At 41.6% G+C, this 144,179-nt stretch overlaps 8 protein-coding genes across 15 annotated transcripts; 4 read left to right on the plus strand and 4 right to left on the minus strand.

The window, feature by feature from the left end:
- Positions 1 to 2,021: 2,021 nt before the first annotated feature.
- On the plus strand, positions 2,022 to 11,056 carry nkx2.3 (NK2 homeobox 3). 2 transcript variants are annotated; one of them, XM_010889028.4, is made up of 3 exons: positions 2,022 to 2,188; positions 2,416 to 2,748; positions 3,651 to 11,056. In XM_010889028.4, exons 2-3 carry the CDS (start codon positions 2,550 to 2,552, stop codon positions 4,292 to 4,294), a joined length of 843 nt encoding a protein of 280 aa, XP_010887330.1. In that variant the 5' UTR covers positions 2,022 to 2,188; positions 2,416 to 2,549; the 3' UTR covers positions 4,295 to 11,056. The 2 variants fall into 2 exon arrangements, with proteins under 2 accessions (XP_010887330.1, XP_010887329.1); XM_010889027.4 differs by having other exon boundaries at positions 2,022 to 2,748; positions 3,651 to 11,053.
- Positions 11,057 to 12,162: 1,106 nt separating this feature from the next.
- Positions 12,163 to 14,204, plus strand: nkx3.3 (NK3 homeobox 3). Its single transcript, XM_010889030.4, has 2 exons — positions 12,163 to 12,782; positions 13,365 to 14,204. Exons 1-2 carry the CDS (start codon positions 12,434 to 12,436, stop codon positions 13,850 to 13,852), a joined length of 837 nt encoding a protein of 278 aa, XP_010887332.1. The 5' UTR covers positions 12,163 to 12,433; the 3' UTR covers positions 13,853 to 14,204.
- Positions 14,205 to 38,787: 24,583 nt separating this feature from the next.
- On the minus strand, positions 38,788 to 48,754 carry slc25a28 (solute carrier family 25 member 28). Its single transcript, XM_010889032.3, has 4 exons — positions 48,227 to 48,754; positions 43,273 to 43,501; positions 42,308 to 42,364; positions 38,788 to 41,563 (listed from the first exon to the last, which is right to left on the minus strand). The coding sequence occupies exons 1-4, from the start codon at positions 48,566 to 48,568 to the stop codon at positions 41,004 to 41,006; spliced, it is 1,188 nt and encodes a 395-aa protein (XP_010887334.1). The 5' UTR covers positions 48,569 to 48,754; the 3' UTR covers positions 38,788 to 41,003.
- Positions 48,755 to 57,449: 8,695 nt separating this feature from the next.
- slf2 (SMC5-SMC6 complex localization factor 2) lies at positions 57,450 to 79,359 on the minus strand. Of its 6 annotated transcripts, XM_034292758.1 has the most exons (19): positions 78,943 to 79,359; positions 77,932 to 77,964; positions 76,870 to 76,933; positions 75,328 to 75,515; positions 74,461 to 75,183; positions 74,101 to 74,349; positions 69,906 to 69,963; positions 69,062 to 69,206; positions 67,148 to 68,318; positions 66,566 to 66,645; positions 66,143 to 66,253; positions 65,863 to 66,030; positions 65,384 to 65,486; positions 63,614 to 63,843; positions 62,228 to 62,492; positions 61,411 to 61,731; positions 60,121 to 60,285; positions 59,439 to 59,507; positions 57,450 to 59,182 (listed from the first exon to the last, which is right to left on the minus strand). In XM_034292758.1, the coding sequence occupies exons 3-19, from the start codon at positions 76,931 to 76,933 to the stop codon at positions 58,589 to 58,591; spliced, it is 4,704 nt and encodes a 1,567-aa protein (XP_034148649.1). In that variant the 5' UTR covers positions 77,932 to 77,964; positions 78,943 to 79,359; the 3' UTR covers positions 57,450 to 58,588. The 6 variants fall into 6 exon arrangements, with proteins under 6 accessions (XP_034148649.1, XP_034148645.1, XP_034148648.1 ...); XM_034292754.1 differs by having other exon boundaries at positions 74,461 to 75,515; XM_034292757.1 differs by having other exon boundaries at positions 74,461 to 75,515; positions 76,815 to 76,933.
- A 2,091-nt stretch (positions 79,360 to 81,450) lies between these two features.
- LOC105021389 (phosphoglycerate mutase 1-like) lies at positions 81,451 to 87,525 on the minus strand. The gene is made up of 4 exons (XM_010889036.5): positions 87,259 to 87,525; positions 85,859 to 86,133; positions 83,625 to 83,805; positions 81,451 to 82,990 (listed from the first exon to the last, which is right to left on the minus strand). The coding sequence occupies exons 1-4, from the start codon at positions 87,395 to 87,397 to the stop codon at positions 82,821 to 82,823; spliced, it is 765 nt and encodes a 254-aa protein (XP_010887338.1). The 5' UTR covers positions 87,398 to 87,525; the 3' UTR covers positions 81,451 to 82,820.
- A 511-nt stretch (positions 87,526 to 88,036) lies between these two features.
- On the plus strand, positions 88,037 to 99,166 carry LOC105021390 (phosphatidylinositol 4-kinase type 2-alpha). Its single transcript, XM_010889037.3, has 9 exons — positions 88,037 to 88,514; positions 92,822 to 93,022; positions 94,262 to 94,393; positions 94,774 to 94,927; positions 95,054 to 95,115; positions 95,504 to 95,603; positions 95,747 to 95,880; positions 97,272 to 97,331; positions 97,463 to 99,166. The coding sequence occupies exons 1-9, from the start codon at positions 88,197 to 88,199 to the stop codon at positions 97,622 to 97,624; spliced, it is 1,323 nt and encodes a 440-aa protein (XP_010887339.1). The 5' UTR covers positions 88,037 to 88,196; the 3' UTR covers positions 97,625 to 99,166.
- A 1,437-nt stretch (positions 99,167 to 100,603) lies between these two features.
- Positions 100,604 to 107,425, minus strand: LOC105021391 (arginine vasopressin-induced protein 1). 2 transcript variants are annotated; one of them, XM_029120568.2, is made up of 5 exons: positions 106,841 to 107,425; positions 105,453 to 105,562; positions 103,978 to 104,150; positions 103,642 to 103,850; positions 100,604 to 102,355 (listed from the first exon to the last, which is right to left on the minus strand). In XM_029120568.2, exons 3-5 carry the CDS (start codon positions 104,092 to 104,094, stop codon positions 102,118 to 102,120), a joined length of 564 nt encoding a protein of 187 aa, XP_028976401.1. In that variant the 5' UTR covers positions 104,095 to 104,150; positions 105,453 to 105,562; positions 106,841 to 107,425; the 3' UTR covers positions 100,604 to 102,117. The 2 variants fall into 2 exon arrangements, with proteins under 2 accessions (XP_028976401.1, XP_010887340.1); XM_010889038.4 differs by having other exon boundaries at positions 105,453 to 105,611.
- Positions 107,426 to 109,451: 2,026 nt separating this feature from the next.
- On the plus strand, positions 109,452 to 110,774 carry marveld1 (MARVEL domain containing 1). The gene is given in 1 exon segment (NM_001311013.1): positions 109,452 to 110,774. A coding segment is annotated over 1 exon segment (489 nt). The 5' UTR covers positions 109,452 to 109,678; the 3' UTR covers positions 110,168 to 110,774.
- The last annotated feature ends 33,405 nt before the right edge of the window (positions 110,775 to 144,179 follow it).

Here is a 144,179-nt window from a genome sequence, read left to right on the forward strand (position 1 = left end):
GTTGGAAATTGGATTTGGTCACATCTTCTTAGACCTCGTGTATTTATCATATCGGTAGGTTAAAACAAGATATGAATAAAGCTACACAAGCACGGAAAGTCTTCGAAGTAAATACTGTTAATTCCTATAGTTCTACGCCGAATTACATCATTATAATTTTTATGGTCCCGACTGTTATATAGATACGGATCATCTATCTAATCGACTGGGCTATAAGTATATAACTATATTTTAACACAATAGTAGGACAGAAATGCAACCCCATTAAAACATAAATGTATGTGAAAAAATACCTGACAGTGCAGTATTTATTTTCATGATCTGGAGAGATTTTTCTGTTTAGCATTGTGTTGTTGCTATTTTGCACTAGTTAGCAATCGGCTATCAACTGCTTAATGTATTATTTCTTGACCGGTAAAATATGAAATGTATCTATATTTTTCCCTATAATTAACTTTAACAGTAATAGCCTGTACTAAAGCAGTCATTAGAATAATACCAATCAACTGGTACATGAATAATGTATAGCAATTAATTATCGAATAACATAAAATGTCCCATGAGCTTATATTCAACATTTATAAAGTAAAACATGTATTTACAATGTTTAATGACATGTTGATATAACCATCTACATTGTGAGGAAATAAATGTGATGTTGTTCCGTTGGACAAGCAACAACGTGGTTTTAGGAGAAGTTAACATACAATATTATTCTACTTTATCTGACATTTTCCATTGCATAAAGCAAATAATATACATCCTAACGCAGATGAACACTCCGCATCGAAGTGGCGTGTAATTCCTTATAGATAGATCGTATAGCATTGAGAATGACTGGCAGGGTAAGGAAGATTGATTGTTTAGACTAACAAAATCATATAATACGGAACAGTTCATTCTTGTCCTTATAAAGTCCCCGCAACTCGCATAATGACTCAGGCTTTTTCATATCAATGCATTCGAAAGGCATGCATGAATGTGTAATTTTACTCAAAAATTCAGTGTTTGTTGAGTAAACAAACATGCTGGCTTTAATTATTGTCCTATTATTGTTCTATTTAACTCTCATAAATTGGATACACGGGGTATTTTTTTATTGTGAAATCAGGAACCCAACATGTAGACTAGTTTCAATCCAATGTTTGTAAATCAAGAAATTGAAAGGAAACGCTGCTCACACTCATAGCGTGGTTAGAACTACACATCATACATGGTCAGTCTTTACATTCAATCTCTTTCTTTTAATGTTAAATACGTTTTTCACCCCATGTCTCAGGTTAATTCCGAAACAGGGGTGATGAGTCCACTTGGTTATGGTTTCAATTATCTTATCCGTGGTTTGAAAAGAGGGAAATAAAATGTGGAGTATCTAAGAGTGCACGACGAAATGAAGAGTGAGTAGGCTGAAGGGGAGGTTGAATCGGAAACGAGACCGATAACAGTAGATAATGCGTCGTTTTTTTTTATCAGTAGTTAGCCTATTCCTTCACATGCTTATCAGCTGATACGGTACCTTTTATTAGCCTGTTAAACCCGTCAAAAAGAAACCCCCGCTGGCTTTCTCTCTAATGCACACACTGACGCCGGAAGATAATTCCTCTATTGATATTTAGCAAGGCTAAAATTTCGGTTTTTGTTTCCGTCCATTGCTGCTTTTTGTTTAAACAATTAAATATAGCCTTTATACAAACCATAAATAAACATAGGTCTATGTGATGAAAACAGGCCCCCTACCTGTCAAGAACAACATGGTGACACAGATGATTCCTATGCCGAAATAAACACATCATTCTAGACTAGCCCTACTTCTTTTTAAATGTTCGATTGAAATAGCCTAAAGCGATGTGTGAAATTGCCGTGGGATTCCTAACATAAAACATTTCAAGTTGCTACTCCGTAATCTCTAAACTCTAAATAGGGCCTACAGAGAGGAGATTGCGCCCCCGCGCCTTGCAAATCGCCCATCCCATTTTCACAGACGTCACCAGAACGGAAAGAAGCGTCTGGGTCCTGGAACAAAACAGAAACGGTTTCACCCAATCACCCAGCTAGCTAAACACACGCGGCAGCGGAGGCAGAGAGCACAGAGCAGAGAGATGAAAGCTGTCACTTCACGAAACAAGCCAGTCCTCCTCCGCATAACTCCACGAATAACAAGCAAGGCGCAGCAATCCTTTAGGCTACAGTAGGTTTGTTTTCTTTTCCTTCTCCTTAGAGACGAATAGACCCCCTTTTGGATCAGTGTACTCTTAAATACCGTCTATCCAAACAAACACCTGCTTGGGAATTCTTTATGCTGGGTGAGCCACTTCACCAATGGACTATAATTCCTTCTTCATGTGAGCGAAGAGAAGCCGATGATAATAATGCTTCATAGTGCTGTAATTTCTTCCTCCACCACGCCGTTCTCAGTTAAGGATATACTGAAGTTGGAGCTTCAGCAGCAGTCTCAGCGGCGGCACGCCTTACATGTTGGACCGCCCCATGAACGCTTTCAGGCGGATCCCCAGCAGCACCACTTCGCCCTCCAGTCGCCACCGTCTTGTATGCTGGCGGACAGGGACAGGGATAGCCCGATCGCTGGGCTCTCGGAGGTAGAGGAGAGGATGTCCTACCTTAGTAGTCTGACGGTGCAGGACCGGCCGATGGAGACAGGTCTACCCGGGGACATGTTCAGTTCATCGGAGCTGCAAGGACACTTAGCCGACACCAGCCTGGAGGTTAAACAGGAGGACATAGACAGCAGTGGGTGATTATTTACCATAACTTAACAGTATCCTAACCATTTCATTCGAAAGTTTTAGATGACTGGGTAATCGGTTATCGGGCGTTTTTATAAAATTGTGTTTGGACTTCTTGTCTTCGCACCCATAAATATTGGCCTACTTAATATTTTGTATTATATTTACCTCAATTATTTTAGTTAATTGATTATTTACAATCTACCGTCCTCAGTTGAAAGGAATAGTTTGTTAATGTATTGTTGATAGTAATGATAGTAATGATAGTAATGTCTTGCCTGTGTAGATAATAGCGGACATACAGTATAGTCATGGAGAGAAAGAAACACTTACACTGACACGTTGTGCATGCAGAATCAGTAGATATTGGCTGTATTTTAGATGTGGAAATAGCCTACTTAACAGAGACATTATTATTATTGTTGGTTGAAAATAGTACAATGAAAGGAACCTTAAGCTATACGACTTTATAGCTTAAGGTTCTTTTCATTGTATGTATATATTGTTCAACAAAAGTAATTACCTTCGCATGAAGACTAGGCCTAATTGACAATTTTGCCTATTTTAAATATACCACGACATAACGATGATCCCACTAAAATGAAAACGTTGTTCTGTTCTCGTCATTTAATCTCAACAACCCCGAACCGCTTCTCGAGAATTGAAGATTTGTTTCACCGATCACAAATCACAGAGTACATGAAAACAACAAAATGTTTTCCCAGGTAGTAATTGATATTTGGTCATTGATTAGTCAAATACTAGTCTGCTGTATTAGTATATAGTTAATAAGACAAGAGTTGAGAAAAACGGAAGTCCACGAAAATTGTTTTGTATAGAATGACAGTAGATTAATCTGTCATCAAGGTTAGATGACTTATATTGCCCCGTCCTGTCTTCCTCTAGAATCGTGTGGTGCGATGGGGACAAGGGACTGCGATGTGGCCACGCAAGCGCACTCGGACTCTGAGAAACCTCCGAAACAGCAGAGGACCCGGCGGAAACCGCGTGTACTCTTCTCCCAGGCGCAGGTGTTCGAGCTAGAACGGCGCTTCAAGCAGCAGCGTTACCTTTCTGCACCAGAAAGGGAACATCTGGCGAACTCTCTAAAACTGACCTCCACACAAGTCAAAATCTGGTTCCAGAACAGGAGGTATAAGTGTAAACGGCAGCGACAGGACAAGACACTGGAGATGGCCGGGCACCCTCATCATCCTCCCCCGCCTAGGAGAGTGGCAGTCCCAGTGCTTGTGCGGGATGGGAAACCCTGTCTGTCTGGATCTCCGAACTATACGTCATACGCTGTTGGAGCTGCCAGCCCCTATAGTTATAACGGCTACCCGGCTTATACCTACAATAACCCGGTGTACACTAACACCTATTCGTGCACTTACTCTAGCCTGCCTGCTCTACCGCCGAACACTACTGCTAATGCCTTTATGAATATGGGTCTGGGGAACCTGGGTGCGTCGCCGTCTCACGGCCAAACCCCACAGGCACCAACCGTCACAGGTTGCCAAGGAACTCTGCAGGGCATTCGGGCCTGGTAGCTGAATGAATGTGCTCATCTTCAGTTAAAATAAATGCAAGGCTGCTCGAGAGTTTACTAAGTTCATCCCACAGCCTAGTGTATTTTGGGATACCGGGGAAAAAAACTATATTTATCCCATGCTGCGCAGTAGAATCATTTTTCATATTAAGCTGCCATATTGAGACTCATCTTGTACAAAGAGATGAGCTGTGTTCGGCTCTTCCAAAAGTATTTAGACTACTCCAGTGTTACTCTTTGACATTGATACATTTCAGTGGGCCTAAAGACTTGCGCGCCAACATGTGTGATATGTCAAACTGTTGGGTGCTTGTCACTCAAGGATGTAGGCTACATTGAATGCGAGATTTCCAGTCTTTACTTCAAATATTACTTTAAGTGTAGCCTACTGCAATGAAACCACTGAAAATCTAACAGAAAACCCCTCAATAAAGCATAAAAAATATAAGTATTCTTTTGTTTTTTTTTATTTATAATTTGCAGCTACTGCCTTTTTTAGTTATGCTCGTATTGTGCACTTGGAGAAGTCCCACTGATATATATATTTTTTTAAATCAGTAAGCATATTAATACAAACCCTCGAGGGTCAAGCTTGCAACTTTTAGAGACATCGTCTATTCATTTTGACCCTAAGAATACATTATTTGAGATCCCTGGAAGAAAGAGATCATTTTATTCCTCATTTAAAACGTAAGACATTATTAAATCTTATTTACCATAATTTGATTACAGTATCATATATCTTTCTGATTTTGAATAACATATAATTTATCCATATTTTTGTTAAGAACTACAGCGATTTGAATCACCGTATACCAAAATGTGTAGTAGGCCTATACTTAATATATTGATTAAATTAACTTCCAAAAGTTACTATATATGGCATAGTTCTTTGAGCAGTTATTTATTTACTTCAGTATTAGCATAGCTGTTAGTAAGAAAGTTGTAGGGGTTATGTCTGAATGATTTAAATTACATAACAAATTTTATGGTATCCAAAATATCTTTGCAAGCTGTATGTAAAAATACTGGAGTAGGTTTTTTATGAATTCTAGAAATGACCGTGTTTAAATTGTTCTAATTGGTTAAAGCACTAAGCTACTGGAGCCCATCCACCCTCAGACTTTACCCTCAGTTTTCCAATTTTGTGGTGTCCAACTCACGATAATTGCTTTGCTTCATTGCAATCACTCCAAGGCACAGTAGGTTCGCAAATTTCCGCATATATTCCGAGATGTTTATAATACCACTCGTAGGTATTTTCCGGGAGGAGAGCGCATTCCCCGACCAAAAATCTGGATTTAGCTTGCAGCAGACCAGCCCAACACAAGGAATCGCTAGAGCGTGATGAGAGAAAGCAACCCCGTCCACATCCATCCGCACACGCTTGGGCAGCACAGAGCCAATTTGCAGTGCCCCCTACGGGACACCAGGGCACTGTTGTGGTATGACCGGGTAGAAGCGGCTAAATGACGCCGCTGTTTTTCCACTACACCACTGAGGGCGGATACAATGTAGCCTATAACATAATGTTATGTCTACAGCTAATGTGGATTTAAATAAATAGAAATTCGGGAAGCACACATCTAGTTCTCTGTCTAGATAAAGAATATTTTAGTTTGGCTTCACACTGTAAAAAGTAACTGCCTACTTTGAGTAGCGGCCTCTCAAAAGTCCAACCATCAACTCATCAGTGTGCTCATACCACTTAATGTTTTTGAGTTTGTTATATTTGGTAGATGAACAAATACCAAACTGTATTTGTGTTCTGCTAATATAGTTATACAGTTATTCGATTAAGTCTATGTGACATGTTATTGTTACTTAAGTCTAGTTCATTTTATGTATTTACTTAAAATAGGCTAAAGAAGTAATAGCCGGATATTGATATTAAGATATTAAAATATTTTTTTTTTTGCGAGTTGTGAATCCACAACAGTGACATGTTGCTCTGTTTGAAGAGCATAGTGGGAAATTAAAACATTTTAGATATTAAAAACAATATCTTTACATAAAGTGTATCTCATTTCAGAAGAAAGAAAAATATATTTCTAAAATAGTAATGGGCAGATAATATTGTTATGAGGTATTTTTGATAATAATGAACCGAAATCAAAACGTATGGCATATTAAAATTCTGTAATAAGCCAAAACATTCCCACCATCAGCAAGGTCATAATCCACACAAAGGGTTATGCGGCATTCTTCGATGCACACAGCTCGACCTGAAATTATTACTAGCACTGAGCGACGCCCATGAATAACACCGTCTTAAGTAGGTTAAAACACAAAAGAAAAAACATTTCTTTAAAAGAATGACCAGGGATACTACGATTTTAAAGATATTAGTAGCCTAAACAATGCAAATCATTTAAGTTGAAGGGCCCCAATTGTTACGTTCACTACAAAACATATTACATTCGAGTAGGCTAACTTAAAACGGTATAGTAGGGGAAAAAAGTAGGGAAAAAAAGAAATAACCTATAGTGTCAAAAACAGAAACAGTAAAGCATTTATTTTTCATGATTGTAATAATTTTAGTTTTAATGTCAATGGAATACTGAGTTGGGTTTCTCAAAATAGATTAGGCAACTATTTTCCAAAAACAATTAAAAATACTGTTAGCAGAACGATTTAGACTACTTTTTACAGTGACATCCATCAAGAATTTGTACCATTGCCAGAAATTGTTAAGGCCTGATTATTCTGGTAATCAGGCACGGTGGAGAAAGTATATGCAATAACAAAATGTCTATACCCTATCTCAGCAGAGAGAGGATCATTCGGATCAAATTAAACATTTTCGGGGTTATAATAAAAAAGATGTTTGGTATAGCTTTGGTTAAACTTCAGTGACCTGTGTTGGCTTTGTCAGTTTATTAGCATAATGCCATTCACCGCAACGGGAGGTCTCTTAGGGACCTGCTTAGGGCAACAAGCATTAATTTTCCGGGTTCAAGACATTGTATGTGTGTGTCCGTGTGTAACAGAGAGAGAGAAACGCTCAGTTTCTGTTTCTGCATACAAATTGAGTTTCACTCGGTTAACTTAATGAATGCAACCATAACCAAATATATATATTTGGTTACGTTCGGTTGTGGATACGCACAATTGAACTACGTTCGATTGTGGATAAGCAATGCAAATGTCGTTTGGCCAACTATCAGTGCTATTCTCAAAAGGCGGGTTTCCAAACTTTGCTCTGAACGCTGCTGAGAGAAGGAAATACTGTAGCAGGGCAGGCCAGAAACACATACAGACACAGACAAGAGCCAGAACTATAAGAAAGACAGAATGCAGAATGGATCATTTAGGGTAGAGGGAGACATTATCCAGACAACGCGCACCCACTGAGGGCCCACAGGTCCACAAAAGCTGAACCGACCTGTGTTAAGAACAACATTTAATTAAAAATGCAAACATCTTGTATACTACTAATGTGAGTCTATCAATCTCAAAAAGTAAAATTATAATTTTGAAATGTAGAATGTTTTCTTAATTTTAACTTTTAATGTAAATGTTGTGAATTCAGAAAGAATGTCAATAATTAATTTCCACATTATTTCAAGCTTCTAGCAACTAACTCATCACGTGAAAATAACTGCCTTTTTCTATTTGTCATTGCGTTTAAACTAAATTAATAAAAACTAATGAGAGAAAGTTCACACTTTTTCCACTTCGGCTCCTGAGGAAATGTGTTCTCACGATCACATCAACGCAATTTCCCACTTTTTCAGTGGGAAGCACAGATTGTCAAATTAAGGGTAATGATCACTACAGTGACAGAATGACAAGATTTGGGTTTACACGGAGGAAAAGCATTGATCTTTAGGTCAGCTCTCCATATCACCGTTCATTAGAGATAGTAAATCGTTTTAAACAAACAACCTATACAAAGCAATGATCCAATACGTAGCATAGACACCATTAACGGAGATAGAATACAATTGCAACGTAAACAAAGTGTTTGTCTCCAGTGATAGGGGCGAGGCCGCTTCCCCTGGCTACAGCACTGCCGGTAGAGGACATACCTGTGTCAGGATAAGTGGCAAAGAGACTCTAAAGTAAATAGAGATGGCGACAGAAGGGCGATGCCTGAGGACGTGGGGTGTGTGTATATGTGTGTATGTGTGTGTTTCGAGAGTGCCAGAGAAGTGATTGCTATCTATAGCAGCTCCGAAGTGCCAAAGATAGCCGTTTATCCACAAGGCGAACGACGAAAACTGAGTTTCCCAAAACAAAGTATCCCATGGCAACCCACTTGAAGGGTAGAGAGAACAAAGGCCAAATATAGAGTATAGATAGCTATAGACCAAGCCGAGTAACTGAAAGACTGACGGCCCACCGCACTCCCTGCAGTCTGCCGAGATTTGTACTCCATCAGTCTGGTCTACGGGAGCAGCGGGATTGAGGAATGACAGCAATGCTGGACAAACATGTATAAGCTTGAAATGAGCTTTTACAGATCCACGTGGGCATTATATTTATAATATGTTGATTCATAAATGTGAGTCATGTTATAGGAGATTGAAAAGCGTGTCTTCTTGAATTCAGGGAGGCCTAGAAAGACAATGTATTGCCATGATCACCATGAACACCTGCAGGATTGCTCACTAGAATCTCCACGATTTTTCCAGCAGACATGTTTTGACATCTCCGTGCTGTGTGTTATCTGTAGTCAGAAAAGAAAGACGAAAACCTCTGTTTAGTCAGAGGACGAAAACAAAACAACTGAGGAGCAAGATCACCCACCTGTCATCACATTATATCATCAATGAAAGTAGGTCTGAAGGTTACACAATCTGAATAGAGAGACACACAGACAGTGGTGTGTGTGTGTGTGTGTGTGTGTGTGTGTGTGTGTGTGTGTGTGTGTGTGTGTGTGCGTGTGTGTGTGTGTGTGTGTTTGTGCGCGCGGCGCGTGATCACATGCAATAGCCTATTACCAGACGCAGTAGGCCTACATCAATGTAATGTGTTGAGGTACTTTAGACAGCCTTACACAACGATTTCAACAGGAAATGGACACGGGTTATTAAGGCCGAGACATAAAATCCAAAATAATCCAAGGACAGAATACTCCAAGCACCCCAAAAATATGTCACTGAAAATATATAAAAAATGTGTTTTAAAAAATCAACAAAACAGGCAAAATACAAAAGATTCCTATTAAAAGTATTAATAAATATATTTTTTTTTTATCTCACAATTATAGTATTCAGAGGAGATACAATTGTCACCAGGACACATTTCAATTTGAAATCCTGATATCAGTCTTGTCTTAAAGTTATTCTGATTATTTTGCTCAATTGTAATTGGTGAAAACCCAACCGCTCTGTGTAGAGCCACTCCTTGGTGGGGCGCGAGGCAACAACCCTGCCTTCTCAACCCCAGTGTATAGCTGAATCCTTTTGTACCACAGGGTGGCGCTAAATCCCTTTTCCTTAAAATAACATTTTAGTCGACTCAAAGACTTAATGAATGGTTGCAAAAAGGTTTCATGTTTAGCTGACGTTTTATATTGCTTTCTACATTGTATTTTGTACTTTGATGGAACTCATTATATATTAATGCAATAGACTGTTCTCAGGAAGTTGTTTTCATTAGTTGAATACATGCAAAAACTGATATGGGTCTCTGTAATGAGCTTAAATTAAACAAATAAAAAGAGAATAATATCAAGGTCCTTAGGTTACAAAAAATATGAAGACCTGATAATATATGTTTTGTTCATATCTATTCCACAGTTATCAGGCAGGAAGGGGAACACTCATTCACTGCAACAGCAGGAGAGGACTAATAAACGTTTACTAAGCAGAAATACCTAGGGTTTAAATGTAACAAAAATAAAAAAAACGATGTCATGAAATCCAAACACATATTACTTTCTAGGAAAAAGGTTTTGGTATTAGATACAGCTACATGGAAAGAAGCCTCCAGCACACCTGTAGGATCAGAGGTGTAAAAAGTACTTAACTGGGTTTAGCTGTGTTCACCACTTTAGAGAAATATCTAATTAAGATCTAAGTAATCAGGTAAAGGGAGATCAAAACTAACCAGCGATCAACTAAATAAAAAGTGTGCACATTTCCAACTAATGTCACTGGTTAGTTATTAACTCCGTTTCTCTTGTCATTTTGCTCTGACTTAGAAACTTGTGAACTGTTGAACACAGCCGAGTACTTTTGCTTTGTGCTTTTAACACCTCTGTGTAGAAACATTTTCATCACGGCTGAGTGTGAATGGTATTGCTGTTTCTGGTTAACTAACACTGGTCTATCATGAGACATAGCTAGTAAGATGCTACGCCTAAATATATTTGTTGATTTTTGTTAACCAATGCTTGGAATCTTTTGTTATTACTCGTTTTTCTCCTTCATTCAGCATAGCCTTTTATGCTAGCTAGGTTACCTAACTGAGTGAAGTGTACTCAGTATTGTTGGATGGTGTGTGTCCCACCTAGATATCTTCTGATGTATGCACTACTTGTAAGTCGCCCTGGATAAAAGCGTCTGCTAATGACAAAAACTACATTTATAATGCCCCATAAATATTTACGGACATATTACAAATTGTCCTGATCGTTAAAAGGTGGAGCATTTTGCGAAATCCTTCTGGTGCAATTTCCCCGCATGCATTTGTTATGTTGTTTATATATAAAAACATATATTATTGAATATGTAAACACTACGCAGCAGCCAACCAACACTGAAATAAAAAGACCTCCCCTGGATATATTTTATTCATTTTTATTCAAGGTATATATCGGTTATAAACCAATAGTAGCTATATATTAGAATATATTGTATTATCGAGTAGGAGTACATTCCATGGTATTGTGGAGTATTATACAGTGTATTTCATGGTACTGTAGAATATAATACAATATATTCCATGGTATTTTACTGTGTAGTTGTCTTCATGTGTCACCTTCTTTACCTGTCAGTTTCTAAACGCACACCTGGAAATTCGCAGGGCTATGGCATTTCTGGAGTGTGTATAGACCAACCCACTCTCTAACAGAATTTGGCAGAACATGGCGATTCTGCAGATGACATTTTAGCGAGATGTGTAACATTCCGCAGGGCAACGTATGTGCCAATTATTTCTAGTCTCAGGTGGAAGTGCTTTTAGCCGCTAAATTTAACGCTGATGTTGCATGTTAAACTCCTGTGCGATGCACTCATTTTTAGTTTCTCCGTTTTAAGCCAATGGTAAACCTTTAACCTTGACTATTTGTAGTGGTTCGAGACGTCCATTGCAGACTGCAGTCTATAATGCGTTACGCTAAATTGGTAACTTGACTCTCTGTGGTCACTTAATATCCTATGGTGCTTTTCTTATGAATATTATTAACACAGGCGACCTGTCTAAGACTACAGGCCTAATACCATCATAGCCAATCATCCCCAGCTTCTCATTCATCTCTAATACACCTTCTGTAAGTATGTTCCATGTTATTGCTTTGAATAACAATGTATTACCTGAAAAAACACGTAATTGTACAAATAAAAAACAAATATTTTTAGGGCACCACGTGCCAATAACCCATCATGGATTGTCAGTAAAACAATCCCCTCAAATAACAGATCTTTCCCTAACTGACCATCACCTTCTCCTTGAGTCAAACTAAAAGAGTAAATTTAAAAGCTCTAAAATTGTTCTAAACTTGTGTTATTTGTATCCGTCATAGTCAATAACACTTAAGCCTAAAGAATCACTACAGGCTTTTCTTCTCGTCTCCAAATGACGCCCAAGTAACTTGTTTATCTCTCCATCCTCAATTAATGTCAAGTGCTTGTGGGATAGACCGTCAGGGCAAGGCGGTCTGGGGTGGAGCTAACCAGACATACAGCCAATCACTGGAGGCTTCATTGCTAGTAGTGAGAGTTGTAATGCAGACATCAAAACTAGTTACACATCCGCTGTTGATTAGACCAGAGGCTCTTTCACCGCAATTAAATCACGTCGGGAGACTGTCGAGAGAAAAGAACAAAGGCCAGGTCAACCTAATCAATACCTGGAGATATTTTTCATTGTGCGGTCCTTTGGAATCGGAGCAAACACATTATCTTTGGAGAGCGGGTTAAGTGAGTAGTCTAGAAATACTGATACAAGTTGTTTTTGCGTAAATGTCATCATGGCGCTGGGCTGCTCCTCTTTCTCCATAAACGACATCCTCACTCAGGGACGTGACGCACGAGACGACGTTACCACTTCACGGGATCTGACAGAATTATGCGCGTTTAAACTGAGCACCCTAAACCCGGACCGGAAACCCGGGAGAAGAGAGAGGGGCTTAAGGGGTCCTGTTTCCTCAAAGTCGGTCTGCAGTGAGGAGCATTATGGGGATGAAAGGGAGATGAAACACAGCAGACAAGAAAGTATTCGTTCCTCACCGGATTCGGGCGACATCGTGAACCCCATGTTCGAGTCTAGTAGTGAAGAATCGACTGGAGAGGAAGCGGGATGCATGGCATGTAGTGAAGGTAGCCTTCTTTACCCCTCTTACTCAATATGTATGCTATCAAACAGGAATCTAAATGCAATCATGGCATAGGTTTGTGGCTAAAATACGAGTATGACGATCAGTTGGTCAGGCACGTAGGTTGTACGTCCTTGATGTCAACCACGCACATGTAGAAAGCAAACTGTCCCAGTGATCAAAATCCATCACAAGTTAGTAAACTAACTTAAATTGTGCTAGGTAATTTCTAAACCTGACTGGAGTCCTGACTAGACCTATTTGGAATAGCTTTCGATTCTTGAACGACCGACAACATTAACTTAAGTCTAGTACAGCCATGTTTGGAATAATGAAAACTGTACCATTAGGCAATATATAAAATGAAACAAACGTAAAGCCCTACTTACTGGCTTTGAACGTGTAATTTATTTACTAGTAAACATTATTAGTGTAGGGCTAAGTGCTTGTGGACATGTTCATTTGAAGGACGTATTGTCAAAACACGATGTGTGCCGGAGTGACAAGTTGTTGCTATTTGAAGCGTAACGAGGTTGCCTGTTTGCCAAATAACCACAAGGCCTTTTACTTTCGTCATTCGATACAGACATGAACAACAAACAACTAAGGGAGGAAGAGGAGAATGGGGAGGACGGGGACAGCACTGTTGATCAACCAACATCTGGTAACAAGAAGCGCTCCCGTGCGGCCTTCTCCCACGCACAGGTCTACGAGCTTGAGCGTCGGTTCAGCTTGCAGCGCTACCTGTCTGGTCCTGAACGGGCGGACCTGGCTGGCACTCTGAAGCTTACGGAAACCCAGGTGAAAATATGGTTCCAGAACCGGAGATACAAGACAAAACGGCGGCAAATGGCGTCGGAACTAGCTGCCTGTATCTCTACACCAACAACACTGGCTAAGAAAGTGGCTGTGAAGGTCCTGGTTCGAGATGATCAGAGACAATACAAGGATGACGATCTACCCAGCCCGCCTGCCCTGCCTCTCTACCCGACCTACCAATATGGATACTACCCCTACATGTACTGCTTTCAGCCGTGGATCTCTAGCAATGCGCTTTGTGGTGGGATGCACTGACAAAACGTAGCTTTCTCAAATATTGACGTTAATTTGTTTCATGGATTTTAAAAACACCAAAGACACACCAGAGTTTTTCTACCGGTGTTTATGTGTAGGCCCAAATACATTCTTTGTGCTCTCTTGGAGAGTGGGGCTCTTTCAACATACAGAGGGCTTTCTGATGCTGTATACCTGCGAATCAAATGGGCCTATCAATAATGGACTGACAACGTTGATGGATGGGCCAGAAGCAACGTTTAGTAGTAATAAATAAGGTACAAGGCCTAGATAAGTATTATGCAGGAATGTGCATCCTGTTAACTTATGTGTAGTTATAACTCAATAAAGCTTTAAAACAATGTGAGATTAATTGTTATCCTAATTTAATTGTTTACCCTCAGATAAATGTATTTCTACAGAAATACTATTTATTACATAATTACTCTTATTATTAAACAGGACTTGTATATCAAGTGCTAAATACAAAACACAAATGTATTTAAATATTTTACAAGTTCATTCAATTAAAGGTTGTGAGTTGTAAAAGTTTTGATTTCTCGATTGCGGGTATGCTATGGATTTTTTATGACATTAATAAAATACATTTGATGTGTTTATATCTATCGAAACTAACGATTATAACCATCAGGTTAACATTTAAAAGAGTAAAATAAAAAAAATATGGATAAAAAAGAAACAGCTTTCTAAAACCCTTCGGTGTTTCCTCAGGGGTTCCCCATTGCATAGCAGTGTAATTTGATACATTATCATACCCTTCCGATAATAACATCAAAGCACGAGCCCCTAACAAGGACACAATATATGGCCTACCAAAATTAATATACAGAATAGTTATGTTATTATCCAGTTATATAGTTATACAGTACTGTGTAATAGACTTAGGCACCTGAATACCGAACAAAAAAATATGTATTTGAAGTGTTTATTTGCAATATATATATATATACATACACACACACACACACACACACTTTCTACCCAAATTAATGGCCTTAGTCTGACTTTCCGGTGCCGAAGACTAGCCTACTCTACTTTTTATTACAAGCATTTGACATTTGCTTTAAATGAGTACCACAGGAATATAGTGGCTTTTTTCAGAATATTTTCCCAAGCCAATTACAGTTTTTCTCAATCGTGTAACAGCATTTCTTCGAAGAAACGATTAACATTTTAAGACTACAAATAGTACTCAAAACATAAATAGGCAATATGACTAAAACTGATTTGCCATCAAATAGAAAAATAAATAAATTAAACTAACAACTTTAGGCAATGCAATTAGCAGAAAATCATAGTATTACCCAAGCACACTATACCAAAAGGTCGTCTTAAAAAAATGTCTAATAGATCAATACAAATAATTTGTAGTCACTGAAAAACGATAATCAAATCTGGAAATTCTGAATGTGTTGAATAGCAGGACCCAGTTTTTTATTAAAATAATTATTACATATTTTCACAAAACAATTTCATACACAACAAATTATTCCTGATTAAAAAATAAATAATAATAAGCAGTATTGTAAGCAACAAGATTAAGTGTGACAGATTCATTTACTGTCATATTCAATCACAATATAATTCCAAATATTCGATATAGAGACTGATCTGCACACACGTTTGTAGAATTTCCATCGTATTGCAGAAACACAATTCACAAAATATATAAAAAGGGTAATGCAATGGACAAGCAAAGTGATGGAATAATAGGTTCTATAACGTTGCTCTATAACTTTCTTTTGTTGCGGAGGATGACTTAGGAGTAACTTCAAGTTATTTTACAGTAGTTAAATTAGTAGTAAGAATAACCCACCTCATTATTTGCATGTCTGCATGTCTACAATATAATACATATATATATATACATGTAAAATAACAACACTACTACCAATTAATTAATTAATTAATTAATTAAGCAATTGACAGTTTTGTGCAGTCAAGTATTTAGTTATTGCCAGAAAATGTGAACAGACTTCAAAGTATTTTCTTCTAATGACAACCTGTTGACTTTCTGCAAACACAACTCTTTCCAAAACAGTCATTAGGCCTATTGACATTTAAACATTATTTATACAATTTTAGCAAATATGCTTATACGCAAGAAAAAGTGTACCATAAGGTAGTACATTGTGTTTTATTTAAACATATACAAGGTAGGCTATATTATAAGTGATTTTGTTGTTTTTTGTTGTAGCATATGCCTCGCCCCCTAGACTCCTTCTGAAAATGGGGTGACAGACCGTGGAGCAATGAGGCTTAACTTTCTTGCACAAGGGCAGAACAGATTTCTCGTCACGTTGGATGGTAGGCTATATGCTTCTGAACCCAAAGCCAACCGTTAAAGCATTTTTCAATTCTTCAGGCTATCAATTATTCACACTCACCTTAGGTTTTATACAATGCTTTGGTACTTCTAAAATGTTTGATATGGTAACTATGTTACATTTGTATATCTGTGTATGCACGGCACGAACATGCACTCCCTAGTGCCAGTCGCACTGAATAATAACGTCAGCTAAATTACTCAAATGTAAACGTTTAGACATTTAATGGACTTCAATACCAACAGCAAAAACACTGTTCTTAGTAGACTTCTCGTTATACTTGTATCCCCTCTTCTTCCAATTTCGTGTTATTCAAAGGCCCTGCTTCATTTCAGCAACTCACAGTCGAACTGGGATGGGGGATATCGAGATGTGTAAAGCACATTCGATGTCATTCGGGAAGTCGTCACTGGAATCCTTAACTGGAAAACCTTTGACCTGACGTCTTTCACCTGACGTGCGCCAAAAGGAATTGCTAGAGCGCTTCAAGACAAGGAAACCATATTCAGTCACCAACACCCAAACCTAGATGGTGCTGAACAATTACACCGCAGGATTCAAACCCAGCTTTCATATTTTAAGGCAACCCTATGCAAGGTTCGTTCCTTCTTTATTGACTGTAACCACATAAAACAGCAATCATTGTCATAAACGTATTCACTAAAAGTAGCTCTTGAACCTTTCAAGCTAGAGACACCAGTGATGTGGTCAGTCAATATATGTTTTATGTGTAAATGTTGAGCCAAAAATCTAAGTGAGTGCGAAATTGATAAGGGAGGGTTGACAGTTTGTTTTTGCTTTGTGAGGGTTTGGGTTTTTATTGGGTACAGATTATCCTTCCCCATAGACCACCCGTCTATTCTAGCTAGGTCCCCAGACACGCATCTCAAAACTCAGCCAGGGACAATACAATTATTCTACCTAGACAAGCCTACAGCACCACAAGGCAATTCAATATTGTATTCATTTAATTGAGTACAATTATGTACGATTCAACTGTAGGCTGTAAGTGTAGAGTGCAGTGAAAATTTAATTTGAATTATGTCTCAATAATGCCTAATATTTAATTCTACAAAATCCATTTGGATCATTTGAGGGCCTACTCTCAACAGATTATTATCTAGTAATGTACAGTAGCACGCTGTATTTGACCAGATTTTGATGCCGTGTATCCTTATTCTCCAAGGTTGTTTGGCTCTAAGCCCCTGCTCCCAGCAGGCCCAGTTAAGCGAAGCTTTACGTGCGTTCTATTAGTCCTCACATTAAAATTTCAAATGGTAATATTTGTTGTGGGATACAAACACAATCAGGCGGAATATTTTAATCTGATTAGACTACTTGAAACGTCTCTTGTAGGCTATCTGTGGTGTTGAAAACGCGTACTGTGATGCTGAAACGCTTGAAGTCAGTCATTGGTATGAGGTTATGCGTGGCTGATTAGTTACGTTGTTATTTTTGAGCGAAATCTATGTGCAGGAGGGTGAGCACATATGTATATATTATTGAAGTTATAATTATTCCTGGTGAATAATTTGAAAATATTTGTACAATTTGGGATATATATATTTATAAATGTTCATGACACCTTGAGTTGGACCAGTCTTGTTCTACCTTGGCCACGTGATCCCGCAAGATTACACTGAACGCTGCAAGGATAAGCTTGCGGTAGCTTTGTTGCGCTCTACTGTCCCTACAATACGAGCAGTTGACACGGACTTGATTGTCTTTGTGGTTCACGCACTGAATGCAAATTCGTAGCATATAATAAAAATCCCCAGATACTTCCCATTCTCGTCAAAATGTAATGTTATGTTATGTGGACCCGCAATCTTTGTGATACAATTTAAAAGCACATATTTCAATTCAAGTCTATTAGCAAAAACACAGGCATGGCCACACCACGTTCAAAAACACAACAGAATACAATAGAAGGTTTTAACTATCTTTTTTCGATATTTGACATTGAAGGTGAACAAAAATGACATATTATATAAAAACACATAAAAACTATGAAACAATTTGACAACTCTGTAAGCTAAAACGTGACCATTTATATTTCCCAGTGATGACCGCATGGATATTTACCAGTATAGCGGATAATGCGAAAATCTCTTAAATGTTTTAGATTTTAGGCTAAAACAATACAATGGGCAGGGTTTGTTTAAGTCTAACAACCGTACCTATCAAGAATGACGCATTTTTTTTAAATCAAAAGGGTTGCTGTCAAAAGTAGTACAATTCAAATGAACTTACGTCATTGACACCGTGGACTATACACTGTGACCGTGGTTGAATGGTAAATGCATGTATATTGATAGTCGGCCAATAAGCTCACCTATTGAACATTTTCTTCTTTTGCTGATATAACAAAAAAAACGCCAAATTGTTGTAGACTACAGCTGAGAAGCAAGCAGGTAACTCACTCTAAACACATAAAATCATGATAAACTGTTTAAACTCTTCAGAAGTATCTATTCTAACTGGATTTCCATAACTTTAGAATCAAAATCAGAATCAGAAAGAGGTTTATTGCCAAGTTTCATAACAAACATGGAATTAGTTCTGGCCAGTAATCACAAACAATTTATACAAAATAAATATAAACAAATAAAAACAGTAGACTGTGAGCAATAAGTTAATAAATAAAATAAAAAATGTGAAGTGCAAGATTTGTCCAGTTGAGGGTTGTGTGTGTATGTGGGGATCGGGCTATAGTCATTCATGAGGCTTACTGCTGTAGGAAAGAAACTGTGGTGTGAGGTTTTGGTCCCGATAGACCTGGCAGAAGGCAGAGGGGAGAGTTCTGAATAGTACATTTCCAGGAGGAGAGAATCAGCCCCAATCTTTGTCACTCACCTCTAAGACCTGGAGGCGTGTAGGTCTTGTACAGATGGCAGATTGCAGCCAGTCACCCTCTCTGCAGGGCTGCAGTGTACCAGACTGTGAACCTTGCATATTATATTCATTCATTACACACAGACTGATATATTTCAAATGTTTCTTTTAATTGTGATGATTATAACTGACTAATGAAAATCCCAAATTCAGTATCTCCGAAAAATTATAACATTACTTAAGACCAATACAAAAAAAATGATTTTTAGAAATGTTGGCCAACTGAAAAGTATGAACATGAAAAGTATGAGCATGTGCAGCACTCAATACTTAGTTGGGGCTCCTTTTGCCTGAATTACTGCAGCAATGCGGCGTGGCATGGAGTCGATCAGTCTGTGGCACTGCTCAGGTGTTATGAGAGCCCAGGTTCTGACAGTGGCCTTTAGCTCTTCTGCATTGTTGGGTCTGGCGTAACCAATTAAGAGCAGCGATACCATGGTCCTTAAACCAGGTACTGGTAGCTTTGGCACTGTGTGCAGGTGCCAAGTCCTGTTGGAAAATGAAATCTGCATCTCCATACAGTTGATCAGCAGCAGGAAGCATGAAGTACTCTAAAACTTCCTGGTAGACAGCTGTGTTGACCTTGGACCTCAGAAAACACAGTGGACCAACACCAGCAGATGACATGGCACCCCAAACCATCATTGACTGTGGAAATTTTACACTGGACTTCAAGCAATGTGGATTCTGTGCCTCTCCTCTCTTCCTCCAGACTCTGGGACCTTGATTTCCAAAGGAAATGCAAAATGTACTTTCATCAGAGAACATAACCAAGCAGCAGTCCAGTCCTTTTTGTCTTTAGCCCAGGCGAGACGCTTCTGACGCTGTGTCTTGTTCAAGAGAGGCTTGACACAAGGAATGAGACAGCTGAAACCCATGTCTTGCATACGTCTGTGCGTGGTGGTTCTTGAAGCATTGACTCCTGCTGCAGTCCACTCTTTGTGAATCTCCCCCACATTTTTGAATGGGTTTTGTTTCACAATCCTCTCCAGGGTGCGGTTATCCCTATTGCTTGTACACTTTTTTCTACCCCATCTTTTCCTTCCCTTCGCCTCTCTATTAATTTGCTTGGACACAGAGCTCTGTGAACAGCCAGCCTCTTTAGCTATGACCTTTTGTGTCTTGCCCTCCTTGTGCAAGGTGTCAATGGTTGTCTTTTGGACAGCTGTCAAGTCAGCAGTCTTCCCCATGATTGCGTTGCCTACAGAGCTAGACTGAGAGACCATTTAAAGGCCTTTGCAGGTGTTTTGGGTTAATTAGCTGATTAGAGTGTGGCACCAGGTGTCTTCAATATTGAACCTTTTCACAATATTAAAATTTTCTGAGATACTGAATTTTGGGTTTTCATTAGTTGTCAGTTATAATCATCAAAATTAAAAGAAATGAACACTTGAAATATTTCAGTCTGTTTCACTTGAAAGATTTTTTTTAATGATATTCAAATTTTATGACCAGCACCTGTATAGGATTTAGTGTGGAGTCTGCTTTGTAGTAGCCTAGCTTGTTAACTCCTGTTCTCAAACAGCTATTTAAGCAGCAGCAGGACTCTGAAAGATCAAACGGAGGAACTAAGCAAAACAGACCCCTCTATCCAATTGTTAACACTTCATTTAATTTTCTTTATACTCAATCGTTGAGGGTGTTGTGGCTACATTATGGGGTGCTGTACCACTTCCCTGATGGGACCATATATCCTAACAGTATGAACATCTGTTTGCTGCTGTTGTCAATCCCTTGCTCTGGGCACTGCCTGCATGAGTCATATAGGGTCAATAGCGCGTGTCGATGTTGTACCACATGGTCTCGCTGCTCAGGACAGAACCACATTAATCATGCTATGCTGGAAAGACTTTGCAGACAACACCCGCATCTCACTGTAATAGACCTTACCAAGGCGCTAGCTGCTTCACATTAAGACAATGTAAATATGTATGTTGGATGTAGGGGAGGGGCAAGGGGAGTTCTTTCGCAGGAGAGGAAATGGAATAAGCAATGGTGAAACGCCTCATAAATCAGATGATGGCTGTAGGATAAATGACTGTGGTTTTTCAATTCACATCTAGAGGTCTCATTTAAAGATACAGCCTGAAACATGCACAGTTGTCCCGAGTTGACAGCCATCCAGTTTAGTTTAAGAGTACTTCTCACACCGTATGCTATGGCCGCTACATGACACGAACCACAATTCCCTCCTCTCTCCGGCTCATGTCCGGTGAGAATTTGGACCCAATGCCCGCCGTGACATCTCTTATGCAGTCGCTCTGTCCGTGCTATTGCTATCTAGCGTTCATAATTATTCCATTGTATTATTGCAATGCATGATAAAAGTACTGCAACGGCAGTCTCCCGACACGTTGCCTGCCTGCGAGACGTTACCTACCCCTTAGACCTCCAACTTGTCAGACTGTCTCACCTTGGGCAGAACGCTGGCAGCCACCCAACCCTCATCCATCTCCGTCAGGTCAAGGTATTAACTCTCACAAGTAGCTGGCACTGTTTGCACATTTGGTTCTGGGCGGGAGAGACAACACAACCATGACTAACAAGCCCAATACATCATGATTAAAGTGACCTGGTAAATTTACGGACGTTTACTGGGTTATTACACACACAGTTGGGTGCCCAGAGTTATCATTACATAATTAACATCTTGCATCTGTGACAACTGGGAATGCAGTTCCAGCTGAACTCAGAGACCTCTGGACCATTATGGCACAGGAGGAAACATTCAAAGTATTTCATTTTCTGTTGATCTTCTCCAGTCCTGTGAACCCAATGTGCGTGCATGTTTTTGTTCCAACCATCACTAACAAACCTCATCCCGGTCCCGGTATCAACACCCCTCTAAAGACCATGATTCGTTTATCATTGAAACAGTTGTTGCTTGGTTGAACCGGGGTATTTCGTACCTTCGCCAGGACTAAAGATGGAGACTCCCCAACGCCCATTCTGGGGGTGGATTGGTGGGAGAAGTGTTGGCCCTGGGCCAACCAGCTAAAGTCTGTATTTATGTATAAATATATAATGCAGAAGTATGTAAACATTGGGTCTGAGACAGAGAGCCATGCATTGCCTTCACGCTTCCCTGCTGCTTGACTTGAAGAGGCTCGTAAAAACAGAGTGAGAAAGAGAGAGTTAGAGAGAGAGAGTGAGAGTGAGAGAGAGAGAGTGAGAGAGGCGTGATGGAGATGAGTTTGAGAACAGTACAGAGAGGGGGTAGAGAGAGAGAGAGAGAGAGCGAGGACTGACAGAGAAGGGAGGAAAATAAATCCATAGTTAGGAGAAAGTGTGTTTGACAAAGAGGGAAGATTTGTTTTAGTTTGAGGAAAATGGGCCTCAGTACAAGTAAATGTGAGGGAAAGCCCTCTACCTGTTTTAACAAAATGTCTGGACAGACAAGGTTCCTGTGCTTAGTGGAATTAAAGAGAGAAAAATTTAAGTAAAATATTCTCTGTTGTCTGCTATCATTGCTACAGGGTCTCAACTCTCAACTGGGTGAAATGTATACATACACACACACGCACACACACACTAACAGTCTGACAGATGAACGGACACACCCATGCATACACGTATGGACATGTGTAAACACAAAACTGCTGCGCTTCAGTGCTTGTTTTAGAGATTGGCTCAGAGATCTCACACTGTTCACAACCTGTAATTACACCAGCATTCCCTGTCAATCTACTGAAACACTAATTATTTTCTGGTACTTTTCTCATTAAACTGGTCTAGAAAATCTGTCAGCACTTCTACTGCTCACTGACTATGAATATATGTTTCCATTACAGACCTCACATTGCACTGATGCGAGGTGAGGATGGAACAATGTACTGAAAATCGACAGTTGCTATAGAAAGTCACCACCCACTTTCAAAATGTTCAAAATTGTTACTTACTAGCCGGATCTTAAAACACATATAATCTGACTTTTTCCAACTATTTATGAACAGTAACAAGAGAAAATAAAGTGTCCGAAAGTTAATTCAAATGAATAGTAAACAGTAAAATACCCTAGCCCTATTTGGATAAGTGACCCCCCCCCCTTCGAATTGCAAATTTGCTTAGGTATAACCGATCTCCCCCCAGACCACAAATCAAGCTAACTGGCTTCCATCTATGATCAACAGTAGTGACTTTGATTGGTTCAGAATAAGAACAATTGTTCATAGAGGACTCCACTGATTAGTATTGCAATTCAAAGCAAAGAAACTTTCAAAAGATCTACAGAGATAAAGTTGTGGAAAGGCACAGTTAAGACCATTATTAAGAAGTGGAAGGCAGTTGGCACCACCCAGATCTTGCATTGTGGTCAAAATTGAACATTTTGGCCTAAATGGGAAGTAATATGTCTGGTGAAAACCCGATACATCTTTCCACCCAATGAACACCATGCCTACGGTAAAGCACGGTGGTGGCAGCATAACGTTATGGGGATGTTTATTTTCAGCAGGGACTGGAGCACAGGAAAGAAGGGAAAATTGACAGTGCAAAATGTTCTTTAGAACCCACAGCCCCCTGCCAGATAGTTGACAATGGGAAGATGGTTCACGTGTTAGCATGACAATGACACAAAGCACACCTCCAAGCAACCATACAGTGGCTGAAGGACAAGATGGTGAATGTCCTTGAGTGGCCTAATCAGAGCCCCAAACTAAATCCCATTAGGAATCTGTGGAATGACTTGAAGAGTGCAGTCCATAAGCAGTCACCATGCAATTTGACTATGCTGGAACATTTATGCAAGGAAGATTGGATATTGCACAGTCTATATGTGCAAAGTTAGTAGAGAAGTATTCAAAGACACTCATGGCAGTAGTTAAAGCAAAAGTTGGTTCCACCAAGCATTAAATCAGAGGGGTGTTCAGTTATCCAAATATTTTTTTTTTACTGTTCAAATTTTAATTAATTTCCAGTTTTTACAATTTTCTTTTCATTTGGATATTCTGGGTTACTGTGTGTGTGAATAAAGCCGTAAAGCTCTGATTTTATGTGTTTTCACTTCAGGCCGTAAGGAAACAAAAGGTAAACATTTTGGAAGGGGGTGGCGACTTACCCTCTGTTTCTAAAGAAAATGTACCTAGGCTTACTGAGTCTCCGTGCGTGTGCGAGTCAGTGTGTCTATGCAGACGTTAATGCTCTCTCCCAGGGCAGACTTAGGTCAGGACTCAGGAAGGAAATGGGTCATGGTTAATACCTCTGTTTAAAAGACAGAGCTGCTTCCCCCAACCCTATCTCTCCAGGCGCATTAGGGTTCCATACAAATACACACACACACACACTGCCAATATTCCCACTAAGAGGATAGCTCCGCTGTGTTCCAGAAACTATTAAGCGATAGCATCGCAGCTTGTTGGAATGTAAACATTTACAGTAAAGCCATAAGAGTTCTACTCTACCCTGGATGAGAACACTACTAGGATTTTCTTTCATATCTCATGCCAACATGTATGGTTCTTGAATGATTGCTCATAATACCTGATTTTGTCTTCATAGCAATTTTTGGCAGCCAATATTGGGATTATAATATGCTGCTGTATATATATATTTTTTCACTTAGAGAGATTGACCCAAGAACCTTTAAATTTCCCTATCCATTGTGTTTGAAGGCATTGACCTTCCTTTAACTTATTTAGTCTTTGAGAATGTTTCATCATGGAACAGCAGTGAATGACAAAGTCACTAATAATAACTATAGATAAATATGTGTGTGTGTGTGTGTGTGTCCTAAAGCGCTGGGTCATTGTACGGATCAGTAGGGGCAGTCTGAGAAATGGGGCAATCCTGCTTGAAAAGAGATAGGTGGTATTTATAATCTCTAGATGGTCTACAGCTTGTATTGGAATTCCATTAGATTTTCAGGAAGTATGTTTCTTCAGAAAGACACTTGACAGTAGGCAAAGACAGACATTGGAAATTCAGTCTTAATTTGACAACATCATTAACACCCCCGTCATGCAGACATAGAAGAATTGAAGAGGATCCTTGTATCAAAAGCAAGTTGTATTTTATCATAGTAAAACCAAGCCTCAACTTGGACCAGCGAAAATAGGGCACTTTGCTTGAATACTCAAAGACATTTATTAGACATTTTTCTCAGAATGATGAATTTCCCCTTGCCGTGGACCCTGGCAGTGTGTGTATGAGCGCACGCGCGTACGTAGGAACAGATCGTCTCTTGGCAGGACAAACCAGGGTGAATATTTATAAGTCAAGCCCTCCTGTCCATAGAAGGCCAGCTGAGTGGACAATATCGTTCAACCTGCAACATCCCCTGCAACTGCTCCCACACACCAAGAGACATGCACTTACACACACACACACACACACACACACACACACACACTCAGAGGTTGGCCAGAGGAATTTAGATGTTTTAATAAGTGCTGATAAGCAGAGACAAGGAGAGCATTGAAAAGCATTGACACAGTAAAATCCACTATCTCAGACAGATAGCAAGTATATTCACTCCAAAACTACTTACAACTTCTCAGAACGTTCTAACAAGCATGAGATCCCTCTCTCCCATTACTCCCCCTGTTCTCTCTCCCATTACTCCCCCTGTTCACTCCCCCATGACTCCCCCTGTTCTCTCCCCCATTACTCCCCTGTTCATTCAGTCCCACCCTACTGAGGTACAGCATAGTACTTTGTACTTGTACACTGTACTTTGAAAAGTAAAAGTACATTGTACTTTTTCTATTTTCCTGTTTGCTTAGTCTTCCATACTCGGAATGTTGTTGAAGATTATAAACTCAACCTCAAGTCGTCTCCAGCGAATATTTGACTTTTGAAATTTGGTATTAGACACAATCCAGAAAATGTCAACCCATAATACATTCTTGTTTAACCAAAACATACATTCAAGAGAAGATTTAAACTTTTTTGAATAAAAGAAAATTGTTATTAAAGTATTACATACTTGTTAAAGTAGGTATTTCCATATAGAGCATGATGTCATACTCATGCAGAAGAAGAGCTGTCCAATCAGTGGTCTACTTGCATGCCTATTCTTCATGGCCAGTACACACCAACATCATTCCATTGTTAGGGTACGGACACCCCAATCTGACACACACAACCTGCTTGTGTGAATAACATTTTGGGATAGAAAAACTATTTTATTCATGTTGAAAATAATTACAATTCATTTTTAATAGACATATGGAAAAAGGGAGGTTACTTTAAATCAACCGTAGTAAATCTAGTCGTGAGAGGGGGCAGTTTCTTGTGTTCAACAGCACCTTCCGCAGAGTCCCCAGAAATCTGAAACATTAGGTTTCCAGAGATACAGTCATTTTCAACTTACAGAGTCCCCAGGAAACTGAAACATTAGTTTTCAAGAGATAGAGAAATGTTCAACTTTCAGAATTCCCAGGAAAATCAGATGTTGCCATTTCCTTTCATGCTACATTACATTATATTGTAACAGGAAGAGGCAACTGAAAGCAAATTTCTCAAGTTTTTTCATGAAGCTTTATATCTGTGGATTACAGGGATGACCTCTTATACATTCCATGACACCAAAATGAGCAGAAGCAGCTGCCTGCACACTCTGATTTTACTACCATACATCATTTATTTTGAAAGATGTCATTTAAAAAGTGGTAGCCTTACATGCCCAAGTCATAACACCCTTCTCCATATTTCACAGATGATATGGTAAGCTCTGGATCCGGAGAAGTTGCTTATATTCTACGCACTTTCCTTTTGCCTTCACTCTGCTACATGTTCATTTGTCTCATCTGTCCACAATAACTTTTCCCATACCTTAACACTGAATGTGATATAACACATGTGAATAGTGGTGTAACTTCAATGGGTCTAAAATTATAAGGGACCAGAAGTCCCCAAATAGATAAAAAAAAAGACCTGACAAAATACCCGACAAAGGACTTATAGTTGGTCCCTGCAAGGAAAAATACAATTAATGGGTTATGTTAAGGGTTATGAAGACAGGGAAAAGGTAGAATCAGTTTTCTGGTCCTTGCAAGAAATGAAAAACTAAAGTTTTTGGGTGTGTGGGGTGGAGAGCTCTTATACTTTGTCTGACCTTGAACTCAATTTGCCTTTGGCACACATGCCCACACACACCACATAGAGAGGGAGAAAGGGGAGGTGAGTGCACGTCTGTCCAGGAGAATCGTGCTGATAAAGCTCCTACTATACATTTAAAGACATTGATAAGCCTTGTCCAAGGTATTTCCGAACACATGTTAGGGGATCGGCTACTGTACACCCCAGACAACTATGCACTACTCCGACATACAGCTCTGTATAGAAGGGTTCAAATTAAGAGACCACTGCAAATTCAACACTTCTGTTTCTCGCTCGAACTTTTCCTTGTATCCACAAAATTAACTTTTGGGTTTATCTCCAAAACATGTTTTTTTTGTAAAAACAAAGATCAAGAGAAGGCAAAGATTATCAGGTGGATAGATTTGATACAGTTTATTCAATTTCATTTCATATTACCCTGAAGACCAGATGTGAGCCTGCTCAGGAGTCAATTCTTACGCCGGTTTAGCTTATTCCTCTTCGTCTCAGGTGGGACATGAGGCAGCGATAATCTTCTGCCACTGGATTCTGTCTTTGGCCACAGCTTGCGCCCTGTCCAATGAAAGACCCCCCTCTGCAGCTTGTTAACCGCTGTCCAGAGCCACGTATTCTTTAAACCTACTTTGTTTACACAGTCCAAGTGGTGTCTATTTAAGGATCATTTCAGGAATCTTTTCTGGTGGCCCCTTCCCTGCACACGACCAATTCAGTGGAACCGGCGTGTCTTAATTTTCTTACAGCCCGGAGATATTATTTGCAGAGAAGATGTTGGAGATCTTGCGGAGGCAATTGATGTGGAAGGCATCAACCTTCTTTATGTCTATCTTGATTTACCTACAGCTTTCAGAGCCAACTTCCTGTTTCTTTTAAGCATACTTGTTCTGTCTGTCAGCTTTTTCCTTGTGATGGATGTGTTTGGATGATATAGAGGCCAGATCATCAGGGAAGTCTATTTCATTTGTTACGCTCCACTGGGTTTTTATATCGACAAAATTAACACTTTGCAGGATTCTGAAGAAGGGTTCGCTAGGGAGGGAAAAGCTGTTTTGCAATATGGCCTTTGCTTCAGTCTTGTAGCATGATGTCACGCTCCCAGAACACTGGTCAGTCAGCAGCTTGATTGGTTGCAAATAGTTCTGCCGATCACTGGGGCTTTTTGGTTGTCACGGTCTTGAAATCTGTTTGGAAGCTGTGCTTCCACTAGTAGGCCAGTGTTGATGCCATGGACCTCGTCTAGTTCTGTAGGTTTGAAGGGAAGTACTCCAAACTTGTTTAAGTGCTGTAGGTAAACTTCAGAACATCGTAAGTTGTCAACGCCATGTATAATTTGGTCCTAGCCCGGCTGTGTTGACTAGTGGACTGGTGCTGCAGGCGGGTAGACTTGTTTGACAGTTAAAGAAGACTGTGTTACTTTTAAAGCTCAAGTTCAAAGTGTATACAGTCTCTCTGTGTGTCCCCGACTGCACCTGTGCTGGTCTGCCAGAAACACACACCCCCTGGCTGTCCTCACCTCTGACAGAGCTCTGACCTCGGTTTAAGCCTGTCGGGTTTGGAGTATGTGTGTCTATGGATGTGTGTGTGTGCTGGTCTGTACGTGCCGGGCATATGCATGCTTGTCTGACTGTGTGGTGTTGTTCAGTAAAGAGCTATTCCGAAGACTTTATGACCTTGTTTAACTTTTGAAGGAATTTCGTCACAACATCGGCGATAAATGGAAGGGTTGGACGGGCAGACAGATGGGGGGGGGGGGGGTGGAATGGCTAGAAAGAGAGAGTGGTGGACACCTGCACTCCTCCGCAAGAATGTAACATTTCACCAGACCCTATCCAGGCTTAACCCTCAATGCCCAGGGGACAGGAAGGGAGGCGTGTGTGTGTGTGTTTGTGCGCACGAGTGAGTAAAACCCAAGTAAATACATCTATTGCCTGGGGAACATTTAGCTGACTCTCACGCGATACCTTCATCATCAAAGGCAAAGCAACATCAACCCTGTACAGAGTGTCAGACAGACAAACAGACAGACAGGGACACACACACACACACACAGATCATCTCCAAATGTATCCCAAAGCAGTATAGACCTTTGAGACACACACGTGTACTGTATGTATGCATACAGAAAAATACACAAATATGCACTTATAAACACAGAATAATTTCTCCTCAATCCATGTCTCCGCTGTCAATATCACCATTTGTTTCTGTGTTCTTAAGCTTTCACTTTAGTTGCAATTGGCTATTTGAGGAGTGACTAATGCAGTCCCTAGAATAGATGATTGGTATATACAGTACTCAGATATAGCAATGAAGTCTTCAGATTAACAGTATTCGGACATACAGAAATTGAGTATTCAAATATGAATATCAGGATGAAAATCAGTACCTCCAAATCTGAGGCCATGGTCCTCAGTCGGAAAAGGGTGGCTTGCCCACTTCAGGTTGGTGGAGAGTTCCTGCCTCAAGTGGAGGAGTTTAAGTATCTAGGGGTCCTGTTCACGAGTGAGGGAAGGATGGAACGGGAGATTGACAGACGGATCGGTGCAGCTTCTGCAGTAACGCGGTCGATGTATCGGTCTAGCGTGGTGAAGAAAGAGCTGAGCCGCAAGGCGAAGCTCTCGATTTACCGGTCAATCTACGTTCCTACTCTCACCTATGGTCATGAGCTTTGGGTCATGACCGAAAGGACAAGATCCCGGATACAGGTGGCCGAAATGAGCTTTCTCTGCAGGGTGGCTGGGCGATCCCTTAGAGATAGGGTGAGAAGCTCGGTCACCCGGGAGGAGCTCAGAGTAGAGCCGCTGCTCCTCCACATCGAGAGGGGTCAGCTGAGGTGGCTTGGGCATCTATTTCGGATGCCTCCGGAACGCCTTCCTGGGAAGGTGTTCCGGTCTCGTCCCACCGGGAGGAGACCCCGGGGAAGACCTAGGACACGCTGGAGGGACTATGTCTCCCGGCTGGCCTGGGAACGCCTTGGTGTCCCCTCGGAAGAGCTAGAGGAAGTGTCTGGGGAGAGGGAAGTCTGGGCATCCCTGCTTAGACTGCTGCCTCCGCGACCCGGCCCCGGATAAGCGGAAGAAGATGGATGGAGTTTTCAAATATGAAGATATATAGTATTCAGATAAAAATGAAATGGCTTGAAACACATAGTTTTGGATGTTCTGTGAGGTCTGTAAATGTGTTGTGTGTGAAATGGTTGGAGAAGCCTGTCAAAACAGTTGTTTTTTTTGGCAATTCACTACAAGCCTGCACGATGTCTGTAATTGGAGGGGACTTAGATGAAGTATATAATTTCACGCATTCACAGAGGCAAATGTGTATGCACACACACACACACACACACACACACAAATACACTGTGTATGCACACACAAATTCAATGCAGGCTGGATACTGGAAACAGCAAACAGGATGGTGTTGGCAGAAGGCCTGGTTCTGGGCATAGCAGGCCTGGACACTAACTGCCTGAGAAATATGCTCTCTGCCTGAGAAAAAATGTCAAAACCATTTTAAAACACTGCTGGTTATCGTTTTTCTTATCTTTGAATAGGTACAAAACAAATCACTTTTTATTGAAAACAAAGCGAAACGTTGAGGTCACAAAATGATGGGTTCTTTGTTCTTCACATCAGTTTTTTTTCTTTAAAGCAATTGCTTACATTCTGAATGAATGATTCGCCACTGAGATTGGTGTTCCCATTCAACATTTGAAAGCACTATTACAAAGAATGTCTATGAGATAAATTAATGTCTGCTCTACTGAAAAATGCGCCATGGGTAAGCTCTTTTTTGGCTTATGGATTTTATCTACATTCTCGATAAATGCCCGGTTATAACTGTCACTTGTAGTCAGCTGTACTTTAGCTGTGGTTAAATTAGATTTTCATTAGGAAATAATTATATTTGAAGATCTTGGAAAACCTGCAAATATTGTAAACCTGTAGAATAAAGAATTCAGCTTTTTGCTCTTTACATCAGAGTCGTTAAATAGGGTGAACATTTTATTAATTCTCTGACACACACCACAGATGAATGCCAATGGAAGATTAGCACCCGCATGAATCGAAGTTACAGATTTCTGTCCACTGTAGCTGACTTCCTCTTCTACTGTGTTTTGGGAAGGCTGCTTCCAGGCCAGTGTAACTCCATCTGTGTGTCTGATGACATTGCAATAGCTATTGACTATGACTATGACGTAATTGACCAGCTTGCTTCTGTGGTCAATTACGGGGATTCAACTTGATCACAACAACAGATAGCATCTTTACTCACACCTTTAATTCACTCACACCTCATTTCTAGTGTCAGATATGATGTGACTGTGAAATATTTTGCCTGCTGCCAGTAAGGAACTGACCACAATGCTGTTATCAGCACCCATTTACAGTTCAGATGTTTGTTTTTCACGGAGAGCTAAAAGCGTAGGTAGTAAGTTTACTACAGGGAGAAGAGAAGACTAATCGTGAGCAGCATTAGATTCCAAACCTCCCCCATGCTTTCATCTCCCCCATGCTTTTCATGCTTTCACAAAACGATCCTTGTTCGACAAAACCCAGAACTAAAAGCACCAGCCACAACCACACACACACAGATACAGATATAGCGCACCACTCTCCCATCATGTAATCCTCTTCTATATCCTACTGTGGGAGTGAGAGAAACTGGCAGGTGGATTATAATCAACAGCCCCTCCCTCCTCCATCCAGCCTAAAAGAGCGTGAGACCACAACCTATGTGTCTTTGTGCTTGTGTGTGCGAGAGGGAGAGAAAGACAGAGAGACAGCGAGAAAGTGTCTCACACCTCATCCATTACATCGAGAGCCAGTAAACAGGATGAGTATGATGAACAAAGTAAGGATGAAGGTTTACAATCGAAGGCTAGGGGCGGTTTTTGGGAGTGCAATGTATACAGGAAGCTGAATGAGAAACACAGAAAATGAAATAAAATGAATTGATAGAGACATTAAGAGGAGGAGGGGAAAAAAGCAAGAAGAAGAGGAGAGATATAATTATTGGTAAAGCAAATCGTTACTTTAGGCAGCAAATAATTTTTTAGGTGAACATACACTACCGTTCAAAAGTTGGGGGTCAATTACAAATGTCATTTGTTTCTAAAGTAAAGCTCATTTTCTGTCTATTAAAATGACATTAAATTGATCCGAAATACACTGTAGATATGTTGATGTTGCATCCCGGAGTCGCCTCTTCTGACGTTGAGACTAGTGTTTTGCGGGTACTATTTAATGATCTGTTTCTCAAACTAGACATCCCAATGTCCTCTTGCTCAGTTCTGCACCGGGGCCTCCCACTCCTCTTTCTATTCTGGTTAGAGACAGTTTGCTCTGTTCTGCGAAGGGAGTAGTACACAACTTTGCACAACTTCAGTTTCCTGGCAATTACTCACATGGAATGGCATTCATTTATCAGAACAATACACTGACAGTTTCAGAGGAAAGTTAGTGTCATTCACAACTTAGCAGTGTGTATATGTATGTGTGTATGTGTGTATGTGTGTGCCACTAGCAGGTGTGAGGTGTGAATGACATTAACTCCAGGCCTGGAGTTAGTGTCATTCATGACTTAGCAGTGTGTGTGTGTGTGCATGTGTGTGTGCGAGTTTGAGGCATTCCGTCTCATGGGCATGTTTGTTACACAGGTAAGCGTTTGGTGGGTTTGAAGCCTTGATAACACATTTTCTTATAATCCTCTTGGGAAGTCCTCAACTCTATTGATTTCTATGTAAAGCCAACAGTAGATATGCCTCCCACCTCATGGGCAGAGGTTCTCTGACTAAAAATGCTAATCAACACCATCCTCGATGGACCAGCGTTCACGACATCCAGTTTCAATTGATGTGGTTATTGCCGAAGTATTTTGTAACTTTGAGTCAGGTTGAGGCTAGCTGTTGAAGTGTTTTAAAAGAGTTATAAGGTATATACCGTTGAATCAACTTTGGAGTTGTAGCCATGAGATACTTTTACTGTCTGTCAATTTCTCTTAAATTAATGCACATTCGAAGAAAGGAGTTCCAACAATATATTATTCAGCAACAATACTGTGGTAAAATATGGTTGAAAACTGACCAATTTTCCCCACATACAATATGATCACGTAACACCATGCTGCTTTGATGTGGGTAAAAGGTAATTTGAGACCAAATTCAGTTGGCTCCACCTAAAACGGGAAGAGGGACAGGACCAAACAATAAGACATTCAAACATTGAGAAACATACAGACGTGGATGGCTCATTAACACTCACTGTTTAAACAGGTGTCTGGGTGACAAGATAGTGTGTGAGTCATTGGAGCGTCACCCTACAACTGAAAATGTGAAAGGGAGCTAAATCGTCCTAAAGCTGTTCGTCTTCCCTCTTCCTGTAGCCAGACAGTAACCCATGCTTTACTCCTCTATGCTCCCTGTCTGTTCTCACAGAGCTTTACTTTTCTGCTGAAGGTACTTAAGACAACGTTAAGGAATCAGTTGTTTACTAGAAACAACAGTGAATTAGTGTACAACCCCATTTCCCAAAAGAGTTGGGACGCTGAGTAAAATGCTAATAAATACAGAATGCAATGATGTGCAAAGCTTTTAATCCTGAATGTAATTGAAAATGGCAAAAAGACAACAAATGTTGAACCAGAGAAGTTTTATTGTTTTTGGAAAAATACATGCCCATTTTGAATTTGATGCCAGTAACATGCTTCAAAAAGGTTGGGACAGGGGCATGTTTATTACTGTTGCATCACTTCTTTTAACATTTGTAGGAGTTTGGGAACTGAGGAGACCAATTGATGTAGTTTTGAAAGTTAAATGTATTCCCATTCTTGATATAGGATTTCAGCTGCTCAACAGTTTGTGGTCTCCTTTGTTGCATTTCTCATTTCATAATGCACCAAATAGATCTGGACTGCAGGCAGGCCAGTTTAGCACACAGACTCTTACACAACAAAGCCATGCTGTTGTAATACGTGCAGAATGCAGTTTGGCATTTTCTTGTTGAAATAAGCAAGGCCTTCCCTGAAAAGGATGTCTGGATGGCAGCACAGGTTGCTCTAAAACCAGTATACAGTATCTCAAAAAAGTGAGTACACCCCACATATTTCTTGAAAATATTGGATTATCTCTTTTCATGTGACAACACTGAAGAAATTATACTTTGCTACAATGTAGTCAGTGTACAGCTGGTATAACAGTGTACATTTGCTGTCCCCTCAAAATAACTCAACAAACAGCCATTAATGTCTAAACCGCTGGCAACAAAAGTGAGTACACTCCTAAGTGAAAATTTCCAAATTGGCCCCAATTAGCCATTTTCCCCTCCTGGTGTCATGTGACTTGTTAGTGTTACAAGGACTCAGGTGTGAATGGGGAGCAGGTGTGTTAAACTTTATGTTATGGCTCTCACACTCCCTCATACTGTTCACTGGAAGTTCAACATGGCACCTAATGACAAAGAACTCTCTGAGGATCTGAAAAAAAGAATTGTTGCTCTACATAAAGATGGCCTAGGCTATAAGAACATTGCCAAGACCCTGAAACTGAGATGCAGTACATGGTCCAAGACCATACAGCGGTTTAAAAGGACAGGTTCCACTCAGAACAGGCCTCACCATGGTCAACCAAAGAAGTTGAGTGCACATGCTCAGTGTCATATCCAGAGGTTGTCTTTGGGAAATAGACGTATGAGTGCTGCCAGCATTGCTGCAGAGGTAGAAGGGGTGGGGGGTTGGCCTGTCAGTGCTCAGACCATAACACGCTGCCGGCACTGGGGATCTACAGTTCATTGAGGGAACCATGAATGCCAACATGTACTGTGACATACTGAAGCAGAACATGATCCCCTCCCTTCGGAGACTGGGCCGCAGGGCAGTATTCCAACATGATAACGACCCCAAACACACCTCCAAGACATCCACTGCGTCGCTAAAGAAGCTGAGGGTAAAGGCGATGGACTGGCCAAGCATGTCTCCAGACCTAAACCCTATTGAGCATCTGTGGGGCAGGGTCTCTAACATCCACCAGCTCCATGATGTCGACATGGAGGATTAGAAGAGGACTCCAGTGACACACTGTGAAGCTCTGGTGAACTCCAATTTGGACATTTTCACTTAGGGGAGTACTCACTTTTGTTGCCAGCAGTTTAGACATTAATGGCTGTGTGTTGAGTTATTTTGAGAGGATAGCAAATTTACACTGTTATACAAGCTGTACACGCACTACTTTACATTGTAGCAAAGTGTTATTTCTTCAGTGTTCTCACATGAAAAGATATAATTAAATATTTGCAAAAATGTGAGAGGTGTACTCACTCTTGTGAGGTACTGCATATTGTTCAGTATTAATAACGTCGACACAGATATGAAAGTCACCCATGCCATGTGCACTAATTCATCCCCATACTGTATCATAACTGATGCTGGCTTTTGAACTGTGCGCCTATAAGCCAGATGGTCCCTTTCCTTTTTAGGCTGGAGGACACTACGTTGATTGATGATTCCAAAAAATTATTTACATTTTTGTTTTCTCAGACCAGAGGGCAGTTTTCCACTTCACCTCAGTCCATCTTAAATGTTTCTAGATCTTCTTTATGGCTGGTTTCTTTGCATGTTAGAGTTTCAACTAGTATTTTAGGATGCAGAGACTTACTGGGTTCACAGACAATGGTTTTCTGAAGGGATCCTGAGACCTTGTATGACGTGCAGGTATGGCGAGTGCATAAAACGATGAGAAAGGAAAAAGGAAGGAAAGCTAAAACCAGGAATAACGATCAAAAGGTCTCTTTTACTTGGACAATTATCAGACAGATCTGCACCTCACGGTCAGTAGCGACAAACAATAATTCCGTGGGGTGAGGTGGTGAATCAAATATAAAAACAACTGATTAGTGATGGGGAACAGGTGTGCCCCCTTGGTGCGCTGCTGCCACCAGTCCCGATGGTTATAGTACGCCGGCGAGCCGGTGCGTCCGGGAGGAAGGAGAGCAGCCGTGCCACGCGGAGCAGACTTTACACGGCACGTGATGTCCACTAGAGAATCGAAGACCACCGCCATCCAATATTGGTTTTCGGCCCTCGCGTACTGAGATTTCTCCGGATTCTCTGAATATTTTAATTATCTTACGTATCTTAGAGAATGAGATCCCCAAACGCTTTGCAATTTTAGGTTGAGAAATATTATTCTTGAATTCTATCACTATTTTGTTGCCGTTTCTCATAGAGTGATGAACCCCTCCCCATCTTTACTTCTGGAAGTCTCATCCTCTCTGGGATGCTCTTTTTATACCCAATCCTGTTACTGGCCTGTTGCTAATTAACCTAATTAGTTGCGAGATGTTCCACCAGGCAGTTTTTTTTTATTACATAACTTTATTACATAACAGTCTTTTGTTGCCCCTGTCCCAGCTTTTTTGAAACCGGTTGCTGGCATCTTATTCAAAGTCGGAATATACTTTCAAGAAACAATTACATTTTTCAGTTTAAACATTTCATATGTCGTCTTTGTACTCTTTTCTATTGAACACAGGGTTTAAATGATTTGCACATCTTTGCATTATGTTTTTATTTCCATTTTACAGGGCGTCCCAACGTTTTTGGAAACAGGGTTGAACATTAAGTACATTCATCAAAAAGACGAAATAATTTTCTTAAGAAATACAGTGGTTCCCAAACTTAGCACAATATTTCTCTAGCGATTCATCTATGTTGTCATGGTACCCTTTAAAAAACGATTTAATTCGAAACCAGAATTTCAACGGGCCAACAACGTTCTGGTTCGGAGAGTAAAGGTGGAGTACGATGTCCTTCAATCATCGCGTAAATGGGACATCTTGCGGTGGTTTCAATCGACAGAATGGGTTTCTTCTAGCATGTAAGGATTCTGACTTACAATTTCCAGAGTAAGCAGCCTGCTGATATACAAAGGAGCAGAGGATGTGCTTAAAAGAAATGAAAGCTTGACTGTCGAATCCACTGGGAGTTGCTGCGTGCGATAATGTGGGACCTTAATCAGAAATAGGATATTACAAAGTTGAGAAGAAAAACGGAGTAGAAAAAAAAAAAAGACAATGAATAATGTAATTATCATTATAATTCTTTATTTCTCAGCACGAGGTCTGTGACCAGGGACGCCCGCGCGCACACACACACACACACACACACACACACACACACAGGTGAACCTCATCTGTGTGTAAGGCAATCATACTTTGGGTTGCAGGGTGAAAGTTCAGATCTGCACCTGTGCCTCAGCCTAAACAGCAATCTACCTGCCACCAACAGAGAGCCATTTGAGCTCTGCCTGTGTGAGTGCAAATACCTGAACCACATGGGACACACACACACACACACACACACACACACGCACAAAGGAAGCAAATTCCTGAGACACAAGTCTAGGCACCAGCCACGCACACAAACACAAGTGTCATGGGTGGCACACAAAAGATTTATGTACAAAGTATACAACCCTGAAAATTACATACACCTAAAAACTTATGGGCTAATTGGGGCAGATTACGTCTAACAATAACACAACGGCTTCTGGCTTTATTCACCTGTCGGCAAGATACCAAGGACCTTCATAGTCTCGTACTATGTTTAACAAATGAAAAAAGAAAAAAAAACAGTCCGCACGCAGTCTTTGTATTAGCCTACTATTTTTACATGCAGGTTTGTAGATCTCCAGGAACGTGACCAGCCCAGACAGGAGTTTTAGTAATTTAGCGGGCACTGTCAATGCACAATTTAAGTAAACCACAACTCCAGAAAAAGAGCTGGAAGTGTAGCCTGACCACCAAATGTTACGATCTAAACCTGCTACTTACTAGATTAAATTGACATTGCTGTCCACGTAACCGCAACGCAGACCTAATCTGCCGTTTTTCATTGCGTCACTATGGCCTGTCCCATGGCTGCGAGATGTTTGAACCAGGAGCTAATAATGGTATGACACCTGACGGAATTGAAAGGATCTGTAACGTAGCTGTAACACCCCTATTTCTTACTTTGCAATAAAACCAACTGACATCCGAGTTTGCATTGTGGTTAGTGTATTACAAAGGGAACGAACTAATGGATCTCGAAAATATCCTTAATAATATAATTTAGAATAATGATTTATCGAAACACTTTACTGAACCCGAACATAACCAACGTTCCCTGTTGAATATGTCTCTTGCACTACGACTATTGCACTTCCTCACAAATTATTTAAATTACATCACCACCGCGGCAAAGACCTTGGAAGCCAGGCAGAAAATTAGGCATGGCACTTTTACTGGAATGCTATTGTCAAGACAATAGCCTAATCTACATTCTAATGTATCTTATTTCTATTTGTATAGCCTACAGTAAGTCAGAACTGCAATAATAGGCTCATTTACCCTAATTACTTTAACGAGAACAAGCCATTCTGGAAGCAAAACTCCGTGTCTCCTTCTGATTACAATAAGGCGGATATGTTCAGGGAAACCTAAACTTGTATAACCATCTTTCTGGAATACCTGTCAGTTCTGTTACAATCACAAAGTAGGCCAAAAATTCCATCCCACCTCAATTGGTTAAAATTGTAGTATAATTGAGGAATAATATATATTTTTTAATTCTCTAAGCCTTTAAGAACCAAGCTGTAGCTAAGAAAATAGGCGATACAAACAGGCATACGAACATATGTGGGCAGCATGAAAGAGTCTACTGCTGTTTATTGATCTCACAGGATTACAGGTTATTTTCAGACAGAAACAAAGGAGAAACTGAGACCACATAGGCTGGGTTTAAACAGGCAGCCCAATTATAGGCAAAAGATCAGATCTGATTAGTTAAAACATCAGAATTGTGTTGTCTGTGTAAACAAAGCCTAAGGCTTAACTTCTACCTGAAGTCTTTATAATAGCTGCTTGAACAAACAGGTGGCATGTGCAGAAACCTTTCATTGGAAGTTGTCCTGAAACATGAGCTGTTTTCTTCTCTACCCTTAGAGTCAGTGACAGACCATAGAGATGGATAAAAGAGAACTGTGATTTTATATATTTAGTATGGACATAGCCATTGCAGGCTTCAGCCCACTCTCACACATACAGAGATGCAATGTCTATGAAAGACTATTGGCCAGACCATTAAATGAGGACCGTACACAGCTGAATGCTTCACTGGAACCATGCAGTTCAACAGGAGATTCCCATGTCATCTCGTGATGTAAACATGTTTCTGGAGTTTGAGTTTATTTGTTAATTATTGGGAATCCAAATTCACTGCCAAAGCCAATATGTTCTGTCTAAGCCTACAGGTGGTGGTGGTAATACAGTCAGCTGACAGCCAGCCAGACAGTCCACATAAAACAAGGGTGTGACTGTACACCGACAGAAATTTTAACGGTATATGTAGGCTAACCAACTGAAGTTGTGCGAATTATAAAATAATACCAATGAGATTGCCCACTCATCCCAAACTCATTACATCAGGGCCAATCAGAAGGCAGAATGGGGCGTATTGTCCAATTAGATGTTCAATGGTTCACAGGAGTGTTGCCAGTCAACCAAGGAAAAGTACTGTAGGTGTTCAGGAATCACTACAACAATACCTCTCAATGGTTACTTACTCTCACAATAGAATGGATGCACTTTACCGACGGACAGCAATAAATTAAGCCAATCTACGTTTTACATCAAGTCAGATCAGAATTATAAAACGTTTTAAATAATTTTAATTCACAAATATATACGTGTAACAAGTGTACTATTCTGTTTATATTCTATGCAACCATTTTAAAAACAGTTCCAGATGGCAAACTTCAATTACAACCTAAACAACTCACTAACAGTTTCAGGGAAATGTTTACAAGCAGCTCCTAATCACTTGTCTCAGGTGTTATTTCATTCCTTTAAGGGTCTTAACTTCTCCCCAAAGCCTATGAACTATTGCCTGGGTTTCCAATGCAGCAGTAACGCCCCCTGCAGGCTGACTGTCACACACACCTGGTCACATTACATCACTCCAGAAAATTACTGGGTTTGTCACATTTTCCCCTGGTGGGGCTTAACGTGATCAGCTTACATCCAGACAAGGTAATCCTAATAATGATCAAATTTACAGGCAAACTCAGCAATAAAATATCATTATAGACCATGTCTTTATTTTCCATGGTTACACACATGGAAAATAACAGAACCACCATTGATTGGCCTTTTTACAATATTTGTCTAAATAAGCAAACATTATTATTACAAGAGTGGCTGCAGATTTGGCTTAACCCCCTCTGGTTCTATTGGCTTGGAAGCTTCTGGAATGCAGTTATGTTTTTCCTCTTTTATCTTTGAATTAATCTACTTCATGTTTATTATTACTTAGTTAGATCAACAGGATACAGCTTAAGATTCCGGTACATTTAAAACTGGCAAAAAAGTGTTTAAGAAACATTCCAAAAAATAAATATATAGGATATAGGCCTGTCTATTAATACCAGTAACCAGGAAGGTTCTATTCAATCAGATGTTCTATTGCTGAGTCTACCTTGTACACTGTTGTTACTCATCCCAACAAGATGCTGGAGAAAAACAAAACCCACTTTAGACTAGAAAAACAGAATTAACTTTCTTTTTGGTTGGTATTCATGTGCGTACTGTGGGACTGCTTTCATACGTTTTTCACTTTCAGTGTCTAACTATTAAACAGGGATGTTATAAGTTGAAACACACGGAATTCTTTCGAATTGGCTATCTGACCAAGAGTAAATAAGAGGTGGGTATTGGTTTATGTGCGCATCTATACCTCCTCTCTCCTCCTTCGTCTTGCTCAGTAGGACGAAGAAAAGAGGTGGATAGTGGAAAAAAGAGAGATGGAAGAGAGATGGCAACAAAAAACAAAACCGTTAATGTCCTTTACTTGTCGCCCTCTCTCTGCTGTGCCCTCTTCTTGTCCAGCTGGTGCTTGGTGATTACATACTTGAAGAACTCATAGACTGACCAGCTGATGGCTGTGGAGGGCATCTGGTAGATCACCCTGGCCTGGACTCCTTTAAAGAAGCCCGGCAGGCCGCCCAGCCTGTACACCGTCCGGAAGGCATGGGCCAGGCCAGTGATGTGTCCGTGAACCGCCCGCCCTCCAGCCTGACCCGCCGCGGGGACCCCCACCAGTGACTCCTGGGTGTTCAGCAGGGTCTTGCAGACATCCAGCGGGGTGGTTGCCGCGGCGGCGATGGCCCCGGCCAGGGCGCCGGACACCACGTGGGAGGAGGGTTTGTACTGTCTGTGGGGGTTGAGGAGCTCCTGGAGGTACTCGTAGGTCATGAAGTGGAGGGCCTGGAAGGGCACGTTCATGCTGAGCTGGGTGGTGTAGGAGCGGTAGAAGGCAGCAGCGCCTTCGGTCCGCCACACGGCGCGTACACAGTCAATCACACCCCCGTACGGAGACTTATACATCTGCAGACGCTGCTTCACCACTGGACAGGGAGAAACAGAGGAGGAGGACAGGGAAGGAGAGGGGGGAAATTTGGAGGGGGGGGGGGGGGGGCAGCGATGACAGCAGGATAAAAGAAGGGAATGAAGCAGGGAGAAAGGAAGGAATGAATGGATTGGAGGGACCGAAGGAAGGATTACCAGGTGTTTCCATCATGGTGGACCGGGGGAACATAGTCCAGAGAAGAAAAAGGGAAGACAAACGACTGACTATGAAGAAAAAGAAAACTCAGTCAAAACATCCTGAAAGGCTGGGAAGGGCATTAGGACGCTCAGACTAATTAAGAAATTAACATGGAGGGATCTATTTCGGACGCTGAGGTTCAAAAGCAGTTACCCTGGTTGTTACACTGGATCCTGACTAGCACCTGTGGCCGTGGCCTCCACCTCACAGCTGCCTGGAGAGCACATGTCCAGGCATGTCAGCTGTCATAATGTAGAGCGGTCTCCTGTCTACAGCTGTTGGTTGGCTTAATAAAGCCAGGAGAGGACCCCAGGGGGGCATGTCTCCTCTCCTCCCTCCAGACCCAGCTCGCCCCCTCCAAATTCACATCCCTTTCCTTCCTGCTCCTTCCCTCCAGCTAGCTACCTGGCCGTTATACTGAACGGTTCTAGGTCTCAGAGGTCCTGGAGTAAAGGCCAGCAGAGGGAGCTCTGACACTGCAGGAAACGCGCGCCGTGATGAAGAGAAGCAGGTTTAAATGAGAGAGTTGAACATGTAGCTGTACCTTCAGATGGGTTCATGGCGGCGTCGTGAAGCAATGTGGCCACACACCCTGCCGCACCTGAAACATACACACCCTTCAAATGGTGAAAAACTACCAACAACAGACCGGCTGACAGACAGAGAGACAGGCAGTGAGCCAGAACAAATAGAGAAAAAAATAAAAAAATAGACATTGCAATGACAGAAAGACCAGAGTTGAAGAGGAAGAGAGAGAAGTAAAGAACAAAGTAGAAAGAGGTGAGGGGGCCAGATTACAGACAATCCTTTAGTTCTCCCTAGTGGGAAAACAGGCCATCACTCCTTCTGGACCAGAGTTCAACTTCACTTCCTCTACCAGGCAGGTCTGCCACCTCATACCCTGCCTCTTCCCTGACCTGGACAGGGGGGAAGAGGAGAGAAAAACACAGGGAAGAGGAGACCCAGACAGCTGACCTGGAAAGAAAAAAGAAACAGATAGAGGAATGAACACAGCTTTGACTGAGCAGATGTTTGTGGTGCACATCGGAACTGGGCAGACACTGACGGGAAGTTAACTGAGGAAGTTGTTGGACTAAATCTAACCAGCCTGCTTTCTGATGGCGCTGGCTACAGTCCTATGACAGACGTTATTAAGTGTCTTCCCGTCCCTGATTGGTCCCCGCTGAGTGTCGGTCTGGCGCCGCCCAGCGTGCCATCAGCCCGTGATCCTGATCTATTTTAGTGTACATGGCTGACTCCGCAGAATGCCAACCTCCACAGAGAGCATACAGACAGGATCGTATCAAGCCATGGTCTGACTGACACCACTCATAACTGCCCCGCTGGGCCGCAGTTTCCAGCCGCCGCACACCAGCAGATCTGGTCTGCCTACAGAGCCTGGGGAGCGACCCCCCCCCCCCCCCCCCCCGGGCAATCAACCCAGTCCACTGTCCCGGGCGGTACCGCCCAGAGAATGAATGCGTGCTAGTGTGTGTGTTCCCGGTATACCGTTGGCCAAATGGCTGTTAGCCCCGGGGTGGATGATGTCACTCAGGCTCTTCTTCAGTTTCTCGTAGCAGGCGAAGTAGAGAGCGTGCGCGGGACCCGCCCCCACGGCGGTGGCATTCAGCCCTCTCAGTGGTCGCCAGACTCCCTCCGTGGTCACGATTCGCCGGAGCGCGTCCATCACATTCCGGTAGCGGGCGGCAGGCTCAGGCTGGAGGCTCTGCATTCGCGTCTACATAGGGGAGACAGGTCAAAGGTCACACGTCTTTCTAATCTGGGCCACTGGGCTTCCCATGGGTGCACGACTGGATTCAGTAAAGTAACTCTGAACAAACTTCCTGCCATGTGGAACCTCAACAACGTCGACTTTAGATTGATTAAACTGTCAACGAACCCAATGACACGAAGAATAACTATCACTGAGGTAATTCAACAAGACGGTCAAACTGAGCATTAAGAACTACAATATCCTAATTAAACCATGTTACTTGTCATCACCAAGGTATATATTGAGGAGTACATTTATTTTTGGAGTACTTTGTTGTTAGCGTATGTAGTGAAATGCATACATTTGGACCATTATTGAGTACGTGGACAAGTCAGCGAGTCATATTTCATGGCTTTCAGAAAGGGTTCACAGAGCTTTTTCTCCCCATTCACAAGCTGTCCCGCAATGTTAGTTACGAATGCTAAATCCAATTAGCTTTATTTCTTCAACTCACAAATCCACTTTTGTGGGTGTACACTTCCCCCAAGTGTTAATATAGACAGTCATCACTGAAAAGGAACTCAATTTGTCACATTCCTACACCCATGCCTGGTGCTGAATAGAAGGAAGTGTTGAATAACCGGACCCAAGGTCAACTAGGGACATGAGCTCACTTCCTGTAGGCCTCTCTTCCTCACCAACACACCCTGACCTTATACAGACGCACACACAATCATGTGTCAAGGGTCAGAGTTCCTCCTCTCACTGGGTGCAGAGACACTGGGAGAAGCATAGCAGGTCTTCTAATAATTACCAAAGGAAAGGACCTGGGTTACAAATGAAGCCACAACACAGACTGTTCAACGCAAGAGTGTTTGCACTGTATGTGTGTGTGTGTTTACAGGAACTGTAAACAGGGTGTCAGGACAGCCCTAGAGAGCAAAGACTGGGCCTTTAGGTAACAACACCAGATTCCTACTCATTAACCAGCCAACCAGTCTGCAGTGTAGGCTACATTACACGTATTCATGTGTGACTTTCGTAACATCGCACTAATGGCATCTTGAACATTTATCTCCAGTAAGACATTAATTCCACATCTCAATAAGACGTATTGTGAGGCAGAACAAGACAGTTCTTGCTTCATTCAAACTTCTTCATTTTGGGGGAGGAAAAAAAAAAAACGTTAATGCGCTAGCTAATTGAAAGAAGATTGTTTAGAGTTGAAGAATATTAACTGGTTAGCTTCTCTTGTATTAGCAAGTGGATGGCTCAAGCTAAACTGGATGTTTCAGATAATTAACTGAAGACAAAGATTACCAACGCTTAACTCAGTAAGGACACTCCCACTGGTTGATAGGGCTAACTTTGAATAGCTGTTTTTCCGGTCTCACACAACCTGTGCACAATAGCTTGGGGACAACATTACATATGGCTACAGTACCACTGGTTTTCAGGAATCCTGTCTGGAAATAGCCTTCATTACCGCAATACACTATCTACCGTGCAATCTGTGTTAAAATCCCTGCAAGCAATTGTCCAGGAGCGTTTTACTGGGTGTGTGGGTGTGTCAGTGGTAGTACAAGGAGGTCAGCTGTCAGCTTGAGCTAGTTCACCTCAGTAGAGATCTGCTAATGTGTTTATAAGTAGGGCCAGTTAATGCCATGTTGTTTGACAGATGAAATGATTTATAAACCAGCGAGGCAGTGCAGTACTGACCTCAGGCTGCCTTTCCTCAGCATTCAGACATTTTCAGTGTTTGGGCTGCGTGTCAATAACTGTAGATATATCCTCCTCTCCTTCGCCTTCCCAGATCTGTTTATACACTAGATGTAAAAGCACCATGGTGGCTGAAGGTGAACTGGGAACGTGCTCGGTTGTTTTCACGGTCCTGTTCTTTCGAGTGAAAAGAGAGACGGTAGAGGACACCACTTCAGACCACTTTGTCCTGTTCTCCCACCCTGACACCAACAGCGGACACTTCTCCCCTACCATCGTGACTCACTGCAGCTCCGTTCGCAAAGGACTACCAATGAGGTATGGGTAAAATCAACCTGGGTCCTACCATGACTGTCATCATAAAACATTGCGGTGTGGCCTGGTGTGGCCTGGTGTGGCCTGGTGTGGCCTGGTGTGGCCTGGTGTGGCCTGGTGTGGCCTGGTGTGGCCTGGTGTGGCCTGGTGGTCTGGACCACTCTCTGGCACACATGCAGCCTGGGTTTCCAGTTTGATCCACTGCTCTTTCAGCGAGTGCTTTTTCCTTGGTCATTCACCACTTTCTGGTCCAATGAAGCACATAATGCCTGGGAAAAACATTTCTCTTTAGAAAACCGCCCCCCATAAAACCGTGTTTTAGTTGGGTGTGCGTGGATGGAGCAGTGCCCAAATGTGCACAAATGGTTAAACTGATATGGGTGGTTGACATGACAGAACGTTAGCCCGATGTTTTCTACCTAAAAGCTGAGTAAAGTTTTTTTTTTTTTTTTTTCATTATAGGCTGTGTGTTGGGTCTCGCTTCAAGAGAAATGCATTGAAGAAGAAATATGAAGCAAATAGGCCGGTACCAGTGTCTGAGGATTCTCAGAATATAATAAAAAGGTTGATATGATATGGAATCAAAGTGACAATACCGAGTTCAGTGTTTATGAGACATTCCCTCTACAGGGGCCGCAGTTGATCCAGTGGTCATAACCACTGCATCCCATGCAGTGAACACGTACAGTGAACACGTACAGTGAAAACCAACAATCTTTGGACAGTTAAACATTTGCTTTAATCTTTCATTGGATTTGAAATGATGGACAAATACAATGGTTCACCAACAGACTGTCAGCTTTAATTTAAAAGGTATTCTCCATACCTGATAAACCATTTAGAAACAGCATTGATATTTACAGTCCTTCCATTTTAGGGGTTTAATTTCTTTGGACAGATTAACACTATGTACAATAAAGTAGCCTAGGCATGGATAGGACTTGGGCACCAATCCGTTGCATTCAATGATTGCCTGAAGATGCCGGGCATCCTCCCTGGTGATGCTGTGCCATGCCTCAACAGTAGCCATTATCAGTTACTGATTGTTCCCAGGGCCTTTTTCACTTCAACATGTGAAAGGTAGGCCCAACTGGATTCAGATCGGGTGACTGACCTTTTCCAGAGGTCTGAAGTCAGAAGGCACTTATTAGGCCATTGAGATTGAGGTTAACTATTCTTTTTGCACCAATACAGCCTCTGTAGTTTGGCTGGTGAAGTCTTCTGGTGGTATCAACTTTTCTCTTCCGGATAATGTCCCTGACCTGTCTGATATTTCCTGTTTCTTCATTCTTTGGTGATTCACTGTAGATGCCTTCCTTGATCTACCAGCTCATTTTTAATTGATTAGTTCAATAGTTTTTGGCATGCTTATGTTTTGCCTAAATCTCTGAGTTACATAAAAATAGAATTGTCTCATGATAGCCAACTTGACACGTCTTTGGTAAGACACCAGCAAGACTACAAATGCAAAGCTCAGTTATTGTATCATTTGAACTCCAGTGAGCAATAAAGATTATGCTTGTTGTCAGCCTGACTTGATCTGATATCACTATCCATCAATTACTAAAATCCTGCACTGAGATGTAAATCTGAGAGTGGGGGGTTCAAAACAGCATAGGCATCTATAATATATTAGAAAAATACCTGAGTCATTCCTGTTAAGTACATAACGCAAAACTAAACCTTATGATAACAACAATTACGCATTGAGAGCCAACAGGTCGGCCTAATTCTGCAAATCGGTAATTAGCACAATAACATGGTAGCATTGTACTCTTAATCCCGGAACCTCCAGCCCAGTATTTTCTGTAAACAATGAACAATTTCACTCCACCTAAGCCATGACAGGTAGCGTTGAAAGCTGCTCGTTGCTGAGCTGTGTTTGGCGCTGCCAAATATAGACAGACTATTTAAACAAAAGTAAGGCATGGATTTTTGTAGTTAGTTAGTTACTTAGATTTGCAGAGTAATACGATAGATGCGGTACAGTAAAGCTACAGTTTGACGTAGCACATTTAATGTTCAACTGCTAGTTTGGAATGGGGGGGGGGGGGGGGGGGTCTGCAACAGTTTGTCACGTGACCAGTATAGGTTAATAATATGCACATGTGCTGCTTCATGACATGCTAGTTATCCAATTATATTTTCATAGAACGAATCCCACATTACTTTGTTATTAAGAAATATCAAATAGATAAAAAAAAACTGGAATACAACGAAATTCATTATAAATAACAGGCATATCCTCATTCTAACATGCGCTAGCTAGCTTGCTATCAGCTAACCAACATTGACCCCCAAGATAGAGTTGATTCTCAAAGCAGGCCGACCTGGCTGTTTAGGGGAAATATTGCTATAAGTTTAACATCAATAAAATCCATTATGCCCATGTAAGGCTACTGTGTATTTCGTCTAATATAATGTGACAACTACTGTAATCTCCTGTGCAGACACGTTAATCAAGTTCACTAACCGACAAAAAGTATACTGTCCGGTTTCGACCTTGTCTCGTCTGTGCTAACAAACTTACTGACAAGGTGGCAACCGTTTACATAATTTTTGAACCCACATGATAATGCAATATCTAGCACAATGTAGCGTTGAAAAACTCGGCCAGGATATATCCTGTGCATTGCGACAAACTTCCAAGTCCAGTTAGTCAGCTAGCTAAGTCGTTAGCGGCTAAAGCTAGCCCGGCATAGCCTACCACGTTACCTTGACACAGTCGATAGGAAACATTAGGCAATGCTCCATGATCCCAGCCACTGCTCCTGCAAACATGTGGGTGCTAGTTGAAGCGCCCTGCGGCAAACCCTCATAGTCCGGTTCTGAAGTATCTGCTACTTCTAGAGGACCACCGCTGAACTGAACAGTCTGAATATCTGTCTCGCCTCCGATCCGAGGAGACAAACTCCCAACGAGGCTCTCCGATACTCCCCAAATCCTTCCCCCGAGCCATCGGACCTCTGCGCCGGCTGAGGCTCCTGCAACCCCAGCGTCTCCGCCTGCTGTCTCCGATGTCATCCGGTGCCTTCTCACGAAACCATCAGCTCCCATTAGAAACCCAATGTACAATGTTTATTATGCCGAAACGGCACTCAAGCTGATTTGTGTCACCGTTCGTAGTACTTTACATTCCCGTCCCAGATGTTTACGACTGGTATAGTTTCCGCTTCCCACAGTCCCCAGGGCGGAGAAGCCCGGTCCACGCAGTGCTCAGGACACGCAGGCCTCGATTGAGTGAATGTGATCCAACCATTGGCAGACTTTTGATCGTCTGATTGGTCGTAACGCAAAGCGCGCTTGCCAGTATCTTGTATCTAATTGGATCATTCCTCTGCCACTCGAACAGCACAAGTTCAACTTGTGCATTTTCAAAAAATCTGAGTTAGGTTAAACTGATTTTACTTACTTTATTCTCCTAAAAACAGTCACCTTTTCAGTGTATATATGACATTGGAAGGCCTCTAATGTTGCATTGGTGGATAAGGGCAAACTCTCTCCTGAGACAGGCATGGCTCCAGGATGAAATGACCAAAGGGGCATTTTTTATAAATGAGGGGCATATCTAATTCATATACCATTTACAGTGTTTATCGCGATTCTATCTGGAAGGGCAATGTCCGCTTTTGCCCACCGTGGATCCGGGCCTGCCATGAGAACAGACCATAGAGAACGATCGAGGCACCTTGTAACCAAAACACTTTTTGTCAAGGATAACGCTATTGGGAAGTAAGAATCCAAAGGCCCAACTCGGCCAAACTGAGGGGTACATTGCTCTTCTCCAGCAAGTGGAGTTTAAAGATATCGCTCACAATACCCTCATAATAACAGCTGACAATCTATACCTCATGGCCACGGGAATGTGTTCTGAGCCGGGTTGTGATCTAGTGGTGAAATTGAACAGTCCCTCCGACCAACAAACGGACTACCCACACTCATACGGCGGGGGCTGCAGTAGCCCTACTTCCCTCGGCTATATCTGTTCTAATCTATTTAACATTTTTGGAGGCATTGTATTTTACGCAACCATAACAATTGTGCTACTCTGATTTCTTTCAACACAAAACTACTGTACTATTGCTGACAGAGTGGTTCACAATCCTACTCTGGTCAAATATATTTTCAACCCTGTTTATCCTATTTAGGTTATCCTATTTAATATTTACTGGTCCTGGCTCTGATACCAGATATCAGACTAATTAGAATTGTTGGAGGGGATTTTAACTGCATGTTAGACCAGAACTACATCAAGAATAGTAATTTACTTCACAAATTGATAGGTTGACCAGACAACCAGTTTTTACAGGTAAAGTCCTGTATTTCAGTCCGTTTTCACATGTCCCAATTAATTAAGAAAAGATCACGTTTTGTCCTGTATTTTCACTTAGTCCAGTTTTTTGATTGGTCGGACCTACTGCCCATTCCAATGTGACAGGTTATCATGATTTGCCAAATCCTGCCAGTCTACAAGTTTCTTATTTTATACAGTCTATCTATGATCCAATCACATTTAAGTTATCACAAGCTGCCAAGCACATGTGCCCGCAAAATCCCAACTTGTTGTAACAAGTTGAAATTCTATTGTAGGACTGATGGCCTAAAATTTTGGTTTTAGGCCATCTTTGTGGTTTCCACTAAGATCTGCTATCAATATAAATAATACAGAGTGACTACCTAGTTTTGCAAATTAATCAAAGAATTGCATATCCTGTACCTACAGTATACCTCCCACAGGGTTCAATATGATTCCGGACCAGCCCCCAGTATGTGCCATCTGTGTATAGCATGGCTTCTGGAACATGTATGTGTGTGTTTTCTTTATGTGAATCTGTCTTAAGCTTTGGAAGCCTGTGATAGGAATTTCCCTCAGGATCCCTTGGGATTGCATATCAGGTTACAATAAAGATTGTATTGCTCCACACTAGTATAAAGGTGGCCACAGTCATCATGAGAGAGACCATGTTCCCCCTGCCTTTTGACATACTGCTGGTTCAACACTGTTGGTCAGTAATGCCTTGGAAAGAAGATCACTAAGAACTCTCAAGTAGTGCTACTAGCATCTAAAAGCCACTTGGATATCAGTCCGGTGATTAGATTCAAATGATTTCAGCTAGGCATTGCCTATGGACATTGAGATATTTTATTTTGAATTCTATGGACACACCTAAAACCAAGCCAACCAACATGACATAGTAGAAAGTGCTACTCACAACAACTAACAGTACTCTAATGCTAGCATGTCAGTCAGAGTATATAGTTAATGATTTAGTCTTTGTTAAACATTTTGTTGAGCCAAAAAATGAAAATCCCCCAAATTGTCTACCATGTATGTTTGCCACATGTCATCAAAGTTGGAGATTCAAGGTATCACAGTGACTCCACTCACAGATTATGCACATACATCTGCTGAAAAAATTAAGAGACCACTGCACCTTTAACTTTCCGTTCCAAAAAAGTCGAAAAGGAAAGTTTTGAGTGAGGAACAGAAGCGTTCAATTTGTAGTGGTCTCTTAATTTTAACCCTTCTGTTCCTCACTCAAAAACTTCCTTTTCGACTTTTTTGGAACGGAAAGAAAAAGGTGCAGTGGTCTCTTAATGCATTTAAACACTCATTTTTAAATATTCCACCTAACGATCTACAGTATTTTTCTAGAGGAAGAATGCAACTTTTGTATTGCACACTATCTACATCCAAAGTTTAAAACGTCATTACATCTGTCAGTTTTTTTAATTAAATTAAGATTTGAATATGTTTCAATAGTCTATACATTTCTAAATATCAATCTAATGAACTGTCAGTGCTTGCATTTGTGTTTGAAAATATTTAAATTTCTCCTTTGTCATGTCAGCAGATCTTGTCATGTCAAGGTCATTCCAGGTCACATCGGTAGTTGTTGATCTGAAGAGGGGCTGGTGGCAGGCCTTTTTTGTCAGAAATTGTGGAGTGATTATCATGCCTGGTGACATCGCTGTTATTGCACAAGGAGTCAAACATGCTTCCAGGGACAAATAACGAAGGAGGACACAGATCCCACACTGTATGGCAGGTTGCAGAAACGTTTGCTCATACAGCATAGCAAGGGGGAACGAGAATACTTGCTGAGCCATAATTTAAGAAATGGTACAACCTTACTTTCCCTAAAATATCCAAAACACGTGGAGCTGAAATTAAACTGTAAGAAATATGCATACATGCAGCTATGCAGGTTGAGGGCAAAGCAATCAAGTAATGTGCCGTATGCAATTTACATTTGTCACATAAAGGAGAATTCTCAAAGAAGAGCCTATGTGATTCGTTTTTTTGAATTGTTTAATCTTTGTAACAACTTGAATTGTATAAGACAATGTCTGTAGTTGATTGAAAGGGAATTGATGTACTCAAAGCTATCCTCACAGTCTGCTAAGGACATTTCACAGTCTGCTAGGTCCTCCTTAAACTTTGCCTTGATGACATCTGTTAGGAGTGGGTTGACAGACTGAAGTTGATAATATACAGCCCCGGAAAGAATTAAGAGACCACTGCACCTTTTTCTTTCCTTTCCAAAAAAGTTGAAAAGGAAGGTGAGTGAGGAACAAAAGGGTTCAAATTAAGAGACACTTCTGTTCCTCACTCAAAAATTTCCTTTTCAACTTTTTTGGAAAGGAAAGAAAAAGGTGCAGTGGTCTCTTCATTTTTTCCGGAGCTGTAGGTTATATTCATGTTTTCTTGAGGTGAGAGATTTTGAAAGACCTGTCAAATAAAGATTTCTAACAGCCTTTTTTATTTTAAATTGTATTTCTCAAACAGCCTCCCTCACTGTATGTGGGGCAAAATATGCTTGGGTCTTCTTCCAGATAAGTTAATCACAGCTTCAAATGAAAAACAGAATGCAATGATGCGCAAATAATTCAAACCCTATATTCAACAGAAAATAGTAGAAAGACATATCAAATGTTAAAACTGAGAAACGTTACTTTTTCTTGAAAAATATATGCCCACTTTGAATTTGATGCCAGCAACAAAAAAGTTGGGTCAGAGGAAACAAAAGACTGGAAAATGTGTGTAATGCTAAAAAAGAACCTGGTGGAACATCTCACAACTAATTAGATCAATTGGCAAAAGGTCGGTAACATAACTGGGTATTAAAAGATCATTCCAGTGAGGATGGGTCTGTCACTCTGTGAAAGACTGCATGGGCAAGTAGTGCAACAATTTTCTCAACATAAAATTGCAAAGTGTTTTGGGAACTAATCATCTACTGTACATAATATCATTGAAATAATAAAACCCCAGAGCAATCTCTGTATGCAAGGGACAAGGCCGGAAACCAATATTGGATGGCTGTGATCTTTCGGGCCCTCAGGTAGCACTACATTAAAAACAGACACGATTCTGTAATGGACATCACTGCATGGACTCAGGAACACTTCCGAAAACCATTGTCTTTGAGCACAGTACGTCGCTGCATCCACAAACGCAAGTTGGAACTCTATCATGCAAAGAAGAAACCATATATAAACAAGATCCAGGACTACCACCTCCTTCTCTGGACTGGAGCCCATTTAAGATGGACTGAGGCAAAGTGGGAAACTGTCTAGTGGTCTGACAAATTTCAGATTAGAAATTATTTTTGGGAATTATCGACGCTGCGTTGTCTGGACTAAAGAGGAGAGAGACCATCCGTCTTCTTATCAGCGCACAGTTTAAAAGCCAGCAGCCATGATCAAATGATTCTGCATTAGTGCACATGGCATGGGTGATTTGCACATCTGTGAATGCACCATTAATGCTGAACAATATATACAGGTTTTGGAGCAACATATGCTGCAATCCTGACAACGTCTTTTTCAGGGTAGGCCTTGCTTATTTCCGCAAGACTATGCCAAACCACATTCTGCAGGTATTACAACAGCATGGCTCAATAGTAAAAGAGTCTGGATGGCTGCCTGCCTGCAGTCCAGACCTGTCACCCATTGAAAACATTTGACGCATTATGAAACAAAAAATACGACAAAGTAGACCCCTGTTTCAAAACTACAGCAATTGGTCTCCTCAGTTCCCAAAGTATTGTTAAAAGAAGAGGTGAGTCAACAATGTTGTAAACATGCCCCTGTCTTATTTTTTAAACATGTTGCTTGTATCAAAATCAAAAATCAAAGACAATAATAATTCTGTTTCAACCTTCTATATGTAGTTTTTGTACTATTTTCAATTAAATATAGCGATCACAGCATCTGGACAGTCTCTCACATTGATTGAATGGGTAGCATTAGTGAATTGCCATCTTCCAGTCTCCCCAAACGTTTAATGGGGTTCAAGTTGGGGCAATTCAAATATATTGTCCGGAAGTCTGAATAGTTATCTGTATAATTGCAGATGCTTTGGGAAAATATTCTGATTATTTTTTTGTGTAAACACTGAATACACAAAATCCCTATCTGTGTGAATGAGAGTAAAGGTCGCCCCCCTGTGTTCACTAAGTGTTATGTCACCATGTCCCTATTGTCTAATCCTGCTAATAAGAATCCAGATAACCTAACAATCGGGGATGCTTTCTCTCAGTGTTCCATCAAATCAATAGCTACAGGCCACACATAACTTCCTCTCCCAGACTTCTCATTGTCGGCAGGAAACCTAGCTGATTTTTCCAGAAAACAAGCTAATTGTGTTTCAGTCCGGAGCCGTTTTCATGTAACAATATTATCTCCTCTATTCCCTGGGAGGACCTTCAAGGCACTGCGTGTTGAATTTCTGCAGACCAAGGGGAATGAAGTGTTAATTTCTGCTTACAAGAACTAAAGCGCCTGGTCCTGATCGAGTTAGGGTTGATTATGTGTTGTCCAGAGGCGCTCCTTAAAGGAAAGCTAAGCAGGAGGATGAGAAAGGTCATCATCCCCGCCCCCCCTCCTAATGTCTCTCTAACACACTCTAACATGTCCTGGGAGAGAAGAGTTAGCAGGAGGCTAGCGGGAAACTATAGATCCCTAATGACTCAATACTATTGGCACATACACACACAAGATCTCTAATAATATAATATTTAATTCCCTCTCCAGTGGGACAAGAGGAGTTATTTTACACAGCATAAGCAAAACAAGACAGAAAATTCACATTATACTGCCTGAAAATTAAACCGTAACCTGTTTATATCTTGCTGTGTTTAGTTGTTTTTTTTTTGCAGGTCCAATGAACACCCTTTCTTGGGTTACAGAACAGACCCCTTCAGTGGATTTTCTCTTTATTCCCCTGGCTGCTGCGTTGTTAGCTGATCTATTGCCTCTCATTGTATTAAACACAAGCCTTGGACCACTTAAGGTGCTGACAGAGCCCAATATGACACTGCCTTAGCAGCTCTAGGAAACAATCCTCTGTTAAGGAGACTCTCAAGGTGGGCCCTTCGCTTCAGGCTGTTTCCTTATTGCTGTTATTGTAGATGGCTGGGCTGTCTTGTCATGATGGTACGTGGTCCTGCATTGCTTAGTTGGTAGTGAATGGTGCTTGCAACGACATGTTCATTTCCTACAATCACATATACAGACGGGTGACAAATCATTAAAAAAAATATGGTGAGGTGTACGGCTACCATGAGCCACCAGAACAGCTTCAGTACAGCTTGGCATAGATTCTCAGTCTCTACTGGAGGGATGGAATAGCATACCTCCAAAAGATATTCCCTGATTCTGTGTTTCAGTGGTGCTGGAGAGTTCTGTCTAACCTATCTCCCATAGGTGTTCAATTTGTTTGAGATCTGGCGACTGCAAAGGCCATAGCATATGATCATTTTCATACTCATCAAACCATTCAGTGACTCCTCGTGCTTTGTGGGTGGGGGCATTGTCTTCCTGGAAGAGACCCACATAATTAACCCTTTTTCATAGTCAACTCAGATCCTTCCCTCTTGCCTTACCCAAAATGTACAAACCCCAGAGCATGATAGGATGTTTATTGTTGAATTGTTTTGTTTAGTACATACAATTTAGTTTAGGTCATACAATTAGAATATCATCAAAAAGTTGATTTATTTCAGTAATTCCATTCAAAAAGTGAAATTTGTATAATGTATACATTCAGTCCATACAGACTGATATATTTCAAGTGTTTATTTCTTTGAATTTTTATGATTATAACTGACATCTAATGAAAACCCCAAATTCAGTATCTCAGAAAATTAGAATATTGTGAAAAGGTTCAGTATTGAAGACACCTGGTGCCACACTCTAATCAGCTAATTAACCCAAAACACCTGCAAAGACCTTTAAAATGGTCTCTCAGTCTAATTCTGTAGGCAACACAATCATGGGGAAGACTGCTGACTTGACACCTTGCACAAGGAGGGTCATTGCTAAAGAGGCTGGCTGTTCACAGAGCTCTGTGTCCATGCACATTAATAGAGAGGCAAAGGGAAGGAAAAGATGCGGTAGAAAAAGTGTACAAGCAATAGGAATAACATAATTTTGCATTTCCTTTGGAAATCAAGGTCCCAGAGTCTGGAGGAAGAGAACAGAGGCACATAATCCACGTTGCTTGAAGTCAAGTGTAAAGTTGGGGTGCCATGTCATCTGCTGGTGTTGGTCCACTGTGTTTTCTGAGGTCCAAGGTCAATGCAGCCGTCTACCAGGAAGTTTTAGAGCACTTCATGCTTCCTGCTGCTGACCAACTTTATGGAGATGCAGATTTTATTTTCCAACAGGACTTGGCCCCTCCACACAGTGCCAAAGCTACCAGTACCTGGTTTACAGACCATGGTATCCCTGTTCTTAACTGGCCAGCAAACTCGCCTGACCTTAACCCTATAGAAAATCTATGGGGTATTGTGAAGAGGAAGATGCGATATGCCAGACCCAACAATGCATAAGAGCTGAAGCCCACTATCAGAGCAACCTGGGCTCTCATAAAACCTGAGCAGTGCCACAGACTGATGGACTCCATGCCACGTCGCATTGCTGCAGTAATTCAGGCAAAAGGAGCCCCACCTAAGTATTGAGTGCTGTACATGCTCATACTTTTCATGTTCATACTTTTCAGTTGGCCAACATATTGGTCTTAAGTAATATTCTAATTTTCGGAGATACTGAATTTGGGATTTTCATTAGTTGTCAGTTATAATCATCACAATTAAAAGAAACATTTGAAATATATCAGTCTGTGTGTAATGAATGAATATAATATACAAGCTTCACTTTTTGAATGGAATTACTGAAATGAATAAACTTTTTGATGATATTCTAATTTTATGACCAGCACCTGTACATTCGTAGCTAAAGCTGACACTTTATCGACAATCGACTGAATGCGATCTCTGCAGCTGCGTTTGTAATGGTGATTCAGTTACTTCAAAGTAACAGTCCTTTTACATGCATTGTTTATGTTATTCTCTCCACCCCTGTATGTCAGGTTTGCACTCTATTTGGTCTGAATTTGTCTTAGGACGGACCACTCTGGTGTCACCGTTGGGCTATAGGGCTAAACTGTGTTCACTCAAAGGTAGTCACGCCAAGATAGCTCATATAATTGCTCCTGATTAATTGACCAATAAATTACCTGTTTGTAAAGCCTATTTCGCCCCTAGATATTTTCATGCCATTTAAATTAGCAAACAATCCTTCTTTAACTAGCAGTAGTTAACCAGCCAACCGTTACTTGTAAAACTAATTAACTAATTAATAAAACTAATCATCCCACATGAAAAGCTTGCTTGACTGGGGCTTACTTGGAAAGGCTTGTACTTTCACATGAAAAATATATTACCTCAACATGGTGATACGAAGCGTTTACATTGTTGTAACATTTGTTTTATACCTGTTTTTAACATGTTTCAATTGTCAAGTCACTGGCTAAATCCGAATCAGAAACCTGATATTCAAATTATAAATCACACTGTTAAGTGTTTTAGGGTCGGTTTCGCAGACACGGATTAAGCCCATAGTTTCCAGAATAAATCAACGAGGCCATCTCTGTATTCATGGTCTGCCTTTATTTTAGAACTACTAGTACTCTAGGGTTTCATGCAGCAACTGCGCCACCATGTGGATTTTTATAAGCCAGTAAAAGTAAGTGACTAATTGCTGTAGTTGAAAACACACTTCGAACAAGTTACATAATTAGTTTACTCTTACAGGAATGGATTTGTTCCTTTGGTAGACAAAATGAAAGCCTTTTTCAGCAAGGAGCCGCATTCCCAAAATTATCTCATGGCTCAGTTAATGGTTAATCGATTCTAATAAACAACTTATATGCTTTAAGCAAACTGAACTCAGGTTCATTAATGACATTCTTACCCTAGCAGCAGTTTGATACAAGGGGAAATGGTGCACTTGCTAAAAAAAGAAATAAAAGAGTACTGGCTGGACTGACAGTAAAGGACTGATAGCCATAAACAAAAAAAGGGCAAATATCAAGTGGTTATCGGTCAATCTCGACTAGGCAGTACTTCTTATGGTATCCCTCACACATCTATTGACATGGTCAAGATACTGATTACTGATTACACTGCATACAGTTGATCCTATGAAAAGCTATTTCCACTCTGTGGTAATGGGGCCTGTACAATGGGGCCTGTATTCAGTTGAGATACAGTGCACACATTTATGCACAAACATACAGAAATGCAAAAAAATTTTTTTGACAAACTATATTAATTTTTTCACTTAAAAATCTATTTATTGAAAGTAGAAATATTGACTGCAGAAAATATTCTTTACATTCCAGTTCAAATATGAAAATGATACACATTGTACAAACTCTTACAATTTATTTTAAAGATTAATCAACCTTTTAATATCAACACTAAACTGTTCTGAGTAGAGAAAAACCTAACTTGATAGTGCAAACAATATGACGAGTAAAATCGAGTAAAAAAAAAAGTGTCAAGGGTTAAAGGAGTTAACTGTCTGCACGTCTTTTGAAATGTGTAAAAGTGCCTGAAAAAAAAAAGAATGTTCACAATAGTTCACTAATTCGCCACAGAACATTGACAACAGGCAGTTAGGAAGTGTCCCACATGGCTCCCTATTTACTAAAGCCTACAATGTGCCACCTTTTCCTGCCATATCTTCATCCCTACTTTATGTGCTGTTCTCAGCCTCTTTCACCCCCTAGCTCTGCTTCTCAGGTTTTTCCTTCAGTTCGGTACATTTTCTCTCCATATCTTCCTCCTGTTCAGTAGTCTCAGTTTCTGCCTCTCTTGGATCTCTTCTGTTCTCGTCCATCTCTGATTCATTCTGTATTTTGCCTCCATCTTCGGTCTCCATTGGTTGTTTGCCTCTCTTCTCTACTTCTTCTTTTGGCTTATCTGTTCCAGTCTCCTCTTTCTCAAATTCTGCCAGCTCTTCTTCCATGTCCTCAGTCTTTGGTTGCTCATCTGACTCCTCTAGCGCAACTTCCATCCTTTCCTCCTCCTCCTCCTCCTCCTCCTCCTCCTCATCATTGTTGTCATCAATCTTAAGGAACTTCTCTTCCAGAATCTCCTTCTCTTCCTCCAAGGCCAAGTCCATTTTTAAAATCTTCTCTTTCTTTTCCTCTTTAGCATCCTCTTCTCCTCCCTCTCCCTCTTCCTCCTCCTCCTCTTCCTCTTCTCCCTCCACCTCCATGAACATCTCCTCTTCGCTCTCTTTGATGGATTGTTGGTTCTCCTGGCTGCTGCTCATTGCGTCCTCAGGCAGAGGTATCCAGTATTCATACAATTTCCCCTGAGGGGAACAGGCCCGATAAAATAATATAATACATAACACACTGCTATCAAACATACATTAGCACTACAATTACAGTGTGTTCCGGAAGGATTCAGGTCCCTTTGCGTTCACCAGGTTTTTTTTTCTTCATTAAACCAAAAACAAAGTTGCAGTATGGTAGTTCCCCTGGAAGTACTTCCCAGTACTGTATATACACTATATAACACCCATATTTACATTATGTATTAAATTGGCTGTATCTCTGAACATCTACCTGGAGAGGTCTGCTTTTGTGGACTACCACCTGCCATTTGGTGTAGATCCTGGCCACAAAGTCCTTGACCTGGGGGGTGAAGCCATGAACATTGAAAAACAGAGAGAAAGAGGTGAGACAGTGTTGGCGATGTGAGAATGTGAGAGGGGTTAAGTGTCATTATACACACAAGGTCTTACCCTCATTATTGCAAGTGATTGTGGGTCGCAGACAATGCTGCACAATTAATCAAATTATCAGCATAGACAAGTGCAATATTTAAATCACAAATTTGAGTGATTTTTTGTTTCTTAAGAAATGTGAATGAGAAGGGCCTATTGGGCATGTGTTGTCTGAGATTTTTCTGGCATGCAGGTGCTCCATCGAAATCGTGGATTATCAGGTGGTCATGAGTGGTCGTTATTGAAAGAAAACAAAAGGTCTGTGTGAGATTCTGGAAGTATTTTATCCCTTAATTGTATGCAGATGATGCAATAGGCCACTTGGAAAGTAGACCAACATAAGATACATTTTGAATAACATCATTTGTATCTCATTTGTGAGACTTAATGTTTCTTGGCAGTTTATGTTGTTTTATGGAAATACTTGATGGTTTTTCAGTTTCTTTAAATTAATTTAGCACATTATGCAGCCCCAGCTTCCGTTCTGTAGACATGTCTACATGAAAGGAATGAACACATACCTTGCTTCTGTAAAGCATCTTCTCACTCTCCCTGATGTCACACTTGATGTGTTTCTCCAACTCAGCAGACAGCAACAACAACTGCCTCTTCTGCTTTTGTGGGAAAAACTCAAAGATGGTGGCTTCGTTTGCCAGGGACAGGAGACTGTAGCAGAGGTAATAGGCCTGAAAAAACAGAACAGAGCCAAACTAGAAGGAACTTCTTGGACTACACAAAATAAAACTGAGGCCATGCCGGTCTTCCAGGACTACCAACCAAAACACGCCAGCCAGCAAAGACACACAAGACTACATTTTATGGAGTTTACCCTATTAGCTAGCATTATACAGAATAAACTTTGTATTTTCTGGAATGGGATCAAACCAACATAATATCAGCCTCTTTACATCCATGCCACAAACTGTTTGACCTCCTTCCATCAGACAGGCGGTACAGGCCTCTTCGTTCCCGCACAAGCAGGATCAGGAACAGTTTCTTTCCACCTACTGTAACCCTTTCTTAACTCAGTGACCCAGAGAACTCTGTGACCCCATCGCTAACCATACCCCCCCCCCACCTTTCAGGGACCCTGTTGCACTACTCCCTTTGTACTACTCTGAATCTAATATCAAAATCTATTAATGGACATTTTCAGTTATAGGTACGTGTCTAGCTCGGGAACCTCACTGCTTCGATCCCTGCATTTCAGTTGCACATGCACCTTCAATTAGCCTCTTTGCACATCTAGAATTGCCATGGTGCCTGCATTTTTACCGTTGTTACATATGCAAGTCTACCCTGGGGACCTCATTGCTGCCATGTCTGCATCCCGGGTGGACATGCCACCTTACTCCATCAATTTGCCTCGACTGCACATCCAGAACGCCATTTAGAAGTGCCATTTGTACCCGCACAACTACTATTCCTCTTGTAACAAACACTAAACTTAATACTTGTAAATGTTCTGCCCTCCTCTATTTGCATTAATTGCACATTTAGTATTGCCATTTCTACTGCTTTTGACTTCATTGCACATGTACACATTCCACTTGTAATATAAATATACTTAATTCTTGGAAATACTTGGAAACTTCCTGCCCTCTTCTATTTGCACTTCTGGTTAGATGCTAACTGCATTTCGTTGTACTGTACTTGCAATTGTTCAATGACAATAACATTGAATCAAATCTAATCTAATAAAGTACTCTTAATAAAGTACTCCAGATTTATATGAATAACCATGTACTAACTAAGAACCAGGAAGAATGTTTTCTATTGAAAAATGAAATGGTAAATAACCCATTGCCAACCTGCTGGTCCAGAGAAGCACAGTCATCCTCTTGTTCCTCCTTTACTCTGTGTGGATTCTGACCACTCCTGGAGTTGGCCAGGTAATGGAGAAGTGAGGAGGGGCGCATTCGGGGAAGGTACCGACGCAGGTCTGACAACTGAAACTCTGCGTTGGAGGACTTGTAAGTGCATTGGTTGTTCAGCAGTTTGGAGATGGCTGACATACTGAGATGTCTCCTGAGTTGCTTGCCACGCATGTTGTCTGGCAGTAGCTGGACAAGCCAGCGCAGGTTGTGATGATCCTCAGTCAGGTCAATCAAGGACCTGCAGATTCTGGGCAGCTGCAAGACAAAAGATAGATGAACCTCAACGGTAAGACGGTGCAAACCCCCCCCGGCAGAGACAGGTTATCCTATCAAAGAAAACGCAAAATTGAAACAGCAGCAATGTCGGAATAAAAAAATGACATCAAATGACAGACCTAGGTTAACACTAGTTGTTAAACAGAGCTCTTTCATTTTTTTTTTTAACAATACATAGTGGTTATATATAGTTATAAACAGGGTAGTTTGAATCATGAATGCTGATTGGCTGATAGACATGGGATATGAAAGCCACTGTGCAAAAGGGGGTGTGGTATATGGCCAATATACCACTGCAAAGGCCAGAGATGCATTATTGTGCGTATAAACCAGCTGAAATCGTAATTAGAGCAGCAAAAAGTGATGTCATACCCTTGGTATAAGGTCTCATATATCACGGCTGTCTGCAAATCAGCATTCAGGATTTAAACCACTCGGTTTATAAGAGGCCATTTACCAAGTTAGACAGACTGACCATATTATCCAAGTCCTTAATGCTGTTGACCAAGTTGCGCAGTAGGGATCGGAGGTGCTCTTTGGGCAGAAGGGTGAGCTGTGTGTCCAATCCCACTGTGCACATAACCGTCATGAGTAACAACAGGTCTCTGTCGCAATAGGTCCGCGGGCACAACGACGTACACAGAAACAGGTACTCGATGACGCTGTCAAAGTTGTGTTCTGGGAAAGTGCGGACGTGCTCCTCAGTGGAAAGTCTGTTTGTGCTGATCTCAATGCCCTCTCTGCACGCGCCAACACAGACACCAACACAGACACAAACAGTCATTATCTGTCTTCATCAGAAATAAGTCAAAAACTAAAAACACACAGTTAAGTCTAAATTGAGATTTGGGACCTGCTCTGATTCTATTTCAATTCTTGAATATCAACTGGCCACACTCCATCATTTAAATGGGATTTTACTATAAGGATGTCGTTTTTAAAAGGCTTATTAATACAGATTTGCTTAAGTTAAATCAAAGTCGTTACAAGACTTCTTGTAACGCCTGTCTACTAAAAACTAATATTTTAACCAAATTCTGCCTAAAGATGTGAGGAGGCTGAAAATCTCAATATGTTGCAAAGAAACACACAACATTTTTTTTTTTTATGAAGTGTCAGAAAATCTGCTTCTTCTCATTGTGTTGTGGTCACTTTTACCAAAATGTTAGTAATATCATACCATGCCAAGTATCACTGTACCTAGTGGTTATGGTGGCCCTGCCACCCAGAAAACCAGTTCCCATTTTCAATACGCTCAGCACATGTGAAACACCAAAACCTATAACTTACACTCTACTCATTACACATGAAATGTAACATCAAACGGATTACTCTATAAAACATGCTACTGCAAGTAAATTCACATTTGCTCTGATCCAAAGGCCCACCTGCTGGAATTAGATCGTAATGACCTGCATGTCATTGTGGGATTATAAAATCATATTAACACTTAATGTTTAGAATACATACAGCTCTGGAAAAAATGAAGAGACCACTCCACCCTTTTCTTTCCTTTCCAAAAAAGTCAAAAAGGATGGTTTTGAGTGAGGAACAGAAGGGTTCAAATTAAGAGACCAGAGCAAATTGAATGCTTCTGTTCCTCACTCAAAACCTTCCTTTTCAGCTTTTTTGGAAAGGAAAGAAAAAGGTGCAGTCTCTTCATTTCCCTGGAGCTGTACACTAGAAGCTATAGATGCATTTGGTGATATTTTCTTTCTGATATTTTAGCCTGCTGGTTGTGAAATTGTCTGTCTTGTCCTGTCCATGTTGGGATGTTTGGTGCCCCCTGGGGCAGAGAGACACGTACATATTTACACACACACACACACACGCACATGCACACGCACACGCACGCCCTTACATCAGGTCTCCTTCTGTGAAGGGGGGCTGTAGGTCTTCCAGGGGAAACAGGGTGACGAAGGGAACGCCCATGTTCATGAAGACCAGGCTTATGTCTGCCACACTGGGCACCCACACCTCAAACCGCTCGCCCTTATTCAGCACAATGTGGTCAGCAGCGGTGAAGGCAATATCCGACAGGGCCGCCAGTACGTGATGACAGATCAGCATGTCTGAGTGGACCGACATCATCTACAGGAGCGGGGGGGGGGGGGTGGGGAGGGGGTCAGAGAGAGACTAACTTCCCTTTTTCTTTAACGAGCAATCCTTAATGGATTTTTAACAGCTTACAAAACTCTAACGATGTTTTCTTTTAGGCTAGAGAGTTGTCAGCTATGTAGTCTGCTGTGTCACTCCCTGTACTGGATCTCGGACTCCTCATTCTGACATCCATGGGCTGAACTATGGAAGCTGCGACAACGGAAAGCCCAGTTCCTAAGTAACGCTGATGCACGACTTGTGCCACTGAGGAACGTGGTTGTTTTGTCTGGAACACAGGCCTGCATCTCCACTGTCACACCATCACTGTGAGGGTTTCTGCCGGACCAAAACGGACCATTACCAACGAGCTATTCAGAGAGATCGGAATGTTGCTGCAATCAGAACAATTCGGTGAACGTTGTCATCTTTTAACTGTACATCAAACATTGTGAAAGAAAACGCTGACACTAGGGTGGTCCGCCGGACTTAGATCAACACTGACACTAGGGTGGTCCGCCGGTCTTAGATCAACACTGACACTAGGGTGGTCCGCCGGCCTTAGATCAACACTGACACTAGGGTGGTCTGCCGGTCTTAGATCAACACTGACACTAGGGTGGTCTGCCGGTCATAGATCAACACTGACACTAGGGTGGTCAACCGGTCTTAGATCAACACTGACACTAGGGTGGTCCGCCGGACTTAGATCAACACTGACACTAGGGTGGTCCGCCGGTCTTAGATCAACACTGACACTAGGGTGGTCCGCCGGTCATAGATCAACACTGACACTAGGGTGGTCCACCGGTCTTAGATCAACACTGACACTAGGGTGGTCCGCCGGCCTTAGATCAACACTGACACTAGGGTGGTCCGCCGGCCTTAGATCAACACTGACACTAGGGTGGTCCGCCGGCCTTAGATCAACACTGACACTAGGGTGGTCTGCCGGTCTCAGATCAACACTGACACTAGGGTGGTCCACCGGTCATAGATCAACACTGACACTAGGGTGGTCCACCGGTCTTAGATCAACACTGACACTAGGGTGGTCTGCCGGTCATAGATCAACACTGACACTAGGGTGGTCCGCCGGTCATAGATCAACACTGACACTAGGGTGGTCCACCGGTCTTAGATCAACACTGACACTAGGGTGGTCCACCGGTCTTAGATCAACACTGACACTAGGATGGTCCACCGGTCTCAGATCAACACTGACACTAGGGTGGCCGGCCGGTCTCAGATCCTACCACCTGTGCAGATGTACTGCTGCCGAATCGGTTCCAATCTGGCCTACTGCTTTTACAGAAAAATACTTTGCCGACTTTTCTGTCCAGTAAAGCGTAACATATGGCATGAAATAAATCTTTCTTAATGTTTTTAAATAAACATAGCCATTGCATATGACAAGAGGTTTATGACATGGAAATGTGAAATGGTCATTTGGAATGGCAGGTATTTTACTTATATGACAACAGTATTTATTAGAACACAATCTATCAACATCCATTTTGCGTTTGCGTAGTACCTGAAAGAGCCAGAGGGTCACCTGGGGCGGGCAGGGGGACGAGCTGTAGGCTCTCTGGAACAGCCCGGAACTGACCTGCGAGCTGAACTGGTCTGGAGTGGACCTGAGAGACCAAGATTGAGAGATACTCTTCACCCTCTCACAGGGAACATGCACATACTCAGAAAGACAGGTGTTAGAAGAGCAGGCAGACAGAGGTCTAACCAGAGCCGGCAGACAGAGGTCTAACCAGAGCAGGCAGACAGAGGTCCAACCAGAGCCGGCAGACAGAGGTCCAACCAGAGCCGGCAGACAGAGGTCCAACCAGAGCCGGCAGACAGAGGTCCAACCAGAGCCGGCAGACAGAGGTCATACCAGAGCAGGCAGACAGAGGTCATACCAGAGCAGGCAGACAGAGGTCATACCAGAGCAGGCAGACAGAGGTCCAACCAGAGCAGGCAGACAGAGGTCCAACCAGAGCCGGCAGACAGAGGTCTTACCAGAGTAGTGTTTTCTGTGCTGTGTTCCGCGGGGTGACATTACAATTCCTCAGCTTCAGCGTGTGTTGGTTGAAGAGACGGCCAAAGTTTTCCAGGCTGAACACCGCTTCCCCGGGGTGGAGGTCCCGTATGGCTCCCGACACCACTGAGAAACGCTGCAGGAACTCCCTGGAGTGGACATGAGAGACATAACATGGAACTGTGGTGACTTCCTGTCTCTCCTGTGGTTGGCAATCTGTAGACATCCCACGCCTCTGTGTGTGTGTGTGTGTGTGTTTACTTGTGTTCGTGGGAGATGGCCTCCTCTGTGCTCTTCTCCTCTTCCTCCTCAGCCAGTCTCAGCAGGTTCTCCTCACAGGCCAGACGTAGCTTGGTCTGCACATCCTTAGACCTGGGGGAATAACCACTGTGTTAGTGTTCAGACCAGAAGACATAGAGCTCTTGTTAGTGCCATGGGGAGACCTAGGTAACGACCTTTGACCTAGGTAACGACACGGGCAGAACGGGAAATTATCATGTCATTTCTCGTGCCAAAGTTGTCATGTCAACATGCCTTGTCATGGGTCATAACAAGCGTGTAGGAACTGATTTCTCCTAGACGCCTCTTCATGTCATTACTGTGTCATTTCTCGTGCCGAGACGCCTCGTCGTGTCATTTCTCGTGCCGAGACGCCTCGTCGTGTCATTTGCGATAACAAAATACCTTTGAATGCTCTTGTTTTCCTTCAGCATCTCATCCAGGTTGTTCTTGTAACTTGTGGGTTTGGTTTTGTACGACTCAGGCTGCCAGAGACAACAACACAAACATTATAAACTCAAGACCACAGAGTAAAACAGTAATAGACACAGTAGTATACTTCCAACAGGCAAGCAAACTCTGACCAAGATTAAAATGCAGAAGGGAATATGTAGTTTGGAGAGCATTATGCTATTGCCAAAACAAGAGTAGAATGTGGATGCCTGGCCATTGTAGAAACACTGAATCACTAAATACATCTGCATGATGTCCTACCTATGTGCAAACACTCCCCGTAGTCTTCCCCATGTTTCAAACCTTGGAATGTGTCACCCTCCGCTTCACAATGCATGAAGTTAGTCATTAGATTCTTTCAAACCTAACCAATTACATCCCATTATAGAAAGTTTAACACAGACTGCTTATCTGCTATACTGAATCCCATGCCTACATGAAAACTGAAGGTCCCAAACAGCACTGATCAAGTGCACTACTTTTGACCCAGGCCCATAGTGCCTGGTACACAACCCTGAGAGAGTAGCTCTTTACCGGCTGGCTGTGGTGTCGCGGCCCCACAGGGGTGTTGGGTGAAGGGTAGGTTCCTTTAACCGGGGTGTCTGGGGGCCGGGCTGTACGGTCCAGGATCTGCTGCAGGGACGGCAGCTGGTCCTCCTCACTGCTGCTGCTTTCCTGGGAGAGCTCAAACTCTAGACCCAGGCTCAGGTCAAGGTCTAGGCCCAGTTCCACATCCAAAGGGTCCTTTTCAATGAACGATAAACACTTCCGGGGCTTCTGCTGCCCTTCTTTCCTTACTTCATCCTTCCCTTCTCGGTCCAGGGCTGAGGCGGGAGAAGGAGAGCGGTGGGGAGTGCAGGGGCTGGTGTTGAGAACTAGCGTCTCCATGCTGAACAACCCACCCATAAACCTGGATGAGGGCGTTGCCGAGGCCGAAAGGGGGGCCGTTTGGCCGGAGAGCTCCGTGTTGACGTTAGCGTTCTCATCCCTCTGAGACCCAAACCCTGCTGATGCAAAGCCAGAAGATTGGAGTCCAGCCCCCGCCTTACCTGACTCTTCCACAACGTGTCTGACCTTGGGAATGGCAGGAGCAACAGTCAGTCCTGAGGCTACATCCACCTTAAGGGACCTCTCCTCAGAGGGTGAGGAAGCGCTAGAGGCAGTTGCTTTTCTGCAGGAGTCGGTCTCTAATTTAGTCAATTGAGTCTGGCACGACTCCAGCCTCACAAAAGCGACAGAGTTGATTTTGGGGTCCAGTAGTTGCTTACGGTGTTCCGCTGCAGCCACCCTATAGGACGGAATCTCGTTGGAGGCCAAGATCTTGGATCGTGATATGGGTCCGGGTGTTTCTTTGTTGGGCTGACATTTTTCTCTTCTACTCTCTTGCTGTCTGCCCTCTCCTCTACTTGTGCATTGGACGGGCATCTTGACAGTGTGTCTGGATGGGTTGCAGCAGTTCCCAGATCGGGGATCGGGGTTCCTAATAACCACCACAGGGTTTCTGGACGGCACCTGTCCCTCGCAGGTAAATAGCCGCCTGGCTGGCTTGGCTGTGGTGAGTGGAAAGTTAGAGACAGTCCTCGGTTCGGTCTCTGTCGTGAGGCTACGATGGTCCATCAGCCTCAGAGTGGGACTTGACTTGAGATTGTCCTTCATGAAGACTCTCTTCAGGCAGGGTACTTTGGGGTCAGGGGACATCTTAGAACTGCGGGTCAAATGAAATGTTTTACGACAGTGCAATTCAACTGTTAAAAAGCTGATTCTGAAGACAAAATAGGCCCGGGTTCAAATCTGACTTACTGCCTTTCAGCAAAAGTTCTGAGTTCATAATTAACCAGTGAATATAACTGATAATTTTTTACTTCTATTTTATTTTATTGATCATTGGTTATTATACATCATTGGTTAGTTATGAACTCCCTTCACCTGTTCATTCAGGTCTTGATTAGAAATGTGGCTAAACTGGTGAACCTAGCCAAACCAGGGAGAATACTTTTACTTAGTCCTTTTCACACCTCTTGCAAAACAACAAAATGTCAGAAACTATACGTTAAAGATTTCATGCTTTTTATAGACTCTCAGTAAAAGCTCAGAATTTGACATGCGCAAACAAGTTGCAAGTCCTTTTACTTGAGTAATACAGTGCCAAATTATATTTTGTTTTGAATACAACAAACATTGTATCTGTGCTCACAGGATAGCGACTTAACTTACTAAGAGAGTTAGAACATGTAGATCAGTATATGGAGAGACCGCAATTATGATGTCAAGGGCAGTAATTAAGGGCTGCAATGTTACAACTGATTTAAACAAGGTATAATCCACTGTCAGCCTTTGTAGTAATTTCCAGGAGGTACCCTTCAAGCAAAGCTAGCATTTATAGTAATTGCCCAAAGAGACAAATTAAGATGAAATCAAATACAGATGTACTCCTTTTGACCCCCTCACCTAGCTGTTCCATAGGTTGGGTGACTGGTATGGCTAAGAGCAGTGTTTGAGGTATACATCTCTGAACGCAGTCTTTTATTATCCGTGTCCTCTCTTCTGGAGTCTGAGGGTCTGCGTTTCTTCAGAGACAATGATCTTTTTCCAACTTGAGGGATAAAACAACAACAAATATATTCATAGTAAATATAACATTTTCATTATGTATTTCTATATATTAGAGAATGAGAGTAAGTGGTTTTGCAAGGCCACTGACAGATATGAAAACAGCAAAATATTACTCATTTGGGATTTTTATGGCATTTTGAGTAAAATATCATAAGAGCAATTCTCCTGTGAAGTCTCAAATGTGATGAATACTTCCTCAAGATCCTTTTCACATTACAATAAACAGAGGCCTACTACTTAGCAACTCTTACAACAACCTGGAGCTAAATCTACATGGCAAACTAATCTCAATTCATTAGTCAAATGAAAGAGGCCAGATGAAGATCTTCATATGGACAGGGACATACCAGCTGATCGACTGACTCCCACTAGACATCCATTATGAATCATGGATACAGACAGTTGGAATCTAATTGAACAATGCAGTAGATTCACTGGATGTCTGATTAAAATCATTCAAACGCAGCTGTTACACTGTTCACCAGAGGGTAGAAACTTTGGGAATGATTGCGTGGACATGAAAGTATATGGCTCCCCCTATTGTGCCTATATATAATGGTTAAGTAGAATGACCAAGTAAGCTGATAAACCCGACTGACCCCCCCCAGCTCAGAGACTGTAATAAGTAGTCTATAACGTGCTGGTAATTTCCATAATAGTTAGCAAGTCCAATTTGTACCTGGTGTGTAGCACCTGTTAGAAGGATTGGGTCCTCCTTGGTCCATGAAACCATGACTCTGTGAAAAGAAAAAGATAAAAGAAATCCAACTATCAAAAACACAGAATTGCATTTATTAGCTTACCAGTGTGAGGTGAGAATATAAATCGGGGGTAATAGTATTAATTTATGAAGGCATACTACAATGTCTGCATTTTAACCAATTCCCCTATGAGTTGGTTAAGTTGAGTAACATACTCATTTTGTCAATAGCACTATAACCGTTTGCAGAACAAAGAAAAGAGTTTCCAGAGACTAAAGACCTGCTTAAACAAAACAACTGTCTTTTAGTGCAGCATTGGAGGAGATCTTTACAGAACAATGTGTTGAGAAACGGATTTATATTGTTATGTTATTATCTTGACTGTAAGACGTTGTCTATGCACTGACCTTGTTCATTAAGGTATTGTTATTTTAAATGTATTTCTGCCTTTGCACTGTACTTATCCATTGGTGCCCTATTACCTCATGTTCTATGTTTTGTACTTATCTATTGGTGCCCTATTACCTCATGTTCTATGTTTTGTACTTATCTATTGGTGCCCTATTACCTCATGTTCTATGTTTTGTACTTATCTATTGGTGCTGTATTACCTCATGTTCTATGTTTTGTACTTATCCATTGGTGCCCTATTACCTCACGTTCTATGTTTTGTACTTATCTATTGGTGCTGTATTACCTCATGTTCTATGTTTTGTACTTATCCATTGGTGCTGTATTACCTCATGTTCTATGTTTTGTACTTATCTATTTGAGCTGTATTACTTCGTTCTGTGTTCAAGGCATAGTATCTGCTGCTTCTGGCCATATTAAATGGTGATCCATTAAATAGAGAGAATGCAGCAGTTCCTGCAATTCTACACATTTCACCATGTCTTGAAAATTCATTTGATAAATAGTGCTGAAAACAAATTAGTTCCCTATTTAAAAGATGGATATATAGTTTTTCCCCTCCATGAACTGCCACCTTAACGTGGTGGAGGGGTTTGAGTACCCGAGTGACCCTAGGAGCTAGGTTGTCTGGGGCTATATGCCCCTGGTAGGGTCTCCCAAGGAAAACAGGTCTTAGGCGACGGTTCAGACTAAGAGCGGTTCAAAACCCCCTTAATGATGCGTACAATTTTGAGTTCCGTGACATCGCCCGGTATGGCGCAGCCAGGGCCCCACCCTGGAGCCTGGCCCGGGGTTGGGGCTCGTATTCGAGCGCCTGTTGGCCGGGCCCAGCCCAAACGGGCGAAGTGGGGGCCGGTGCGAAGAGGATCGGGCGGCAGTCGAAGGCAGGGGCCTAGACAACCCGATCTCTGGACACGGAAACTAGCTCTAGGGACGTGGAACGTCACCTCGCTGGCGGGGAAGGAGCCTGAGATCGTGCGTGAGGTTGAGAAGTTCCGACTAGAGGTAGTCGGGATCACCTCTACGCACGGCTTGGGCTCTGGAACCACACTCCTTGAGAGAGGATGGACTCTTCACCAATCTGGAGTTGCCCATGGTGAGAGGCAGCGGGCTGGTGTGGGTTTGCTTATAGCTCCCCAGCTCTGCCACTATGTGTTGGAGTTTACCCCGGTGAACGAGAGGGTCGTTTCCCTGCGCCTACGGGTCGGGGATAGGTCTCAGACTGTTGTTTGTGCCTACGGGCCGAACCGCAGTGCAGAGTACCCGACCTTCTTAGAGTCTCTGGGAGGGGTGCTGGAAAGTGCTCCCACATGGGCAACGACAGTGAAACCTGGAGGGGCGTGATTGGGAGGAACGGCCCCCCTGATCTGAACCCGAGTGGTGTTCAGTTATTGGACTTCTGTGCTAGTCACAGTTTGTCCATAACGAACACCATGTTCAAGCATAAGGGTGTCCATCAGTGCACGTGGCACCAGGACACCCTAGGCCGCAGGTCGATGATCGACTTTGTTGTCGTCTCATCTGACCTGCGGCCGTATGTCTTGGACACTCGGGTGAAGAGAGGGGCGGAGCTGTCAACTGATCACCACCTGGTGATGAGTTGGATCCGATGGCGGGGGAGGAAGCTGGACAGACTCGGCAGGCCCAAGCATACTGTAAGGGTCTGCTGGGAACATCTGGCAGAGTCTCCTGTCAGAGAGATCTTTAACTCCCACCTCCGGCAGAGCTTCGACTGGATCCCAAGGGAGGCTGGAGATATTGAGTCCTATCAGGCCTGGTTGGCTTGTGGGACTCCTGAGGCAGCTGACGGGTACCGACAGGCCAAGCGGGCTGCAGCCCGGGTGGTTGTGGAGGCAAAAACTCGGGCCTGGGAGGAGTTCGGTGAGTCCATGGAGAAGGACTATCGGCTGGCCTCGAAGAGATTCTGGCAAACCATCCGGAGCCTCAGGAGAGGGAAACAGTGCCCTACCAACGCTGTTTACAGTAGAGGTGGGCAGCTGTTGACCTCAACTGGGGATGTCGTCGGGCGGTGGAAGGAATACTTCGAGGATCTCCTCAATCCCGCTGTCACGTCTCCCATTGAGGAAGCAGAGGATGAGGGCTCAGGTGGACTCGTCCATCACCCGGGCTGAAGTCACAGAGGTGGTCAAGAAACTCCTCGGTGGCAAGGCACCGGGGGTGGATGAGACCTGCCCTGAGTACCTCAAGTCTCTGGATGTTGTGGGGCTGTCTTGGTTGACATGCCTGTGCAACATCGCGTGGCGGTCGGGGACAGTGCCTCTGGGATGGCAGACCGGGGTGGTGGTCCCTCTTTCTAAGAAGGGGGACCGGAGGGTGTGTTCCAACTATAGGGGGATCACACTTCTCAGCCTGCCCAGGAAAGTCTATGCCAGGGTTCTGGAGAGGAGAATACGGCCGATAGTAGAACCTCGGGTTCAGGAGGAACAGTGTGGTTTTCGTCCGGGCCGTGGAACACTGGACCAGCTCTATACCATCTACGGGTGTTAGAGGGTTCCTGGGAGTTTGCCCAACCAATCCACATGTGTTTTGTGGATTTGGAGAAGGCATTCGACTGTGTCCCTCGCGGCATCCTGTGGAGAGTGCTTTGGGAATATGGTGTCCTGGGTCCTTTGCTAAGGGCTGTCAGGTCCCTGTACGACCGAAGCAGGAGCTTGGTCCGCATTGCCGGCAGTAAGTCAGACTTGTTCCCAGTGCATGTTGGACTCGGCAGGGCAGCCCTTTGTCGCCGGTTCTGTTCGTAATTTTTATGGACAGAATTTCTAGGCGCAGCCAGGGGCCGGAGGGTGTCAGGTTTGGGGACGACACAATTTCGTCTCTGCTCTTTGCAGATGATGTTGTCGTGTTGGCCCCTTCTAACCAGGACCTTCAGCATGCACTGGGACGGTTTGCAGCCGAGTGTGAAGCGGTGGGGATGAAAATCAGTACCTCCAAATCCGAGGCCATGGTCCTCAGTCGGAAAAAGTTGGCTTGCCCACTTCAGGTTGGTGGATAGTGCCTGCCTCAAGTGGAGGAGTTTAAGTATCTAGGGGTCCTGTTCACGAGTGAGGGAAGGATGGAACAGGAGATTGACAGACGGATCGGTGCAGCTTCTGCAGTAATGCAGTCGATGTATCGGTCTGTGGTGGTGAAGAAAGAGCTGAGCCGCAAGGCGAAGCTCTCGATTTACCGGTCAATCTACGTTCCTACTCTCACCTATGGTCATGAGCTTTGGGTCATGACCGAAAGGACAAGATCCCGGATACAGGCGGCCGAAATGAGCTTTCTCCGCAGGGTGGCTGGGCGATCCCTTAGAGATAGGGTGAGAAGCTCGGTCATCCGGGAGGAGCTCAGAGTAGAGCCGCTGCTCCTCCACATCGAGAGGGGTCAGCTGAGGTGGCTTGGGCATCTGTTTCGGATGCCTCCGGAACGCCTTCCTGGGAAGGTGTTCCGGTCTCGTCCCACCGGGAGGAGACCCCGGGGAAGACCTAGGACACGCTGGAGGGACTATGTCTCCCGGCTGGCCTGGGAACGCCTCGGTGTCCCCCCGGAAGAGCTAGAGGAAGTGCCTGGGGAGAGGGAAGTCTGGGCATCCCTGCTTAGACTGCTGCCCCCGCGACCCGGCCCCGGATATGCGGAAGACGATGGATGGATGAATATATAGTTTGAAATTAAGTGTTGAATTGTGTTGCAGACACAGTAAACTAGAAATTTCTATTTAGTTTTTCTGTCCTTCACAAACTGGATGAGTATATTCTACTTAACCTTTTCATTTGGAACTTCATTAGCTTCCTTCCCGTTTCCCCCTGCTTTGTGCTGAGAGGTAGAATGAAGAGAATGGGAGAGCTTCTGGGAGTAGTGCCTGTGTTCTGCAGGCGTCTTTCCAGGGCTATGGGGGTCCATGTTAGAGGGTGGCGGATGGCTGCTCTGCGCCGGCCTGGTGGAGGTAGGAGTTGAGGGAGGGGAGAACTTGCGGGGTTGGTAACCAATGAACTGAGGTTTTGGGCTCCCAACCTGTGTGTGGTGGACAGACATGAGGTAACGTTGCCGTGAGATTGAAGGTTGATGGATACAGAAATAACGTACAGTTGGATGTGATCAAGGCAAACACAGAAGAAACTCTACCTTCAGGTCCCTGTTCATCTGTTCATTTGGCAGCCCCCCATAATCCACACTATCCCTTGGGCGAAAGGCCAGGGCCTTACAGGAGTTAGGGGACACAGGGCTCTGGGAGGATGACTGGGGTTTGTGGGAAGGCTGCATCCTTCCATTGTGGGTGTTAGTAAAGATTGCCAGGCCGGGCTTGGCATCCTTCCTGGCCCCACCCCCAGAGGTTGTGTGGTGCACCCCTGACCAGTGGGGAGGGCGGGGGCTGGGCTTAGTATCACTCCTGGCCCCACCTCCAGAGGTTCTGTTGTGCACCCCTGATGGGTGGGGAGGGTGGGTGCTGGACTTGATATCACTCACACCTCCAGATGCTCTGTGGTCCAACCCTGACGAGTGGGGAGGCTGGGGTCTGGGCTTGGCATCACTCACACTTCCAGAGGCTCTCCTGTGCACCCCTGATGTGTGGGGAGGGGGAGGGTGGGAGCTGGGCTTGGCATCACTGGTGCCTCCAGAGGTTCTGTTGTGCACCCCTGACGAGTGGTGAGGGTGGGAACTGGGCTTGGCATCACTGGCGCCTCCAGAGGTTCTGTTGTTCACCCCTGATGTGTGGGGAGGGTGAGGGTGGGAGCTGGGCTTGGCATCACTGGCGCCTCCAGAGGTTCTGTTGTGCACCCCTGACGAGTGGTGAGGGTGGGAACTGGGCTTGGCATCACTGGCGCCTCCAGAGGTTCTGTTGTGCACCCCTGATATGTGGGGAGGGGGAGGGTGGGAGCTGGGCTTGGCATCACTGGTGCCTCCAGAGGTTCTGTTGTGCACCCCTGACGAGTGGTGAGGGTGGGAACTGGGCTTGGCATCACTGGCGCCTCCAGAGGTTCTGTTGTGCACCCCTGATGGGTCAGGGCTAGGCTTGGCTCTCAGTTGGTCCATGGGCAGCGCCCGTTTGGGAAATGGGTGGGTGTTGAGGTCGGACATACATCCAAGAGGCTCAGAGGTATTGATGGGGGCCTCCTGGAGGGAGGGGGGAGCCAGGGGTTGTTTAATTCGAGGGGACCCAAGTGGAATAATGTCTTTCACTGCAAAAACAAGTGGAGGAGACAAACACGCATAAACACACTGAACAGGAGAAATACAAACCATCCCCACAAGATTCCCGTCATCTCTCGTTACACCACAAGCCAGCTCCAAAGGAAAATGAGTCCTGTACTAAATAAGGTTAACACCCCTAAAGCATCTAACTGGCCCAACACCATACAAAGAACAATAAGATATTATACACTGGTTAGCAATGACTGAAGTTGTCAGAATGCACGGCAAGCGGGAAGTTTTGAGAATACACCCAGAAAAATCAAGTAGGCTGTAGTTAGTGTGTTGGTCAAACAGCATCCACACAGACAGAGGGACAAAGAGATAGCCAGGGTTTTAATGCAGTCCAGGGGTTAGGGAAAGTCTATTTTGATATGGCCATTCTAACTGTTTAGAATGCCTTTTGATCAATTTTGATAATGAAGAAAAAAAAAATACATCCCAGCAAAACATCAAATGTTCACTACCAAAATAAGCCCTCTTTCAACATTCTGTAATAAGAACAACTGTTTTACAGTAGTACCACCCACTAAGTGCTGTGAATCTCCATTACCCATCATACAGCCAATCAAAGCTTCTAAAAGAGACAGGGTCTATTTGGCTCTTTGACCAAAAACAAGCATGTGACTAAACTCAGTACAAGTGAAACACAATGGACTCTGTTATAGCCACTAAAAACTTTATTTGATCAACATCTAACTTGATGCATGTTTTAGAGTATGCTGAAAGACATGATGTGCTTAATGATCCAGGGCTAAGCAAAGGTTATGATGTCAAAGGTTATGATGTCAACCTATATATGAAACAGTTAGGTCTAATGAGATATGCCATGCATAAGATGCTTAAAAGCCCTGGGTTAGAATTAGTAAATAAACAAAATACCCAAAAATAAAGCATAATTAGGTGTGCTTGTCAAAATCAAAGCACCACTAGATTTCTTTCAATCTTCTTCTTATTATTCCAATTTAAGCCACTTGTTCAAGAGCCTAAATGATAAAGACACAAAACATCAATCAACACTAAATAATTCACCTATTTTAATTAGTTTACTTTGATTAGTATAAATTAACTCTGAAATTAAAGAACCAATTAACTAGCGTTAATTAACCTAAATCCCTATCCCTTGAACTCGCCATGCTCCAGAGACAAAACCAACCTTATTTCACCCAGGTTCAAAATTATGAATGTGAAAAAGCTGCCTAACACACCACATTTACTTATGCAAATGCATTTTCTAGTTCTGTCGTCTGTTAGTGCTCAACGCCACAACCCTCTTCGAACTTTCTCACCCGCTTTGGTGAAGTACTCTCTTAGGCTACTCATTCTAAACAAGTACAAGCTCACTCCGTTTCATTAGGATGGGACAACACCTGAAGGAATCACATGAGGCAGCAGGCACCACAGTCATCTGTGTGTAGAATAAGAAGGAAAAAAAAGAGGGTTTAACTGCAATGTGTGTCAGTGCGAAGACACTAACTGTTGCCTGAGGCTAGTACACGGAACAAATGGGCAGATGACGTGCCTTTAGGATGTCTGACGGAACCAGTTCATTTTTCTTCCGATAAAAAACAAAAAAGAAAGATTAATTTTTGTTGACTGACTCCAGTTTTCCAGTTGTGCTTTAGAGGCCCCTTTCTGTCCCCCACACTAGTCTAATTGCTACTTCAATACACACATCCTAAGGATAACTGTTTTGTGAAAAACAATGTTTTCGGTTAACTTTAGTTACATTACATACAACAAATAGAGGGGGTTGAAAAATCTCTTAGTCTTGTCCAATTGATGGATTTGTCATTGAGCCTTTCTCTGATGAGTAAGGCTAATGAATACTGTTGCTGGAAGAGACATCTGGGCAATGAGTCTCTTCCGAGGTAATTTTGTGCTCACTCTCTGTATAAAGGCTGCGCTGACTTTTCTGTCTGTAAGTCAGCCATCTACAATGGTAGATGACTGCTTCTTCACATATGAACCAAGGTTCACTTGTACGTATGTAGAGCCCTCATTTCAGCGTGGAATTTCAAATACAGTGCACACATACCTTTGATAGATGTACCAAAAAAATGACAATAAAAACATACATAAACATCACCACTAAGGATGTCCGCCGGCCATTGTGATTTACCATTAGGCTTAATTGCTCAAATCTACTGTACATCATTCAGAAAAACACTGTAGCCTACTTTAAAACAACACTAATTCAATAACATCAAAAAGCGTATTCCCATCAGGTGAAAAACTGATTGAGATCAAATGTTATTATGCAGAATGATGTTGCATGTATTTGTTTTCTGTTGATTTTATGTGTTGGTGACTTGGTTATACAGTAAGGATGAAGGTGGCAGTGTTTTCTCTAGTAAATATTTAGGCTCCACTGTCCTGTTCCGGTATCGGGGATCTGACACTCACCTACTGCTTTTTGGAGATAGTTTGGAAATTGATCTGAAAGAAAAGAGAGAAGTTAGTGGAGATATTACTCCCAGAAAAGGCTCAGGTTTAACACATTATAGTATCAATGAAATATAAACAAAAACATGGAATATTCGCAATTGAAAGGGACACGTCCTCTAGATAGTAGATGGGCAAGTTATCTAAAAACGTCTGAATTGGCTCGGCGTATAATATCATGCGAAACCAGTTAAACCTTTACATTTTCCAAAAAAGCAAAAAATGTCCAGTTTGCTATGATACGCCTTCCTACTGAAGACAGCTACATCAATCATAACACCGGTGAGTAAACGGAGTTACCCGTTTCTTGTGTAATTTCCATCCCTGATCTGGCAATTCACATCTAAAAGCTGTTGGGCCACCATCTGACCGTTTTGAGATTATACTTATAGCGCGCCATTTCATCTTCGGATGGCAGGGGGTGGTCAATAGCGCCTAGCAATTCGTGCCGTCATGTTTGTGGAGGGATGACTTAAATGTCATCGGACTGCCTAATAATATGTATAAAACCCATAAAGTTATTCCGTCACACTTACCAATAGACACAAATATTCTTTATAATGCATTTTTAAAATCCGTTTCCAACGCTTAGTTTGTCGATTTGTCAGGTACTCTCACGCTAAGATATGCAAAATCAAGTCACTAGCTGCAGTAGTTAACAAATACTTCAAAACAAACTCCCTCCAGGAACGAGACTTAGGTATTTAGTTAATTTATTTACCACTTCACACATGCCCTATACTAGCCATGCAATAAATATAACTTGCATTAGGTAGCATATTAGTTAAATTTAACATTAACTAGCCTAAATGTGACACGCTAATGTGCTAGCTAGTGCGCCAAAGCCTCTACACTCAGGGTGATCAGTAACTGAGCGTATCCTTGTTTTGTTGTATTATCAGTAGTAGTTCTGACACTTGATAGATAGCTAGCATGTTAACTATATATTCTGGAATGTAGCTAGTCTCTTACCCCTCATTTCCTTGACATTGTATTCTTCTCATTATGACAGGTATCCATTAACCATCCATTATCATTGTATGTTTGCTTCCCTATAGTTCTATTATAAGATATTAATTGATTTTACTCTCTTCCGCTAGCTGTCAGTTGTTAGCTGCCCGACATTTTTGTTGATGTTAACCGGAGACGTCACATCCTGTAATACAGACTTGAGCGGGAGCATTCGAGTGGTGGTAGTATATATAAGCGACTGTTTTATTATCTATGAGTGGTAGAACCTCTGAAACTGTTGGACTCTCTCAAATCTACCACCTCTTAGACCAGCATCCAGCTGCAGTCCTAGAACCACCCGCCGCTGGTTAAGTCGCTCCTGGTTAGAAGGACTACAACTCATGTCAAAATGGCTCCAGTGAGAATTAACATATCCTAGACAACCGAACGAAACCGGAATATTATTAGCTAGTCCAGGGTGTGAAGGGTACGAGAGTCTAAAAGTAGCGTCATGCTGGCAACATTAGAGATTCCGTAGCAACAAGACTTCCGGTTTTCGGATTCTGCCTTCAAAATAGTAGTCCGCGGTAAACCGCAATTTTAATAATATTAAATGTATCGATTTTGACACTTTGCTTAGTGTATATTGTAAAAATGTATTGTAGGGAAATGTTCAGGAGATTGGATAAAATAATTATATGAAAAGAAATCAAGGGGCACTGTGTATTTGCAATTGTTGCTGGCATTTTACACCACCCATCCTAGATATTGGCCACAATGTAGCTCAAAGAATATGAAATAAATATTGCCCTGTACAGAAAAAACTATACTATACGCTGCAGTGAATGTTTTGTAGGAAATGTCAAGGAGACTCTATAAAGTAAATATATGCAAAGAAATCAAGGGGCACTGTGTATTTGCAATTGTTGCTGTCATTTTACTCCACCCATACCATTGGCCACAATGTAACTCAATGGATATGAAATATATATTGCCTTGTACAGAAAAAACGATTCTATACGCCGCAGTGAATGTATTGTAGAAAATGTCAAGGAGACTCTATACAGTGATTATATGCAAAGAAATCATGGGGCACTGTGTATTCACAGTTGTTGCTGGTGTTTTACTCCGCCCATCCCATTGGCCACAATGTAACTCAATGGATATTAAATAAATATTGCCCTGTACAGAAAAAACTATTCTATACACCGCATTGAATGTATTGTAGGGAATGTCCACGAGACTCTACACAGTGATTATATGCATTGGCCTGAGCAAATTTCATTGGTATTGTCAAAATGGAGAGGCTGAAAAGAAATCTATGTACACAGCTTCTCCTTATTGGCTTACTTGGATTATTACATTAAAACTCCAGAGATTTAATAAAACAGTTAGCCTAGGACTAAATGGCTGAAACTCTTTAAAGCACCATGGACGTCTCTATGTTACCAAATTTATAGCATATGGCTGCCCTGTATGTTGGTCCCGTAGGGACAAAACCCAGGTCTTCATTACTTATTCCAACCAGGGATACCATCTGATTGCAGTTAAATCTCCCTGAGTGCTAACTTGCTCTTAGAAATCAAACACAGAATTGTCTTCCCCTCCAGGACCAACATTGTTCAGCCCTGTAATATATTTTTCTCCAAGCAAACGTTCTCGTTATAGACAGCTGGAAATAATATTTACTTTTCAGTTATGACAGGAATGTTGTACCAACTGTATGTTCTGCACATCCAGTCCTGTTATCATTTAGTACACCATATTTTATATTGCATGTTGTTTGATGTAGGTTCTGAGTTGCAATGCCCCATATTAGTTATATTTAGACTAAACCTAACAGCCCACATTTGTAATTTACTATGAAGGTTTAAGGATGTGCACATCACATATTTTCAAAACAATACATTCACTGCGGCGAATATAACTTTTTTTTTTATAGGGCAATATATATTTCATATCCATTGAGTTACATTGTGGCCATGGTATGGGAGGAGTAAAATGCCAGCATCAATTGCAAATACACAGTGCCCCTTGATTTATTTGCATATAATCACTGTATAGAGTCTTCTGAACATTTCCTACAACACATTCACTGCGGCGTATAGAATAGTTTTTTCTGTATGAGTTGTATCGTGGAAAAAGATGGTGTGGTAATATTGTGTTGCTAGATGTAGCACACCATTCCCTATGATTAGTGCACTTGCACAAACAGAAACTGCACTGAGATCAAAAGGCCTTCTTCCACAACACCCCATCTTCTCCCACTCTCAGCCACTGGTCTCACACTCATATTTTGTTTAGCAGTGGAATCACTTTATACATTTGGGTCCTTGTTCTCTTGATTTAACTCTGGAAAATTCTGTTTATTTCCTGTAATTTCCTTCAAAAGGTGAAATAAGTAACCTTGTGGATAATGCTGGAGTTTAGACAATATAACATTTAAAGAAAAACAAATAAAAAGGTTATGTAATTAAATCAATGATCTTCAGAAAGATCAGTTTCTGACTTAAAAAAGTACAACATGGATTTTTGTTTTTCACCAAACATTTATTGGTTCAGCATGTTTCACTGACAGCATACTCAGTGCAATCTAAACAGCATTGAAATGAACCCTTAGAATAATCTTCCTTCCTAAGAGATTTCCCTTCAGTCTGAAGATTGTCAAGAATGTCAGGGGAATGATAGAACATACACATCATTATGGGGAAAGCTACCTGCAGTGTAATTTCCCATTCATAGACATTAGGAACATAAAGGCAAGGTTAAACTCTGTCTAATTGTTTTAGCGTAACTGCAGAAAGGGAAGCTAAGAGTATAGTGGAATTGTGGGTCACCATGGGCCTCACCAATTTATAGGTCATTATGAAATGCATCTATGAATGTCTATCCCTGAATGCCACTGACGCTTGCCAGAAACAAACAGACAATGCAGGTACCAAACGTTTGATCCCATTGACACATGGGCCATGGCTACCCTACTCAAGGAGAAATAGGATAGAGCTATCACAAAGAGCAGTACAAGACATGTACACAACATACAGGCCTATCCCAGGATAAGGAAGACAGTAGAAGTATTCAACCATTGACATAGCTCTACGGAGATGGAGACCCTCTTCAAACTACTGATTGGTGGTTTTACAGTGATTGGTACAACCACAGAGCACAGTGGGTAATAATAAAAAAAAAAAAAGTAAAAACAGTTTGTAAAAATTGGGTAAATTTCCCACCTAGACTCCCTTTTTCAGTTTTTAAATCGGTCATATTTTGTCATTTAAACAACTAGCTGGCCTCAGCTGTAGAAATCACTGTTTAAGTGCACAAGTGCAAATATTATTCCAATGTAACATAAATACTCTATATACCATGTTGTTACAAGACTTGGAAGTGTGGTAACGCAAGACTGACTTTCAAATAGATGAAGTTCAGTAAGTCTTCTCAGGGATCCATTAAACAGGGTAAGAACCAAACTCTACAGGCTTGTTATTCTATGATATAATAGCGTACTGTCATTAGGTGTCCCTAAATAAGCTTGGTGAATAAATACTATCCTTACAACGTATTAACAAATTACTTTATAATTAAATTGTGTTGGTCTGCGCACAGTATAGTGAATATGAACACTTCTGTGCAACTAAGGCCATTTATCAAGTGCGTCCACATCATATTTGAAAATCAGCTCAAGTTTAAACAATACGTTTTCTAATAGCCAAAACGATAGCCTCCGTTTTTTCTTTGACTACAAGTACAGTGTGAGATCCTTTGAGAATTATAGTATTACCAACCAATATTTCTAACCCTTTTCCCCCCCGACTGGCACACGAAGCAGAAGAAAGCTGCTCATAGACAGCGATCTGAAGTACTTTACATGCGTCGTCGTCCCCCCCCCACACCTTTCTCTACTTCTTGGCTTTGCCCTGGGCTGCCACAGCCTCCATGGCCTTCCTGACAGTCTCCTCATCCCCCAGGAACTGCATGGGCTTCACAGGCTTCAGGTTCTTGTCCAGCTCATACAGGATGGGAATGCCGGTGGGTAGGTTGAGCTCCATGATGGCCTCCTCAGACATACCTTTAAGGGGCGGCACAGAATAGGAACAATGACTATGTCCAGTGTTCTAGTGGGACAAAATATTCATGAATTATTGGGTAAACTTTGCTCTTCCTGGTAAAAAAAACCCAAAAAATAAATAACATTCAGTCAACATTCATATTCTTTCAATGCATTTTTCTGTAAAAGAAGTAAACTGTCAACTGTTATTTTCTACCCCTGACAAATTCTGATTAAGCAATAGAAGTGGTGAAAAGGAAGCACACAGTTTGAATCTTACAAAGGGAAGTTGAGGAGGAGCACTTTTCAGTGTGCGTTGATATAAATGTAACGCAATTTATACAGACCTGTTAGAATGTGTAGATGGTTAAACCACAGGAAAAAAATAAAATAAATAATAATAATATTATATTTCTACATTTACTGCCCACACAACCACCATGACTCAGTTCCAGTTCTAGTGATAAATCACTGTGTGCACTCTGTATTAGCACACCTGCATTTGTTTTAGCACCCTGATTTGAATAACTGGGACCATTAATAGCTTGTTAACATGTATGTTAGTGTTAGGACGTAACCAATGTCTGCACACCCAGGGTCTTCTCAGAGCCAAGCGGAAGGAAAACACTGTCCTGAGGAGGTTATTACTACCTACCCTCAAGATGCTTGACAATGCCCCGGAGGCTGTTGCCGTGGGCCGCAATGAGAACCCTCTTGCCCTGCTTGATCTGGGGCACAATCTCATCATTCCAGTAGGGAAGTGCACGGGCGATGGTGTCCTTCAGGCTCTCGCAGGACGGCAGCTGCTCCTCGGATAGGTCACCATAACGACGGTCCTTAAGACAAGAGGGACACATAACAAATGGAAAAATTACTTAAAGGCAATCTAGGCCTATTTCCTCAAACGAGCAGATGCCATTCAGTCAAATACATTAATGGGTAGTTTTTAAAAAAAGTATTTGTGCTTACAAGGGCTTCACAGGAACCCATTCCAGAGTGCAAAGAGAGAACAAATGCTTAAGCAGAGACACACTGTCAGATAAATACAAAATATATAATGGATACCTTAAACCAGGGGTAGGCTACTACTGTCTTAGAGCACTGAAACACTTGTTTTTTGGTTTCTACTTGCTAGTCACTTGCCCACAATAGCCCAGCATTTGGAATACTGGGTTATTTTGGTTTTCCAAAACCTTGATCCTTTGTCTGAGGTAATTATTGAGAGATGGCAAGGAAAGTAAATGTGCACACTCTTGCCTTCTTTATGTGCATCATTAAGCAAATTTCAATCCCCAAACAAATGTCTACAAGTATAAAAACAAATTAAGTTAGCCACGCAATATATTTTACTGAAATGATACACTATTATAGGCTTTATTAGAAATGCTTTTCTCTTCTGACAAAAAGGCAATATCAGTGGGGGTTGGGCAGCTTTAATAACTCTTGCAGTTGGACTCACAATTACTTTTGATGCAAGTAGACTATTGACAGAAGTAGGACTATGCCTTTGTATACATACATACACACACACACATCTCTGCTAGTCCTACCTGATTATGGCAGATTTTTAACACATCATGACCCCTCTCAGTGCAGATGACGCTCACAAATCAATTCTGATCTCCACTGAACTTTAGTCTTCTATATCGTACTCCTCTGCAAAACATTAACTCACTAGGAATACCTTTCATTTCAACAGTTCCAGGTCAGCAGGGTTTATCAAACTAGTTTAAATATTATTTTGCCAATATTATTTGGAACAAAAGTTCTGGACAGAACCGCACCCCTCTGCCCTAATATGTGGTCTTCCCATTGGACCTGGTAGTGCAGACAATCCAGACATGAGTGGTACCTATAGAGCTTTGCAGTACTTGTGAGCATTGCATTTAGTTTGGGAAGCAGCCATAGTGTAAAGCATTCATCTCAACAGAACACACAGCCCATAATAGCCTAGAACTTTCCCTGGTAAAGAACACTTCTGGGTTGCCCTGACAGCAGTCTTGGCTAGGCATTAATCCAATTAGAACCCCCAGACTCCAATCACACCTCCTGTTGACTAATGCATCTCAAGGACAGCTCATCAATGAACTGTTGAAAGCACATGGTGATTATGGCCTCTGCATTTCAACCATTTCCCTTATTTTGCTTTGCAACTTGCAACTCAAATTTAGGAGCACCAGTGAACTTACAAAACGTATTGTGATAATTAATAGGTAATTGTCTCCTGTGCTTCTAATGTACATGTGCTCCAACATATTTCCATTTACTTTGAGATATGATCTACAGAAACATTAGTAAAAGGAACAAACCCTATTGTCAAAAACAATATTAAAAATCTTCCAAGACTGCCACTACAGGCTATTCAGAATGTGATTGTGCATGCCTAAACACAGATTCTGATGATTATGTCAAGCTTGTCAGGTGTCTGATCCATGTCTGTGTACACTGGGGACATGCCCCACAAAGATAAAACAGGTAAAACCTCACATATGGTTCCCATAGTTTTAAGGCAGGTCCAAAATAGGGAAAATTGGATTTAATAACCCTTTAATGGTTAAGTTTTGGAAGAAAAAGGAATTTTTTTAAATTGGTACTACTTTCAGGTTTACGCATCACTGTCTAGGTTTATGGACATGGCTATGTTAAGTGTAGACATAGGTTATTTGCTTAGGGTAATGGTTAGGGCTAGGAAATAGATGGCCCCTTTAGAAGGCCCCGCAAGAAATAAAAAGCAACGTTCCATCTCATGGGTTAGATTTACGGTAAAATTGACTATTCGGTAAGATTTAGAATTAGTGTTAGTTTTCGGCATTAGGGCTTAGTTTTTGTCCACGTTTTGGCATGAGTTTTAGATTACTGAGGTTAGGTTTAGGGAAATAGGTGCCTCACCTTGCTTATTATAGTGTAGAAGTCATGGTCAGGGTCCATGGTGGGAGGGGGGATATCAAAGCTCCGCCTCCAGATCTTCACCTGAGCCTCTCCATGCTTGGCTGCAGTCTCTGACTTGTTTAAGCCCGTCAGGCCACCATAGTGGCGCTCGTTGAGGCGCCATGTCCGGTGGACAGGAAGCCACATCTGGTCAATGCTGTCAAGACACAGCCAGAGGGTGCGGATGGCCCTCTTCAATACTGATGTATAGCACACATCAAACTCATAGCCAGCATCTAAGAAAGAGAAAGGGCTTTGATCAAAGTTTTATTAGGACGATTATGGTAGGTGGATCAACATGTCAACACCAGGAAATCAACCAATGGTCAAGTTCGTCATTGTGACAAAGGTCTCCACTGGGAGTAGTTCTACAGCACCATGATGGCAGGAGATCACTGCCAGAAAATGTATATATAAAGTTGCCTCAAAATAAAGGGGCATAGATTCCCCCCTTTATTTAGGACCAATTTGAGTCTGGCGTGTGGAGTAACCCAGGAGGCTGTGCAACTGGCCAGCACCACCTGGGTTTGGGATTGTCAGTATTCATAGTCCCTCCAGTGCCTAAAGATTACAGTTTAGAGTTCCTGGTTGGGCAAGCAGTGTAAAAAGAAGGGTATATGCTTTGTAGGCCACATGTCTTGACATCAATTGTCCAGAGTCTGCTGGGAGTTGCTCCATGAGGTAGGGGTAACAATCAGTTACCAGGAAGCACATGTATGTTGGGTACATAACGAACATTGAATCTTCTGGAGTAATATGTTTAAATTAAGATACTACATATGTATTCTACCTCCTGCTGCGTAAAACAGTAGTAAATCAAAGATAAGCAGAGTTCTGAGAAACAAAGTACGGAGGCAAGGCTGTATATGAAACGTCAGCCTACATAGCATAGCATATTAGTAGCCTTAGTTGAGGCTAAAGCTTAGTCAGGAAGATACCCCAGTTACTATTTCCCCAACAACACTGAACCGCACCAAGCAGTACGTCTAGAACGGCACGTTCGCATCCTTCGGAAAAACTGTAACGTCAAGCGGTAGAAAACGTTCCTATTTGCTCATTGGTCCTCAGTGACATTGGGGCTGGACAAGGTGGAGGTCGCGGAACCAAAATGCAAATCGTTGGAGTCATCTCACGACGTTGTTGGTATTGCTAACAAAAATGTTTAAACATTTTAAAAAAAAACAGGCATATAATAACCATACATAAAACAAGAATTGAAATTCCTTAAGTTGCCAAAAAGGCATCGTGTGGGCACTGGGGAACGGCCAGCAGTCAACTGAAATGGTACACATTTGATTGCGCGTTTCATGTATTATACAGTCTGAGGAGTTGTTCTAATCCACGTTTTAGAGCTAGTATACCTTTCAGGGCCTGTCCTCCTTTTCTCGCCTCCCGTTCTCCAGTCTCGCTCAGATCAGCGTCAAACCAGCCACAGAATCGATTCTCCTGGTTCCAGTTGCTCTCTCCGTGGCGGATCAGCACCAGCTTGTAGGCGGCCATAACGATAGATTATGTTCTTCAAATTAAAAAAGACCTCGCTTAAAATTGAATTGACGGCAAAGGAGGAATGGATGGACCCTTGCAACCTTCAATTCTAGATAGAGAATACGAGTGATGTGATTGGTTATTTTTTTTTTTTTTTAATTTATGCGTTTCACTCTTTCCTCTGCTGTACTTCCTGCATATTTATTGACCAATGAAATGAAGGTAGGCGGGGTCATGGACGTTTACATGACCTTCATAGGCTAAAAATTACATTAGGTAGGCTATGGCACAACCGTTTTATATTTCAGTAACATAAGCATGACTTTTACCCACTTACTATAATGTTTACAACCCATTTACTATAACGTTACTACTGTGTTTCAGTAGCACCAAAAGCAACCACTGAATGTTGATTGAAAGTACATGAAATGTTACGATAGAAGACTTTAGAGATTTAAACAGCTCTCAAGTCTGATTAATCATATTTACTTGATTAGAAACCTAGCTATATGGCAGACAGCACATTTTGTTTTATAAATGCCATCGATTTTGCTGTCACCTCAAGCATCCCTTAGAAAATGGGCAGTACCGCGAGGAGGCTGGGCAGAGGAAACGCCAATCGCCGGCCTCCATTCTGCGAGGGCGGCTCTATATGCGGAAAATGACGGTCTTGTTATGTTTGAAAGCTCGACAGAGGCCAGTAGAATCATCATGCAGCTTTGAAACAACGTTGAAACACATCGTCCGATTATCTCATCCTGGCTCCTTCTTTTCCACTCACCTGTCCCCGTAATACCCCAAATTCCCCTCTGGAATGGACGAAACCAGCCCACTTGTTTCCCCTCTCCAGGAGTCCATAGACTACAGCCTAAGCGAAGCCAACAATCTAAGAACGCCGGGTTCTGTGGTACGAGTGTCGGCTGGGAGCCCTGGACGCAGCCGAGAAAGACAGCCGCTTTTGGACAGGGACAGAGGGAATTCTCCTCGGGACCCTCACAGGAATGACTTTCCCGATGACCCGGAGTTCAGAGAAATCGTTCGGAAAGCAGAACAAGCCATAGAAGAAGATATATTTCCAGAGAGGATCTTCCAAGGATCCAGTGGGAGCTACTTCGTCAAAGACTCTCAAGGGGTGAGAGAGACTGACGGACATCTACCCATAATAGTTTTTCTAGAAAGTCAGACGTAGGGAGATAAATGTATAACAGAAATATGGATAGAGAGGAAGCAATTGCTGTCATTTTTAACATTAGTTATTTTTTTATTAAAAAACATCAGCCGAATAACTAAGTGTTAACAAACAACAGCATTACATTATTTTGCTAACATGTTCTACTCCGGAAACCTGCTGTTGCTGATTCTGGCCCTGACAGCCCACTGATGTCATCATGTTCTGGTGCGCGTTTCACCAACTCCACGATCTCTCTGCAGTGTTTCGTTTGAGTGATAAATTGCTGTTAAAATACATTTTTGCATGGTGGTTTGCAGACCTTCTTCGTCGTAATACTTGTTCAACCATGCCTGGTTATGACAAGCATCGTGGGTTAGGGGGGAAGAACCCTCGGTGGGCTGCCAGCCTAACAGTGGTCAAGCCTGGTGGGTTGTGTGCCTGCAATGGGAAGCACTTGTCCCCAGACATAGTTCTAAGTATGGGAAAGTTATACGGTCCTAGACCTGTGCCCTGGGGCAATGTCTATAAAAAACCAGTGTGGTTTACTGTGCACACAGGCCCAATCTCTCTGTCAATGTCAGTTCTCATGCCTAAGCAAACCACAGTTGCGGTCCTTATGTAGAAAACATGGAGACACTGACATAAAGGAGGGCTTTTTATAGGGCATGCATGGAGACATATTTACAGAAACATTAGATGCATTGTTCACGCCGTGGTGAGATCTGCCCTAGACCTGTCAAGGTGTTTTTGTTTTAACCCATTGAAAATCAATTTGCTGTATGTGTGTAGGCTATCCTGTGTTGGTTACCGTTGAGATGTTGTAACTCAGAAGACATCATGTGCTAGCAAACAAATTGTTTGCAGATATGTCTTTTTTCTCCTGAGATAGGCCTGGTAATCAGCATACTCAGACTGTCTGAAGATGGACCATTGATTCCATACCCCCCCTCCCTCTCTCTCCCTCTTTATCTCTGTCTCTCATTTTTTTTTCTCAGTGAGTCTCACCTTCTCTCTATAATCTACATCTCATGTTTATATTTCTCTTTGTTTTTCGCTCTTTCTCCTGTATCAATTCAACACACTCATTAAACATGGGACAATTCCATTTCAAACCCTGTAAAAGCACAAGGTCTTTTCATTTGAAACAGATGGATTAACTCTAAAGTTTGATCATTCCCATATGGACCAGTGAGAGCTAATAAAGGCAGCTGATAACCTTATTACTAGGCAGTGTTTCAGCCAGGGCTGCAGGCTGCGTTCCAGGGCGTCTTTACTGCAGGCCGGCTGTGTAGTGGTGTTGAGTCATACGCATTTCCATGATGCCCTCAACTCTCACAATGCCTCCAGATTGGCGTTGTTGTTTTTTGAGATGTTCTTTATCAAATGGAAAACCACGGCTCAGGTCTGAATTTTAAGCGATGGAATTACAACAATGGCATATCAACGATGATTCCAGTTACCGGCCTTTCTTGGAGATCTTACCATCTGCATATCCAGTGAGACTGAATTTAAGATGTCCTGGGACCTGCCCATACACTACAAAAGACAGCCTCATTCACTGTGCTCTACCTCCTATGCAGCTCCCTTTAGTGTAGATCATGTGAGAACATTTAATCTGATTTACTTTAATGGGTTGCAAAACCATTCCAATTTTGCTCCTTAGCCCCAACATGCAGGTGCTCTTGGCCCATGAATCACCCTCTTTATGGCGGATTTGTCACGTTACTTCCTCTGACAGGAAGGGCAGATAGACTGAGTCATGGTTAGAAAAGGGACATGGTTAATGTTGACAATAAGCAAACGCTGTAGGCACCTTCAATGTATACTTAAATTAACTAGTTAGTACTTCAAACAATCACATTTATTTTATAAAGCCCTTTTTACATCAGCATGTCACGAAGTGCTTTTACAAAACACACAGCCTGAAAGTTCCACATTTATATTCAAATATCACCTATACTTTCAAAATATCTAGTGGCTTTTCTTCCTCAATATTTTTATAGGTATATTAAAATGCAGCTTTTCTGTGTAGGTGTACCCCAACAGCAGAATGACGTGGGTTTAAACCAGTCAGATAAAATATTTCTGCAAGTGGACTGCTAAATGGCCAGTTAATTTTTCTTTAGAATGCTCATTGGCAAGTTTTCAACTGGTCTGAGAAATAAGTAAGTTTTTTTTTTTGTTTACATTTTACTATGTTTTAGCTCTGGTCCAGAAAATTACTGGTCTATGAGATTTGAACTATTGGAGAAAAGATGCAAAGTCTTTGTGCCATCAGGTTCCATTAAGATATGCTCCTCCTGAGCTGTCTTGGTACACTGTAATTGTGCTGTTGAGATGATAATCCAACTCCGTAATCCAACATTGTAAACCAACACTGTAAGAACTGTAATATTGTGGTGTGGTTTCAGGTGAAGTTGTACTTTACATTAAAAACTCCAGAATTATTATATTATAAGGGGACAGTAATTTATGTCAATGGGATAACGTTAAAAAAACATTTTCTCTTTTTCTTAATATAGAGGCTCCGGAAAAAATTAAGAGACCACTGCACTGCCCTGTTGAAAAGGAAAGTTTTGAGTGAGGAACAGAAGCGCTCAATTTGCAGTGGCCTCTTAAATGTAACCCTTCTGTTCCTCACTCAATATCTTTCTTTTTTTGGAAAGGAAAGAAAAAGGTGCAGTGGTCTCTTATTTTTTTCTGGAGCTTTATTCTAGATTCATTACACATAAAGTGAAACTTTTCATGCGTTATCTGTTTCAGTCTTGATGATTACGGTTTACGGTTCATGCAAAAATCCAGTATCTAAAAATACTGGAATAAAAACTTTATAATACAGAAATGCCGACCTGAGAAGAGCTCTGATCAGCAAATTAACTACCTGAGCCTTCGATCTCTGTCTGGTTCAGTACACACAGCCACAATCATGGGGAAGACTGCTGACTTGACAGTTGTCCAGAAGACACTCATTGACATCCTCCACGAGGAGGGTAAGACACAGAAGGTCATTGCTGAAAGGGCTGGCTGTTCGCAGAGTGCTGTATCAAAGCATATTCATGGAAAGTTGACTGGAAGGGAAAAGTGTGGTAGGAAAAGGTGCACAAGCAACAGGGATGACCGCAGCCTTGAGAGGATTGTCTTGCAAAGCCGATTCAAGAACTTGGGGGAGCTTCACAAGGATTGGACTGAGGCTGGAGTCAGTGCATCAAGAGCCACCACGCACAGACGTATCCAGGAAATGGGCTACAAGTGTCGCATTCCTGGTGTAAAGCCACTCCTGAACCAGGGACAACATCAGAAGTGTCTTACCTGGGCGAAGGAGATAAAGAACTGGGCCGTTGCTCAGTGGTCCAAAGTCCTCTCTTCAGATTAAAGGACATTTTGCATTTCATTTGGAAATCAAGGTCCCAGAGTCTGGAGGAAGAGTGGAGAGGCACAGAATCCAAGTTGTTTGAAGTCAAGTGTGAAGTTTCCACAGTCAGTGATGATTTGGGTGCCATGTTATCTGCTGGTAACCAGAGTCAATGCAGCCATCTACCAGGAGATTTTAGAGTACTTCATGCTTCCATCTGCTGACAAGCTTTATGAAGATCCTGATTTCATTTTACTAGCAGGACTTGGCATCTGCCCACAGTGCCAAAATGACATGTTACTTGTTTGCTACCCATGGTATTACTGTGCTTGATTGGCCAGCCAACTCGCCTGACCTGAACCCTATAGAGAATTGTCAAGAGGAAAATGAGATACACCAGACCCAATAACACAGACAAGCTGAAAGTCGTTATTAAAGCAACCTTAAAGCAAGCTTCCATAACACCTCAGCAGTGCCACAGGTTGATTGCCTCCATGCTACACCGCATTGATGCAGTAATTCGTGCAAAAGGAGCCCAGACCAAGTGTTGAGTGCATAAATTAACATACTTATAAAACCTATGCAGGTGTTTTGAGTTTTTTAGCAGATTTGTGCTCTTGTCAGGTCAACATTTCAGTATTATAAATTTTTTGATTCTAATATTTTGAGATATTGGATTTTTGATTTCCATTAGCTGTAAGCTGTAATCATAAAGATTGAAACAAAAAAGGCTTGAAAGTTTTCACTATGTGTAATGAATCTAGAATATATGAAAGTGTCACTTTTTGATTTGAATTACGGGAAAAAAAATGAACATTTCCACAATATATATATTTTTTGAGATGCACCTGTAAGTAACAGCCATCGTCCTTTAGTAGTGTGTAACAAGTACCAATAATAAACTGTCTTTGTGCAGAAGGCCATCGGTGTGTTCAAGCCGAAGAACGAGGAGCCGTACGGTCAGCTGAACCCAAAGTGGACCAAGTGGCTCCAGAAGCTGTGCTGTCCCTGTTGCTTTGGACGAGACTGTCTGGTTCTGAACCAGGGTTATCTGTCTGAGGCTGGGGCCAGTCTGGTGGACAAGAAACTAGAGCTGAATATTGTGCCCCGAACCAAGGTAGGGAGGGTTACATGGCAGACACACACACACACTTTCCATTACAGACTTACTAGAATATTCTAATCACATTACATTGTAAAGGACCGAAACATTTCAAAGATCATTAACGCAGAGACACTCAGGGCTGTAGAAAATACATTGTCCATCCCACAGTCAGTGTGCCTATATTGGCCAAAAAAGAGCTGTCTCTAGCCAGTTTACTTACTTTAGTCCTAGATAGTCCTGCAATCCACACACTGTAACATTTACATTGAAGTCATTTAGCTGACAGTAATCAAGAATGAATTGCAATATTGAGGTCATACACTGTCATACCTTTTTTGTCATACCTTTTTTGCCCAGGTCTACAACCTGGGCATTGCAAGGCAGTACATAGACTGTGCAAGGCTGTGCAAGGCTGTACATTATCAAGGTCAGCAGCCTGCACCCACATCTCAGGCTTCCCAAAAGGGATATGATTGGCTGTTATTTAAAAAGCTTTTCTTCCAGACTTCCAACATCAACACTCTCTGGTCTCCACCCTGTTCAACTCTGACCCCAAGAGTTCCGGAGCTTGCTGGTTTTCTCTTCTACCTCTTTAAATCGCACCCCCCTGGAATGGAACTGGCCTTGTAGCTCCAGAGTTGATTTGGATGGATCTAGGTCATTTTGCATGCAGAAAAATTTTAGTTGACATCAAAACAACCTCCTCTGTGCTGTTGGTGAGACAATAGTAGCTACCAGGTCGACAAGGCCTTTGTGTCTAAAAGCAAGACAACACGTTCAAATGTCATCAAATTCTGGAAGGAAACAAATGAATGGGTCATGGTTTACAAGGGACCAGTGTTAGATTGTCTTGGGACCAGTGTCCTGGCCAATGTCGCATTCCGATAGATGGAATGGGAGAACAGTCCAGAGCAGTGAGTTTCCCCTGCAGCCTGAGGCCAGTCCAGTGCTGAGGTAGCAGCACCGCTGTCAGTCACAGCCGAGTGCTGTCTTCAGTGTAGAAAGAGATTCTCCTCGTTGATGACGGCAACGTCCACGACCACACAGGGGGTCTGCCGTGACTGCACCAGAGGCTGTCAAAAGTCTCTTGACTGAAATGTTGGAATTCATTAAAATTAGAACGCTTGCAAGCAGTGACGTTGTGCCAGAGTGCCTTTTTTCTGTGTCCGTGGTCCGACACCAACTCAGACCGCGACCTCTCTCTCACTCAGCCACTCAAACCCACAGCCCTTTGTCCTTTCTGACCTCCAGGTGGTGTACTTGGCCAGTGATTCGTTTAACTACAGTGCTATAGACAGAGTCAAGTCTCGGGGAAAGAGGCTAGCTCTGGAGAAAGTTCCAAAAGTGGGACAGCGCTTCCACAGGATAGGCCTCCCTCCTAAGGTAGGTTAGATCGACGCTGAAGACCGTCAAACGGATTTAAGCTCTGAGGCATTACCTGAACTAAGATGCAATGATTGTAGTTTTTTGGTGCATATATTGTTTGGAAAGGCTCAGTGCCGTTAATCTCATATGCTGGGGTATTGAAAGGTATTAAAACCCAGTTCTTAATTTTGACTTTATTTTCTTTTTAAAGAAAGAAAAAGTATGATCAAATATCTTAGCCTTAGCAGTTGTGTTATAATATAATGTTTATTTAATTGGCTTAATTTTTGGCTTGTATAATATAGCTTAGTATTTGAGTAATGTATTTTACACAATGGTTTTGTCTTTATCAACCATGTACAAACTATCCCACATAATACATGTTCCACATGGCTCAGGTGGGATCATTCCAGTTGTTTGTGGAAGGCTATAAAGATGCAGACTATTGGCTTAGAAGGTTTGAGGCGGAGCCTCTTCCAGAGAACACCAATCGTCAGCTTCAGCTTCAGTTTGAGAGACTGGTGGTCCTCGATTACATCATAAGAAACACAGGTGTGTATGTGTACACAGAAAAACCCACGGTTCTAAATGTCATTGTGTGGAAAAAGTGTGTGGTGGCAGGGAGGATATTTGACAATGTGTTTCAGTTTAATCCTGAATCTTTGTTGATGTTTACAGATCGGGGGAATGACAACTGGCTGTTAAAATATGACTGTCCAATGGACATGGAAGGGAACCGGGTAAGTAGACCTAAGACCTTTCAGCGTCGGCAGCAGGCGCTGAAAGGTAAAGGATCGAACCATAGATCCTCCAAACACATCTGGCCAAGCCAGTCCAAATCTCATCACACTGTTCAAGACAGAAGCTCCTCACATGTACTCACAAGGTTGAGGCTACAACATTCTTCAAATTTACTACCACGATTCGCAGGTACCCCGATCTTCCCAAGGGGTCACTGGAGAGCGACGTGACAAGGCTCCCCAGTCTGACTATCCACCCATCCACGCCAACAGTACACTGCCAATTTGCGCAACCCTATGCTGGAATGTCCAGAATGTCATATTCTTACCCAAAGTTCTCTCTCTCTTTCTGCTCTCTCTTTTTCATGCGCGTGTGTGTGGGTTGTAGGACACAGACTGGGTGATGGTAAAGGAGCCTGTCATCAGACTGGCTGCCATAGACAATGGCCTGGCCTTCCCAATCAAACACCCTGACTCCTGGAGAGCCTGTGAGTCAAACGCACACACACACACACACACACACACACACACACACACAGAGACAGACTGAGAGAGCCTCATACAGAGAAAAAGGAAGGAACACACACCAAGACAGACTGAAGTCTTGATTTCTTCCCTCCTGTCTGCGTAGATCCATTCTATTGGGCGTGGCTATCCCAGGCTAAGGTTCCTTTCTCCCAGGAGATTAAAAACCTGGTGCTGCCCAAACTGATGGATCCGAACTTCATCAAAGACCTGGAAGAAGACCTCTATGAACTCTTTAAGGTTAGCAGGGGGTTTCTAGATGTTTGTGTTGTTATATGAACTCCTGAGGACCACACCAGGGACCTCACTAGAGATTCATGGATAGGGGGACTAAGCCCTCTTTTAGGGAGGTCTGGGCATACTCCCCCAAAACTTTTTTCATAATGTTTTTTCAGAGTAACAACTGGTGTAAAAAGGTTATTTTTTGTTAAGGCTGGCTAAAAGTATACCTGTCTCACAGTTTGTTAAAAATGTATTATACTTAAAAAAAAAAAAGAGAAATTAATAATTGGATCTCCCTTTCTTTGAACAGAATACATAGAAAAATGTTGACTTCAAACGTAAACAATAATTATTCTGTGAAACACGCATTGTTTCGCAACAGTATTCTGTTTAAACAAAAAAATTTAACATAACTAATCTTGTAGAACCCCTTATTATCAGCATATCAAACAGCAATTATGAAATCCATCTTCCTGTACTGAGTAATCATTTGATCAAGTCATCAATGTTTTGTGATTATTAGTGACATAAATTTTTAGCTAGCATGTCATTAATGATAATTTCAGAAATTTTAGTGGAAATATTAATATTTTCAGGTAGTTGGTTAGCGATGTAGCTAAAAAAAACAAAAAACAAAATATTTTGTTGAATTACATTATAATTTCTTTTTATTTGTCTTAAAATGACAGATCGTAGTCTTTGAAGTGTCTTCAAGGAAGTTGTGGCTAACTTTCTTGCCTTACAGTAACCTACCTAAAGAAAAAAATTATATCATGTATAGTCTGTCGCGCATGTCAAATTTCGCAAATGGCAACTTGTCTAAAACAATTTCCATACATGACATTTCTTATCTAATAAATGTTTTTATAACCTCTACACATTTCTATGAAAAATGGTGATGGCCAACTGAAAGGGTATTATTTATTAGCTAACGTATCATTGTTTTCAAGTGCATTTATATTTTGAACTTGAGAGGATTTAGTTCTTCGACCACGAGAAACGGCCGATAATATGGAGAGGTTAAGCCACTGTTTGCAGAAAGGGAGCTGGCTTCAGATGAGCAAGTTATGTTCAAAGTATCAAACTCAACCGAACATGCTGCCAAATGAACACGATTCTATACAACTTTTAAGACGATTACAATGCAATGGAACAGTTGACGAAAAAAAGAAATCACAGAGAAAATATACTGACTGATAAATTGATTTGTTTAGGTGGGGCTATTTAATATTTTAGGGGGGGCTAAAATAGGCCAAGAGACGGCCCGGACCACAGAAACATTATGTGGGAGACACTATGCCACTTAACGCCACAAAGCAAGTTCTATTTCTCCATTCATCCCACAACCCGCTATATGCATCATGGCAGCTTTATTGAAGTAAAATCTTGTCCTGTTGTTTGTCCCATAGAAGGATCCCGGCTTCGACAGAGGGCAGTTCCATAAACAGATAGCGGTGATGAGAGGACAGGTGAGTTGTCGAGGGAATAACTGGACACTTTGGAACAGTGGTCATATTTGTCTTTATGCTGTCTGTCTGTAGTGCTTGCGGGCCCTTTTTGACGTTAACTCATGTGTAAACTCTGATGTCCCTGCCGCCAGATTCTGAACCTGACCCAGGCCCTGAAGGACAACAAGACCCCACTACACCTGGTGCAGATGCCCCCAGTCATAGTGGAAACAGCCAGAGCCCCACAGAGAGCCAACACAGAGTCCTACACACAGAGCTTCCAGAGCAGGAGACCCTTCTTCACCTGGTGGTAGTGAGGTGAGAATGCCACGAAGAGGGTGTGAAGACCAGACTTGGGAGGCACAAAGAAGGGAAGAGAAGAGTGGAAGAAAGAAAGAATATGAATGGAATGGGGAGGACAGAGGATGAGAGAGATGAAGAGGGAGGATGAGTGGAGGGACTAAAGAGTTGAGATGCAAATGCCAAGTAGAAGAGGACAGGAGAAAAGTGCATCATCCAAAAATGTTTGCCTTACTTCTTTTTCATCAGCCAATGAAGCTCCCATTTTTCACTTCTCCCACTCCATAGCCAATAGGAATCCATCATAGGCACAGTTATGCTTTAAGTACCAGAAAGACAGGAGGGTGGAGGAAATGAAGTGGGAAATTTGCTTTGACTATAGAAAGATTAACTATTGTCAGTATTCGGAATGAGCATTTTCTTACAAATGCTTATTTAAAAAAACAGAAAGACATTTGGGTAGCCCTGCTGGGTGGTAGTTCGCTAAAGTCTGATTAAGAAGACCAAAAACTGTGAAAGGATGACACTATGGCACAGCTTCCACTTGCCAATTGATGGTTCTATTGTAGCATTCTCCTTTAGTGTCCGTTTAGTTTCTATTACAGAGTAATAGAAATATTCCATATTTGGAAGTCCAATTGCTGTTAAAACCTTTAGACCAAACTGTACACTTTTATTTCCAATTTACAGCCTTCCATCTGTTATGGCCACTAAAGCACGAGATTACCATGAAGCATTGCCTGTAGCTAGCAAGCAGAAAAGAAATCAAATGTCCTGGTATTTGTAGTTATTTTTGTAATGTTCTATTAGGGTTGCCAAATTCTGGTAAAAATCCTTTTAAATGCTGACAAAAGTATATAGTTCCACCTGATTCACAACAGAAAACCCTAACCACAACAGAGTTTTCATTAAAGTTACTGGAATTGTCCAACCCTTATGGTGCATGTATTTTATCAGACACTCAGCATCTTTAGCACGAAGATCTTGTATTCAAAGTAGCCTAGTTAAACCAAACTCAGCTCTCCCAATTATTTTACCTCATGACTGCTGAGTTAAGTCTGGGTAATCAGACCATCACTGTCGGGCCAAGTTAACGTTGGTACTTGCAGTTCCTTGGGACTGAACTGCTGATGGAACTGGTGTAGTTCATTAGGACACACCGTGGCACAAGGTTTTGCAACGGAAAACAGGTTTGTTTCTTACTGGACAAGGCCAAGTGCTACCTTCCCATTTAATTTATCTTCTGACACATTTCTTCCATTTCATTCCCACTGAACATATACCAGGTAACAGTGCCTGTTGTTGAGTGCATGTGATGGCAGCCCTCTGGCCCGCCTGTGAGATGACATGTAGTCAGTCTCAAATATGCACATGCCTGTTTCCAGAAACCTAATTGTCTTTGTTATGCTGTTTAGTTTGTGTTGTTTTTTATGGATATTTCCTGGTGTAGCAGCCAAACTGTTCTACCAATGCATTGTATTGACAATTCACTGTAAACACACTTTAATGTATTCAAGAATTATATGTATAAAGAATTGTACTATTCCATTATTAAATCTCTATTGTCTTGTTTCATTGGCCTTAATCTGATTTTATATACAGTATGGGGAAGATATACACTGATCAGCCAAAACATTATGATCACCTACCTAATATGTTGTTGGTCCCCTGCCTGCCGCCAAAACAGCGCCGACCCGCCGAGGCGTGGACTCCAGAAGACCTCTGAAGGTGTGCTGTGGTTTCTGACACCACATTAGCAGCAGATCCTTCAAGTCCTGCAAGTTGTGAGGTGGAGCCGCCATCGATTTGGAGGCCTGGGCAATACCTTAAACTCCTCATCATGTTCCTCAAACGTCCATGGTAGACAATGGCCGAAACTCAAATCAACCAACACCAATTACAGTCTCTGCTTTTAAAGCCATGACCGGGAGAGCACAAGTACTGACATCTAGTGAGGTCAGAGAATTCATATTGCTTGTTAAAATGATATTCTGCAAAACCCTACAAATGACCACCAGGGGGAGAATGTTCAAAGAAGGATGCCATGGTGAGTCAGCTGGGATGAAGACGGAAACAGAGCTAACACAATTTCCTCTTCTGACAATAATATCTCTTCTACATGATACATTTCATTCTTGTTTCTTTACATTACATCCTCCTGAACAGATAATGGAGAGCCCAGTGAGAAGCTAATTAAATGAATCAGGTCTATTCGAGCCTGGCCAGTTTGTGTTACCACCAATAGTAGCATTTAGTAACATTTAATTTCAAAGGTCACATTTCCCCTGTAAAGACTGTAAAATTATATAATCAAAATGCCTATTGGCATTGTTGGTGGTGATGATTTGGATTTATCCAAGATAGTATCTACACTTCACTGACATGCAAAGGTCAAAGGAGAATGTAGTTGATTGTACTGGCTAGCTGGTATAATACCTTTCATAGGAGATACAGTCAGGTGATCAAGGGTTCTGGTTTGGGGTGGCTGTCTAAGAGGTCAGCACAATATCACCCTTTATGTGACAAGGGTGTTGTCCCCTTGGTCAGCATTCACATGTCAAAGAATCCCTATAATGCCTTGGTAGCCCTCTAGCTATCTCTATCCCTCCATCTAATCAGTCTGTTTTATCTGATAAACTTGCACAGGTGTCAAACCGGTTCCACGGAGGGCCGAGTGTCTGCAGGTTTTCGCTCTCACCTTGTACCTGATTGATTAATGAGTTCACTAATTGGTTAATTTCTACCCCCACCTGGTTGTTCAGGTCTGACCTGAGAACCAATTTAAAGGAAAACCCAAAGACCTGCAGACACTCGGCCCTCCGTGGAACCGGTTTGACACCCCTGTGATAAAGCTTATGGCCATACTAACTGTTGAGTCAAAAACACAATGCAACCCAAATGTAGCTGTAATTCCAACATAAACTATTTGTTTGGACATTAAACTCCCAGTATGTATTTTACAAATGGTTCATAAAAACTCAACAAACAACCCATTCTCAATATTATCCAAACCCATCTTTAATCAAACTATGTATTCACAGTAAATGTTTATCATAAGACATTATATTTCAATGTTTTCTCTACCCAGCCAGTCAAGAAGAAAAACACTATACATAACTGTATGCAATCACTGAAGTATATAAATGACTAAAATGTAAGTACTGTAGTGTCATTAGTGTCACTGTAGTGTCATTAAAAGTGCACATATCATTTAAGTACACACTTCTTTTCCATCTTTCTGTCTTTAGACATTGACCAGGTATGAGAAAATATGTATGCATTTGCTGCTACCCTGTTGCTTTAAAATAGGCACAGTAAAAAAATGACTGTAAGAATTCTGGTATGACCAGTCTGTCACACTTCATTTGTTAACCAATTTTATATTGCATCTAGACTTCTTGGTATGTCCAACTCAAATATCATTACTTTGAGAAATATTTAGTTGTTACTGGCCGATGAATAAAACCTGAAACAACCCCCCCACAAATCAGGTAGAAATTATATAAATACCTTCTTATATACAGTTACACACTGATCATAAAGTGTTAAAGGTTGGTCTTGTAGTTTGTCCCTACACATTTCAGACATTAGACTTTTGAATAACGAATGACCTAGAGAAAACTACTGTTGTTCTTTCACTTTTCATGCCATCTTTAAAAGTAAAAGAATACTTGTGCATCTGATGGCCATAATAATGTAATCCTTAATCCTTTAAATCCCCAACATATGATGCCCAGTTTCCTCTAGTTATACTGAATTTATTGCCAACATCTGGGGCCCAGAGATTTTCTGGGTCAGGTGATCTCAGGCTCAAAAAAAGACTCCTGGCTCTTGTCATGGGATGTATTCACAATGATTCAGCACCAATGAATGATCTACAGTATAGAGGAATATGGACTCTAGTTGGCTTACTGTCTGCTGTTTGTCTGATGTAGACACCTCTTAATGAAGTACGACTTTGAAGCTTAGCTGGCTGCTGATGCTTTTCAGTTTATAGTGAAACCTTGACTGTGTGTGTGTGTGTGTGTCTGAGAAAGACAGAAGCCTTTTCTCTACAAACAGGAAGGAAACGGCAGTGTTATAGTACTATGTCTCTAGACTTGATTCTAAAACTCTCCTTTCCAGTTGAAACTCCTTTTCTTTTTGTGGATGCACCTTTACATGTCCAGTTGAGAATTTTAAACGTATGTCTAGCTCAGGATTTAGTATGTAGTGCTGAATAGACACATAAGGAAAAACAACAGAAAAGTATTTGGAAGAACTTATAAGGCAGCTCCTGAGACAGGACGTGATGCCGTGAGACTATCAAACCTCCTAATGTCACTCATCTTGCAGGTCCGGGTCTTCACGCATCAGAATTGTTTTTCCCTGTCTCAAGATGTAGATCAACAAACAGACCTTTGTCCTTCCCTGGACTGGATCTTTCCATCCTCTAATGCTCACGCTAACCATTAGGGTGGAGGGATCCAGGGGTAGCGTTGCTCCTCCACCCTAATCGTTGTACGCGTCAGTGTAGGACACGGTGGAGGTACCTCTCCGGGTCGCTCGCCCCTCCCTTCTTCAGCAGTGGTCCTGGCCTGGCTTGTCTCCCAGAGGTCTGGCTTTCGTCCTTAGCGGTTTCTTCAGCTCCTCTCGAGGCCTCAGGGCCCTGTGTGTCTGGTCTGCTGTGGGCGGCTCCTGACTCAGTCTTGCAGGCAGAAGGCTGCTCTATGCTCTGCTGGCCGCTCGCCGAACTCTCGCCAATCCTGCAGAAACACATCACAGAGGACGACTTTGTTGAAATGTCAAGCCAGAAGAAAGCTGCCAAGTTCAGAGAGTTATTGTGCTATGTGATAAAATGGAGAAAGAACTCTGAAGGATTAATTCATTTCTTTATTGTAAGTTCCTGATTTTAATAGCTCATGTTTCTACATGCTTCTCTGCAGGCGTGCGTCAGTCTTTTCATACTTGTGTGTGAGGTTAGTGAATGCATAGGATGTGTTGACCTGTACCACAGCGTGTGTGTGTGTGTGTGTGTTTGGATATCTGCATGTTAAATTCAAGACATATTTAATGCCACTTCAAATGCAATTTAAATCACATTTTAAGGTCTGTGCAAAAAACAGACTAATAACAGACATGTGCTAATACTACCCTACAGAAATAAAAGGGGAATTCTCATTCTGTTTCTTAACAATGCAGGGCCATGACTTTTTCCTGGGCATTTAACCCAAGACAAATCCTACTTATTGACAAAATCTAGCCTAAAGTTCAACCTAGTTAAACTATATTTATTGCAAACATTTGGGGCAAAACGCATACCATTTTACTCTTCATTAAGAACAGTTCGACATCACAAATAAAACGTTTTTTGACTGTTTCATGTGGCAACTGTGAATCCCTGTGCAGTGCAAAACGCGGCACAACGTTAAGTGGCATTTTCCTCAGACCAGAGCTGTACTTGTGAACACTGCAGAAGTTAGTTAGCTAAAAAGATTAGCATAAATTACTTACATGTACAATCAGGCTCTGGTGGCTGACGGCTGCCATTGTCAAGGTAGTTAAAAGGAAGCGAGATACAGCTTGACCCAATTGTGTCAATATGGCTAATAATGGCAAAATCTGATCTACATTTTTCAAACTGTCAGGAAAGGACCCGTTGCAGTAGCATCTTTCGCATGCTTGCCATGGCTCTCTACAAACGTAATCCATTTCCACCTGCGTCCTGTTTTTTGGGGGGAACTAAATAAAGACACATTCCTATAGGCTCGACGCCCTACGTGACAACGCAGGTGTGGATAAAATGGATCAACTTCATTTGCGGCATTTGCACAAGACAATTTGCCTTGGACAATACAACTATTTGCTTTGGACAATTCAGTGAACAAAATGTTACCATTGGTGAGCAACAGCGCTCTCCATTTTTCTGTTAAGATCCCGCCAAGAACAATAGCAGAAATGGATTACCTGTGTTGGTTAGAGTGGTTACGTTTACTGGACCTTTAAAGGACCCGCAGATATCCTGGTGTGCACGTGCATCACTCCGACCCACCTTAGATGATTAAAAGCTTGGAGCCAACGTGGCCCAAGTGTCTCTCTTCCCTCCGCCCTGATTCCCCTCCGTCGGCCCCTGGCCCTCAGACCGATCAGGGCCTGGGCCAGCTCAGCCTCGTCCTCATGGCCCCACACCAGTTGGGCCCTCTGCTCTGCATCCTGGTCCCCAGCAGCCGTGAACAGCCTCTGCAGCTGACGCAGATTCACCTGGGTGGGGGGTGGGTGCCTGGTTACACATTGTTAATAATTTGCATCTATGTACCTAACTGGCGGTTTTATTAATGTAGCCTCTTTAACCAGGTAACTTACTGAGACGGGGAAACTTCAAACTCACCCCACCGAAGATGTTGCCGGAGCCAGCCTTCCTGCTCCTCCGCTCTGCCAGACGCCACAGAGTGGAGGGCCCTGCCACAGTGGGGGAGGGAGATGGAGAGGCTGCTTCCGTATCCATCCTTCCCTGGGATAAAGCACCAAGAGCGGAGAGACGGGCCTGCTAGATGGTCTTACCTGAGGAAGATTCGAAGGATTAAGGTTAAGGGCAAGAAATCACTGTTTTTTGTGTTTCACGTTTGTCAACTTACAAATGAGGAATGTTTGTGTTACATGTCCCGGGCTGGCCAGAGAAAACAGTGGGCCCTGGTTATGGCTTAGGAAAAACTCTGGACCTATGTGAGGGCACACTGAAAGGCAAAAGGCAAGCTACTGACAGTCTTTGACTGTGTTTAATCCTGCTTCAGGGAGCAGATAGAGGAAGCCTCTCTGTCCTGTCCCAAAGCCCATTACACTGCAGATGGTAAAAACCAGCTAATCTACTGTAATAACTAAGACCACTCGGTTACCTGTAAGGAACTGGGTCAGTGACAGGAAGTTTAATGGTATAAGCATCAGAGTCATTTAAGGTCTACCTGTTTGTGTCACCAGGTCAGAATTATAACAGGAACTGGGTCAGTGACAGGAAGTTTAATGGTATAAGCATCAGAGTCATTTAAGGTCTACCTGTCTGTGTCACCAGGTCAGAATTATAACAGGAACTGGGTCAGTGACAGGAAGTTTAATGGTATAAGCATCAGAGTCATTTAAGGTCTACCTGTCTGTGTCACCAGGTCAATTTTATTGAAGAAAAGAAGGGCACTTTTGCAGTTGTATGCTAGTGTGGATATTTGGAATGTATGTTCTCTCTCTCCCTGTCACCCCGTCTCCCTTTCTCCTCTAGAATTTTTGAAGAGCCTGGAGGCTAATTCTGAACTATAACATGATTTGATGGTGGTACAGTTTTGGGGGGAAATTAAACTGATATTTTATATCAGTAATTTCTTTTTTTTAACACATTAAAGTTATGTTTGGGTTCCCACAAACTCAAATATCCATATAACATTTATTGTTTTTGGAGGTGTGCCCTCACATAGTTTGTTGGTTGGAGGTAAGCAGTCAGTGTGATAAGATGCAGAAGGACATGGCAAGATGTGTTTCAAAGGACAAATCTCAATCAAAGGACACACCTCATCAAAGGGCACATCTCAATCAAAGGGCACATCTCAGTCAAAGGACACATCTCAATCAAAGGACACATCTCAATCAAAGGGCACATCTCAATCAAAGGGCACATCTCAATCAAAAGGCACATCTCAATCAAAAGGCACATCTCAATCAAAGGTCACATCTCAATCAAAGGACACATCTCAATCAAAGGGCACATCTCAATCAAAGGGCACAACTACAAAATTGCAAGGGGAGAAAAAAACCGGGTAACCATTAAATAAAAAATATATAAAAAAATAAAATGTATCAAAATAAATATAACAAAATTACCATGAATTGCTGTTCTGTTCTCCTGAACCAGATTAGAGTTGCCGATTCTTCCCCCCCCACGTCAGAAAGGTTGGCCGTCACTTGTGTAGTTTGAAGGGGTCTGTTAGGCACTTGGTAGTTGACATGTAAGACCAAAACAATGATGGTGAAGAGAGCACCCTATGACAACCAACAAACACAGGGCAGGGTCAACTTGGGAACCATTGGTTAATGTCAGCATATCAAAATTGGTAAAGAGGCACTGTGTAGAATCCTGCCTTGAACGTTTATAATTTAGCAAAGACTTGACCTCTTAAGACCAAAATATTATTAGCTAGTCCAGGGGGGTTTAGGTTGGAGGGGACAATACTGCGAATGTAAAAAGTGAGAATGAGGAGGCTACACTTCAAATTGATAGATGGATTGGCAAGAACATTTAAATGGGGAATACCTCAAGCACTCTGAACAATTTTGTTCACTTTTTTTTTAAAACAATAACTGCAGATGTCTTCTAGTCATGTATACTTGTTGTTATGTTTGTAGTACAGTAAAAACCTTACATATGGCCCCTTCATGTTTTAAAACATAGTTTCATTTGATAATTATTTAACTTACTAAACATTAAAACAAAGTGACATGATAGCAGTTCTCGTGATGCCTTGTGTGGTCTGCACTTCTGCAAGAGATACCTTGTGATGAGGCAGAAATCATTTTGGGGTTTTAACGTTGGCATACCGAATGGATATGGGCAATTCCACAAAGCTGGTAGAGACATACCCAAGAAGACTCAAAGATGTGATTGCTGCCCAAGGCGCTTCTACAAAGTACTGAATAAAGGGTCTAAATACTTAAATACATGTGATATTACTGTTTTCATTTTCAGTACATTGGCTCAAAAAAGTGTTTTTGCTTTGTCATTATGATGTATTGTGTCTAGATTGATGGAAATATATAATTTAATCAGTTATAGATTAGGTCTATAACACATTAACACAATGTGGAGAACGTGATAGGATCTGAATACTTTCGAAATACATTGTATGCATTATAATATACATACATACATACACAGTGCTTTGCATAATTTGTCCATATACATTTTTACCAACATTAGACCAATGCAACCATAAAACAATTTTTGCGTAATTATATGGAATTGCCTCATGCGTTATTCAAAAGAAAACTAAGCATAAAATAATACAATTATGCACACACGGCTTAAAATGCTCCCGTTTTAGAATCAAAACAGACATATTTGTCTCGATTTTTGTCAATACAGATTTTTGTCAGGGATTCGGTTTATTTAAAATGCCAACAAAGGACTTCAAGTAGCTTAATGTTGGTCAAGGAGAGTCTTACGCGTACATTCCGAATATAGAACTCTGCATTAACAAGAAACACGTTCTTACCGTAACACGATAATGACAGTCGTTTGTATTCTGTCTCCTCTGGCCATTTTGTGCTGTTTCTGTATAGCTACGGTTAATTTTGTCAATACTGATACAATAAGACCGGAGATGTATCGTTAGCTTTGTCGACTCGAAGTTGCAGTCAATTGGTCGTTCTTTTAGTAATCTTGCCATCTCAGGTTTATCCCTCTGTAAGTATCCACCAATGAGAGCCCTATTGGGCTGGATGGATTGTTTTGTTGAGCAATTAGAAAGTTTGTGGGAGAGACATAAAGCTCCGCCTATTGGATACGCAGAAATCCATTGACGTCAATGGTCCTGTTGTGTGAGGGGATTGACGGTTAGGCTATATTAGCAAAAAGTCACCCCGCAGGCGGGTGTGTGATCCAGATCTATGTTTATGTACATGTGGGGACCCGAAGGGAAAAATCGGTGTTCACAAGGATTTTTGACCAGCACGAACTTGGAAACATTTCCAGTTTAGGGGTTAGTGGTAGGGTAAAACGTACAATAAGGCATAGTGTTAGAATTGGGATTACTTTTAGATTATTTTATTTTTTCCTGGTTTAGGAATAGACGTTTGGCTAAGGTTAGGTTTCAGCATTAATGTCAGGTTATTGAGGTTAGGGTAAGATAAAAATTAGGGTAAGGGTTAATTTTAAGACTAGGGAATGAGTTAAAATGAATGAGTTGAATGCACTTATGACATAATAAAGGCTTATAATTGTGCATCATCTAGATGAGACTGGATATCATGCTGACATTTAAAACCCCACATGTGATTAATTGGTGACATCATCATTATGCTGCCATTATCTTTGTTTAGCACAGAAGTCAAGGCACTCGATAACCTTGGATTATGTATATAACCTTTGTTCCCTGATGCCGTAATGGGCAACAAACATAAGTCAAGCAAATCATAAAAAAAAAAACAATCACACCTAATAAGTCCCTACAGGTGTGGCGCCCGTGTGGAAAAAAATCCAGTAACATCTGTATACACTCTCTACTGCGACTTTTACAGTGTGGGGCACAACATTCCCTTCCTCAGAGAACAAAGGTTACACTACCCAAAGAATCCTGAAAAGGGGGGGACTAGGAAAACAGAGCCCACAGGAAAGCCCCAGGCCATCCTCCCAACAAGCTGAAAGCACAGAAGTGACCAACCGAAAGAGAACCGACGGTATTGACCACTACATTGCTTTTTGCCCTGAATTTTGGAAAAACCAATAAAGTGACCTTTTAGCTTCCATGCCCGTAGTCATTGATGTGACCTTACCCAATGGTGATGAGGCCAACCGGACACATGTCCATGTGTACCTGCATATGTATGTACTGTGTACAAAAATGTGGTACATTAAACAAAAACTATTCTATCACTTGTGTCATACAATTACATAAAATAGTTTTTCTAAGAGTTTAGTCTACCAATGGAGTATTATATTACTCTAAACATTACAGTGACCTATAGATTTTCCTGAGCTCTGAACACCCAGACATACAGCTAGTTTGTCTGAGCTATATTATATGTCGGTTGGCGAGACACGTATGATTTCGTCCATCCATGCTTGGATGGCCGGCGGCCATGCCTTTCCCCGTGTGTCAATATCCGTTGAATCCCACCACGCGGTTTACTATTGCCAGCACCCCCTGATCAAAACATCCACCCACGGCCATGCTTGATTGCCATGGAAAAAACACAAGAAAATCAACAGCAGCATAAACCTCACTTATAAAAGTTTAAAATGAATAAAGACATCTCAAATGCCCAAGTATTGTGTTCAGTAATGGCTAGGGTAAACAAATAAATATCAGAATAACATTGGTTTTCGGACATTTATGGTTATTCTGCTCCATTGGTTGTCCCTTTCTTATGGCTCACCCAGTTGCCCTACTATACATTTCTCTCTCTCTCTTTCAAGCACACATTAATTTGTATACCCTTGTGGGGATATAAAACCTAGCCCTGATGCATTGATCTATGTTCCCTATTTGCTAGCCCTAAACCTAACCGTTAGCCTTTTCCTAAACCTATCTCACCTTAGCCTGAATTACCTAACTTGTTTGCCTAAACTTAACCTAGCTCTAACGCATAACCCTAAAGGGCAATGTTTAAACCTGAAAGTAACCTCAATTGTAACACTATGTTCAATTGTATGTTTTCCCTAAACTAAACTGCTAAGCAAAAACCTAACTATTAATTTCCCTGGTGGGCAATTTTTTTCTATCTTTGTGAAGGCAATGTAGTTATCTTTGTTATCTAAATGGGGAAATGATTAGTTAGGTTTTAGTTAGTTTTTGGGTAAACACAGAAGTTGAATACCCTAAACGTTTTTTTTTTTACTAAACTCTCAACCTAACCCAAGCCTTATTAACCTAAACTGTATACCTAAAATTAACACTAATCCCGATTCTAATTCTAACCCCTTTTCTTTAATTTAACAGATAGAGATTATACTTGTTGTAGCGAGGACAACCAAATGTCCTCACTTAGCTTGATTTTCCTTGTTTTAAAACAACACACACACACACACACACACGACACACACCAGATGAGGAGGAGCAGTATTTGAATTTTAGTTCGTCCCTCTTTCTCCCTCCCCCAAGCCCCGGGTGTAGTCCAGAAAAGAAAACGGGAAGAGGCGAAACACATACAATACTCTCTGTGCAAAACAAAAGAAAACTCTCGGACAAACTTTGCACTTCTAACCAGTTCAATAGCAGTCCTGCCTCCTTTTTTTCTTTGTCGTTTCCCCACGTTTTTCTTTTCATTTTGGGGCAGATTGAAAAGCCCCCGCCTTGCACCGTACAAGGACCAAGTGTTTCGCCTGAGCAGATATGCCCCCCCAGCCGGAGGTGAGCAAACATTTCCGGGACTTCCTCAAGAGTTTTCTCGGCATTATCCGGATCCTCCAGATCCTAATCGGAGCAGGACTATGGGTTACGATCGCTTTAAACAAATACGAAGGCTCCATCCATTTCGTCCTCTTCGTGGCCGTGCTATTCTGGCTGCTCACCCTCGCCGCATTCTTCATCACCCTACTGGGTAAACAGGACCTGGTCCCCATCTTGGGAGGGGACCGGTGGTTGCTTAGCAACCTAGTTCACGACATCGCGGCCGCGGTGTTGTATATACCCGCAATCGGCGTCATGATATACAAGACGGAGCGGTACGAGTACTGCAACCTGGAACAATACAAACACTCATGCCTGTATAAAGTTTACGTGGCTGTCTCGGTGTTCGCATGTCTGGGCGTGATGGTTTATCTCATCTCCGCGGTATATCTGGGGTGTAAAAAGTGCAGGGGCGAGCAGACGGTGATTTGAGTGAGTGAAGGACAGAAGAGGACATATAAGTAAGAGATGGGGTGGGGAATTGCTGGAGGGAGGATATAACTCTATATGGATATGCAAGAAAACTTTTGAAGTGTATTTTCTGTGTCCATAAGTGGCCTCTTGGTTTGTCCATATTTGGTTCTGTAGTCTAATTTAATTTTTGTATCATTTCAGTAGTTTAAATCAAGGTTTATAAACTGTATTTCTGTTTGTGTGTTTATAAGACAACAAGCTATCAACCAAACTATACTAATTATTTGAAATATCGTCGGACTTATATACTTTTTTGGTAGGCTTAGTGATTTTATTTTGATAAGAACATTCCAAAAAATCGAACCAGTCCTAGGATAGACTTTTCATGGTGGCCTTAACAAATACATTTCTCGTAGCCTTATTAACCAAGCGAAAGCAGGGACGTGAGGTGACAAGCCTTTGATATGAACATCATATTTGTTTCCATTGTTTTTAAGTGTCCTGTAAGCAAGTGGAGCCCATACCTAACTGACAAAAAAAACAAAACATTAAATGTCTGTTGCTAACTATTTCTTAAATGTCCTTCATGTATAGACTGAAGTTGATAAATAAACAAATGTCACTTAACACCAGAGAGAAAGGGTTCTCTTTTATAGCATACATAATATGCTGCTGGTTTTTTCTATTGTATAAGATTTTAAAATGTACTGACAAAAATCTGAAGGCACTGTCCAGCCCTACTTGTATAAGTTTGTGTATGCGTATCCATGTGCAGATAAGCGTGTACCTCCCAAATGAAAGCCAGATTGGGGTGGGGTGCCCTCTGCTACTTCCTGTCTGAGATAAACAGGTTTTGTTAATAAGCAGGGTTCTCTGGGATGCCAGACAACCACATGAAAAGCCTAGCAGGGTGTTGCTTACTCTGTAATCACTGCCTCTGTGACTGAACCTACGTTTGCGGCTATGCATTTATGGGATTATAGTTATATTTCAAGTGTGTGAATTAGTCTGGTCTACAGGAAGGTGAGATGAACAGCTAAAAACCCAACTCCTGTTCTTTTGTTCCACCGAGAGCAAAATAAATACCTGTTTGGTATGGAAATCACTGAGAATCCGAGTTGGACATAGGACATAGGAGAATGTTGGACCGTGTTTTAACATTTTGGGACGGGACTCATGTTCTATGCTGAGCCAAAAAAGTTGCTGGACATTAAACAGGGGAGGGTGAGGTTTGTGTTGAACAGGTGTACTGTATACAACATAAGTCTTCTACTTTGTAGCTAAGGAACTAAAAGCATAGCGCTTGCAACAACACTGTTGTTGTTCTGATTCTCCTGTCCCAATTCAAAAATCTGTACTCATTAATTTAAGTTTCTCTGGATAAGCTGCTAAATTCTTAAAATATCTATCTGCCAAAATGTCAATGAAAGTCACAAGTGATTTGTCCACAGCACAGTCCAAGGGAACAGCTAAGATACAAAGTGGAGTAATTTACTTCCTCAGTAAGTAGGAATCTAGGACATTCACAGCTTCAAACAGTTGTAGGGAAAATGTAGGGAGAAGGACTAACAGCGAACATAGAAAGGCACTATGAGGGGAAAAAGTCAGATTGATTAAGCGAGAGTGTTTAAAAAAAAAAAAAGGGCAATTCCACACAGTCAGGCAGATGTTAGGGTGCCAGCCCAGTGATATTTACACTGGCTACTAAACCAGGGACATTTCCTCTGGGTTTACTCAGACTGAACTGAATTAATCTGAAAGAGACCAGTTATTTTTTGTTAAAGATGCATTATGTAATTTTTGACCTCTAGTTGTAAAAGTGTCACTATTGAGTCAAATAGAGTCCCCAAAAAACGGTTTTTAGTTTACTGTAGTTGCCAAATTGTGCCCCATGTCATCAAAACCACTTGCTTACAAATTTGAAATGATCTGGCTAACTGAGGGATTATAGAGATTATACTTATAGATTTTATAAACAAAATATTACTTCCAACAAAAAAATTGGGTGGTTTAAAATAACATTGAAATAACTGTAGTCTTCTCTGTTCATAATGTATTCAGCTTTTTGCAAAATTACTGAAATCAGATGTTTCATTGAAGAGGAAATTGTCTGAATGTCTGCCCTGGTCTATCTTACTCCACAGGCCTCCACTGCCCTGCCACGGGCTTCCTGTCACTGTGGGTAGTGAAAATGATGACCCATGCTTCCGATTTATACATCTGGTGTATTATCTTGCTCCCTGTTGGCATTTTTATTCTTCTACTTCATGCATGTCAATGGAGAGAAAAGGTCTATAGACTTATATTGGGACATTTCCTCTTGCACTGTTTAAGTTTAAGGGCCTATTCAGTTTAATTGAAATTTTGTTTTTGCGAGATTAGTATATGCAGTACATTTTTTGTATTTACACAGGGTCTTGCTTGCCAGGCCCCTAAAATGTTCAGTCCGACATGTTGCAAACCAATCTTTTGAAGAATTTGTCTGCGTTGTAAAACGAGTGGGAGATTATATAATGGCTGTTGGATCCTATGCAAAGTCGGGTGGGGAAGAAAAGTGCTGGTCTATAACTCAACCTTAGGTAAGTTAAGCTACAGTCCAACTTTATAATATCTAAGCTCTACTAACTTAAAATCCTCTAAAAACCTTTACGTACTATTGACCATTTTAATTAGCATAAATGTGAATTAAAATACACAATAACAGTAAGTCTTGGATTGCTAGACACTAAACCAACTTTCAAATGCTCAAAAATGTGTAGGAGCTATGAAGAAATCTGTTTTCACTGAATGTTTTCAGATGCTTAACCAAAAATAATGAAAGTAATAATTGGTTCAGTAATATTAAATTAAAGTTAGCTATGTGAAATCTAAATTTATTTAATGAACAAAGTTATGCAACACCCAATGATCTCCCCCTTACAATAACTGGTTGTGCAATCCGTAGCTGCCATAACTGCAACCAAATGCTTTCTTTTATTTGTTGATCAGGCTCTCACATTGCTGTGGAAAATGTTGGTTCATGCTTATAAAAACACCTACTAATGTTGCTGAGTTCAAACAGTTCTTAATGGACAACTGGTTGGCCATAACATAGCTTAGCAATTTTGATCAATAACATTTAGAATTGAAAGAAGAAAAAAAAGAAGAAAACTTAGACATAAAATAAATCAGAATTAGTTTAGAAATATTTCTATAATGTGGAAGTTATTATATTTAAACAATGAGAAACCTGTTTGTAAATGCCTAATTGTAATGTTAATATAGTGTTTATTTCTCTTCATCATTATCTCTTTCTTTCTCCCCTCATGCTCTCTCTCTCAACTTACTTTCTCCATAATTCTCTGTTAACCAGATAATGTTTGGCAGTGGTTTGTATCCAGTCTGTAACACATTCCTACCATCTGTTGGGGCTAGCTGGTAGGCAGGCAGGGAGGAGCTTGAAAGAAGCTGTGGTATTTTCAAGGTTTCTAAAAATAGCCATAGCCACAGCCAGACAGCAAAACAGCCAATCAGTCAGTCAGTCAGTTGCTAACATCTACCACTCCAAACAAGGAAACCATTGAAAACCCCCTAGGCGTGGGTCTAGGATCAGCTCAGAATCTGTGTCTAAAGGCAAATCCATCCTACTCACTTGTCTCCCACCCAGCCTTACAATGATGTCACTTGTGAAGTAATTTCCCATTGGAGCTGACTGTAACGCTTCCAAATTTTCCACAGTCACCTACAAGCATTTTTGGAACTGTGTTTAAGATCAGTCATACCAATTGCAGAACAACAGTGGTCATATGCTTAAATACATGTCCTGCATATCTGACTATTTCCTTGCCTTTTCTACTTGGATTTGACATCTGTGTCTGTCTTTTAATACATTTGACATCATAAACGCAACATTCATTGTATAGTTTGGTCCAAGATCGACACACTGTCTTCATCAGAAGAGTATCATTTATGTAATACCAATGTTTCTACTGTACCAGCTTTGAACACCAGGCCGTTCCTGCCATTCTACCTTGTAGACCCTCTCAAACTCTGTTAGATTTGATGCATATCAGTGAATCTCGGTCTTCAGGCCTCCCCCCAGATGTTCAGGGGTGTTCATATCTGGGTTATGAGTGAACATCACAGACTTGCCTTTTGGCATTCAAGCTTAACTGTTACATTTTGGTCTCATCAGACCAGATAATATTTCCTCATTCTCTAAGAGTCCTTTAGGTGCCATGTTACTCCTTTCACCCAGGACTGGCTAATGTCTAGCCATTCTAACATAAATACCTGATTATTGTAATGCTTCTGAGATGGTTTTCCTTCTGGCAGGTTCTCCATCTCTGGAGAGAAACTCTGAATCTCTGTTAGAGAGGCTATTGGGTTCTTGTTCACCTCCCTGAACAAGGCCCTTATTTCCCAGTAAATTTTTTTAGCTGGACGGACATCTCTAAGAAGAGTCTTGGTGGTTCCAAACTTCAACCATTTCACAATGATAGATCCCACTGTGCTCCTGTTGAACTATCAGGGCTTTAATCATTTTTCATAACCTTTTCCAGATCTAATGATAGATCCCACTGTGCTCCTGTTGAACTATCAGGGCTTTAATCATTTTTCATAACCTTTCCCAGATCTATGCGTCAACACAATTCTATGTCTGAGGTCTACAGGGAGTTCCTTGAACTTCATGGCTAGGTGTTACATTTTCACTTCATAGATTGGTGTTTAATTTTCTCTAAATTGGCACACATTGGCACAAAAAAATCATGGGACATTGTATGTACACTGATGATGCGAGTGCTGAGTGGCCTGGTGGAGTAAGATGGCGCAACAGCGTCCACTTAAGGGATTAAGCGTTCAATGTTTCTCAATTAGTCACTGCTGTGTCCACTGATTGCTCTGTGTCTCCCTTTATTTATGGGAGGAGCACCTTTCCATTACTCTCTTGGGAGCAGCTATTGGGGGAAACAATAACTGAACACGTTCCATCTATTTTGCCAACAAAACACTCAGTTCTTCAGTATATTTTGGTTGTTTGTTTGATCTTTTTTGCCCTGTTTTGAAATACTTTTACCATTTTGTCTTTTTGTTTTGTCTACAAATGTAGTTTTGTTTTACTGAAAAGGCAACAAAAGAAAGAATGCCATTGACAATATACTCTGGAATGGTACGTCAATTCTTTTGTCTCTTTATTCATGCCATCCCACTTGTTGTTTTCTGCACAAGTACATTTAAACCTGTCACTATATACACACTGCTTAAATAAATTAAGTGAACGCTTAAATCACACATCGGGTCTCGATGAACTAAATATTTTAAAGATCAAAATCTTTACCGGACATTGTGTCCATACACAACGTCCAACGTTCCCAACTGGATTCAGGTCTGGGGAATGTGCTAGGAACTGCCTAGACACTCTGGCCCACAAGGCCGGGCATTGTCCTGCACCAGGAGGAACCCAGGGTCCACTGCACCAGTGTAAGTTCTGAAGATGGGTCTGAGGATTTCATCCCGATACCTAACATCAGTCAGGGTACCGTTGGCTAGCGCGTGGAGGTCAATTAATCAATCAATCACATTTATTTATAAAGCCCTTTTTACATCAGCAGATGTCACTAAATGCTTTTACAAAAGACAGTCTTGGAGGTGAAGATGCTGGTTATGGAGGTCCTGGGCTGGTGTGGTTACACATGGTCTGCGATTGTGAGGCCGGTTGGATGTACTGCCGAATTCTCTGAAACTACTTTGGAGACGGCTTATGGTATAGAAATGAACATTCAATTCACGGGCAACAGCTCTGGTGGACATTCCTGCAGTCAGCATGCCAATTGCACGCTCCCTCAAAACTTGCGACATCTGTGGCATTGTGCTGTGTGATGGAACTGCACATTTTAGAGTGGCCTTTTATTGTGGCCAGCCTAAGGCACATCTGTGCAATAAGCATGCTTTCTAATCAGCATTCTGGGTTTTCTCCTTTGTGATGCTTTGCCAGGCTTTGCAAGGCTTTACTGCAGCTGTCTCGTTGCAGCTGTTTGTTCGTGGGTCTTTCTGCCTTAAACTTTGTCTTCAGCAAGCAAAATGCATGCTCGATTGGGCTGAGATCAGGTGATTGACTCGGCCATTGCAGAATATTCCACTTCTTACCTTTAAAAACTCCTGGGTTCCATTTGCAGTATGTTTTGGGTCATTGTCCATCTGTAAAGGGATGCATGGTCCAATCAACTTTGCTGAATTTGGCTGAGTCTAAGCTTACAATATATCCCTATACACTTCAGAATTCATCCAGCTGCTTCTGTCTTCTGTCACATCATCAATAAATACTAGTGACCCAGTACAATTGGAAGCCATGCATGCCCATGCAATCACATTGCCTTCCCCGTGTTTTACAGATTATGTGGTATGTTTCACATCATGAGCCGCTCCAAGCCTTTTCCATACTTTTTTCTTCCCATCATTCTGATACAGGTTGATCTTAGTTTTATCTGTCCAAAGAATGCTGTTCCAAAACTGGGCTGGCTTTTTTAGTCAATCTGTCTAATCTGGCCTTTCTATTTCTATTTCTTGAGTCTTATGAATGGTTCGCACCTTGCGGTGAACCGTCTGTACTTGCTCTCGTGAAGTCTTCTCTTTATGGTAGACCTGGATAATGATATGCCTACCTCCTGGAGAGTGTTCTTCACTAGGCTGGATGTTGTGAAGGGGTTTTTCTTTACCATGGAAAGGATCCTACAATCATCCACCACTGCTGTCTTCCGTGGACGTCCAGGCCTTTTTGTGTTACAGAACTCACCAGTGTGTTCTTTTTTTCTCAGAATGTACCAAACTGTTGATTTGGCCACTCCCAATTCTCTCTGATGGATTATTTTGTGCAGCCTAAGGATGGCCTGTTTCACTTGTATTGAGAGCTCCTTTGACCGATTATTGTGGGTTCACAGCAACAGCTTCCAAATGCGAATGCCACACCGTGAATCAACTCCAGACCTTTTACCTGCTTAAGTGATGAAGGAATAACGAAGGAATAGCCCCTCTGTCCATGAAACAGCTTTTGAGTCAATTGTCCAATTACCTTTGGTCCCTTGAAAATGAGTTATTAGAGAGATGTAATTCCTAAGCCCTTCCTACAATCTGGATGTGAATACCCTCAAATTAAATCTAAGGGACTGCACTGTAAGCCCATATTCATTTTATAACTGTAACTTGAATATATTCTGGTAAACAGACAAAATAACAAAACTTGTGTCAGTGTCCAATTATTTCCGGACCTAACTGTATGTCCTATTCAAATAAGACCAGACACGTGCTAAAGGTTATACAATCCCACTATTTACATCTTATTCATGCATTTGTCCCTGGGCAACTGAATTATTAAAACTGAATTATCAACATGTGTCACATTCTTTATTTTAACAAGGGCATTTATTCTGATCTGCTTTTTCCCCCAAATTGTTAACACACATTTGCTGATATTTAATCTCAAGTAATGAAAACTATATATATATATATATATAAAAAAGAATCTTCACCAAATCCCACAGACCTCTTGCAAAATGAAACAGAGCAATGTAAATCATGTGCTCCCTGCTAACAATGAAACTCTGCATACAAATGAGACACACAGACACTCATGTTTTGTATTATAACATTACTTGAATTTCAAAAAGTATTCTGTAAAACAATATTGGAAAAAATGCAAACAGTCAAGTAAAATCGAAGTCAAGAAATAAACACTTCATTGTGAAAACATAATCTGTAATTTTTAGATGTATTTTTTTTTGGCCACAGATTTTCAAAAACATCACAGAAAATATTTGACTTGGCCAGAGAGCGGGGGTAAAGATATTTTGGTATGACACATCCACCCCTGACAGGACCCCTTTGGAGTGTCATCACAGGCCTCCTCCATCGCCTGGAGAAGGGCTACACGTTCATGGGGTTTGCGATCAATGAACATCCACCGCCATGCTGAAAAAAACCACAGTTGAGAAATGGGGAAAATAGGAGGTTCTTTTTACCAGTTGAGGCCCTGAGCAACTCACATTTTTTCCAAATTAAAACATACATTTTGTGCTCAGGATCACTAAGTACTCTCTGCTCTGCCTGAAAAAGAATGTAATTCGATGTGTTCATGAAATTCAGGTGATGGGCCCTGTTTCTTGGTCCTAGGGTGACATTGGGCTGTGTGCCATAACCACTCATATGGTGAGATTTTCTCTGCGCTGAGCAGGTACATCAATGATGAATAATGTTCCTTGCTCCCATCCTCATCTTTGCTAAATTGAATCCAACCTTATCTATGTATATACATTCCTGGGGGATGGGACTTGCTTTCAACTCCATGATACAATGTAATTACAGTTTGGCCGTTTGGAACGGAATCTGGCCATGTTTGGGGTTTGTAATGGAATAAGTCCATGAATACGTTTTAAAATATAGCCTATTGCATTTCGATAGAGCTTGATTACTTTGCAGGAGCATATGATATTCACCTATGTTTTCTACTACTACTTAGGCATCAATAGGAAAATGGAAAACTTGAGTAGTGTAGTGAAATTTAGGGTGGAGGAAACATTATGTCCAACCGATGGGGTGGACTTCAGCCAATCAAAATCATATCTCCAGAAATCGATCACATGACATCAGATTATCAGTTCCTCTTGTAGCTATATAGAATATATAGTAATCAGCACATGATTGATTAACTGGGAATACAAGGCATAGCTGGAAAAATCCATTGTAATTGTTTGAATTTAAAATGGAAAGCAAGAGAAAACAAGCATTCAGAGTTGATGAAAACAATTAAATTAAAACTGTTTTGATAATTTTTCTGTGGCCTTACAATTAACTGTTTGCGATCACTCCTCGCATGTTGAGAGAGGCGCTGTTTCACAAAAAAAAGTGAAGTGCCTGTTAAGATTAAAAGCTGTTTTATGCAAGATGGACTAACGTGTGGTTCGGGGCACTCGTTTATTAACGGCGATGTTACCTGCCACTTAACCCTTGTGTTCTGTTAACATTTTGGTTCCACTCATTATGTTAGCGGGTCAAATTGACCCGGGGGGTAAATCAATACCCAGTACTCACTATTGATATTTTAGCCCTGAACAAATGTGTTTGACAGCCATAGCCAACTCATTACTCATATAAATTACAACATTTACCAGTTTTATTTTATTATATAGTCCATTAAGACCACATTTATCTTATGATGAACACTCGTTTTTTTTATAGCAAAAACTGAAATGTATCTCTAATTTTCTAGACAATGTTCTGCTTAATAATGTCTAGATAGTATGACTATAGTGACAACATCAATGTTTTGTGTCAAAACATGATACACACAAATGGAAAGTTAAGGAATCAGACGGAGCAGGGCTGGTCACTGCACAATAAGCCATGACAATGTTCACAGAGGCTAGGTTTCTGGGAAGGCTCTCACACCACGTGCTGTTTGTCTCTCACACGACGTGCTGGTCTTGTGTCACAGATATTGAAGAGAATATATTGTATGAAATATATGGGTCCTCCCACCTACCACACAAAAAAATATTTCCTGCCAGAAAAGTTCAGTTCCAATAATAAACATGATAATAATAGCTTGTGTTTGTGAAAGGTGAGGGGTGATTTAACTTTTAGTGTGTGATGTTAAACATTTAAAAAGGGTCTCAGTGGGTGAAATGCACCGATCAGCCATAACATTATTACCACTGACAGGTGAAGTGAATAACACTGATAATCTATATAAATATATACACCGATCAGCCATAACATTATTACCACTGACAGGTGAAGTGAATAACACTGATAACCAAGTTATCATGGCACCTGTCAGTGGAAGGGACATATTAGGCAGCAATTGAACATTCTGTTAGAAGCAGGAAAAATGGGCAAGCGTAAGGATCTGAGTGACTTTGACAAGGGACAAATTGTGAAGGTTAAATGACTGGGTCAGAGCATCTCCAAAATGGCCGCCCTTAAGGGGTATTCCCGGTCTGCAGTGGTCAGTACCTATCAAGATTGGTCCAAGGAAGGAAAAGCAGTGAATTTGCGACAGGGTCATGGGCAGGGTCATGGGCAGGGTCATGGGCAGCCAAGGCTCAGTGATGCACGCGGGGAGCGAAGGCTGGACTGTGTGGTCCAATCCAACAGATGAGCTTCTGTAGCTCAAATTTCAGGAAAAATGAATGCTGGTACTGATAAAAAGGTGTCAGAACACACAGTGCATCGCAGTTTGTTGCGCACGGGGCATCATAGCCGCAGACCAGTGAGGGTACCCATGCTGACCCCTGTCCACTGCCGAAAGCTCCTACAATGGGCACGTGAGCATCAGAACTGGACCACGGAGCAATGGAAGAAAGTGGCCTGATCTGATGAATCACGTTTTCTTTTACATCACGTGGATGGCCGGGTGCGTGTGCATTGCTTACTTGTAGAACACATGGTACCAGGATGCACTATAGGAAGAAGGCAAGCCGGCCAAGGCAGTGTGATGCTTTGGGCAATGTTCAGCTGGGAAACCTTGGGTCCTGCCATTCAGGTGGATGTTACTTTTATACCTGAGCAGTGTTGCTGACTATGTGCACCCATTCGTGGCAGCGGTATTCCCTGATGGTATTGGCAGAGCGCAGGATAATGCGCTCTGCCACAAAGCAAAAATGGTCCAGGAATGGTTTGAGGAACACAACAACAAGTTCAAGGGGTTGACTTAGCCTCCAAATTCCCCAGATCTCAGATGAATTGAGCATCTGTGGGATGTGCTGGACAAACAGGTCCAATCCATAGAGACCCCACCTCGCAACTTACAGGACTTAAAGGATCTGCTGCTAATGTCTTGGTGCCAGATACCACAGTACACCTTCAGAGGTCTAGTGGAGTCCATGCATTGATGGGTCAGGGCTGTTTTGGCGGCAAAAGGGGGACCTCCAAAATATTAGCCTCTATACAGTGGCTGATAGTGTAGAGTACTCTCTACCTGTATTTTGAGTTTTACAGACATACCGTTAGCTAGACATACCGTTAGCCAGATAATGTATTGTTTGTTTGTTATTTAGATTAGTTATATGTTTTCATGAATAAGATATCAGTTGAACTCTTCACCAACCCAAAATATTAGCATACGTTATTTTGCGATGTAGATAGCACGATATTTAGTTACAATATTTGCTTTAATCTTTTCTTTTGATAAGAACTGAACTTGGTGTGTACGGAGAGATTCTGGACGAACAAGAGTGTGAAAACAATATTTCTAAGGTTTATTATTAGACAGACAAACACAATAACACTGTGCACACAGAGGAGTGCTGTCACAGATGTTAGAGTCTTTAAGTCAGAACAATCTGCTCTTCTCAGGGCAGAAATATTAAGTATCACTAGCTGGTTGATTGATGTTCCCTGGGTAACATTATTCCGCTAGCTACTAGGCTACTTCTTAAACAGTATTACACCAAATTATTAAAACACTTGCCTTCTTGATATTTATTGGTTCTGAACATTGTTTAGTTAACATAATAGAGTGATGATGTTGTTGCCCTGGTAAAATTAAAGGAACTCTAACTACAAAAGAAACTGAGTGATTCAGTGGTAGATTTTATTTAAAAACTATTTAGATAGTCATAACTTTCAGTTGAATGAAATCTTGTTTTATTTATTTTCTATGGTGTAACTATATCATGTTATTTTAAACACACATCAAACCAAAAAGCATGGCTTTGGGTGCCGAACAGACCATAGTAAAACAAGAGTGATCACTAAGGCCTAGGGGTTTTGTAACTTCACATGTCTTATCCAAAGTTAAAATGAAGATTTGAATGTTTGATATCCTGTACACTGTTATTTAACCCAAAACTCTTCTGTTTTAAATCCTCTCCTAATCAGTGACTCAGTTGGACATGTGACTACCAGGTAAAAACAAACAACACACATTTTCTGTTCCTTCAGGACCAGAATTGAAATTGTTTCAAATTGGGTTCTATGTTCTCCCCTTCTTTCAAGGGCATAGGGAGTACACTGTCTATTATGGCAGAACATCTGTTTGATTTTATACTTGTGCTTGTGTGGATAGGAAACCACATAATCTGCAAAATTGGGTGCAGTCAGCGTCCTTATTGAGAGACAGCTAGCTTCAGGCACTTCACTCTTTGTTATGCTAGCCAACTACTTATGTAAATTTAATGTCATGAAAATGTAGAAAATCACTGAATATCCTGCAAGACATTTTTCCGATTGACAAACTTGAAACCAACACATATCAAGGAGTGCCAGGGCGGAAAAAACTTAGCCTTCAGGTAAAGCTTATTATTGAGTTTAGTGGCAACAAAAAAGAAATACAGTAGCCCAATGGCATGGTCACAAACTTCACTGTCTGACCAGCAGCTTGCTCACTTACATAGTTTATCTTTATGACTGTCATTTAAGGAAACTGGCAATCTATTTTTGGAGAGAAACAACTTCCGGACCTTCTGGCTCTCCTCTCTGCTGAGACAGATCCGGCACCCGAAACACAGGCTCAGACCTCACAGTGGTCCTCCCTACAGGCTGTCCTGGTCCACTCTACTTTGGGCATCTACTCCTGCCAAAACAGAACAGTGGATTCAATAGTTCCTGTTGGATAATGGTCATTAAAAGGATATCACACGATGTACTTGCATGCAGGCTCTAACTCATTCTGTTCTGCTCTCTCTCTCTCTCTCTCTCTCTCTCAGTTCATTTGCAAAGGGTTCTGTTGGTGTGGGAAACATTTGTTTACATCGCAAAAGCAAGTAAAATACAGAAATATAAAATCAGTAAGACTGAAAATTAAAACTACACTCTCTCTCTCTTTTTCTCTCTCTCTCACACGCACAATTTAGGTTAAGGTACACTCTATGCTTTGTCATTAAAATAATAATGTGCTTCTCTTTTAGATTGGCCAAGCACACTGCTGCCTCTGCCAATAACACCATCCCTGCCCGTTGCATCTCCTCCCCATGCTGCCTGTTAGGTTCAGGTTGGACAACAGTGGATGTACAAGAGAGTTGCCCCTTATGGCCAAGCATTATAGGGAAATAGAGACCTGTAAGCGTATATACAGTATCAATCAATCAATCAAATGTATTTCTAAAGCCCTTTTTACATCAGCAGTTGTCACAAAGGGCTTTTACCAAACCGGCCTTAAACCCCAAGGAGCAAACAACAGTATTGTTGAATTTCAGTGGCTAGGAAAAACTCCCTAAGAAGGATGAAATTTAGGAAGAGACCTAGAGAGGACCCAAGCTCAGAGTGGTGACCAGTCCTCTTCTGGCTGTGCCAGGTGAACCTATTAAGAGTACAAATTGTAATAATTAATAAATGCATGCAGGCTGAGTCCAGAGTATTTCTAAACCTAGTTCAGGTCAGAAGCATGACCAGATGGACAAGGACAGGGACAATACGGGGGAGGGGGAGGTGTCAGCGCAGTGGCAGGTGAAATCGTCAAGTATCGTCTTGATCTGCTACAGAACCAGGAGGACTTTGGACAGGGACAGCAACGGGTCTTTCAAGCCAGGTACTCCTCAGGTGTGGGCCTTAGATCTACAAGGATTTATAGTGGAGAAGGAGAACTGACCCTACTCCAACAGCACAATATTATAGCAGCGTAAGACCTCGGGGCTGAGACAGTACTGTGCAAAAGTCTTACTATCCTCAGATTTGAAAACAACCAGCGGTTGTTGAGGCCCCTCTGACCTTGAGATCTTGGACCAGCAGTAGCACAAATCAAAAGGTCCTGTATATCATGTGTGCAGTCAAAGCCCCTTTACCTTGGTGATGGCTCCCTCCATCCATTTCTATCTTTAGACTGGACAAGTGTAGTAGTTTTACTTCTTTAAAAATATAATTCAGGCATCACGAAGCGGAAGATCTTCCCAATTGAAGGATACCTTTCTTTCAATGGTAGCCACAAAGCAGAGTTTGTCAGTGAGGAAGGAGACAGAAATGGGCCTTGGATCAGCATCCTTCTGGCTGTCTGTGCAGGCTGTGCCTCAAGCCACTGAAATAAGGCCACAAGTACCCAAGCACATGCTGTAGCTTTCTGGGAATAGCAAGCACACAAGCATACACGGATGGAGAAATAAATAGGTCATGAAAATCTATTTCAATTGATGGAGGTTGTTTTCATTTTCATTTGATTACAGAAGCACTGTTATATTATTGTACATACATTGCTGTAATTTCGCTGAATATACAAACCCGATTCCAAAAAAGTTGGGACACTGTACAAATTGTGAGTAAAAAAGGAATGGAATAATTTACAAATCTCATAAACTTATATTTAATTCACAATAAAATATAGATAACATATCGAATGTTGAAAGTGAGACATTTTGTAATGTCATGCCAAATATTGGCTCATTTTTGATTTCATGAGAGCTACACATTCCAAAAAAGTTGGGACAGGTAGCAATAAGAGGCCGGAAAAGTTTACAGATAAGGAACAGCTGGAGGACCAATTTGCAACTTATTATGTCAATTGGCAACATGATTGGGTATAAAAAGAACCTCTCAGAAGTGAAGATGGGCAGAGGATCACCAATTCCCCAAATGCTGCAGCGAAAAATAGTGGAGCAATATCAGAAAGGAGTTTCTCCGAGACAAATTGCAAAGAGTTTGAAGTTATCATCATCTACAGTGCATAATATCATGCAAAGATTCAGAGATTCAGAGAATCTCTGTGCGTAAGGGTCAAGGCCTGAAAACCATACTGGATGCCCGTGATCTTCGGGCCCTCAGACGGCACTGCATCACATGACAGGAATGATACTGTAATGGAAATCACAACACAGGCTCAGGAATACTTCCAGAAAACATTGTCGGTGAACACAATCCACCGTGCCATTCGCCGTTGCCGGCTAAAACACTATAGGTCAAAAAAGAAGCCGTATCTAAACAGGATCCAGAAGCGCAGGCGTTGGAAAAAGTGTTCTGTGGTCTGATGAATCAAAATTTGAAGTTCATTTTGGAAAACTGGGACGCCATGTCATCCAGACTAAAGAGGACAAGGACAACCCAAGTTGTTATCAGTGCTCAGTTCAGAAGCCTGCATCTCTGATGGTATGGGGTTGCATGAGTACGTGTGGCATGGGCAGCCTACACATCTGGAAAGGCACCATCAATGCTGACAGTTATATCCAAGTTCTAGAACAACATATGCTCCCATCCAGAGGTCGTCTCTTTCAGGGAAGACCTTGCATTTTCCAACATAACAATGCCAGACCACATACTACATCAATCACAATGTCATGGCTGCATAGAAGAAGGATCCGGGTACTGAAATGGCTGTCCTGCAGTCCAGATCATTCACCCATAGAAAACATTTGGCGCATCATAAAGAGGAAGGTGCGACAAAGAAGACCTAAGACAGTTGAACAACTAGAAGCCTGTATTAGACAAGAATGGGACAACATTCCTATTCATAAACTTGAGCAACTTGTCTCCTCAGTCCCCAGACGTTTGCAGTCTGTTATAAAAAGAAGAGGGGATGCCACACAGTGGTAAACATGGCCTTGTCCCAACTTTTTTGAGATGTGTTGATGCCATGAAATTAAAAACCAACTTATTTTCCCCTTAAAGTGATACATTTTCTCAGTTTAAACATTTGATATTTCATCTGTGTTGTATTCTGAATAAAATATAGAAATTTGAAACTTCCACATCATTGCATTCTGTTTTTATTCACAATTGTACAGTGTCCCAACTTTTTTGGAATTGTGTTTGTATTAACATTTTGCACAGACCGAACTTCTAATCGTTGTGAATATCACAATGGTAATCCCCCTTACCGTATATCAAATGTTTTAAGAATTATACACCTACATTTAAGCATTGATTTTATTTGAATAATCTAAAGAAATCATATATGTGATTTTTTAACTAGTATATTATTAAATATGATATTTGGATTATGATTGTCATCCAACACCATGTATAATGAATCCTTTGTCAACTCAAAATAAAGCAATAATGTTTTCATGGTATAATACTCAATGCCTTGGCATTCATAAATTAACTACACTAAAGAATAAATGGAATACATTAATTAATCATTAGGTCATTTTATTTGTTTATCTTCATATTAACCTCAAACTGAATACTTCTCAAACTATTGAATGCCTTGCTCTGAAGAGGCCCTCAGTGGATTACCTTTTGATTGGGTCTATACCTGCTGATTCCAGAGCTGTAACTAATGTCAACTTGTTATTTTTATTGAACATCATGATGGTAAGAGACGCAGGAAATGCAGTCATGCAGTCCCCTCTGGCCCTGACAGCTTTAGGTCACATCTTAGAGGAAGTGTACCTCGATCCAGCCATTCAACAGTGAGACAAACACTGCATCTAAGTGAAAACTATGTTCTCCTCAAGTGTTCACTCTATTTACTGTACATGTACATTCAAAAGCATTGGTATGGTGTCAGCATGAATAGTTAAGAGGGATTTCCTTTGTGCTACTTGGTTTGTTGAAAAAAAAAAAGCATAAAGGGGATTGGAACGTTTCAAGTAATTGAAAAAGGAAAGGTTATTGAAACACATCTAAAGCACGAAACTGCGTCTCAGGTTTCAAATGTAACTCCTCTAGATGTCCAGAAGATGGAGCCAAAGTTTTAAAGATTATAAATCCTTTTAGGCGGCAATTGATTTCTGAACAGATCCGTTGTCAACAAGGACATGGAACACTTAAGACAGTGGACAGCCTACACATCGCAATGAATGGAATGGCCATGCTGGGATTTTTAAAATGTATGGAAAAATCTGTTTTAATTCACTTGTAAATGTGCCCTTCTACCGCATTGTTATACTTGGCACTCTGTGTTAGTTTAAACCAAGGTTAGATGACGAGAGAGCTACAGCTCAAGGTCAGTGGATAAAGCAGTGGATTAAAGATTCAACATAATATCCTGAGTGACTAGTCCAAGGTCTGATTGGTTCATTGAATTATAAGGAGTATCGTGTGGACGTCCTTGGTTTTCTTTGTCAGTGCTGACTGAGTATGCCAGCTGAGGATAGGGGTTAACGTAAAAAGTATGACAATCTAGGCACTCACTACACTCACCGAGTCTCTCTGGATAAGAGTGTATTCTAAATGACTTAAGGGAAAATGTTAATGTTAATCATGGATCCACAGTCCTCGGGCAAACTTAATGATGTCGACCATTTAAAATGACTAGAGTCCCTAAACTGCCCCCCTCCCTAAGGGATCTGGGATATTTGGTCCCCACTATGATATTACAAATCTGGACACTCTCTCTTGTTCATGTTAAGATTTCAATCTTACCTGAGGCTGTCAATCAATAACATCCACTCACTTAGCCACAGACAAGGACTCAATTAGCCTAACCAATTTGGATTGGTGGCAAGTCCAGTTCGCCATCAAGATTTTACACATTTACTTTATAGTAATTATGGCCAAATACCAACCAGGCACCCACGGAGATTGCCCAGCAGGCCTGACCTCTAGATGGCCCTCATGGATGGTATTAATCATTGTCACTTATAATATTCAAATTACATACATTATGGTAAAAGTTGAGGAATGTCAGGAAATTAACTTTCAAATTAGAACACATCTCTCCACCACAAGGCAACATGAGAAGAACAGAAAAGTAGAATAAATATATTTTCTCTCCCTTGTGGATAAAGGTATAGGCATTTATGACTTTGTTTATGAAATTGTGAAATGCTCTCTGTTGACATAAAGAAAATAATATTGCTTTTAAACTGCACATTTGTTTATACAACAAATGGAAATTTGTTTGGAATCACAAAAAATGAACACAACAACTGTTCCTTCTGTCATCAAGAGGGGGACCACAATGACAACTCCCCTCCTCAAGCCAACTGTTGCCCCCTATTGACGACAGAGGCCCTTTCCCTAAAAGATAGGGCCGGCACTGCTCTCCCCCATAAAGTCTCAGAGTGTCAGGCTTCTCAGCTCAGCATTCTTTACATTCACAACGGACCCCATATTCCCAGCAAAATTATAGCAGCAGTTAAAGTATGCCTCACAGTTGACTGTTTTCTCCTTAAAAATAAACTGCTCAAGAGGACATAAATGGAGGGTTTTAAATGGAAATATGTGATCTGAGAATGTACATTTGTTTTATTGCCATTTTGTCCATTCATAAATCAACCCTACGGTCGCTGCACTGACGGGGAACAGGTTTCTTGATGCTTGTTTAACAGCTCCTTCTGAAACCGATGTGCCCAGTGACAAAAGTGAATCGTATTGTTTTTGCAAACCGTCGAGCTAGAGAGACAGTGCTTGAGTTCATAGCTGGCAGATCATTTGTCAAATGTTTCGCTACTCTTGTCCCCATGTCATTACATCTGACACTTCTCTTTCCTGTGGAGAAAGGAGAAGAAAGGAGAGATAGAGTGACGAGGAGGGAATGAGAGACGGAGAGAAAGAAACGGAGGAGCAGAGAGGAGAAGGCAGGAGAGGAGGGTGGGAGGAATATGTAGGTAGGAAAAGTTATCTGGGATTGATAGTAGACGCTGGCTGATGGCTTTAAATAGTCTGTGATCTGCCAGCAGTGTGTCCCTATAGCATTGTAATTACAGCAGAGCACTGTAATTAGTTAAATGATATATGCAGTACAGGCTCCCTGTGCGCTATTATAATAATCACACACACACACACACACACACTCTTTACTCAAGGTCTTCAGAAGTTGTGAAAACACACCACTGCAGCAAACTTCTTCACGTTATTCCTTCCTCTGTGTCAGAATGCCTTTGTTCTTCTGGTGCTGTACGGTTCAGCCACCCCGTGTGTGTGTGTGTGTTTGTCTCTGTGTGTTTGTGTTTCTACTCTGAGGAGCATGGGAGTTTCAGCTTTGATTGCATTTTGCAGGTGTTGTGGCACCACTAAGATCATTTGTAGTAGGAATGGGTCGCTCGCTCTGGTTGAGGCTGTAGACAGTTTGTTAATGTCGGGGTAAGATGTCTGTCCACCTGGGGAAACTTTGTTTAACGTAAAGCCACACAGAACAAAACACTCCTGAAATACACACAGTTAAATAATGCTAATATAGTTATAGTAAATTAGCAACCAACTTGATAAAGAATGATGTTGACTACAAAACCCACACTAGAAAACATTAGAAAACATATCAACACAATAATTTAATGCCGACATCAGTATGTGAAACAGCTATCTGGTTGTAAAATCGCTTTAACTAACCATTATGTTAAACTTGAAAATCTTCAAATGATTTGTTTGTCTGGTTGGTATACCAAGTGTTTGAAAGAGATGTTACAGAATGGAGATTGTGATGGCAATTTCATTGATCAGAACTTTTAAAGGAGTAAGGACAGAGACAAAATTCTCTTGGCACAATTTAATAGTTTATTTGCAAATAGAGAGACGCGTCAAACGCTTACAGGATAATCATCTGAGGAGTCTCTGAAGTAGATACACGAACAGTTCGTATTTACTACAGTTAAAAAGGGGTGTGGTAAGATGCTGCCCATCTGTCTTGTCAATAAAACACATTCCCTTTGTTCTGTCAATACCTAAGATTCACACAAGAGGCAAGCTGTCCTACCCCACATGGGTAACCTCTTGAACTCTAATGAGTTTTTACAGCATCCGGAGAGACAATAGATGCCCTGATGAGTTATACAGACAGGCAGATTAATGAGTAACCTTAGAATCTGCCGATACCAGTCAATGATGCCCCCTAGGCAAATACCAGATCCCCCACTCCTACATTCCTAAGGAACAAAGGACAGATACCCTTCATGGTTTAAGCAGAAGAACATGGTCAGAGTACCTAGTGATGCTCTGATATTTATACAGACATTTGTGTCACAATCAAAGAAAATGTTACATACCAGGCAATAGAACAGCAGACGTAAATGCACCTTGGTTAAAAATGTCCATAACAAGATCAGAAACACTATAGTCAGTTTATGGAGGAACGAATAACACTTCATATAAGGACAGTAGACCAATCATGTTCTGGTTGTCATGCTGTATCACCAATTTGCAAAATGATGTTACCCTGAATGCATAATGCACCTCATTCACGACGTATGAGTAATTAAACTGAAGTGCATTACAGGATTACCGTTAGGTTTCCCATCTCACCAAAAATGTCTCTAAAAGAGGAAAACACAAATGTAACTGCTTTGCGAGACGATGTTTGGAGGTGCATATTGATCTGACGGCTCAGTGTGTAGTTTAAGGACATCTTAGCCAAATTTCATTTCACCCATAGACATGTATCTGCTTTACTCCAATTTTATTTTTGGTTAGTATTCCCCTATTGACTATAGTTTCCCCTGGATAATCATTTGATACTGATATGAGACCTGTTTGAAATGACATCAGCAATACACACAGTACACTGTCATTAGACTGTCATAATGTTTTCATATAAACAATAACTGTTTTTACAGTCCTATTGTATTGTGTGTGCTATTTGTGCTGTGTTTGCTGTACTTATTCATAGGAATGTGTGGGTGTGTTTGCGAGTGTGCATGAACACATGGTAAATTTGGAATACTACTAGCTCAATGCTAAATTTAACAGGAAATACCATATTAGAATTGCTGAATAATTAATTTGAACATGGACATCTTCCTAGCCAGGTCACAGTACTGTATGTTACAGACAGAGGAAAACATGGTCAGTGAAGATACAGATATGAAAACACAAACGCACGGGCATGCATGAGGATGCACACACATGCATTCATTCAAGCAGACAGTTACTCAAGCAGGCGTACAAAGCATGCAAATGTACAGGGTGTCACACTGCTTGCTTAGACACAACCACTTCCCCCTGATTCATTCTATCCTGAGACTGGAACTGAGTACCTCTGCCTCGGAAAAACATGTGACCCTCCTTCAGAATTCCAGTTCATCAAGGTACAGTGAAAATGAAATATTTAGTTATATTGTGTGTGGAATATATTGTCCTTCACTAAACAATTAATCTAGATTTGCTAAAGTCAGTAAAACAGTAGCCAACCTGAGTGTGGGCCACAATTGTCAAATTCATCCCACGAAGGGCCTAGAGTTTGTTGTTTTTTGTTTTCCCTTTTAATTGATGTCCAGACCAAGACTAACTAGGTTAGGGGACTTCTCACACATGGGTTTTCCAGAGTGCCTTCTAGAGTTAAAGGAGAATTACACTAATTTACAACTTAATGTCAGATGGTTCCTCACCCATTGTTGTTCATGTTGAAATCATTTAGCTGACTACAAAGCATTATGAAAAAATTCCTAGCATGTTTTAACAGAAAATAGAAACCGACTCATTTTGCAGATTTTTTTCGCTTTCTGACCAGATCATTTGTTATCAGAGGTGTGGACTCGAGTCACAAATATGATGACTTTAGACTGGACAAAATCAATGAAGACTTGCCACTCGACTTTGACTTCAACACCAATGACTTTACTTGGTCTTGAGCCTTTTGACTCGATCTGACTTGATACTCACCCGAAGCCCAAATATAAAAAATGATGCTATTAAAAAAGTGTGAAGCACATCCACTCTTCATTTAACCGATTATAGTTTGAATCCAAAAGCAGCCAATCAAATTGTGCAATTGTTTTTGGATATAAAGATGCCGTAGTCAACAAAACATATATTGCAAATTGCAAAACACACAGTGAGAAAATTACAGACAGAGGTGCAACAACTTTCTTAGATATTTGAAGCTACACATAGGACGGTAAGTCGTCGCTAATATAGTCAACAGCTATATACAACTTTGCAAATGTAGCATGTAGGCTAACTTAGCATGTAGGCAAATGTAGCATGTAGGCTAACTTAGCATGTAGGCAAATGTAGCATGTAGGCTAACTTAGCATGTAGGCAAATGTAGCATGTAGGCCTCCACAAGAGTCAGTCAGCATGGGAACGTGATAACTGCCCCCAAGATTAAGCTACAGCTGGCTAGTTAGCTGGAAGACTAAATCCTGTCTGATGCTACTGCTGATCTTAAAATCATTGACATACGTAAGCCTACTGTAACCACACACAGAGAGGGTGTGTGTGTGTGTCTGTGTTAAGGTTGGGCAATTGTGTACAAGCCTACATAGGCCGATTGTGCCCCATAGAGATCCTCGATTGTTGTTCAATTTATAGGCCTACTTGAAATTCAGTAGTAGTTGTTTTGATGTAACTTTTAATAAATTATGTACTTAACGGCAGGACTGCTTTAAGTGTCTGTAATCTATCTGGAGGGAGAGAGAGAGCAGGAAAACATTTTGTTGTTTTTGTTATTATATTGATGTGTCTTTCTCATGGCCACCCAAGTAAATCCATGGAAATATAAAATGTATTTGGAAAGTAATAAAAATAAAAGCAATACAATTAAAAGCATTCATAACTTGCGTAAATGTAATATACTAACTATTACTCTTGTTAAACATATGAAATGAATATTCAGTTTGGTGACGAGCACATTATGCCTTGTTTATGACCCGAAACGCAAAGTTTAGTACTTGACTTGTTAGTCTTGATTTTACACTTGACGACTTGGTCCCACCTCTGTTTATTATGAACTATTTTATGGTACAATGAAAAACACATAGTGCACAGACATTATCCAGATAAGGTTCTGATATTCATTTGCATTATTTAGGAGACATTATTCTCCAGAGCGACTTACAGTAATGAGGGCATACACTTTCATCCTGGCCTCTGTTTCAGAATGGAACAAGGCTGGCATTGCTACAGCCCATGCCCAACCAGCTGAGTTCCACAGGACCCTATTATAAGAGTTGGTTTAGACCAGTAGCCCCAGGCCCTCCTACCAGGTAAACCCATGTGGGGTGTCACGGAGGAAACAAACCCTTCTCTCCAACAAAAAATAAAATTAAAATAAATAATAGAAAACAGTTTGGGGATCAACTACAAGTACAGACGGAATGAAAATGGCTGACCGTCCTCTTAATGCATCTCAATGTTCTGCTAACATGATGTCTTATGACATACCCTGGCAAGAATGAATGGATCTGTGCATATCTTATGAACATTGAGTATTGCGCAAGTAATGCATCAGTCCATCGCTCACCATCAACATTAAATAGAAACATTATTACAGGAGATGAAGGGAGTGCTGTGTGTGTCCATGGTTGGCTCTGTCGTTGTTTACATCTGTCAGCTTTAGGTTGATATTATTACCTGATTAATGTGCAACATGGCTTTGAGACACTCAGGAAGTATGGTGCGTGTATGTCTGTCCTCTCACAATCATGATTAAGGTCACGCTATTTTGACTACAGGCAGTTGTCACAGTCTGTCATCTTTAGTGAGTCTCGCTCCCCACCAGAGATGTAGTTTGGTTATTTATGTCCTTACCCTAACAAAGATTTACTCTCAAATACACTCATGTACACAGACTGATCCCAGAACTGTCTAAAGATATAAAGCACAGTCACCAGATACGAAGCTCTGTCACCGGATATGAAGCACAGTCACTGGATATGTAGCTAATTCTTCAGATATGAAGTACAGTCACTGGATATGAAGCTAATTCTTCAGATATGAAGTACAGTCACTGGATATGAAGCTAATTCTTCAGATATGAAGTACAGTCACTGGATGTGAAGTTAATTTACCCCGATATGAAGTACAGTCACTGGATGTGAAGTACAGTGACTGGATATGAAGCTAATTCTTCAGATATGAAGTACAGTCACTGGATATGAAGTTAATTCTTCAGATATGAAGTACAGCCACTGGATGTGAAGTTAATTTATCTGATATGAAGTACAGTCACTGGATGTGAAGTACAGTGACTGGATATGAAGCTAATTCTTCAGATATGAAGTACAGTCACTGGATGTGAAGTTAATTCTTCAGAATATGAAGTACAATCACTGGATGTGAAGTTAATTCTTCAGATATGAAGTACAGTCACTGGATGTGAAGTTAATTCTTCAGATATGAAGTACAATCACTGGATGTGAAGTTCATTTACCTGATTTGAAGTACAGTCACTGGATATAAACCTTATGTACCAGATGTGGAGGATAGTTAACAACTTTGGAGCAGGGGCATACTGTAAAGTACATTAGTAAAACATTATACAAGATGCATGTATTGCATTTATTATTTTGGGTAGTATTATTATTAGTGTACTGTACAAGAAACAACATAATCAACATTTTATATTTATCATAGTTTCATTTTCAGCTTTTCAAATTGAGCCCAACATAACAATTTTCATGTTATTTTGAGAAACAGGAAACATCATTTTGTGTGAAATTGTTCATAGTTAATTTAATCTTGTTAAATTTCACTGCACTTATTCATTTGATTCAAATTTGCTGACAGATTAAGGTTTTTATTTTTCTCCCCATTATTATTATTTTATTATTATTGGAAGCAGCCAGTTATGTTGTTGAGAGCAGCAGTTGTATGGGGCATTATAGTTTTAACCCACAATCAAATAATTATTTCAAATTTTGAGCGAGAATCTTTATTTAATTATTTTTGTGTGATAATTGTGTACTACTTTCTGTGTAAAACTCTGACCCATATTGTCTCTCTACCACTCAATTCTGCTTGCTTTTGCTGTTTTCCAATTTTTATATTATATCATTTTGGGTAAAATATTAACCGTTATTTTACCAGGTATGTTGGCAGAAGACAGTGCAGTATTATCCCTTGTGCACTAAAGGAACTTGGAAAATATTTTCTAGGTCAAAAATAATGATTGGTCACAAGACAAGATGCTGTAGTTATGACCACCACAAATATAATGAGAGCTGTGTGTGTGTTTTTCTGTCTTGTATGTTGTAAGGAGCCCCCCCCTTCATCTAGAGAGCTGGGCCAGGGTGAACATGCTAGCACATCCTTTCTGAACAAGCTGGCGCCATGTTATTGCTGTGTATTTACAGTTGGCTTCCATGCCGTGTTCGACTTGAACAGAAATATGTGCCTGTACTTATTTCAGTTGCCAATAATGGAGCTTTGAAATATGTTCACGCTAACGTAAGAGAATCAGCATTTCAGGCCGTACAACATTGCTGGTACTGCTTCGATAACTGTACGGTGAAAGTCTTTCTCCACATTAGAAATAGCAGTGTGTAGGGAAAGTATCAATGTTTTAAAGACCCTGTGTAAACATGGCTATGACTGGTTTGAACGAACCCTAGTCAGACTCTTTCATGACCAGTATCTGTGATGAGTGTGAAGTGCTGCTGAAATAGCACACTTAGCCAGTTTTTTATTATGTTAGAGTTACCTGTTTATGCTTGTATCTCTCTCTATCTCTCTGTTACTTTTCTCTTTCTCTGTCCGTAAGGACTTGGGACCAAGAACTACCTGTCAGGGCGAATCCTGGCTGACTTTCTCCTTAGCGCAGCGGGTCATTCTGCTCAATTGGTTTCTCTCTGCCCCTGTGGAACCTGACCAGGGCATGTATCCACAAAGTCTTTCAGAGTACGATTGTTGGTGCAGGATCAGCTCTTTGCCTCATATAATGTTATTAATTATGATCCAAAGTGATCTACCATGGTCATCTATGAAGGTTTGAACAACTTGAAGAGTGATCTCACCTAACCCTTGGAGACCCTGGGAAGGGGTTGGTTCTGTGTCTTCTTCAAACATTTCAGAGTATTTGTGTCTTACACATGACACCATACAGTAAAACGGTATATATTTTGGTTTTTAAAATGTGACATTTTATTATTTTCCTTTTTGTATGCAGTATGAAATTGTTGACAAACATTTGTAAATAATCAAAACAAATATTTAAAAGGAGGTATTGTTTCAATTACTGTATATTTCATGTTCAACTTTTATTTTCAAGTATAAGATCAGTTAGGTTTAAGGGACAGGGCAATTTGTTATTTGTCCTTTGTCACAGCTATAAGAAACCCTCTTGTTAAGTGGTGGCATTTCACCGGACACCAAGACTTTCGTCAAGACTTGACATTTACGCTGAGTTTTTCTGCAGATTTCTTTGAAAAAAGAGAGGAAAAAGCCACTCTCACTTGATAATCGTACAGCAGTTCATTATGATAAAAACCCTGGCCAGTCTTAATCTCTCCTCCCTTTTCCAGACCACGTTTGGAGAGCTCCTTTCCTCCTCTTTCTCACCAACTCATTCTTGGCCATCAGCTCTAGTGTGTCTCCTCTGACTGCAACATAGCCAGGGTTGCTCCAATCTTCAATAAACAAACAGTTGACCTGACATCAAAAGCTACAGACCATTATCCATTTTGTCTTTCCATTCCACCACTCAATGTCCTTGACCCTAACCAGTCAGGCTTCAAGACAGGTCACTGAACCGATGTTCATTTGTTGAAAGAGGCTCACCACATTGCTCAAACTGACTGTCCAATTTCCTCTCATCCTTCTAAATGTATCCGCTACCTACACTGTGAACTATCAGATTCTTCTCCCTGCTCAGGTCTGGATGTCTCAGGCTTTGCAAACTCCAACCCACAGGCCGCTTCTACCTGGTGTGATGGAGATAATCTATGTCTGCTCCACGGGTTCTCAGTAGTGCTGTCCCCCAGGGCTTGGTTCTAAGCCCTCTCCTCTTCCCTCCATATACCAAGTCACTTGGCTCTGTCACATTTGTTGGTGCCTGGCTGACATCACTGCTTGGACGTTGGTACCTCTCCATTACCGTGACAGCTCCGCGACCGCGTCCCAGAGTGCAGAAAACCTTGGCGTGACCTAACACCCTGTCATTCTCCGTCCTACATTTTGGTGATGACTCTCTTCTACAGGTTCATGCTCTACAACATTCACAGAATACAACCGCACTTCACAGAGGAAACAGTGCCACAACTGCCTCTGGTCTCATGGACCTCCTGCCCCTATGGGAGGGTGGCAGCCACACAGCCCAGTCAAAGCTATTCTGGGTCCTGTCACTCCAATGATGGAACCAGAATCACTTTGGCGCCAGGAAAGCAGGGTCCCTGCACATTTTCCATACATGTCCTACCTTTCAAAGATTAAAATAACTCTACAGCCTTTGAAACTAAATAAAAATTGACAATGAGTCTCATGAAACACATTCCAGACACTGGTTCTTTCCAGCTATCTTGTCATAGCTGTGATTTGACTGAGAAATATCAGTTTTCCATATGCAAATATAGACTAGCCAACTGCAAGTGCTGGTTTCTTTAGCCCAGATATAGGACTAAATTGACTGCCTTGTGATTGCAAGTCAATCAAGACGAAATATGTCCTTAACTACTAAAATACCAATTACAAAGCATCCTTAGCTACTGTACCTGATGGCTGTTTCGCACTACTTCCATCGTTTGTTCTCACTGAATGGCAAAAGACACAACCAAGAAACACTCCCGTCAAACCTCACGCCGAAAACCTTGTTTGCATTCTTTCAAGGTGTCAGCATTTCCTAACGAGCGAGGTTGAAAGTAAGGTCAGATCAGTAAAATCTGTTACTCTTTAAAATAACTTCAAAGGATGCCATCTCCTGGGACCTGGACAGACATCTAACTTTGACTGTGAACTGCCATGATCTCCCTGGTAGGTTTGTAGCCTTTTCTAAGTGATTTCTGGGTAGTGCTAGTGGGTTGAAACATTTCAGTGATGGCTCTGTTCATGAGTTGCCTGTGTCTGTTCAATAATTCAGTCCAGGTCCATTTAGAGAGCATGCACCCGCACACACATACACATTAATGCGACGCGCGCGCGCACACACACACACACACATTTCTCTCTCTCTCTCCATATTGTTGCGGTTGTGTGTTTTACTATTATGAATTTAGGCTGCATTTGTATCACATAAGTTGTATTATACCTGTACGATGTTGTGGTGAGGCATTTGGGATTAATGCATTTCTGTTTCACAAGTAGAAACACATCACATCCAGACGGAATCTGGGTCAAAACCAGTGTTCATCACCACTCCAACAATGGGTCGGTATACTCCAACGTGCCACTTTATGAATTATGTTAACGAGGTAGTTAACAATGTATTTCCTGTTTATTTCTCTACCGATGAACCTACTTGACCTGGTTAACGATCTGCCAGTGTTGAATGTTATGCTGACTGTCTGATGTCGTCCTTGGCAGGGCTCTCCGATAATGTATCTGGGTCTGCGTGATGGCTTTTATAGCCTGTACAACACCAGTAGCCAGGACCACAGGAAGTGTTGATGGACAATCTGTTCCTTACAGGGATTATTCATATAAGTGCTTTCACTAGACAAGCCCAGGAGACATATACTTGTCATCTTTGCTGGAGGTGTCTTTGTGTCTCTCTCTGCTTGAGGTTTCTGTCTATGACTCTATGCTGGGGTTGTCTGTCTCTCTATGCTGGAGTTGTCTGTCTCTTTGTGCCAGAGGTTTTGTCTCCGTGGTGATTCTTAATTGATCTTGATATCTTTATTTCAGCTGGAAATCCTTATATCAGATATGAAATCACAGCTTTGCTCTGAGGCTTAGTATGTGGGTATGTGTGTGTGTGTGTGTGTGTGTGTGTGTGTGCGCGTGATGAGAGATATGGAGTGTGTGGGAGATCATGTGGGTGACAGATAGCTCTGACAGGCCTATACATATTGATGTTAAGGTATAAGCTCTCAGGGCATGTAACTGTTTTATTTGTCACTCTGTCCATTTAGATGTGCATTGATGTACCTCTCTCATGCAGGCAAACACACACTGACGCCATCATCTCTCTCACAGCGGAAGTATCCTTTCGAGTAGCCTCAATCCCATAATCAGTCTCTAACCCCCCTGTCTCAACACTCAGCCTATACCACCACCCACATCTGCCAAATTCTTCTTCCGTGGTTTGACAACTTCCTGTACTTGTACCTTGTAGTGGACTGTCGCACATGACCTATCAGAAAGTTTTGTGCTGATAGCACAAGATGAATGCGCTACATAACTTGGTGGTAAGTGCTAGATCAGGCGTAGCCATGTCCAATTTGCTGATGAACTTGTGGCACCAATCAAAAATATGAATAGCCGTATCTAAGTTTGGCTTTAGCAATGCACATTTGTGAAATTCATTTGGATTCATAGTGACAGTTGCTAAGCAGCAGTCCCAGCTTATCTACAATCAGTTAACAAAAAGTCACACAAAAAAAACCTGGATTATAGTTGTCGTCTTTGGAACGGATACACCTCTCTTCGTGGTGCTGGAAGGTATGGACAGTATGATGGCTTTAGCCCACACATCCACCTAACAGGAGGTTGAAGACAACAAAGATGATGACAGCTCCACAGAAGCATCTCCACATCCACTAACAGCATACAAGTGGAGGAAATAATGAAAGCAAAAACTGCAACAACTCATTAATTGTTAACAGCCAGATTTAGGTTGTGTGCACGATAATTCAAGGCAACACTGCTATTGTTCTTTGTCCTCATTAGCTCTTTACATTCCTTCAGCCAATCTCTGCACTGTTTGCCCACTCTCCCAGTTTGCTAGGCTACTTGTATTATTTTCAGGTATACAATCTCTTTCAGATAGCGACTCAGGGTCCCTAAGCACATCATTTACAGCCAGAACACAGAACCAGGGCAGGATGCGTGATCACAGTTACATTTTTAGATTTTTGTCATCTAGCTGAGGCTCTTATCCAGAGCAACATCCATACATTATTAATTAAGTACATGTATTATGTTTTCTTGTTTATCTGTGTGCCATGTAATATTCTATGACCGGAGAGTCAAGACACCCATTCAACATCCCATCCAAAGGACAATAGACAATGTCCTGTTACGATATTTCGACCAGAGGGAAGAGTGCCCCTTGACCTTCCAACACCACTTCCAGCAGAATCTGGTCTCCCACCTAGAGACCAACCCGGACCGACCCTGCTCAGCTTCAGTGTCGAGCCAGCAGTGGGCTGCAGAGGACTATACTGCTGACTGTAAGTACCAACACAAGATCAGCTAGACGAGTTTCAGCGGATACTCACGGGGAATGCGTAGATACAGGGACTAAGAAACCACGAGAAGAGAAAGAAAAAATAGATTTTGAGAAAAATAAACTATTTTTTACAAATGTGCTCCCTTGAACAGCAAACGCAGCAGATACTTATAGTGAAGAGCAACATAGATGACACTGCCGCCCAAATGTATAATGTAGGCCTACATCGAATAGGCCTAATTAGCCTTGGAAATACCATAACATTATTTATTTTACAGTTATTTCATTTTAGTCTTTGCAGTTGTAAATACTGTCCATTGGACTTTCAAGATGTCACGGTTCTCCAAAGGTATGATGGCAGGACACGGGCACAGAGTTGTATAACCAAAAGGTTCTTTAATTCCAACAACATGGCGTGACATCATACTCCAACACAACAATCGTACCAAGCAACAGTAACAACCAAGAGGCATCAAACGGAACATAAAAACCAAGAAACTAAAACAGAAAGGCAGAGAACATAGTAATATATAAACCGGCTCGATACGGGCTGTGACCTGCCATTACACAAGAAGAAAGGAATGTGTACATGTTTTCCTGTTATTACTGCATTTGAATGTATTGCCTGGCGATCGGTTATGCTGTGTAAAGTTATCAAGTCTTTCGTTTAGTGTCGGGCCAATTGGCTATATTTGATTAAAGATTTGATATCAGAACAGTCAACATCCAATGTCTTCTGAAGCAGCAGTTTCCCTATGGTTCACCACAACCACGTGTCCTGCTAAATCACGGGATGGATGAGACATTTCTCCAACAGATGTTGGCAGACATTACAGTACCACTACTCTGTGAGGACATTTTCATCCTAGTACCCAGTGGAACCTAAAAACTAGAACAACACAGTACAGCTGTTTGGTAACGCACCACAGCGACCGATTTATGGAGTATCATGTCATGTCATTTGCATAATGTGTCATAGTATGGTGACAAAGTAGACTACAGACCTGTTTTCCACCTCACCTCCACATGAGCTCTGTTTGCTGCTGTTGGTCTGTGCTGGTTGCCAACGTTGGTGATATTTTCTGTGGGAAGCCGTCATCCCCTAGCATGATGTCACCACTTCTACCCTCTTCACACTCCTACTGGAGTGCCTTATCTGGTAGGATCTGCGTGTCATGGGTAGACCCAGGTGACCTGCCCGCCACATCTAATATGCGTCCTACAAGCCCCTTTCCAAGAAGGTTAGAATGCCGCATAAAATGCAAATGAAGACCGAATGCAATGATGTGCAAACGATTTATCCCAAAGACAACATATCAAATTAGATTTGATTATATTCAACTTCATTGTCATTGAACAAGAGCAAGCACAGTACAACAAAATTCAGTTAGCATCTAATCAGTAGCGCAAATAGAAGACTGCAGAAAATGTACATGTGAAACAAGTAAGAACAATGTTCATTGTAAGTGGGATGTACAATGTATAATATATATGTGCAATGAAGGCAAATGCAAGTACAAAAGGCAATTCTAAAAGTGCCAAAGAAAGCAAATTGAAGGTGCAAATGTTGAAACTGAGAAATGTTATTGTTTTTGGAAAATAACACATATTTTCATTTTGATGCCAGCAACACTTGTTTATTACTTTGTTGCTTCATCACTTTTAACAACACTCTGTAAGTGTTTGGGAACTGAGGAGACCAATTGCTGTAGTTTTGAAAGTGAAATGTTTTCCCATTCTTGCTTGTTATTGTATTTCAGCTGCTCAACAGTTCAGGGTCTCCTTTGCCATAGTTTGCATTTCATAATGCGCCAAATGTTTTCAATGGGTGACAGGTCTGGAATGCAGGCAGGCCAGTGTGGCACCCAGACTCTTTTACTACGGCGCCATCCTGTTGTAATATGTGCAGAATGTGGTTTGGCATTGTCCTGCTGTAATAAGCAAGGCCTCCGCCGGAAAATATGTCATCTGGATGGCAGCATATGTTGCTTCAAAAACTGTATATATCTTTCAGCATTAATGGTCCCTTCACAGATGTGGAAGTCACCACTGTACCATCACGGATGTTGTCTTTTAAACTGTGCACTGATAAGAAGCTGGATGGTCCCTTTCCTTTTTAGCTCAGAGGATGTGACATCCATGATTCCCAAAAATAATTTCAAATTTTGATTCATCAGACCACAGGACAGTTTTCTACTTTGCCTCAGTCCTTTTTAAATGAGCTCAGGCCCAGGGAAGGTGGCAGCGTTTCTGGATCTTGTTTATATCTGGTTTCTTCTTTGCATGGTAGTGATTTAACTTGCATTTGTGGATGCAGCAATGTACTTGTGTTCACAGACAATGGTTTTTGGAAGTGTTCCTGGGCCCATGCAGTGATGTCCACTACAGAATCATATCTGTTTTTAATGCAGAGGGCACGAAGATAAAAGCCATCCAATGTTGTCCAACCTCTTGCCAACTAACCTAATTAGTTGTGACACGTTCCACCAGGCTTTTTGTTTTAGCATTACCCAACTTTTCCAGACTTTTTTGAAACTCAAAGTGGGCATATATTTTTCAAGGAACAATAACATTTCTCAGTTTCAACATTTGATAAGTTGTCCTTGTACTATTTTCTATTGAATAATAGGGTTTAAAGGATTTCCACATCATTGCATTCTGTTTTCCTTTACATTTTACAGAGCTTCCTAACTTTTTGGGAAACGTGGATGTATCATGAGCTCCTGTTTCCCAGGCAAGCTGTGTGTAAATGAAATGAAACCCCTTTCAGTTGCCGTAACAGTAGTCTCGTAGTCAGCAGGGGCCATTATCCTGACAGGACTGTCAATGCATGCGATGATGACATCCCGGGGGCATAGAACACTCTGCTTTCTATCTCTGGTTAGGTAGGTGGACAGGGAATGGAAGTTTGTTCATAAGGGTACATCTTATTGCCCTGCAGGTCGCAGATCTGTTTGCAACATGTTTTCAGTGTATCTGTGGAGAATATTGTTACCGTTGTACCAATTTTTCTAAGTTGACACAGTTGAGCTCGTTGTCCCTGAAAGCTAACGTGTGGAATCGGGTTGGGAATCTACACCCAGACAAAGCACATAGAGCCAACTGTATAAATCTTAGGTCCGACATAAATATTGTGTGACATTGGACTTGCATTGGAGTTGCAATTCTGTTTCAACCAACTGAGGGAGAGAGAGAGAGACGGAGGAGTCAGAGGAATGAAGAATGTGTGGAGAAAAAAAGAGCAAGAGAGAAATAGATAGAGCGAAAGAGAGTGCTCACAACAGGAGGGAAATGAAGATAAATTAAATCTCAGGGCTTTCAGGAAGCATTTAATGAGGTGCAAGCACTTAAATGTCCTACCATCTGGCTACAGGCTGTGATGTCATCATTGATGGACAATGGATACTGGGCATGTATCTATAGAAACAGCAAGGAAATGCCGACTCTTTTGTGTGTCTTTCTGTATTTGTGTGTCGGTGTGTATTTCTATGTCTGTGTTTCGCCCTCTTTGTGTGTGTGTGTGTGTGTGTCTGTGTGTGTGTGTGTGTGGTGTCAGTTAACCCCCAGGGCTGTGAGTCCTGACTTGTCCCTTGCCTGGTGTGACAAGTTGCATCAGTGTTAGCTGTCAGAGGAGAAGGACAGATAAGCACTGCCTCACACACACACACACACACATTTTGTATCCAGGATTTTATTGACTGATGCAATGGTAGCTGGCCACTTCAGGGGTAACGTGGGATTCAAACAATGGCCAACTTTAATGAAAGAATTGTGGCCAGCTACTGGTGCTGTTATGTCTACTACTATTAATATTATTATAGTATTACTATTAATGATCATTTTAGAAAGATTTCCAACTTGCATTGCCTGGCCTAGCCTGAACTCCAGAGGTTCAGGAGAGTCAAAGATTGGACCGTCCTCCAATGCACATCTCCACAAGCTGTTCTGCTTCTCGTCTGCTCAACCAATAAGACAATTTGTGGCCACCTCGGTGGATTCCCCAGCCTCTGTCTGTATGCCGCAACCAGGATGTGACCTCCCAGCTGCAAACACATGGATTACTGTGCCACTCTGGGGCACTGCGAATGAACTATTCTTATAACAGCATGTGTATCTTGGCCCAAGTCTGTTGTGAATTTCTGTGGGCGCCTGTGGCGGAATTTGTGCGGGTGTGTGTGTGAATGTGTGTGGGTGTGTGGGAATGCAAGCATT

The sequence above is a fragment of the Esox lucius genome, chromosome 6, assembly GCF_011004845.1.
Source record: "Esox lucius isolate fEsoLuc1 chromosome 6, fEsoLuc1.pri, whole genome shotgun sequence".
NCBI classification, from domain to species: domain Eukaryota; kingdom Metazoa; phylum Chordata; class Actinopteri; order Esociformes; family Esocidae; genus Esox; species Esox lucius.

Excerpts from the sequence above, each read along its gene's own strand:
- LOC105021391 (XM_029120568.2), bottom strand. The coding sequence starts at position 104,094 with ATGGATACGGAAGCAGCCTCTCCATCTCCCTCCCCCACTGTGGCAGGG. Across the intron at positions 103,851-103,977 it reads CCGGCAACATCTTCGGTGGG|GTGAATCTGCGTCAGCTGCA; the intron begins GTGAGTTTGAAG and ends CCCCCCACCCAG. Across the intron at positions 102,356-103,641 it reads CAAGCTTTTAATCATCTAAG|GATTGGCGAGAGTTCGGCGA; the intron begins GTGGGTCGGAGT and ends GTGTTTCTGCAG.
- LOC105021389 (XM_010889036.5), bottom strand. The coding sequence starts at position 87,397 with ATGGCCGCCTACAAGCTGGTGCTGATCCGCCACGGAGAGAGCAACTGG. Across the intron at positions 86,134-87,258 it reads AGGAGGACAGGCCCTGAAAG|ATGCTGGCTATGAGTTTGAT; the intron begins GTATACTAGCTC and ends TCTCTTTCTTAG. Across the intron at positions 83,806-85,858 it reads TCTACACTATAATAAGCAAG|GACCGTCGTTATGGTGACCT; the intron begins GTGAGGCACCTA and ends TCTTGTCTTAAG.
- LOC105021390 (XM_010889037.3), top strand. The coding sequence starts at position 88,197 with ATGGACGAAACCAGCCCACTTGTTTCCCCTCTCCAGGAGTCCATAGAC. Across the intron at positions 93,023-94,261 it reads ATATTGTGCCCCGAACCAAG|GTGGTGTACTTGGCCAGTGA; the intron begins GTAGGGAGGGTT and ends TCTGACCTCCAG. Across the intron at positions 94,394-94,773 it reads GGATAGGCCTCCCTCCTAAG|GTGGGATCATTCCAGTTGTT; the intron begins GTAGGTTAGATC and ends CACATGGCTCAG.
- slc25a28 (XM_010889032.3), bottom strand. The coding sequence starts at position 48,568 with ATGGGAGCTGATGGTTTCGTGAGAAGGCACCGGATGACATCGGAGACA. Across the intron at positions 43,502-48,226 it reads TTCCTATCGACTGTGTCAAG|ACGCGAATGCAGAGCCTCCA; the intron begins GTAACGTGGTAG and ends TCCCCTATGTAG. Across the intron at positions 42,365-43,272 it reads TAACAGCCATTTGGCCAACG|GTGCGGCAGGGTGTGTGGCC; the intron begins GTATACCGGGAA and ends TGTATGTTTCAG.
- nkx2.3 (XM_010889027.4), top strand. The coding sequence starts at position 2,361 with ATGATAATAATGCTTCATAGTGCTGTAATTTCTTCCTCCACCACGCCG. Across the intron at positions 2,749-3,650 it reads ACAGGAGGACATAGACAGCA|AATCGTGTGGTGCGATGGGG; the intron begins GTGGGTGATTAT and ends GTCTTCCTCTAG.
- nkx3.3 (XM_010889030.4), top strand. The coding sequence starts at position 12,434 with ATGGCGCTGGGCTGCTCCTCTTTCTCCATAAACGACATCCTCACTCAG. Across the intron at positions 12,783-13,364 it reads ATGCATGGCATGTAGTGAAG|ACATGAACAACAAACAACTA; the intron begins GTAGCCTTCTTT and ends CATTCGATACAG.
- slf2 (XM_034292754.1), bottom strand. The coding sequence starts at position 76,933 with ATGACTGTGGTGCCTGCTGCCTCATGTGATTCCTTCAGGTGTTGTCCC. Across the intron at positions 66,254-66,565 it reads GAAAACAAGAGCATTCAAAG|GTCTAAGGATGTGCAGACCA; the intron begins GTATTTTGTTAT and ends TTATTCCCCCAG. Across the intron at positions 65,487-65,862 it reads GCACAGAAAACACTACTCTG|GTCCACTCCAGACCAGTTCA; the intron begins GTAAGACCTCTG and ends TTGGTCTCTCAG.